The sequence below is a fragment of the Cheilinus undulatus genome, linkage group 15, assembly GCF_018320785.1.
Source record: "Cheilinus undulatus linkage group 15, ASM1832078v1, whole genome shotgun sequence".
Taxonomy (NCBI): domain Eukaryota; kingdom Metazoa; phylum Chordata; class Actinopteri; order Labriformes; family Labridae; genus Cheilinus; species Cheilinus undulatus.
In genome coordinates, this window is record NC_054879.1 from 31,315,586 (window position 1) to 31,445,152 (window position 129,567).

Genomic DNA, 129,567 nt, shown 5'->3' on the forward strand with positions numbered 1-129,567 from the left:
TGTTGTTTATGTCCTATTGTGAATAAAATATCAGTTTATGGGATTTGCAAACACTGCATTCTGATCTTATTTACATTACAGACCTGCCCAATTTTTTGGATTTAGGGTTGTATAAAGACTACTCTGGTTATATGAAAAATTAATTAGGATGTTTCATTTTATCAACCGTTAAAGACTGAAGAAATATAACAGCTCCTGTTGCAAGCAAGTATGATTTCTTGTCAGTTCTTGGTTGTCACGTGTGCAGGAACAAATTACAAGAAGGAAGAGGATAAGAGCAAGCTGTTTCCCAAAAGAGCTCATTTTGTTATCCTTTCAAGGTTGTATGTGCAGGATTTGAATGTGTTGTTTAACAGAAAAAGCTACACTGTTGACCATAAATGAGTCAGGAGTTTGACTCCTTCTGTTGAGGAGGAAAAGGTCAGAGGGTTTAGTTTCTGTAGGTGGTTACATGTTTACCAGCAGCTGTTCCAACTTTATATTCCTCCCTTTGTATTATCATTTTTAGAGTAACTATTTTCCTCTTGATGCATGTAATGGGTCGGCATGATCCCCTGTTGATTTGAGTACAGTGTCCTCTAGTAGAAGAGTTATAAAGTTGTTAAAAAATCTCTGGAGTCATCTGAGAGATGTCCTGAAGAAGTCCTGTTCTAGTTTAAATATAACACAGCTGAAGCATTTTATTTAACTCAGAATTCAAATGTCGCAGCAGGGGGTGACAGAAACAATAGTGAGAGCCACTATCCACAAATGGAGAAAAACTAGAACATTGGTGAACCTTTTCAGAAGTGGCTGGCCTGCCAAAACTACTTAAAGAGACCATTAACAACTCATCCAAGAAGTCACAAAACAACCCAGAACAACATCTAAAGACCTCCAGGCCTCACTTGATTCAGTTAAGGTCAGTGTTCATGACTCAACAATCAGAGAGAGAAACTGGGCTAAACAAAAACGACAACAATGGGAGAGTTCCAAGACCAAAACCACTGCTGACCAAAAAGAACACACAGGCTGGTGTCACATTTGTCAAAAATTGGGAAATATTCTTTGGACTTATGAGACAAAAATCGAATGTTTTGGAAGGTGTCTGTCCTGTTACATCTGGAGTTAAACTGACACAGCATTTCATAAAAAGAACATGCCAATAGTCAAACCTGGTGGTGGTAGTGTGATGATCTGGGGCTGCGTTGCTGCTTCAGGACTTGGATGACTTGCTGTGATTGATGGATGTGATTGTCATGCATGAACCTACTATTAGGCCACCCCTATCCAGTGCTCACAAGCAGAAACGGTTGCAGTGGGCCCAGGAATACATGAAGACTCATTTTCAAACAGTCTTGTTTACTGATGAGTGCTGTGCAACCCTGGATGGTCCAGACGGAGGAGTAGTGGATGGTTGGTGACTGGCCACTATGTCCCAACAAGGCTGGGATATCAGCAAGGAGGTGGCGGAGTCATGTTTTGGACCAGAATCATTAGGAGAGAGCTGGTAGAGTCCCTGAAGGTGTGAAAATGACTTTAGCAAAGTATAAGGTGTTTATGACAGACCACTTTCTTCCTTGGTACAAAAAGAAGAACCGTGCCTTCCATAGCAAAATTATCTTTATGCATGACAATGCACCATCTCATGCTGCAAAGTATACCTCTGTGTCATTGGCTGCTATGGGCAAAAAAGGAGAGAAACTCATGGTGTGACGCCCATCCTCCCCTGACCTCAAGCCTGTTGAGAACCTTTGGAGCATCCTCAAGCTAAAGATCTATGAGGGTGGGAGGCAGTTCACATCGAAACAGCAGCTTTGGGAGGATATTCTGACATCTTACAAAGAAATTCAAGCAGAATCTCTCCAAAAAATAACAAATTCAATGGATGCAAGAATTGTGAAGGTGATATCAAAGAAGCTGTCCTATGTTAACATGTAACTTGGAAATAGCTGCAAATTCAACAAATGACCATTTTCAGTTCTTTGAAACCTATCAAATGTTTTGAAACTCTGTTGTGCATAATTTGGAACAGTGCATTTTGATTTTTTTTTATTTTTGAAAAGAGTTATCATTGGGAGGTTTGTTCAATCAAATTTGAATTATGCTCTAACGATTGATGACTTCAAAATGACACTGACTGTCATTTGCACAGACTATTTAGGAAATTCAGGGATGAATATCTTTTGCACGATAATTTGGAATCCGGTATATTAATTATGGTACTGTACATAAATATAACAATTATCTATGTTTATTTAAATTTTAATTATACGTTTTCTTAAATCTGAGAGTCTTGCTAATGCTAGTTTAAGTATGGAGACATAAAGTTGGATCATGCTCCTAAAGTCTGAAGTCTACACCAATTTAGAGCAGTCCTGAATGACTCTTTATGTTGTGTGACTATCATGAAAGTAAATCTCTGTCTTGAGTCATAAAGACTGTACAAACTGTTCTCTAACGTAAATGCAAATCTGAAATAAACATCAATAAAACAATGAGTTAACCATATGGGAACGACTTCTTCAGGTCCCAGTGGTCTCATTTATTATGCTGCAGTGATATCATATGCTATGAAACTGGATCATCCCCCAAAAGTCACTAGAAAACACATGTAGACAAACCTAAATGCTGTTCAGAGACAGACTAAACATGCACATGAGGAAGTGAGAATGTATGTCAGCAGCAAACCAAGGTCCCTGTAGTCTCCTTTCAAACCATAAATCATGAAAGTGGGACATCCTCCAAAGTCTCTCTGGAAACATGCAGTATACAAATTTGAACACAGTTCTGACAAAGAGCGGTCCATAAGGGAACAATCTTCAAGGGTCCTGATAGTCTTCTTTTTATTTTCTTGTGTGGCAATGTGAAGATAGAAAGTCAAACTAAAATCATACAGGAAATTTCTAGTAGACCTTCCCATGAGTTGAATTATTATTATATATCATAATGTTTGTCCACACCTGTTAATTGTTGAATTCAGGTGTTTCAATCAGACCCGTTGCCACAGAAGTATAAAATCAATCATCTAGTTCTGCAGTCTCTTTTTGCAAACATTTGTGATTCTAAATTGGTTGATCAGCTGTAAGTGATATAATTAGAAAGTGGAAGCATTTAGGAACAACAGAAACTCAGCCATGAAGCAGAAGGCCCACTCAAGTAAATCTTTCATGCTCAATCATGTAAGAATCTAGTTAATCACATGAAGAATTTCTGGAAGATTTGAGATAAAATCAGATTCAAGAATCCTGAAAAGTAAATCATATGTAATTTATTTTTGAGGATTCCAATCAAGTGAATATTGCTGTGATCCCTAAAAATCCAAACAGGCAACTAAGAGCCAACTGAAATAAATGCAGGATCGATTCATGATTCAGCTTTTTTTAATGATAACAAATAAAACATACAGAAATAAAATTATACAGAGTGAAATATTACATGATTCTGGGCTGACAAGTTTAATTTGCATCATCATAAAAAAAAAAACTCTGAATAAATACTGTACATAAAGAAATGTCACTCTTTAACACATCTGAGACTCATTGCTGGGCTGAAATCTTAAAGAAAAATGAACTTTTACAAACTAAACTGTTTCCTGCTTTCCAAGCATGTTGAAAACTTAATCTCTGAAATGTTTGGGATTATTTAACTGAACCAGAACTGAAGATGTTATAACACCAAAGTTTTATACTTTGATATGTTAGTGAAAATCAAATGTTATGAATACATTTCGATGCCACAGCAATAAAAAAAAAACAGTACTGTAGGCACCTAATACAGGGTCATTTCTTGCACACTGTCTAAACTGCACCAAAACATTGCCACTGTTTGGTACTGAAATGTTGCTGATATATCTGTGGAATTTTTGATTGGTTAATTCCTCTCTCATGAGACAGATTACTGTTTTAGAATTTCAGTACTTTTCAACACTACTGATTATTAAAACAACAGATTTCATTGTTTTAATATGTCTGGCACTGAAAAACAAAACACTGAATTTTTTCAAAAACCTTAATCTAAACTAGCCTACCTTTCTGTAGTATGTAAGTGTGATAGGTGGTTTGTTCGTAATGCAATCCTAATTCCAAAAAAGTCAAGACTCTTCTACTGTGAAGCCACGCTGTTGTGATGGATGCAGTACATGGTTTAGCATGAAATAAGGGAGGCCTTCCCTGAAAGAGGTGTTGTCTAGATGGGAGCATATGTTGCTCTAAAACCTTGATATACTTTTCTCTGAAGCAGCATTGATCATATCTTTACAGATTTGTTGGCCCACACCATAGGCATAATTTAACCCCATACCATCAGATATGCAGGGTTTTGAACTGTTAACAATCTGATCTAATTTCAAATATTTTATTCATCTGACTCCAGAGCAGTTTTCCACTTCTCCTCCGTCCATTTTAAATGAGCTTTGGCCCAGAGAAGACAGCTTCCTCTTTGCATGGTACAGCTTTGACTTGTGTTTGTGGATGCCAACTGTGTTGACAATGATTCCCGTAAGTGTTCCTGAGCCATGCAGTGATTTCCAGGACAGAATCATGCCTGTTTTTGGTGCAGTGCAGCCTGAAGATCAACAGCATTCAGTATCGACCTTCAACCTTGTCCCTTGCTCACAAAGATTTCTCCAGATTCTCTGAATCTTTCAATGATATGAAGTACTGTAGATGGTGGGATATTCAAAGTCTTCATAATTTTACATTGAGGAACATTTCTCTGAAATTGTTCAACAGGTTTTAGACAGTTTTGTTGCAGGTTGTTGTATCTCTGCCAGTTTTTACTTAATAGAGACTCTGCTTCTGTCATTTACTAAACTGCTGACAATTAACCGAATTAGCTGCAAAATGCTCCTCCAGATATTTCACATTTGTACCCCTTACTTTTCCAGCCTTTTGTTGCCCTGTCCCTATTTATTTGAGATGTGTTGCTGCCATTATATTCAAAATGAGCTAATATTTTTCATGAAATGGTAAAATGTCTCTGTTTAAACATCTAATATGTAATGTCCTACTGTAAATGAAGATGGCTCTCTGAGATTTGCAAATCATTACATTCTGTTTTTATTTACATTTTATATAGTGCCCCAACTTTTTTGGAATCAAGGTTGTATTACAAATTAAGATTTTTTTTTTTTTGGCATGACAGTGATTAAATTATTATTTTTTATTTGAAAGGAGACCCCAAAGTTCCTCTGAACTGCTCCTTTAATATGTTTAATTACTCACTTCCTGGATGTCCTCAGGGTTGATGGAAAATAATTTTTTATTTCAGGAATCAGGTGTTCTAGGCTCATTCCAAAACAGAGACACACGCACATGCTCACAATCTCAGTTTTTAACAAAAAACATTACAACAGAACAAAAATAATATCATTTAAACAGGAAACAATGCTTCAGTTTAAACATCCATGTGTTTTTCTTCCAGTATTGCGACTCGGCCCCAGTGTCAAGACTTGCATCAAGACTCTCAGGCCTCAGTATTGCTGATAAGGAAGCAGAGTATATAGCAAAGCAGCAGCTGATCAGTACATTATTGCATTAACTTGACATCAATAGACAGACGAGGAAGTTTAGTTAACGGCTCAGAGATTGAAGAAGCTACTCTCAAAGAGCTTCACAAGTCATTAATGTGGATTTGACACTTTGTCTTCTTTTTTTAACAGTTGCATGTTGATGACAACGATAGAGTTACTGCACCGTGAGACCAAATACTGCATAGATAAACACACACATACACAAACAGAATGTCCTTACATGTGTTTGCTCATTATTGGAAGACTGAGGTGCTTCAAGTTATCCAGGAGGAGGCAGGAAGACGGACAAGAGAATACTGACCATTTGAAACCATAGAAATGACCACTGGAGAAACAATCATGTTTATTCAAGGAGGATGGAATCTGTGAAACTTCGCTTTTATGTTCATATTTTAGGTTTTTCAGATGTTTCTGTTACACTGATGTTGCTATAAGATCCATGGATCTACCCAGGTAAAACAGCAAGCATTTTAAAAAAATAAACCAAAATAAAGAGAGAAGGGGTGAGATTTTAAAGGCTTTTTCATTCTTCTCATTCCTCTTTGGACATGTTGAATTTATTTAGTGTTTGACATTTTCAGTGGCATTATTTTTTCACTGTAAATATTCCTTTTTTAGTGAAAATGTACATATAAAAATAAAATACAAAAATGCATTTTTAAATTTAATCAAGACTTGAAAAGTCTGCATGCTGCCAAACTTTTCATGTTTTTCAAGAAAACTGTAATCAGTTTTAAATAATTTATTTTTTATACACATGCAGACTGTTTAACCAATCAGTGCAGTTCTGTGCCAAAAGGAAGTTATTGTTTTCTAAGGAGGATTTTGATTTCTCAATGTTGATGAGATTGGAAAAGTGGGAAGTTTGTCTCAATGAAATTATATATATATAAAAACTTCATGGACATAAGTATTTGGCCACATCAGTTAATTATTGAATTCAGGTGTTTCAATCAGACCTGTTGCCACAGGTGTAGTAAATCAGGCACTAAATCATGCAGTCTCTTTTTGCAAACATTTGTGACACAAAATGGGTCGTTCTAAAGAGCTCAATGACTTCAAGCGTGGTACTGTGATGGATGCCACCTTTGCAATAATAAATTGATGAGCTTTCATCCCTGCTGGAAATTCCACATTTACCTCTATTATAAGTGGAAGCGTTTAGGAACAACGGCAACACAGCCATGAAGCAGAGGACCACGTAAAATAACAGAGCAGGGTCAAACACTGCTAAGATGCACAGTAGTTTTTGGGGTAATGCGTTACAAAGTAATCTGTTAGATTACTTTTTTGTTGTAATGAGGAATGAAACTTGTTAGTTTGAATTTCCTTTATCTTCTGTGGCCACATAAAAAGAGAGAGAGGGAAAAAAGACACTACAGGAAGCATCAGGACTGTCTGTCCTTCTCTTCTGTATGCACGTTGGTCTGTAGCGGCGTGCCAGCAGAAGGTAAACACAGCTGTGTCAGTATGCGTGCATTGCTAGCTTATTGAGCTAGTGAGATGGCAGAGAGGACAGCATTGCACTGTGGGATTATCCTCATTATGCTGGATTTCGAAAGGAAGGGCCGGGAAAAAATCAGGGTGAAACACAAGTTAAGTAAGTGGTTTACATCGCTGACTTCAGTACAGGAGGTAGGGTGTTTGAAACAGAGTCTCATCATAGTCAGTATCCAGTGTAGACTCTTGGGCAAGATCCTTCATGCACTGGACATCAAGGGAACATTTTCACATTTGGCACAGCGCAGTCACTGTGAAGCACAGAGCCCTGCCCTCAACTACATGGAGAAGGGTATATCTGCAGGCTCGCAAGCAGCAGATTCATGACTATAGATCTAGGACCCTGCTTGGACACATGCATGCTGCTAGGCATTCTTTTAAATGGATTGTAAGCTATTGCTACTACTCACGACAGCAATGGAGGACAATCAGGTGTAATACTTAATGAGGAAAGCACTTCTGCTTACGTCCTTTAGAGTGAGGTGTTGCGATAAGATATAGTTAGTATGAAACTTTGTTAAACTAAAACAACTCAAATTAAATAATAAAGGAATTTGAGAGTCTGTACCCAAAAAAATCTTATTCAGCCTGTACTTAGCAAGCAGTCATAATGTTGATGGAAAAAATATGGCTTACACAGCTAAACATGCATAAACAGTTATATAAAAGTAAAGGGAAACACTAATAACATAGATTTCTGCCTATCAAAGTCATGCCAACTCAAGCCAAAAACACAGGTCCAAGACCCACAGTCCTAAATCTATAGTCCATAAATGTAGCGAAAAACACGGGTCCTAGAGCTACAGCCCTGAAACCCCATCGAGCACCTGTGGGATGAGCTGGAACAGAGATTGTGAGCCAGGTCTTCTGGACCAACATGAGTGCCTGACCTCATAAATGCTCTACAAAATGAATGGGCACAAATTCCCACAGAAAAACTCCAAAATCTGTTATATGTGAAAAGAGGGCCAACTCCATGTTAAAGTACATGTATTTGAATATGATGTCATTACAGTGGATGTTGGTGTTATGTTCAGGCTACTGAATACTTTTGTCCATAAAGTGTACCTCTGCATGTAAAGTTTCAGAAAATATTTTTATAAAGGATTTTGGTTTGGGATCTCAATAAACATTTAAAGATAAATTCCAATCACAGGTTACCAGTTTCAATCTACCATATCTGTGGACATCTTACAGCACATTTATGTCGTGCTTTCTGGATTTGGGGGAAGGAATTGTATCTCCCTGTGCCAGTCAAATTCATGAAAGTGAGTAAGAGCAAAACGTCATGTGGACAACTACAAATCAATTTGCACATAAAAAAAAAGAAATAAAGCCCAAAGAAATTAAGGGAGCTCATCCGAAAAGAGCACACTATGTTTTAGTGAAAGAGTTTTGCTTACTCTGCTAATGAGATTCAACACAAATATCTTTATATCATCTAATAAATTACTTAGAGCTGAACAACCATCTAGGAGGAGACTCTATCCATCTATTTTTTTTAAATCATTAAACTCGATGACGGCCATCAGAATCTTTGTGGAAAAGACTTTTAAAATAACACTTTAATGCTAACACTGCATAAGTGTGACAGGTTTTCTATGGTTTCTCCTGGTGTTCCCTTTCACAATAGTCAAACAACCAGCAGATGCAAATATGATCCTGAGGGGGGCACTAGAGGAGAGCTAATCTGAGAGATCCTTTTCTGGACCAAAGCGGCTCATAGATGGTTCAAATGGTTGTCTGAAAGAAGTGAAAAGTCTTCAGGTAAAGATTTACATCCACTATAAAACTAAGAATGAAAGCAGAGACAAAAGCAACCAGACAAAATATATTTTCTTTTGCCTAATGAAGTATTTTTTCAGGAAGACGTTCCTTTGCTTTGCATGTTATGAGGAGTTCCAGTGATGCTCGAAGTCTTCTGACTGTTGTAGTTTAAGATTCTGGTACAGTAAAAGTTTGATCAGATGCTTTCAACTCTGCTCAGATTCAGCAGGAAGGTCGACAGAGACAAAAACAGCAGGCTGATCCACAACGATCAGGACAAAAAGGCTTTTTTCAGCTGTAAAACCAGCAAGTAGCCCGGTCCAGGGTGTGGTTTAGTTCTGTTACACACTGGCAGTGAAGATGGCAACAACAGAGGTGTAGACATCGGATAATAGCAGAAGTTTTTCATGAACAAGCTCAAACTAACTCCAAACATACAGCAAGTTAAGTCTGTAATACGCAAAAAAATACTAACATTAGAAGTTTTACTGTTACTTTCTGTTAGGTTTATTAATTTGGAAGTTTTGTCAGGGTTTTGTATAACTCATCTGTGATATTTTATCTACCATGGCATGACTACAGTAAACAAAGATGTCTCCATTAATAGATTTTGAAGATGAAATGTCAAATGACTCTTGCATGCTATCATCTGTTTTTATTAGAAATTTCATAAGAATACAAATTTTAGAGAACAATTGAAATAATTCATCTTAAGAGAATTATAACTAGATTTACACACATGGTTGACAGTATTTAGAGACAACATGGAGACCATGATAAAGAGGGATAAATATACCCACTGTGAAAGTGGGGCACATCTTTTTTCTAAAGATATTCAAATAGCAGGTCTTAAAGTTGCAGTTGCAGGAATCCTGTCCCTCTTTACTATGACCATGTTATGATATCATTATCATTGAGTTAAAAGCTCAGATATACTGCATAGTGACATTAAGGACAAGACAATTAAGTTGGTTCAAGCCATAGAGCCATCTTAAATTTGTTTTATATCACTAGCTTGGATGATTTTAAAGCCAGTGAAAGGATAATATGACCTGTGTATTCATTTGATACTTCAGGGCCCGACCAATCAGCTGGCCGGTTTAATTGGGCAATTATAGCCAATTAAAAATCACTGTAAATCAGCCAAATTTGGCCAAAAACACTAATGTTAACACTTGCATTTTTACTAATAAGTGCAGGGAATATGACTTACTTAGACATGATGACTGTGTTCTATTATTTATCCAGTAGAGGGCACTCTGACTCCTTTCATGTCACACGCTCCATATCTACCTCCTTACACTACAGCTCATAGCAGCTTGGCTGAGCATCAACTTTGTTGAGAAGAACGGTTTGCCTCAATGGTACTTTGTGTAAAAACAATAACTCCATAAGTTTCCAATTCAGCCCGCCTTCCCATGAGTCATGACTTGCCTCGTTATATCGGCCCACTATCTGTTTGGGTAAGCAAGCTACAATTAGGACAACCTAGCTTAACGTTAGCTAGCTATAAAATTTAGCCAAGTCAGTAACGAAACAATGATGCAATTGTGCAATTTCTTAGTAATATTACGCTCACTCAGGCAGCCAGACGAGTTATGACCAGCAGGTTAGGTGGTGGGTGTTTCTGGTCACAGTCTGATTCATAATGACTTCACGGCTCAGAAAGATAAAGGAGAGAAAATTGCATGTTAAGAGTCACTGGTAAAACAATATTTTTCTAATTGTGTTCTACCAATGACAGATAATCATAAGCTCATCATTTGTAAATTCACTCACCGACCACTTCATTAGACACATCTGTGCAACGTCATGCACACCAATGACATCTCTAGCATGAATTCTACTTCAATAAATGTTTTTCTGTACGGATGTTTGTTTTACTTATTAAATAATCAAAAGAATTTCATGTAAAAATGTATTCCGCCGATGTATTGGCTATCAGGATCTTTTATTCCCAAATATTTGTATCAGCATTGGCACTAAAAACCCATATAGTCAGGCCCTACTATTTTTTAATGGGAATTCTTTCTGGTAAAAATAAATTTATCAATAAAATACAGTAAAACTTAATCACGTTATCAAAAGCTTTCTGTGTTGTCTAACTGTAAATAGTCCCTGACTTGTTAGAATATTTTCCCCATTAAACTATTGTTTGCAAAAACACTACAGTGCTCAAAAAAGCTAATGTTTTATTTGTTGTATATTTTAAAACTTTTTCTAAAGGCAGGGGTGAATGACTTGAGGTCTGGGGGATGTATGCAATCTGATCTATTTTTGTGTTTTTTTTTTTTGTTGTTGATAATATGAAAAAAATATGAACATACAGTACTGTGAGTTGTTTTTAGGCATAAAGGGCGCTAATGATTTACCATGAGGCCTGATGTGTAACAATCCAGGGCTAGAGGGAAGTGGGGGTTGTCAAGCTCGACACATGCTGACACGTGTGTCACTCAGCAGCTGAGGTCAAGCTCGATGGCATCCCTTTTGTCTGGCCCTTTTGCATCTGGTAATATGATTGCAGACAACCTGTAGTTTTTGGGCCCTTGGGACATTCACAGCACAACCAGGGGCTTAACCGTACTACCCACCTGTAGGCCGGGCATGCTTGCCACATTCACTACACTTTGTTATTTTTTCAACAGACTGTTTTCCCATTAATATCCAGAGCACGACCAGGGTTGTGTCAATCCTCCTTCCCCTCTTATGGTGTACTCAGGCAGCTAACGCTGCACATCCCTGCCTTAATTTTGTGCCTTAACATGCCCAAAAGTTCCACACAGTACTGTTTTTAAATGTATTTAAAAACACATTGTTTATGTAAAATGCTGTATGTTTGGAGGGACTTGAACATCGACATCATTTACTGGTCAGTTCTTTCAGCGGGAGGAAGAAGAGCTTCTTGTCTCAAGGGAGACAACAACAACAGAGGATCTGATGATGTTTTTCTGAATCTAGTTGATGCCATTCATCTTTGCATCTGTAGCCTGAAAATCCAAACACAAATGCACGTCTGATGCTGGTGTATTTTTGTCCTGTGACGTTGTGACCATTTACTCCAGGTAAAAGTTCAGGTCTTGCTGAGATTCCATGTTGATTTCAGGTCCATTTGAATACATTGTTTTTCTTGAACATTGTTTTTCGTAGAGATATGCTGCCACAATAATGTATGCTTTGTCCTGTTGGGAAAAAGGGAGAAAATGGAGGTCCAAAAAAAAAAAACTGTAAGTATGTTTTCTTGTATAAGTTTGTTATTTCACCTCTTTTTCTTTGCCAAAGACATTTTGAATGGGCTGAATTTAAAGAATAGAATTCAAAAAATGTAACAAAACACCACACGCTGATTATCTACCACGATCAATTATTGCTTTCGCCAAAATTCAGGTTTTTCCGGGATATCCATGAGAAAAACATCCAGTCTTTCAAGGATATGTAGAAAATCTCATCCTCTACTGTGTTTGGTTTTAAGTCTGTGTCTTTTTAATGATCAAACTATTGTTTTGATAAAATTCATAGAAGTTGCTGTCTGATCAGCTTTGAATTATCAGTCTTGTGACATCTGATCCACACAAGAGGAAAGAAACAAGATCCCCCCTCTTCTGTTCCTATTTATTGCCTCAGTCAGGCCAGACGGTTGAAGGTTTGAATCCCTGCAGCCGTGATGGCAGAGCTCACATCTCTGCCACTCCAGACTGCCAGACTGGGGGGGGGGGGCGGCGTCAAACATCACCAGTTCAGCCTCTCAGTACACAGTCATCAGTACGGTGTGAAGAGGATCGATCCTTGGCTCGCTCTGATTGGTCCAGGAGCCGGACGCAAGAAGGAGGCAGTGAAGAGGGACGACGAGGCCGGTGGGCGAGGATGCAGAGAGATAGCGGGGGTGAGCGGCGAGGAGGTTGGAGTCAGGAGAGAGGAGGAGGAGAGAGACGTAAGGGAGGGAGTAAGGAGGGGAGTAGATGAGAGGGAAGAGGGAGGGAGAGAGATAGTGGAGGTTAGGGAGGACGGAGGAGGAGCAAAGGGAGGGGTGAGGAAGGAGGAGGAGAGGGAGGGCTTCACCAGCTCCTTCTGAGGGGAGGAGAGAAAGAAGGAGAGAAGGAAAGGATCAAGGAGATGAAACGCAGAGGGGAGGAAAGAGGAGACATAAATATGGCATTAGGAGACAAGGTCAAAGTGAGGAAACAAGAAAGTAATAAGAGGGTGGGAAAGGAACATAAGAAGTTAAATAGGAAGAATGCATTATAAAAAATGCAGAAATTGATATATTTATTTAAAAAAACAATGCACTTACAGTGAGTGAGTTGCGCTGCTGTTTGTTGTAGGGGCTGTATTTTGGTTTGCTGGGTTTTCCCGCCACTCTGTCCTTGTGCCTCCTACTGGAGATGTGCTGCAATAACAACAATAAACACTCACTGTCAAAATGAGATGATAAATCTTAGTCTCATTTTATAACATCACAGAAATATGTGATTTTAACCAGGATGTGTAGACTTTTAATAGCTAGTGTAAGCTCAGACAGCCCAATGCCCCACTCTTCACTCTGTGAAGCATGGTGGTGGCAGCATCATGCTGGGGGGATGCTTCTCAGAAATAAGCCCTGGAAGGCTCGTAAAGGTAGAGGGTCAAATAAATGTTTTATTTCCCAGCAAGACAATGACCCGAAGCATACAGTGAAAGCCCTGGAGTGGCTGAGTCAAAGCCAAGACCTACATATTTTTATTTAATTGACATTACTTTGTAGAATTCTGTTTTCATTCACATCAAAGAGTTTTGGTTTACAAAAAAGCCAAATCATATTGACCATAATTGATTTATAAAACCAATGAAAGAGTGAAACATCCGAGGAAATGTTTGCATTGCATCTAATTTACTTCTCTGTTTCCCTTTTTATATTTTGATGCTACTTTGAAGGCATCTCATTGTGTGCAGCAATCGAGTCCCACACAAATTCCCCAGTGAGACTTCAAAGGATTTCATATCTTAAGGTTTGATCACTGCGTTTCTACCTGTTTGAGCTGGATCTCAGAGTTGACATGGACATCACAGATCTGGCAGTGGAAGGTTTTGTTCTGTAAGCCGGATCCCTTCAAAGCTGAGGTGCTGCCATTCTTCAGTTTGGCTCCGGGTCGAGGGTACGCCTTGATAGGACCGGCACCGCTCCGAGCTTCCAACATAGTCTTGTGCTTTGAACCTGCAAACGTAGACACAACAAGACTAACTTCTATGACACGAGAGAGAAAATCTGTCAGAGTGAGTCTTTCAAAGCAATAGGTGCAGCTTCAAAGCCCAATCTTTCATTTCCATCAATACTGGATGGAAAATTGTTATATTTTCCAGTCTCTTGTTATTTTTTCTCTCTTTATCACAGCTCTGCATGTGATCCAGAAGAAAAAATATAAAAATAATAAAATTTAAATTCATACCTCACATGAAACTTAAAATAATGATCCAAATTCGCTTCCATGAGTATTATTTTCTTCCTTACCTGCATTATGAGCCTCCAGCTGTGACAGAGAGTTGACTGCAACTTTACACAGTGAGCAATACAGCAACTTCTTTGCCTTCTCCTCCTCTGACTCTGCAGAGAGAGGAGCATCCTGGGAGGAAGCCTGAGAAGGAGGAGCAGGGTGCGACGAAGAGGTGACAGGAGCTGAGAGATTGGGAGGCGGAGAGGCTTTGGAAGACGAAGAAGATGAGGAGGAGGAGGAGGAGAGGCCGGGGGCAGGTAGAGCAGAGGGAGGACTGGAGGGAGGAGGCTCGCTGCCTGCTCTGCTAGAGGAGGGGGAGGAGGAGGAAAGCGGGGAGGAGGAGAGAAGGGGGAAGGGTTTGAGAGGAGCGGTGGAGTCGGTGAGGCTGGGTAAGTGCTCTGGAGGAAGAGGAGAAGAAGAGGAAGTATGAAAACTAAACTCATCTGTGAATGAATAAGCATTGAGATGAGCGTAATTAGCAGATAAACAAACCTGTGTGCTGATTGGTGCTGCTGTTTGCTGAAACAAGAGGGGCGGGGCAAGCAGGGCTTGTGCTGCTCCCATCGGTCTCTCCAGCAACTGACAGCTTGGCCTTGACTTTATTCTCCTGAGACTTGAGCTTCTTGGCGTGACGACTTCCTCTGTAATGAGCTTCTGCTTGAGACTGAGAAAAACATATACATCCAAATTTTAGTTTCAAAAAGGGCAAAAGACGTTACTTTTATGACATGATCTTCACATTTAAGGTCTATGCAGCCATGCTGTGAAAAGAAAGGCTTTTGAACTGTTTTGAGAGAGGGCATTTGAGGTTTTTTTTCATCTTTTTACAATACTGCTTTTATTTCATTCCAATGTACCTCATCCAGGCTTTGGATGGGCACAAATGTTAATGGCTAATACAGTTTCCCCTTTGAAAATAGTACAGACATTATAATTATGCACCTATAATGGAAGAAGTCTTCTTCTATGCAGATGATACTTGCTTCTTTCTATCATTTCCATCAGATGGCACAACTGCCCCGGCTCAAATCTCATCAAGCCTTGCCGATAATTCTTTTTTTTTCTACAGGTCTTTGGGCGTTTTATGTCTATATTGACAGAGGAGGACAGTAGACAGATTTGGAAACAGGGATAAGAGAGTCAGGGAGAGACATGCTGGAAAGGAGACACATGCCAGACTTGAACCCGGGCCGCCCTTGACCTAACCGCCAGTCCATCCCCTTGCTGATATTTCTAAGTAAATGAAGTTTTTTTTTAAATTGCAGTTGTGATGTCTGCCTGTAATTACATAATTGCAGAAAAGGCTGCAATTATTTTTGAGATAAATAATACAAAGTTTTGCAAAAACACCTGCAGAAGGCCCTTTAAGTTTACATAAGTGCCATATAAAACTCACTCTCTCCACCAAAGAAAACACAAGCAAAGTTCTAATAGTCACTGGATGGCAAAAGAGCAAAATTCACATTCACACATGCTTGGCTAATATAAAGAAGTGCATTTTTCCTGACCAGATCAGCATGCAAAGACAGCATGTGATGGAGGTGAAGTGGCTTCTTCCAGGCTCGTAAAACAGAAAGCGTATGGTCAGGACTAGAGTGAGCCCGAAATTACTGTTATCCAAGCTAGAACCAGCCATCAGCTCAGCCAACCAGCAGAGGAAGGTGCAGAATGCAGACTTGATTAGCAAAGTTGTTGGGTTGCGATGACCGTGTAAAAAGTGGGTCACTAGTAAAAAAGTTTGCTCTGGAGCACCAAGAGGATCAGACCCTACCTGGCACAGCACACAACACAGCTCCTGGTTCAAAAGAGACTCAAAATATTGTGCATAGACTACGACTGCATGCCTCCCTGCATGCACATTTAAACCTCTGCACGTAATCTAGAATGCAACAGCACATTTCCTCTTTAGTGAACCCAAAACAGTAACTAACATGTAACTCTGCTGTTCATCTCCCTCTGCCGGCTTCCAGTTGAAGCTTGCATCACATTCAAAACCCTATTCTTGCTTTCATGGCAACCACAGAAACAGCTCCTGCCTCATCCAGGTCTACAGTCCTTCTTGCTCGTACTCTCTGCCAGTGAAATGAAAGTCTCCCATCATAACAGGGACCTGAGTCGCAAGCTAGACTCTTCTCCTCTGCTGTCCCTCGGTGGTGGAATGAATTATTAAACTCCATTTGATCTGCAGAGTCCTTTCCTACTTTTGAGAAAAAGCTGAAGACCCAGCTCCTCCAGGAACACCTACACAAGCCAGACTCTTCTCCTCTGTAGTCCTCAGAGGTAGAAGGAGTTACCCTTGTATTTATGAGACTTACTAATGCTTTCCTCACCTGTCTAGTTCAATGCTTGTGTTGTTCTTAAACTCAGTTGGACGTCCCTCCTGACAAAAGCACGTACTAAATGAGATTGCAACACTGTAAGAATGTCATAACCAACTGTTATGATTTTAAGACATTTACACTGCCCAGGCTTTTTTAAACTAGGACAGGTGCACTCGCATTTACGTCATGTTTGTCAGCTCAGCAGCAGATGATCCACGAGGGGCAGAGACTGAAGGACAGAGACTCAGCTTTCACCCAGGTAAAGTCAAACAGCTTTTCAAGGTTTTATCACCACTATTCCCTCATCAATCTCATCCACAGTAACCGGCACAGCTTCTGCTGAGAAAGTCACCTCTGATTTTATAACTGGAACGTTTCTTAATGACACTACAAAAACAGACTAAAAAGTAAAGGCCGGGGGTAGTACTAAATTTTCATATCTGATCTCATTGCCCTTAAGATGGCTTAAAAACACGATCAAATTGTTTCTGATGATATACATTGGCTACAAAAAGTCTACAAACCCCTGTTCAAATGCCAATTTATTCTTATTGTAAAATAATGAGGTCTATAACATTTCAGAACTTTTTTCACCTAACGAAGCATGTCAGGTTCAGGATCAGGCTTTGTCAAAGGTATTAGTTGAGGGTTATGCATATTTATGCATGCTTAAGGGCTGTTTTTCCTCAGCTTGAACTAGACTTTTAATCAAGGTGTGGGAAATTATGAACAACCAAAACCAGTCAAACCCCTTCTGGCATCTACAAGCTGAAAATACAGAGACAATTCACCTTGTAGTGTGATAATGACCCAAAGCATACAGCTAAATCTACAAAGGAATGGCTTCACCAAAAGAAGATAGGAGTTTTGGACTGGCCCAGAGGTCAGCTATGAATTCTGCTAAAATTCTGCTGTGCACAAGAAGTGCTCTAGTAATCTGACAGATTTGATTACTTTTGCAAGGAAGAATGTGAAAATTTTGCCAAGTCAAGATGGGCTACAGTGTATGCTTTAATAAAATCAAATGGTGCTTCTATGAATAATAATAAATCTTGTTCTCATTTTTTTAACATCACAAATAAAGAGTTTTAACAGAGATATGTAAACTTTTTATGGCAGCAACTGTAAGCTCAGACATCACAATGCACCAATCTTTTCCTCAAACGCTTCCACTCTTTTTTCTGCCTCCACTATTGATATTATCAAATTCATCTTTATCATCAATAAGAGAGGACTGTCTTACACACAATGCCAATAAAAAGTATTAATTCCTTGGATTGTTTTACCCTTTAAATATGTTTGGAAGGTCCAATTACAGGTTAATCAGTATACATGGCTACCATTACATCATGAAGAGAAAATAACACTTCAAACAAGGCAGAGAAAAGGTTATTGAAAAGAAAAGGCAAGGGACAGATACAAAAAAATCCACTGAACATCCCCCCGAGTTGAGTTAAATTCATCATTAAGGAGTGGAAAGAACATGGCACGTGTGTAAATCTGCCTAGATCAGGCTGTCCTCACAAACTGATTTATGCAGTCACTTATTTTAAATTACATATTTTTATCTAATTGAAATGACTTCTCCAGCAGGTCCTATTTTTTGCATTAATTGGGCAGTAATAGCTGTATGTTTGAATCATATCAAATAATAACACAAGTCTCATGAGTAGTCTGCAGGTCCTGCAGGCTGAATGTTTCAGGGAAACATCTCCAGCATAATAGCCTATAAGAAGGGGAAACAGTTTAAACTTTGGATAATACCAGGCCCAGCCGAAATGACCTCAGCCTGTCCAAAATGTTAATCCAAGCACCGCGCCTGCCCTGAACATCCACTGTTTTGAGTTCACAACGCAGTTTTGGCAATTTGGTTTCCGTAGCGCTAAAGTTACTACACTCTTTCACAAATGCTTTTATTACAAAAAGTTAACTAATTGTTTTGCCTGAAAAAAAAGGTAATTTATCAATATATTTTCAATCTACTAAATACATTTAATTGTGGCACCAAATCTCTGTTGGTTGTAGGTTATTTGTGTAATTGAAAAAAATATATTTTTGAGGAAAAAAATCTGATAAGGATCATACAATTTGACATGGAAGGTTCCTTTTCCTTCTGGAAAAATTGCAGCATGGACTTGTGTTTTTTCTTGAGTTAAACGGACTGTCTCTACACTGTAAACGATTGTTCATGTTAGGTGTCACCACACAGTGTATCAGCCCACAGTGACAGTGTGTAAGTGCACTGTAACAAGGCTCCAGGTCAACACTGTCCTCATGTGACTGTCTGGAAGCTCTGTGACTCAGCTTTTATTCAGTTTATTAGACTATCTTAATGCTTTACTCCTCTCCACTCCTTGTCTCTTCTCCTCAACAGTGATTCCTGTTTTTATGTTCTCTCATGAATAATTTCAAATGCTCATACATTAGTCATGTTTGATTGGCATGCCTCTAACAAGGAACCCTGTTTCCTTTTGGCATTCATTATATGAATGAGCTGAGTTCACGGGACTGAACTATGTCACCTGACTCTTAAAAACACAGTTTGTGGGAAAACCTGACAGAAAAATCAAGTACACAAAAACCAACTTTACTAAGTAATACCAACTCTTCACCATGTTAGGGGGAGGTATTCTGACAGAACCTGTTCTTGTAAGAGGAGCTGTCTTATATTGACTAAAGTTTGTCTCAAACAGCTAAAGAACTCACAGTATTAAAGAAAGCAAGCATGCTAGCATTTTAGCTATCAATTTACTTGAGAAAATACCCAATATTTTGCAAAACATTTCATTCTCTATCTTACTCCAAGTTTTATAAGAACAGGTATGTTTTTAACTGCAGCATATCCAGAGAAAAAGTTGTTCGAAGAATTATGTAGCTTAGCTTTTAGCCCCCGCTATGAGGTAAAATGATCCTATCTCCTTTTTCCTGTCTCTCTGTGCATAATAGCTCCTATGCACTCTTCTCCTCCATCATTAAGAGGAAATATGAAAATGATAATCCACAACTATTATCAGACATGATCTAAAAATGTGAAGTAAAGGTTCCAGTCTTTTTAAACACATAAGAGAGGCCTTGAAAATTATTTATTCATCCTCATATATATATTTTCATGTTATGCAACAATGGCAAGCTCTGTTCTGCTGCAAGGTCACTTTACGCGAAGCATAAAAATTTACATACTACTGTAGGGCCCAAAATAATCAACAAGAATCAATTAACTTCATCTAAATTTCACATAGAAAGTGCAAACATAAGTTTTAAATTTGTTGCTAATGTTGCAGATGTTTCTGCTGCAGCACGCAGTATGCATTGTTATTCATAGTCTAATAATCACTGATCTACACACAGAAAGAAAAACTAACATGTATTCAAACTCACATACGACCAGCAGTTTGACTTTAGAGAAGACCCAGTGCTGTACCCTGCCATGGTGTGTGAGTATTTATACGCCCGTACATAACTGAACATTTACAATATAAAAAGAGGTTGACTGATACCACATTACAGGGACCTGATTAAAGAAGAATTAATACAACATCTTGGGTCTGATTCATAGGACAGTTTGTAGAATCCATTTTTAAGAGTGTATGTACACAACAAACTAAAAACAGCAGGCATCAGAAATTATTTAGATACAAGTCTCCCTAAAAAAAAGCCTACTCACAGTGTTCTCTTTAAAATCATGACACACCTGAAAATGTGGATTTTGACACAATGAAGGGGATTTATCAGTGATGAATTATACAGCCGGCCTAATCTTCATTAAATGTCCAAATCTTTTCATATTGTAAAGTATTAAGGAGGGATGTTTCACTCCAGACATGGCTACAAATGAAACTGCTGATTTGAAAGATTATGTGGATCCTTCTAGAAAGTTTGATTTGACGAAATTAAATGCGCAACTGGCATGAATAATAACTGGCCTCAATTCACCTCCTCACCATCTGTGGCAAACTTCAGCTGCCTCCAAAATGTGAGGACACAGGGGTCAGGATTTTCTCACTGGTGCAAAGGTTTTACAATAAAGTTCTTGTACTTCAAAAACTTGCATACATCCAGTTTTGTGCATACTTAATGTTTTTAAATGAGACCCCAGAAGAGCATGAAGACTCAGACCTACATTTTCAAACTTCACAAACACAGAGAAACAAACATGGCTGCTTACATCAGAGTTGAACCTCAGCTGGCAGACGTTACATGAGATGACCTGCTTCTTCTTAGGTACCAACGTGACACCAAAGGTATGGTTGATGACGGCCTTCTGCACCGGGTCCATCTGCAGGACATATGCACACACGCAGAGGTCAGAGGTCACCAGCCTGCTGAGGACTGACTGAACGGTGATGACAGAGTGATGCTGACGAAGTGACAGGTCTCTTTATCCCAGTCGGTCTGTACGGCCTGCAGCTACAGCATCCTGTCATCCCTCACACTCACACGCACACAATCATACCGTGTTGAAGTTTGGGAAAAGCCCGACTGGCGACGACGTCTCAACAGGAAATGACAGGAACGGTTTCATCATCACCGAGGGACCGGTGGCACCTATAAGCCCTGGCAACGTGCCGCCCACTGCACCACACCCACTTCCTGGAAAGAGAGACAGAGAGAGACTTTAAATGATGCATTTCCAATCTGATGGCATTGTTATTGATTTGAGCACTTTTCAATCTTGGAGGCATCTGTGGAGGAGGTTAGCAGCTGTTCAACATTAAAAAGGCATGTCCTTTCAGCATGGATGAATCAGCATGGATCCCTGGAGGACCAGCCAGGGGGGTCATGGGGGGTTCATTCAACCAGATCAGATCAACCAGAGGAACAACGCTCCTGTTCTAACGGCATGGAAACAAAAAAAGGGGTTCGGTTGGAGGAGAGTGAGTGAGGAAGTCAGATTGCCTGCTAAGTTGTGAAAACTTTAGTTGTCACTTTGTCACAGCAGATACAAAGAGGCAATCCTCTCAGCGTAGTCAAGCTCAGCCATGTTTGTGGACAAATGACTGAAATGCTGGATGTTGGAGAAGGAAGCCCCTCCCCTTTTGTGTCTTGTGGGCACTTGTGTACATGGAAGTTGAGCGAGTTATTCGTGTGAATTTTAAAAAATTACGAGAGTCAAATCCCTCTATTTGCACAGATACACGATTGTCTGGGTTTGGTGTGAACACATTAGAATGACTGAATACTATCTACAAAAAACTAAAAATATTTTCAATCATCTCAGAAAAATTGAGCTGAAAAGCTGTTGTGGATTTTTAAAGGGGACATATTATGCAAAATACATTTTTTCAGGCTTTTCTAACAAAAATATGTGCCCCTGGCCTGTCCACAACCCCTCCCCCCTTTCTACACTTTTCAAAAAATGTGTGCTAAAACAAGCCGTTCTCAGATTTCCCCTCATGACCTCATGTGGGGAGATAGCGGCGCCCCCATGTTTGGCTGGCCCTCCCTGCTTAGAAGAAAGTTCTGCTCTCCTCTCCTGATGCTCCTCTCAGCTGGAGGATTAGGAAGGCCACATCCATTTCCCGAGAGGGGCGGAGTCAGACGGCTCAGTAACATTTAAAGTCACAGACACAGAAACAACTCATTAAAAGGGTAAAATATGTCCCCTTTAAGTTAAGACAACTTATCTCTTTTTATCAAACTTCAGCTGTCTTGCAGTGTGTTTTGAAAATTTCTATGAATAAAGTTGTCATCATTTTTGAATACAGGAAATTATCAAGAGCTAATTATACACAATGCAATGGATACAGAGAGAAGCTGAAGTCAGCATTTGTAACCTCACAACAATAAACGCTGGTAAGAAGTGATCTGAAAGAGAGACTGTGGGCTCCGCCAGTGCAATAAAAACAGCAGCTGTGGACACAGACCCTAACTTATGACAGACTGTAAACATAGCAGGGGCAGCAGGTCATCAGTGTTTAAAACTGTCTGTAGACTGAGAATCACTCAGACATGTTTATCCAGTGACTTGAGCGTTAATAATGAATATCCAACACTGTAATATTGAAAGAATGTCTAATTAGACCCCCCCTTTCATAAAAACAACTTCTGATGTTCTTAATGAGAGCGTAAACATCACCCCTCTTTCAAAGTAGCTTCACATGCTCAATTTTCTTATTTGTGTTTTCATTAGGATGCTGGAGCCTTCAGTTGGTATTAAAAAACACTTTGCTCGGGGGCATAACTTGTGTTTAAATATAACCTTTCCTCAGACTGCAGCACTCTGCTCTCGCCTTACTCCTTATTGGAACACACAGTATCAACACTCAGGCTATGGAGATGTTTCATTCAAAGAAATCATTGGAGCAAAAACCATGGTGTCAGTGTTAGAAGGTCAGGAGAAGTATCTCAGTCTGGCCTGTTGGCATGAATCTCTTTAAGATGTATTACTCAATGACACATTCATTTGGGCCTCTAAGGGAAAAATAGAGGAATTGAATATCTCTCACTCATACTATACAGATTTATTGATGTTATTTTGACCTGAAGACCTGGACAGTTGATCTACTTAACATTAATAACATGAAGAACATATGGTGCTGCAGCTGGAGGACAAAGACTGTAATAATACAGGAAGAAAATAGGTTTAAAAGCGGCTCACACGGCCAGTCCATGTGTCAGCTTGCCAAAGGGCCACTAAGGGCTGTTTTGCATATCTGAACTCTTCTTCACCTCTGTTTAAAGAGGCAAAGATTAGAGCTCATACACCTACAGAGCAACATAATGTGATAAAACAGGATCACTAAGCCATTAAAAACTACAGTAGTATCATAAGGAGCCATAAGGAGCCAAATCAGCATTATTTTTTTGTGTCATCCTTGTGTACCCGGGCCATTTAAGGAAAAGTCGTGATGCCTTGAAAGTCAGAGCCCAAATCTCTCCTTGCAGCTGTGTTTGTTCCCAGTTACGCATGAGAAGGTGTTACATATACATACAGGCTATGAACAAATACAAAGAGTGTGGACCTGCTGGAGAATAAGTGTGATTGTTCTTTCTGTGTACCTTTATAGTCACAGCTTGCAAGGGCCCTGCAGTGAATGCTTTCGTAACAACAGAGTGTGGGTGAAAACACTGAGAGCAACTGAATCAGCTCTGACAGAGGAGGAGGAAGAGGAGGAGAAGGAGAACATTTAGTCTTCTTGGTTGAGTCCATCTGTCCAACTTAATTTAGGTAAACCCATTTCTTTCCATTTTAAATGCTCTATAAACCAGTCTAGCCAAATTAAAATGCTTTATTATTCATTTGGTCCCATTTTGCATGTTTTAAAACCCATTTAAGAAAATCTAAATGGACTGTTAGACTTCTTACCCACTGTAAACACACTGTAAACCACTCTGACGACCCTACAACCCACTTTAACCCACTGGAGAAGCACCATTAACCCTTCTCAATGAATTATGAGACCAAAACAACATTTACTCAGTACAGTTTCAGGATGAGGATGTCTAAGATGATTGAAAATGCTGGTATTAAGCAGATTCATGGTTTTGATGTCATACATGAGCCAGAATAGTCCAGTCTTCTTGCTGACATATAAGGGATAATGAATAGTGAGAGGCCAATCAAAATCAAGTATTTAACATAGCCATGTAATAGTGTGCTATAAACTATTCTAAATCCAATTATACTGGAATCTGACATTTTTTTAGTCATTGTGGGTGCTCTATTGTCCACTGTCATTTGTTCAGCTTTTGCAATTTTCAAGATTCTTTCAACATTTAGTGCTCACTGTAACTGACCCAAAAATATAGCTGAATAAAGCTTTTTTGAGCACCATAACCCAATGCATTCTTCTCTTTATACAATTTAAAGCGTGGTTTATGCTTTTGCCTCAAATTTATACTATAGAGATTTGGGAATGATTATCCAGCTAAATGGCTGATTTCAGATCCATAGGTTGTTTGCAATCACGTGATCCTGAATGTCCATTAGGGGTCAGGAAATGGGGCCATTAGGACGGTCATTAGGAATGAATGGGAACAGATGAAAGTTAGCACTTTATAACTCTACACTGACCTCTGTGCTGCAATTATCATCAGAAAATTGCTGTATTCATTGATTATGATCCATACACTTTACCACAAAAAATGTTTTTACCACAGTTTAGCTGATTTACCTGAGGTTGAGGCGATCAATATCACATATTACTCAGTCCTACAGACCTAGTGCCTGGCGTTATCTTGTCAGATGAGGGAAGTCAAAGTCTTGTGGAGTCTTTAACCGAGCTAAGATGCTACCTGAGCCCCTTTAACATATAAATAATCCTTGTTTTGTCACAAATATACTTTTACTTGAATCAGTGATGTGCTATCGAGTAATGATGAGCCGTTCACAAATGAGCCTGTGCTACGGAACGGCTCTTTTATGTTAGCTGTGGTAGCTCCTTGCTTTTCCTCCATCCTTTGTCATTCTTTAATCCAGATTTAAAAAGCCAAACTGCTACCAAATAAAGAGCTGTTTGGAAGCCAAACAACCAGCTCTGGGCCGAGTGATCTGGCTCTCTAGGAAGAGACAGATTTCCTGTCACAACAGATGAGAGTGGACAGATATCAGCTGAGGAAAACACGGGTAAGATCACAGTCTAATGTGTTAAACTAGTGGTTCCCAACCATTTTTCCTTTATTAAGTACTTTCTCATGATTCTACTTAATATACTTCAGAGCAGACAAAACCTCACACTCCCCCTGAGATCTTTGCCCCCCTTTGGGGGTGCTGGACCCCAGGTTGGGAACCACTGCGTTAAACCATGGCAAAACTGTACTTAATCAAACCGGAGAACTTTGTGGAAATGGACCATACATGGGTGTTGTGTGATACCACGTCTAGGCTTTAGATGGAGGCGAATATTTTTGGTACACAAAAGTAGTTTAGGAATAAAAAATATTCTTGATTTTACACTTTGAACGCGGTAGTCGTTTGTCTATGCAGAAATCCCCTCTTGCCCTCCAAGGGGAGTTCTCTTCTGCTGCATGACGTCATCTGCAAAGAAAGTGTCACCTGCACCAGAATTAAACTATTTAACATTTTTATCAGCTCAGGCCAACAATACAAGCCAAGCACTCTGTTCAAACTGTAACACAGCCATGCTGCACTGGTAGCCACTGTAGTTATTCTGACTGACTCCTGCCTTGCTGTCACAATGCTCTTTAATCTGATATATCAACCGCTACCTGCCAAAGCATCGATGGCATCTCCTAGGAACAGAATGGTTAACTCTATTTTGATCTAGATAACAGGGATTAAGTTCTCCAGAGGCTTTGTCAGTTTATAATTGCATATGACAGAAGCGTTGAAGCATCAGATGGGAATTTATTCACCTAGGAACATTACTATTAGTGATACACACTGTCATGATGAGTACTGCTTTTGTGTTGGTGCGTTCCTCTGCAACTAACCAGTTGCACTAACCAGTTTTAAGTTTAAGAATGTATATCTACCCATTTAGATACTGTGATGTAAATACTGTATCACTATAGCAAGTAACTAGAAATTCATTAAAAGACATCCATCTGTCTATTCATCCATCCCAGATTCCATTCTGATTATGCATGGCAATTATCAAAAGCTCCGACAACAAACGAATAATTAAAACCACATATCCTCTTTAAAACATCTTTGAAGCCATTGTTACTCTTCCTTAATTATTCATTACCCATCTTAACCCTCTCTGCATGCCTTATGACTAATATTTAACACTTCCTTAATGCACTGTAATCCAGTGTAATATGACTAATCCGCTTCTATCCCTTGCAGATGGGGATTTCTCAGAAAGTTTTAGATGTTGATCGGTGTAAACTCAATTGAGCATGCTCATGTGGACCCAGGGCCAGACGAGGCCAAGCCAGGCCAGGAATTCTGAACTATGTGTGCTCTTTCAGGCTGACATTAGGATAGCTTTGCGTTGGCCTTGTGCCATGCTTATTCTCACCGAGTTTATCCTCATATACCAGAGCTGTGAGTCAGTATCTGTATTTATCACTAACAGCATGACACAACACAGTGCTGTAATCAAACACATGTAGACAGACACACAACAGGCCATATCACTGTCTGGATCAGCTGCTATTAGCTAGGAGATTATGTATAATAGTAAATACAGATTAGCATCTATTTTTAAAGACGGTGTAATGTGTCAGACCTGCTGAAAATAAAAGCTTTGGCTTCAATAATTCATCATATCTTCAGAAAAGGGGATGTCATACTAGTAAACCTAATCTGAACTCTTTCACAGTGTCATAATCGACACACACTGTGAAATAAAGGTATTTCCAGTGAGTACTGCCAAGAAAGGTCTGCATTAATAAATAGTGTTTACAGGCAATGGTACCAGCTATGTTTTTCTAAGTAATAGTTTAACATTTCCGAAACTAACTTAGGAGGTATATTGAACAGTCAAGGTTGAATTACGTATGTCCACAAGTGTCGATTTCAACTGTCGGTAAACTAGCCTTCCTTCTGACTCAGGAGTGATGTTGCTTAGGATATAATTAAATGTTTATTTAAGTTACTTATTACCCCATCAGTTGACAGTTTCTGAATTAAGCTTTATCTACATGCATATTGATCATGTTTCGGATGAAGAAACCCCAGAAACTGAAAACTCTGAAAAGAAAACTAAATGTACCTAAAGGATCAATGAAAACAGTGAATCTTGCCGAAGATCAGCTGACAAAACAAGAAACAACTGAACCTCCTAAAGGGCAAATAAACTCATCACAATTATGCCCAACTTATCCAAGAGAACCACTGGAGCTTTATCAAAACACCCTTAAAATTACCCTTTACTTTGGGCTTCCAAGCTCAACAAAGGAAGGATCGAGGGGAAGAAAGTTTCTGACACTATCAGTTAAGCACTCTGCATGAGCCGCCCCAAGACACTGTCAAACTGATAGAAAACCTAAATTTGAAAGACATTTCATTCAGGAAAAGTGTCCAGCATGGCACAGGACGGCAACACCAGCTGGTGACTTCAGCACTGGAGAAGAGGAGCAGTACATTGATGTCACCTCAGATTCAACAATGTGGTTGCAGTTGAAGTCCATGAAATTGTTCATATTTGGATTGGAAAAGCAGTACCCGCTGGGGAGCCCTGGCAACACTCTTCCCTTTTGCATCATCCTACTCATGTCAGATAGGTTTTCCTGCTGTTGCCTCAGTCAAGACAAAACTCAGGTCAAAAATGGACATTGTAAATGAACTGAGAGTGGCAGTCTCAAAACTGCACTCAGACACGAGAAGATCAGTGGCATAAAACAAACTTATAGTAGTCAATAAAAAACACTGAGTTAGAGGGATAATTTGTGAGAAGTTTAAAGAAAATCCCACAAAGCATTGAGAAGCAAGGATGACCATGAGGCCCAATGACTTTGACCTTTGACCTACAGCCTACTAATCAAATCATACTTCAGTCAGAGTGGACATAAGTGCACATTTTGAAGGAAATCCTTTGAAACATCTTCAGATATCACATTCACTGAAACCATTGTATGAGTTTTTTAACTTTTCTATCAGAGATCCAAAAATCAAAACTCACCAACACAGTTCCCTGGACATCTTCTCAAACTGAAACCTTCAAGGAATACTGAATATCAGATTATAGCTGCGTTTTTGTTTGGTCCAGTTTGATCTAGTACAGTTTGGTATGGCAAATCCCAAGTAGTTTGTGTGTCCACAGACACCCTAGACACACTGTCTTGTTCAAGTCCCTCTGCACCTCCTCGTCACTGACAATCACCAGGAAGGTGTGCATCTCCAAGGTTGTCCATGGGGTGGTATTACGCGCTGACATAGTTGATTAAAACTATCATCCTGGTAATATTCTACTTTTAAAATCCATGGGATATTTAAATTGGCGGGTTCCGTGTTTGTGTTTAGTACTGCTATCGTACGGGAAGTGACCAATCTCTCAACCAATCAGTGAACTGCAGTGTGTCTATTGTCTGTCTAGCTCTGCCTCCCCTACCCTCTTGCTAAACCAGGGTCTGCTGAAGTTGGTAATGCTGTTTGGCCATGTGGTAGGGTAGGAAAGAAAGAGAATGTCTCTGTGTTGGCATGGTGGTTGGTAAGAGCGAGCATGTAGGAGGGTGGCTCTGGGACACTGGAGATCACTGTTCAGCCCTCTGGAGGTGTCATGGGACAAATAGGACAAAACACCAACAAAGGGGGGTTCCCAATTGACAACACTGGTGAAGTGTTGGCTTCTTGCTACCAATCAGTCAGCACAGTTGAGGTGTGGAGGCAAATAATGATGATTTAACTGGCTTTGGAACTTCTTTGCTGAGTGCGGGACAGATATGTGAGCTTGGCACCCCAATGAAAGGGTGCCAAAAAAGTGGGATGGTATGAGTTGTTTGTTTAGGACCCTTTCTAACTTTTGATAATGGAAATGCAACCAACACTTACCATGCTGGACTACTCAGTGGAAACAGCCTATGTGAAACAAGTATTAAACTACTCAATGTTGTATTGACTTTTAATACACAAATTTATGTAAAGTCATGCCTTATAGTAGCACTAAAGCCTTCAACTCTTCACAAACAACTGAAACCACCTTCATGACTCTTTCTTAAGAACCCCTTGAACCCTCTTAAGGACTACTGCAAACCACCTCAAAGACCACTATAACATGAACTGGTTAGCTTAAGCACTATGTCAGCCACCTCAAGAAAATGTAGACAATTCTGAAAGACCACTTCAATATTTTGAAACCATTTGTACAGGCAAGTCAAAGGTTTCCTTGTCTCTCGAGTCTCATCACCAGCACCCAACCCCACTGTAAGTATAGATTCGTCTTACAAATTACACTGCAAAGCAATGAACCCTTTATCTATCCTCAAAGACCATTAAAACTAACTTAAGGACCAATTAAAACTTATTAAGGAACCCCTTAATCTGCTCAAGGGTAACTTCATCCCCCGAAAGGATCCCGAACACGTCTTGAAGGAGTGTCGGACTATCTCCAGGATTCCTTTAGAAACTCTATCTCACAACTGTCTGACCTCATTTTCAATGTCAGTGTCTCAGTGTCAACCAACACGACCCTCAAATACCCCGTGGTTTTAACTCTGCAAGCTTCAACGCCTTTCTGTTTTTGATTGAGTTCGTTTTATGGAGTGAATGTGCCGCATATCGAAAACAGAGTTCTACTGAGTCTGTAATTGGACATGGTTTCCTGTATGGTTGGTATGATCGGAGATATCTTTAAGTATGTGTCTGTGTGACGAATAGTGTGGTGACAGGGTCATCTTAATCCTGTCCTTCTGTCCTCTGATATCTGGTTACAACACTCATGCACACGCACACAGTAACCCTTCAGTCTTACAGTTAGTTGCTGTTCTAAGAAGGTGCTATAAATACTGAAGCACATCTGCTACTGCATTCACATGGAAATGGACCGTAAGCCAGAATGAAAACCAGCCAATAACTCAGTAACAAGCCAGACAGTTTTATTTCAGGCTGTTGATGACTGGTCAGAAGATCTGAGAAACCAGGCGCCACCTGTAAACAAACTAACACTCTCTGTTTAACGCTTCTCCATAAGTTTCTTTAACTAACGGTTTTCCATCAGCAGACCACAAATCTTAAGCCTCAAAATTGTTAATAAAAGCAGTGCGCCCTTTTCATGTCCAGCCCCTGAGCTTGTACTATGTCCTTGAGATGGTGCAGCACATCACAGCAGGGCGGAAAATGCAAGCAAGGCAAGGCATACATGGAAGCCATAACCAAGCGGATGGCATAGTAGACAGAAACATCTGCACCAAGTATGGGCGGGAGGTCAAGACGGAAGACACCCCCAAATGTGTTCAAGAGTACTTGAGCTAAGGTTCTGGGTTGTGGCCACTCAGCCGAACATAGTGGTCGTCGATAAACAGCAGAAGAAGGTGGTGGTGATAGATGCAGCAATGCCAAGTCACAGCACCATCAAGAAGAAGGAACACGAGAAGCTTGAGAAATACCAAGAGCTGAAAGGAAAGTTACAGAAGATGTGGGGAATGAAGGCGGCTGTGGTACCGGTGCTGAGAGGAGCTGTAACCCCTAAACTGGGAGTGTGGCTCCAGCAGATTCCAGGAACAACATCTGAGATTCCTGTCCAGAAGAAGAGCACAATCCTAGGAACAGCTAAGATACTGGGAAGAACCCTCAGGCTCCCAGGCCTCTGGTAGACCGAGCTTTCAATTCTCAAACATCCTTCTTATTCAGAGGTGGAAACCAATTGCTAATACTCACGTTACTGTAATTGACTGGATTTTTGTGTACTTGTACTTTTTTGTGTAGATTATTTTAAATCAGTAATTTTACTCTCACTTAAGAATATCTTGGGGGAAGTATTGTACTTCCCATTTTAAAGAAAATAAACAACTGCATTAAAGAATAATATGAAAAGCCAAAATGAGGAAGCCCTAGCTTTCTGTCTTTCAAATAACATCCTAATACAGCTGTTGCATGTCACTTTACTATAAAGACGAGCCTTTAAACCTGGCTGTAGATTTTACATATTTTTTTTATTGCATATTAAAGAAAAAAAATGATCTTACTGGATTAGGAATGCACCAGATTTGTCCAAGCAAAGTACATTTACATTAGGATACTCATCGTTACCAAGTACAAATATGATATAATAAATACCATACATTTTATTTTTAAGTTAATTTTATTTTGTGAATTGTTCTTCACTCCTTCTCTAAACATTTTATCGGTGCATAATTTTCTTTTTCCTCTACTTATGCCATCCTCTTATCAAAATATCACCAAACTGCAGACAAGGCTCCAGCTTTGACTACTACTCACATAATGAGAGGCTTGTTTAAGATTTGAAAATTGTCTAGTGTGAGGCCGGCTTAAGCTGCCTGAGGGCACCATCAGACTGGATGGAGGATTGACACAACCTCAGTTGTGCTCTGGATGTCCTTGCATAATACCAGGGCCATGGGGAAATAACCTGTTGAGAAAATAACAAAGTTCACATCTTCAAGGCGGACTAAGGGGTGGATGTGGCAAGTAAGCAAGGGCTACCATTTGGGCAGGTAAAAGGGTTGCCACGAGCACCTGGTTGTGCTGTGGAAGTCCAAGGGTCCCAGAAACCCCCCACGGTCTCCCTATCACCAAGGGTTAAGAGACCTGGACAAAAGAAATGTTGGGACAGTGTGTAAAATGTCCTTTAATACCCAGTCATGTTACTGACCTGTTGCTTGTTCACCAAAAAACTGCTGTTGGCTCAGTGCTTTGCACTGTTGAATGTGGACTTGGAGATAAGGGGACCAAATCCCAGTCAGAGCATGAGTGTTCAGTGTGGGTCCTTGGGTAAGGTCCAGTCCCAGATGTCAGTCGATTGGTTGCAATAGCAGATAAAAACGTCTGTAAATGACATTATAACATTGTAATAATTTTCAAAATGATCCTCCAGCTATTTTTTTCATACGTACCACTTACTTTTCCAGACTTTTGTTGCTCTATCCCTACTTTTATGAGATATGTCACTGCCATCAAATTGTAAATGAGCTAATATTTTTTGTGAAATGGTCAAATGTCTCAGTTTCAACATCTGATATGTTGTTTATGCTCTATTGTGAATAAAATATGGATTTATTTGATTTGCAGATCATTGCATTCTGTCTTTTTTTACATCTTACACAGCATCCAGACTTTTTGGGATTGAGGTTGTTTTTATTTTTAGACAGAGTTGAAAACTGGGGTGAGAGTGGGTAAAGTATGACACACAGGAAAGCTGATTTAAACCCCTCTGAATACTGGGCGCATGGACGTAACCTTGGCTAATATGCATGGAACATTGTTACATCTATACAATTAAACAATGAAAGAGAGAATAAAGAAAAAATGTCTGAGAGAACCTTATGTTGGCTGAAACCTGTGGCTGCTTTACTATAATGATATAACAGCATTAATTACAGTTGATTGACTAAAAACATAAATGCATCACTTACTTCAACATCCATTCTGCCTCTGTCATTTCTGCTAGAGTGCCATCACTAATAGTGGAGCCTTACAGTATAGACAATACTCCCATGACCTTATGTTACTTCCTGACATCATCATTGTTTTGAATGACAGACCACTGGTGGCATAAATTACATGCTGTGCAGATGAGTCATTATAAAGCTGAACCATTTCACACTTCAATATGATCAAAGTTTCCTGCTGCAGCGTGTGCTGACATCAGCAGCTGCTCAGATTAGACAGTCTATAAACTACCTTTAAAACCTATAACTAACCCCCTGATAATTCTCCGCCTCCAGTTTCCTGCTGGTCAGTTCAGTTTGATCTGAAGCAGTGAGATTTACGATTCTGGACGCAGTCAGGGTTATCTCTGGCATTCACACCTCTCTCGCACACTTTTACACACACACATCAGTTCTACTTGGAAGCTCATATGATAAAGACGTAAGAAGGAAAAAGGGCTGTACCGTCAGCTGCAGACTGAAGCTCCTGTAACTGATCTGGCCTGCAGAGCTCTGTGTCATCTGTTACAAACCACAACTGGCAACTACAGAGCACGGCTTAAATTTAATCACTCACCCGATCTAGCACATAAATCCAAATGGAGCTGATTAATTTGATAGTGGCAGGAGGAAGCAGACAGAACATTTGTGGTGTTTTTAACATGTTAAGGATGGGTTTGAAGTGTTGACAGATGCACCAATAAAGTAGCTCTTCTGCAAAGCTGTAGGTCATTATCTCTGTTGTTTGTGGTTTTCCCATAATCAGATTTCAATTATCATCTAACAACTTAACAAATTTTCCTGCCCCCTTGTTGACAAATCCAAAACAGGCAACACAATTTGGACGAGTCAGTGTGAAGTGTGTGTTCCTGGCCATGAAAGAAAACAATTCAGCCTTGGCCGGTGTCTAAAATCTTAACAGATATTGAAAATGTGAGAGACCTCACACATAAAAACAAGTGAGAATGGCTAAGTCTCATTCTTAAAGTGTCTGGAGAACAACAATATAACCAAATAGCTTATCACAAACTGACAGACTGCATTCACACCAACAAGAGTCCTGACTAAAGACTGGAAATCTCTCAGTAGCTCTTACATTGAAACATGACTTTTGAGTAAAAAATATAGCAGATGGCAAGCAGGAATTGTTTTTTAACAGAATATTAATGAAGACAGAAGAACACTAGAACCATCACCTAAATACATCTTAAATACATCTGCAAGGCACACAAGTGCAAGACAAGGAATGTACTGTAGTGAGAGCGCTATGGCAGTTTCCACTTTGACCTTTTACCTCCAAGTTGGTGCAGTTTATCCGTGGGTCAGAGTCAAGCATTCTTGAACTATTGTAGCATAATCTACAATGATTTGTTCAATTTGTTGAATGTTTTCAAAGTTGCTGATGTGCATGGGCGCCCAGAACGTTCATCATCTTGGGCATCCTCGATCTTTACACCTCAGTAAAAGATTCAGCAGCTGTTTGGTTCAACTTCACCAAAAATTTGTGTTGTACTCAAGGCCACACTATCCGAAACCAAGACTTGCCCGAGACCAGTCTGCAACAAGACCAAGACAACAACAAGACTTTTGGGGGTCAAGGCCGAGACAAGACAGAGAGTGAGACAAGACAAAATCAATTAAGAAAAAAAAAACATTAAAGGTTGAACAGTTAAAGAGCATTCTCTCTTTAATTTTAGTTTTCTTTTTAATAAATTTCACAGATAAAAGCAAGATGTCTGCAATTCTTTCAGAGCACAACGTGCAAAAATCTCAAATCTTAACAAATTTGTTCAACGAACTTCTTGTATGTATTTAAAAGCAACCGACAAATCTGGAATTATTTTAAATATCTGAAAATGAGATGTTTATTTAGATTTGCCAGGTGAATGAGGCCTAGAGTAAGTGTACAGAGGTATTTCTGACTAGAAATAAGATGGACTGATGTCCCAATTTTTGCAGTTGTTTTAGCAAGTGCTTCTCCTTATTATCAGGTTAATGAAGTCAAAGAAAAGCAGATCAGTGCTGATCTCGACCAGTCTTGATGAAAAATCCCGAGTTCGGCCAATCCGAGACCAAGTAAAAATGCTCTTGACTCGAGACAAGACCAAGGCATTCAAAATATGGTGTTGATACCGGTCTCAAGACCATGACCGTTCTTGGGTACTACAACACTGCCAGATATGACAAGTTATTGTGTTACTAAACTTTTAAGATCATCATTTTCCAACACCTCAGCAAAAACATGTGCACTTCAATCCCTAGCTAGCAGTGAACCTGAGACATAACTTATTGGAAACTTACAGCAGCTGTGCGTAAATACCCAGCCTTTAATATATAACACTCTGTGTGACTGTATATCACAGCAGCTTTCTCAGAGCTTCTTTGCCCTTATTCTTTACTGTGAGTTTGATTTGACAACTGGCTCCACTAGCAAACAACAATAACAGCTGCCAGTTAAGCTTCAGTATGTAGTTTATTTCCATGGATGGATTATGCCTGTTACGTTGTGATTCACCTGAATCCACGACTGTCATCGGGCAAATCCATCTTGAAAAGCATCAATCTGCACCAGTCAGAGTTTGACTGGAAGCAGTAAGTATAAATGGTAAATGGACTTGAGCTTGTATAGCGCTCTTCCAGGGGTCCAACAACTCAAAGCACTTTTACACTGCAGGTCACACCTACCCATTCACACCCTTCTCTCTCCATTCACACACTGATGGCAGAATCTGCAATGGAGAGTTGGTCATCAGTATAACCCTCCAATTTATATTCATCCATTTACACGCCACCAATAAAGAGGTAGGAGCAAATTGAGGTTAAGTGGCTTGCCCAAATACACATCAACATGTGACTGCAGGAGCTGGGAATCAAACCCTCAACCTTCTGACTGTGAGACGGAGCCAGAGTCCCCCCAGTGTAGCAGTTAACTCTGATAAAGCTTTAGTTTAGTGGCAGTTTTATCATAATTGTGCAACATTTCTCCATTTAAACAAGAGCAAAGAGCTACACTGAACACTTCTCTCAGTGTAGAAGACATTTTTGCTGTTCTCCTGTCCTGGCTGTTTATATACTACAGCAGCTTTTGTTACTTAGCTGCGCATGTATCCAACCACGTTTCATCTTGTTCTGATTAGCTCATAATGAATGTGACAGACAGCACACTCATCCAATCACCTTCTGAGATTTTTGTTGAAAAAGTCCTACCCTACACAAACATTTTGTATGGGAGCTTTCTCAGATGAACATGAAATCTACCCATGCAATGGATATATGAAACAATCTATCTGGCATGTCAGGCTGTATAATAAACGTGACAGATGGAATAACCCTCTGAGTATTTATTTGAAAGGTTCTACCATTCCCAAACACCATCTGTGGCCTGCTGCCCAGATGGATATGAAACATATATCCTATGCAAGGAATATGTCAAACAGTCTATCTGGCATGCATCGTCTTTGAACCTGCAGCTAGGTGTACTAGAAGCCAGAATGAAATTAATTTGACCACTGATATGTTGGCAGATGTTTGTCACTGTAAACTGACGCATTGGTGCATACCTGTACCGATATAAATGCAAAGTTTTAAGAAAATCTGTCAAAGCGTATGGATGGACATCCAAAAACAAAATACCCCAGCTATGGAAGCGTAACTACAGATGAAGTGGTAAAGAAGGCATGAACTTTATTGTGCATGTTAGAGCATGTGGTAGAGTGGAGTAAAAATAGATTTTTAATTGGCTATCATTTCTTTCACAGGAAAATCCACAGAGTGCGTGCTCAGCTGCCTTCTGGGTTTCCCTAGCACAGCAGGATATCGGTTCATGAAATGGTGCAACCCCAACGCTCCTCAAAGCAGAACGGTTCACTCACTAAAACGCCTTACCCCACAAGGAAACCTGGAAAGAAAATCTTTAAAACCACTGACACCCTGCTGAGTTTTGTTTTAAAGGAGCATCATATCAAAAACAGCCCTATAAGCTTTTAGTGTTAACTCTGCCTCAGCCAAGCCATACCAAAATGCAAAAATAGATGCTGGAAAGGAATAAAGAGTATTCATCCATAGGACCTCACAAATAAATCTGATGAAACACATAAATCATCTGCATAAATTAATAACACAAAAACAGAGCCAGCTACGTGCAATTAAAATAAAACCAGCACATAGCAACCGACCGGCCAGTAACAACTCATGTTTCAGCTGCACTACACTTCTTCAGTGTGAGTATGTGAGTGTGAGGGAGAGGCTCAGTAACACTTTCCATAACACTCTAAATATGTCCAAACATATATCAAAGTGTGTAAGTAATACCCACGTATGTCTGATTGACAGAGGTACACTAACGTCCTGCAGAGTGCATGTAGTCCATCCATCATTACCGCTTCTTTGTTGTTACACAGACATAAATGCTACTACATTTTTTTTTTTGTGCACTGGGATCAACTTTGGTTAACTTTTTTATTAGCAAGCTGTGTTGACAGCTGACCTTTAAAGGAACAACGAGCCGTAAAGACCAAAATAGTGGAAGATATTGTAGCTTATTAGCTCCGTTGAACCATCCAGTTTTATCTAACCCTGTTTGTCAGGGAATTAACTGATGCACAAAAGAGGAGTAGTTCACGAGCTGTTATGTAACGGGAATCCCTGCTACAAAAATGTGTCCTTAACAAACTTTGGGGAATCACTGAATATTTACTAAATACTTATTGATAGTTATCTGAAATCTGCAGATCTGCCAATTTAGTTCTTTAATAAAGGCCTTAAAATGTCACAGGTAAATTATAGCATTCAAATGTATTATATAGCAGAGGAATCAGTGTAGCAAAAATACTCATAAGCACATTTTTAAGCATTAAATCAGCCTTTCTCAACCAGAGTGCCTTCTGGTCCCATCAGGGATTCCTTCAAAATGCTTTAAATTCATTATCAATCCTCAGGAATTTGCAGAAGCAGAAGTGACTTCCGCACAGAGAAACTCCACCAAGAGGTCATGTTTCGAGCATTCAAAGTGTGAAAATATATACATTCCTAATTCTTAAGATACTACTGTGTCCCGAAAGTAGTGAAATATTCAGGCAAAAATGAAAGGAAATGGCAGCTGGCAGGAACTTAAAAACCCTCCCTCTAAAGCTTAAACGGCCTGCTTGTGTATGGTCCATCTTCACAAAACAGCCTGGTTTGGTCCAGAACAGGTTTTTCACGGTTTAGCTCTGATCTGATGGAGGAAAGGAAACTGGCATTCAAACAGGAGCTGGCTACCGCAGCTAACATTAAGACCCATTTAGTAGCACAGGCACACCTTTATTTAGTCGCTCAACTCACAAGGTTTATTCATTTGACAGTACATCCTTGTTTCAATTTAAAGCATGATTGTGAAAAAATGTTTTTTTTTTTTATGTTAAAGGGGCTCAGCTAGCTTCTTAACTCAGTACAAGGCTCTTCAAGACTCTTTTCTGTTTTCATGTGCCTTGAGGACACTGAGAGGTTACAGGACTGAGTAATATGGGATATTCATTGCCACCACGACAGGTAAAATCCCTAAAAATCACTTTTTTGTAAAAGTGTAGGGATCATATTCAATGTACACAGAAATATTCTGCTAACTGCAGTGTACAGGTCCATTTTTGAAGTGCAAACATTTCTCACTTTACATTCATTCCTAATGGTCGTCCCCCACTACCTGACCCCCAATAGACATTCTGGATCACATGATTGCAAACAACCTCTACATTTTGACTGGGCTTACTATCATTATTAAAACATTATGGTATGCTTTTACAAAGTCATATAACATAAATGATGGTTGGCAATGTACTTAGAAAAGTCTTGTGTCATTATCTTTAAATCATTAGGGGCACTTTAAGGAGTTTATCAGGGATTAAACAGCACTAAAATGCTGGATCCTGCAATACTGTACATTTTGAACATATACCTTAGCTAGTTTGACAGATAATGTGCATAAATGTGACCAACCCTTTTAGAGACATCGATTGCTGTGTGGAAAATATGTGTCTACACTGGCTCTTGTTTAAATTTCCCCAGCTTGTGCTGAAACCTTCTCCTCACACTCAGGCTCATTCTTTTCATTTCTGCTTCAGCTTCTTGGTTTTTTTTTTTTTTCTCTCTGTAGTTTTGACACACAAAACAAGGTGAACCATGTGGGTAACCAGTCACCTTATATCTGCTCTGGTTCTCTGCCAGGGCTTTAGCTTTAGTTTGAGAGCATTCCCTCCCAGTGGTTATACTGTATATCATTACTGCTGAAGTACTGCAATGGAGGGGACAAGAACTTGATGTAGAAATATCACAAGAGGATTGTTGTTAAATGTGGAGCAGCAACAGTCATCCACAAGCTCTATGAAATGGACAGAATTTGGATGGAAGAATCGGGTACAGTTTTTTTTTCATAACACCCCACATTAAAAATCAACAGTCTAAAACACATAACCCATGCTGGAGACAGTGTGGCCACATTGACACCAACCATGATCATATCTTATAGTACATGTGCAAAAAAAAATCAGTTATTCTGAGTAAAGACTGGCTCTGCTCAGAAAAAGATTTTAGGTGATGCAATACCAAATGATGTGTTTATTTAAGTGATTTTCTTAACAAAAAAAAAATGTTTTCAAAAAGACTGGTATTTGTGTACAAAACTGCTTGTGGCTTGTAAAAAATCCATTACAAGAGGCTGGTATAGCTCTCAAAGAATGGATGGAAATATTAACTGAAATATACAGAAAGGAAAAGATTACTTTTTCACCAAGACTTAAAGGAAGTGGATTAAATGGGCCCACTTTGCTGCATAGTACAGGAATGTTTGTTTGACTTTGGACATTGATGGATTTGTTAATGACAGTATGATTATTATTTCATACTCATGCAGGCCCCACTGGTTATTCTCTTCATCACTGCTCATTTATGTTATATCCTTGTCTTCACAAATGTCAAAAGTGACCAAAAAAAGGATATTAAAAAAGAAATACTGCAATGTAATAAACATTTCTTACATTCCTACTGCATTAGCATCTCTAATATCACCATTTTAAAGAGTTATTTGGGGGATTAAATGCATTAACTAAGGACAGAGTGGAAAATCAGGGAGAGAAAGGAGCCACAGTCTTAATGCAGACCTGAGTTGTCTGCCCAAAGGATTGCAACATTGGCCTGACCCCATGATAATATTTTCCGGTTTGTAAGTATTTAGATTCACTCCAAAATTTAATGATGTCTTCCTCAGCCCCCCCAAGAACCCTAAAAACTGCTTGCTGATTAATCTTAAAGCAGATTTAAATTTGTCTGTATTTCTGTTATTTATAGGTCAGTCAATACATTCGCTCAAATCTACCTCGCTTTCCTTCAGAACCTGTTGCAAATCCTTTTGACATTTTCTCTCCTGGACAAGTTTAGAGCAGCTTAGGGCCTCTGTCTAATGATCAGTCAGACTCTGCTCTTTTATTCATTCACAAATTCTCAGGCTGTGCAAGAGATAGCCTCCTCCAGTTTATGCTGGCCCATAGGGCCCACTCATCCAAGGTTAAATTAGCTAGAATTTACCTTGATATAACACCTACCTGCAATAAAAGCAAAAAGCGGGGATGCCACTCTCATACAAGTTTACTGGCTTTGCCTAAAAAAACTCTCTTTCTTAAATATTAACAGTCTTGATATAGACTATATTGTTGCCCTGTTCAGCATTGCTGCTAAAGCTAATAAACATCTGAGATTTGTGTTGCGTCCTAGTCAGATTATTGCTGCCCTTCCCATGGTTGGCCAGCAGCTTTGGGATGTGATGTCCTGTCTTAAATTGGAAATTCCTCATCATTAGATCAGTGGTTCAGAGGAAAATTACTTCAATTCCCTGTAAAGTGATATCCAAAATTTGTGTCTAAACATACTAGATATATTGGAATAAGGCTATTGTAAACATGTAAACACTGAGATCTACATGTGACAGAATTTAGGAAGCTTTTCTTTTCTGGCTAGTTTTAAGATGAGCAGGGCAAATATAGAAGCCAGGACATCACCAGCTGCTATGGGAAATTACCCCACCTCCCAAACACTACAATATAAAATCACAGAACAGTTTATCTCAGTACAGCCTGTTAGCTGATGTCACTGCCTTCAGTAAAAATTTACAGCCAGCTAAATGCTTTGTTATTTTCATTGTGAGGTAAATTTGCCATATCTATTAGCCACAGTGGCCTATGGGTCACTAAAAGGATCATAACAGAGAGGTTTGTGATGGGAAACAGACTTCTGTCCGCTCTGGCACAGAGCCAGGCAGCTACACTCTGGCCATAGTTCACCGAAAGGTCAGGGGCCAGGCTAATTGCTGGAGTGCTTATCAATTTTTTTTCTCATTTAAACAAGGAGGAACAAACATCCTACCCACTGAAAGTGTGTTGTAATCCACATTTCACTTGTCTTTCATCCTGGATGATTAAAAGAAGCAGACTGTGGCTTTGTCTCTCTCAAAGCAGCTACAGTTCAATCCCTCCTGTCTGTTAGCTTCATGATAGTAAAGTTCAGTAAAGTATCTGATGATATACCGATCTTTTCATGCCAAGTCTGTCACAATAAAAGTCCCAAATGCTAATCATCCTGAAGACTTTTATTTTGACAAGGAACACCTGAAACTTAACAAAGACACGTAATAAAGGGGAGAGAGCATGACTTCACATAATTAGAAAATGAGATATAAAGAATACCTGAAGTGTTAATACGAGATGAGAAAATGAAACTGAGACTATTAACTGTCTGCCTGCCATGACATAAATATGATTGTTTCTCTGGTGACATAAGAAAAAGGAGTTATAAAATAGCAGCATGGCAGAAAGATTATTCAGGTTGTAGCATGTGTTTTTTATTTGAGAAGACTGTATTTCTCATGAGTGGGCGTGGCTTTCAGCTCATTCAAACCGACACACCCACACCATCCTAGAGCAGATTTTACTGCCTCATTTTTCATTATTTCAAAGCTTAATTCTGTAAACTTAGAGATGTTTTTCATGACTTAAATTTGGCCTGGTGGTACATAACACAGTGGTCTGTCATACAACAAATTTAAAATACACTTTACAAGGACTTTAAGATCTGGAAACCCTTTTTCCTTATTTTTATAACACCCCAACGTCAGCTTGACAGGTGTTTTGATTTGAACTTTGACACGATTACCAGCACCTGGCTCTGTGGAGGTTGTTCGCTGCAGGTTAACTCCTGGTCTTTGTGCCTTGGAAATATTTCAGGACGCAGGGTAGACAGGTTGGGGCGTTGGGGGGGAAGTCTGTTCTACTATATCAGACATCTCTGTCACTGCCATGGGACTCTGTATATCTTTTTTACTTTGCACTTTATTGCACTCTATGGTACTGTGGATTGTGTTTGTCCAATCCAGGTGCCATTTCCTGTTCTTTTTTTCTGTATTTTACCTTTGAAAATAGTCTTTATCAAATATAAAAATTATGATTAAGTGTCCTATAAAAAGGAGCATTTACCAGTTTTTTTCCAGTCGTTTAGAAAGCCTTTCACATTTCATTGTTTCTATTTCATTTTTTCCCCCTTAAGACATTTTGAATGTTAGGTGAGTTTGCTCACTGTCATCTTTATTTCTTACACTCATATTTAGTCATATAGTTTGTACTTTAGGGTCTTTTTTTATCACTATCATATTTTTGGGAGAACATACATTTGAATGTATTTCGATGCCTCATTCTGTTAAATGCAATATCTTTAAATGCTCTGCATGCTTGACCCATATTAAACTGCCATGCACTTGAATTTCTCCATGAATGGTGCTTTATAATTAAACTGGACAAAAATATCATTGCATACAAAAACAATGACTTAATTTCTTAAAAAAACACAAAGGTATGATGAATTGAGAGCATCTTTCTTAATATAAACAGTGTAAACATATCATTATCTAGACTGTTACTATAGCTTCACTGTACAGCAAAGCACAGAGAAACATCTGGTGCTGTTAATCAGACTGTGAAGTGATATGAACGAATGCAGTTAAAGTGAAACTAACAGCAGCCCAGACATTTCTCACACGGCAGGAAGTGATGTAGGACGAGGAAGAGGAGGATGACGATGAAGATAAAGATTCCTACCTGAGTCAGACGTCTTAATTTCTTTATTTGGATCCAGATTTACTTCCTCCTTCCCAACTTTATATCCTGCTTTTATTCTGCTAAACTCTACTGTACTCTGTATGTGTGACTCTGCTTTTACCAACCATAAAGCAAAAGGCAAACACACCCAACACTCACTGTGCCAGCGTGTGCGTGTACATGTAGTGTGTTAGGGAGAGAGAGAGAGAGAGCGTATCAGGTGACTGGAGCAAGAGTGGCATGTGTCATCGGTATCTGAACCCCCAAACCCTGAGCGTCAGGTGTGTGCTTCTGTGTTTGTGTCAGTGTTGGTGTGTATGTGTTACTTCTTAATCCCCTGCTGCCATTTCCTGCAGAGAGAGGAAACCCAATCCCCTGGGACGAGAAAGAGAGAGAGAGAGAGAGAGAGAGAGAGACATACAAGCTGGAAGAGAGAAAGACAACCTCACACACTTACAGATAATATTGGAGGATTAAAGCTTAAATTACGCTGCTGCAGTCACTGCTTTGTGTATGTCAGTGAGTGTTTGTGTGGATCAGATGAGATGGCAGTTGTTGTCGGTTCACACGTCTCCTGTTACACACACAACACAGTCTGTGTGCATGGGAGTGTGGTTTTTGTGCTGCACTCACAACAAACTGGTTCCTTTTCAACATTTCACACAATAAATATACTTTGTTGTTTGTTTCATTGTTTCATTTCATACTGAAGTCTCTGGGAAGAAACTGAAAGTCAAAAATTGACTATCTTACTCTATGTAGGGATTCAACTGATGATTTTTTTTAAATTACTGATTTATCTGTAAGTCTGTGAAAAGGATAAAAGTGAAAAATGACTGAGAACTAGTAGAAACACTCAAATTTCCTGTTTTGTTTTAAAGCTTTGTAATGCATAAAGATTTTAACATTACACTAAACAAAAAAACCATTAACATTAAAGTAGCGACAGAAACAAAACTTCTAATAATATTTGCTTACTTTCTCCAAATGAGTAATCAGGGAATTTAGGATTGTAGTTCTCTTAACTGCAGGTTATTTTCAGGCCTTTTATGTCTGTCTTGTAAAGGACAGTGGATCTAGATGGAAATGGGCTGAAGGAGTGGGAAAGGACATGAGAAAAAACACAGAAGTTCAGGTTCCAACTCAGTCCATCCACATTAAGGACTTTTGTGCAGGCGATGTGTGACGTAATTGCTTGTAATCAACGCTCTGAATACATCAATGTTTTGTTGGCTCCATTTGTTTGCCATGATAAATAAATTATCTAATAATTTAAGTTCTAATAATCGATTTCTCATATTATTTTTTTTAACTTTTTATTAAACAGCTAGATGAATATCTTAATCTCTTTTGTTTGTTTTACTGGTGTTTTTGTTTTTTAGTTGGTTGGTTGGTTGGTTGGTTGGATAATTGGGTTATTGGATGTTAGGTTGGTTGGTTGGCAAGTTCATGGTGCGTAGGTAGGTTTGTTGGCTGGTTTGTTGGTTGGTTGATAGGTTTGTTGGTTGGGTTGGTTGTTTGGTCTGCTGGTAGGTTAGTTGTTTGGTAGGTTGGTTTGCTGGATGAGGGCATAGACTGCACAAAGAACTGGACAAACCCTGTGTGATGTCAGTCATCTGCTTACAACAGGCGGACTCAAACAGCTCTTGAAGCCAATCCATGGAGGCTTCCATATTGAAATTGCAGTCTCAACTGAACTTTGGATCAACCGAACGGCCCGCCCACTAAGCGGGACTTCCTGTCAGCCTGCTAGCTAGCATTCCGGTTGACAGAATTGGAGTCTCTGCCTGCCAAGCTATCTGTCAATAAAATGAGACGCACCAATCGGCTTTCATCCAAAATATAATCCAAACGATCATGGTATAAAAAAAAAATTCACCCCCGTACAGTGGGAGCACAATAAGACACCAGCTAATGAGACACGTTTGGTGTTTTGAACCAGGCTGTAAACCAGTTTATTTCCAATGTCAAAACCGGCTGTTTAACATGTGTCCAGACGGGACTTCCGGTATTCCTGCAGCCAGCCTCAAGTGGACACTCGCGGTATAGAAATGTCTTGCACTTTCACATTGGCTTCATTTTTCAGGACCGGAGGTTGCAGCTTGGATGAGAGGTTGGTTGGTTGGTTGCAGGATCATGGGTAGTTGGGTTGGTTTGTTGATGGGTTGGTTGATAGGTTTGTTGGTTGGGTTGGTTGGTTTTCTTGTTGCTTAATTGGCAGGCTTATGGGTGGGTAGGTAGGTTGCTTGGGTGGATGGCCTGTTGATAGGTCTGCTGGTAGGTTAGTAGGTTGGTAGGTGGGTTGGTTTGGGTTGGTTAGTAGGTTGGGTTGCTGGAAGATAGGATGGCTGATTGGGTGGTTCATGGATAGGTGGGGAGGTTGGTTGGTTGATTGGTCGGATAGAGAAACATGGATAGCTAGGTTGGTTTGTTGATGGGTTGATTTATAGGTTTGTTGGTTGGATTAGGTTTGGTTGGTTGGTTCATGGGTGGGTAGGTTTGTTGATTGGTTTATTAATTGGTTTGTTGATTGGTTTCTTGGTTGGGTTGGTTGCTTTGCTGGTTGCCAGGTTGGCAGGCTCATGGGTGGATAGGTAGATTGGTTTGTTGATAGGTTGGTTGGTTGGGTTGGTTGGTCTGCTGAATGCTTGCCTGGCAGGCTCATTGGCGGGCAGGTTGGTTGGTTGGTTTAAAGGTTTGTTGGTTGGGCTGGGTCGGTTGGTTGGTTTGCTGGTTGGTTGGCAGGTTCATGAGTTGGTAGGTTAGTTGGTTGGTTTGTTAATAGGTTTGTTGGTTTGGTTGGTTGCTTTGCTGGTTGGTTGGTTGGTTTGCGGGCTCATGGGTGGGTAGGTTGATTGGTTTATTGATAGGTTTGTTGGTTGCTGGTTGCTCAGTAGGAATGCTCATGGGTGGGTAGATTGGTTGGAAAGTTTGTTGACAGGTTGGTTGGTTGGTTGGTTGGTTGGTTGGGTAGGTTGGCAGCTTGGGTTGGTGGATAATAGATTGGTTGGTTTTCTTGGTCTGTTGGTAGTTTGGTTGGTAGGCTGGTTGGGTGGTTGGCAGGTTCATTGGTCGGTAGGTTGGTTGGGTGGTTGTATGATGGGTTGATATTGGAAGATGGCTGTTAGGTGGGCTGGTGGTCAGTTGATTGGTTGGGTGGTTGGTAGGTAAGTTGGTGGGTAAGATGAGCTTTGGTGGGTGGTAGGTTGATTGGTAGTTGTTTTGTAGGCTTGTGGTTGGTCAACTTGATGGATGAATGGATGGATGGATAATGTATAAATGGACAGTTTTATGGATGGTGGGAATTAAATGTCCACAATACCACTGGCTGAGAATTTTACATATCATATTACTTTATGAATAAAAACACCGAGTAATGGGGCGCACCGGTGGTTGAGTGGTTAAGGCGCGCACCATGTATGCAGGCAACCTGGGTTCGAGTCCGGCCCGTGGCACTATTTCCTGCATGTCTCTCCCCGCTCTCTTCCCTGTTTCCGACTCTATCCACTGTCTCTCTCTCTAATAAAGGCACGAAAAAGCCCAAAAATAAACCTTTAAAAAAAACTCTGAGTAACAATTACGATAAAGTGATAATCTCCTCGTGTTGCACCAAAGCAATGCAAAAAGTCTCTGTAACAAGGGCTGACATTCCCTAGTAGGCTCATTATTTGAAGCTGGTGTTGTGCAGTATAGACTGTACTTCGATTTTGATGAACCCCCTTTAACTTGTACTAAAATAACCATATAATTAAATCATAAACGAGTACAGATTGTTCAGGTCAATACAGTCCACATAAACAGAGCTTCTGTTCACTCAGGCTTACAGAAAGTCTAACAGCCCTTGTTTTCTTTGACGCTCTACCTCAACCCTCCTAAACTGGTGCACACAACCCTGCATCAGCCATACTTGTCAGTAGTGTTGCCAATCAATGCGTTTGATACTTTTTTATAGCATGACATAACTAATTAACTCTAAAACTCACAGGAAAATAAGTACTTGGCCATAAGATAATCAGATAATAGCCAGCTATCATGACAGGGATTGGATTTCTGGAAAGTTTATTTGAAGTGTTTGTGATTTTAAAAGTTTGCCTAAACTCCCATCTGTTAGCATGGAGAGGTTAAGGGTTAATGATCTGTACTGTAGCCAGACAGCAGGGGGAGATTTGAATATTTTGGCTTCACTCTGAGGGAGCTGTTGAGTCATGCTTCTCTTTATCCGGTCAGTGGGTAAAACTGTTTACAGCATGCAAACAAGCCGGCTTAAAGGTGCTGGTTGGTGTTTTGCATACTGGGGAGGGGGAAAGCTAGCAGCGTTCCTCTGCTTTTTGTATTTATGCTAAGGAGGAACAGCTCCAGACTCTAGCTGAGGTTTTTGATGCCAGGGTTCCTGATATCGATCTTCTCATCTCACTTTCAGAAGACGCGTGTTCCACCGAGTTGCCCCCAGACTTCCTAACTACACAACGACACAATCCTTCACAGACTTCCCTCTGCAGAAAAGGCTGCAGCTGAAATCACTGCGGCTGTAGATGAAGCCTGGAAGAACACAGGATATAAATACACCAGTGATCCTGCTGGGAGGAGGAACCGTCTTACCACCTTCATCTGCATCTTAAACGTTCTTTATCCATAGAGAGGGAGAACCGGAGAGCGACACAAAGTGAATGCGGTTTTGCTGACGGTAGCATTAGACATCACACCGCATTATTATTATGCAGAGGAACACACACATTAGCATAACAAGCCTGCGTGTGTGTGTCTAAGTAGGTCACGTTCAGATCCTTCTTCATCCAAAATAACGCACACGCACTCACACACACACACACACACGAAAACACACATCAGACCAATCAGGAATATGAAAACGGACAGGAGAACTCCAGTCTGAGACTCAGTTAGAAAACAGTGGAAACTAACAGAGAGAAAACTGACTAATGAACAGCAATCATCATTTAATTAGAGCAAAATGATTATAGTGTACAATAGTGTATAACAGCATGACCAAGAAAAAGCATGTAAATTTGACTATTTTAGAGCAAATTTTTTGGTTATAATATGGAAACAGGGGTGTAACAGTACAGAAAAATGTCGGTTCGGTACGTTCCTTGGTTTTGAAGTCATGGTTCAGTACGTTTTCAGTACGGTAATTAAAGTGAATAGATGACAGAATTTATTTATTTCTTTAAATCAAATTGTATTAAAATAAATAGGTTGCATAAATTACACTCAAATTACTAAAAATGCTGCAATCTCCTTCCAAAAGGTCTTCAGTGAATAAAAATATTACTAAATAAATATATTTTTGAATTACTAGGTTACTTTAATTGATATATTGACATATTAATATCTGTTCTTTAAACACAAAGATTTTCAAGCTACCTTGAACGCATCATCTCATTACTGTAAGTTAGCTGAGTTAGTATGCTAATTAGTGTCTATCCTGCCGATTTCAACACGGACTTCAGAACTGTTATCTGGGAATATTCAGGCTGTTGCTGAAAAAACACTCCAGTATTGGATTTTTGCATTTCTAAAACACCCTCTGTTTCAGCCCCGATCAGGACGAGCTGTTGCTGTAAATGTTAATGAGCTGTCTGACTCCGCCCCTCTCAGGAAATGGATGTGGCTCAATGGATGTGGCAGCTCTGAGGAGGATCAGGAGAGGAGTGTGGAACTTTCTTTCAAGTGGGAGGGGCCAACCAAACCTGGGGGTGGTGCTTACTCCCCACATTACATCATGGGGGGAAATTCTGAGAATGACTTGTTTCAGCACACATTTTCTGAAAGGTGGAGGGAGGGGGGGGGGGGTCTGATTCTTGGGGGGTTGTAGATATTTTGTTAGCCTGAAGAAGTTTATTTTTGCATAATATCTGACCTTTAATGTTCTTTCTTTCTTGGAAAATTTGAGACGATTTATAATCCACATCCCCAAGCCATAACTAATTGGTAGCACATTAGAAGTCAAACCAGAGACTGAACAGCACCAAAAATATTCAAAGACTAATATCCATGTTTGAAACAAGTCCATGAGACTACAGTTACCATGCAGAGCAACCAGCTAAACAAACCACAGCTTATGCCCATACAAAAACTTCTCTCATGCTTGGCCAAACATTCAAATGCAACATTTTTACAAAGTATTTTTTTTGCCTTTGAGGAGATTAAAGTCAAATCAGAAGTTGCAACTGAGACAAATTTAAACAAAAGAATACCATATATTTAATTGGCTGTAAAATGATTTTCTGACTTGATTTGTTAGTTGCTAAAAAACATTGAGATTGATGTCTTCAGTCTTTTGATAAGGACAAGTAGTTAGATTTCCTCTCAACCCCTGCACAACAGTGCGAGCAATACTGAAAGACTCCTTGTCTCCTTTGGTAACTGTGTATAAAGTTAGGAAACAGATGCTAGAAATAAATTTCAAAAAAACAGTTATATGTTTTAGAATAATAGTTGATTGTCTTTTTCACCGTCCAAATCTGATGGGAAAAAAAAATAAAACTACTTCCTGTCATCAGATGTTGTTATCAATGGGGACAAGCCAATGAGGATGGAGCAGCTAGAAACAGAAATGTTATGTTTTTTGTTTGTTGTTTTTTTTTAAGAATCCCCAATGGCTTCTTCCCTAATTATTAAGATATACAATGACAGAAAGGGGCAAAAGTGTATTCCTGCCAAACTTTCCTGCGTCAAACTGTGGAATTCCTTACAGAGTGACATGAAGAGTTGTCTGGACATATTCTGGTTTAAGAGAACGTTTAGAGAATTATTAGACTTGATGAAACTGGCAACTAGTGTGATGTTTGTGTCTCATTTTGATTTTTGAGTGTCGGTTAGTCAACGTCTTTCAAACTGCTTCTGTATCTCCTTTGAATGTTACTGTCATATCGGTTTCTCAGTAACTGTTGGCAGACCAGCTGTTGCTCGCTGATGTTTTAAGTAGAGCAAAATTCTTCTTCTTCTTCTTGCTCCTTTCTGGATGTATAATGTATGGGAGTCGTGAATCATTTGTTTGTGGAAAAACTGTGAACTTTACCATGACCAGAGCAAATAAAATGAAATGAAAAAGTGACCTTTTTTCACTGCCTCTACTGTAAAAGGTACTATCACAGGGGAAAAAACATAAATGACAAGGGACAGTACAACTTCAATAAAGTATTTGTCATGAAAAGAATAGTTCTGCAAGAGTCAGGTCAAAAAAAAAAAAAGGTACTAAATACCTATCTTGTAGCCAGTGTTTGGTATAATCACTTCTTAAAGCAATCAATTATGTTACATTGTTGTCAATAAAAGGTAACTTATGTCACTGTGCAGCACAGTGAGAAAAGCAACACGTTTGAGTACTTTTACATAATCAAAACTTAAAACCATTTTGCAGCTGGTATAGTGAATTTTATTTTTTCATAAAACAGCAAATAGACTGTATACATTTGTTTTGTATGTGCTGATTCTACAGCCATTGCACAGCCGTGTGTTTCTGCTGTCATCTTCTGTAATTCTGCAGCTAAATAACAGGAATACCAGATGTCATACAGGTCCCTCGTATGCTTATAATATGACAATGGCATGAGTAGAGACTCACAGAACAATATACCTCTGCAACAATGAAAACAACACAACATGGGCTCTTGAACTTGTCTCATCATGATGCTCTCAACTCTAATGAAAAAATTCAACATAATGAGGCTATTTTCACAAAACAGGCACACTAACACAACTGGATGTGTAACTTGTATAGGTATGCAGCTGTCTACCCAGAAGTTGGAGAGAAACAGAAACAGTGCACAAGCGTCATGGATTTCCTTTTTTGCAAAAGCAATAAAGAAATGTTTTTTTTTTTTTTCAGAAAAGGATTGCTTTGACTAGAATGTAGACATAAAATGGCTTACTTTAACTGCAAAAATAATGCAATATATCACAATTAGTGCTGTCAAGATTAATCACTATTAATTAAGGCCCATAATTAGTGCATACATGTTTTTGTAATTGCAACTAATCACATGCTTTGTTGTCTATTTCATCATACTTTGGTGAACTTTGGTAAGTCACATCAGCGCCTCCCTGCTGCCACAGTGATGCTTTCACAATATTTGATTTTTACAGATCCAATATCCTGATACTTGCAAATTTATTTTAGCTGATACCAGTACAGAATTTATTTCAGACCTGAGACTTCAGTCCTTAAAACACAAAATTTTAAGTCAGAGGAAGCAAACAAATAAACAAATTTTAGTCCTTAAAGCACATTTTAAATTGTAAGCAATAATGATGAATGGAGAAAAAGACTCCAGCTGATGTCTGTTAGTTTAGCCTAATTATCCACCAACCTATTATACAGTAAATAAATACATCTATTTTCTTTTTTAGGTTTTCTTTATGACAAAAAGTGTATTTCAGTATTTCTCTCAAGATGTCTACTTATTCACCCCATTTTCTTTGGATATGAAAACTGGTTTTCCAAAGACAAGAGAATGTTCCTCATTAAATTACCAGATTTCAACTAAATGTGTAGGGAAATGGAGTAAAATAAGCTGTTTGCAGGCATGTCTTTCTGTAATGGTGTGTTTTTATTGTTTCATCTTTCCTCTTTTTGGGTCATGATTATTCTTAGAAGGAGGCAGTGAGTCCTGATGTCTGACCAGTCGAGAACATTTGAAACACACACTTGAGAACACACAGGCAGATTCTTACAGCCAAAATATCAGCAGAATTTTTTATGTATGCTGATACTAATAACTCACTTTTTAAGCTAATATCTGCCAATACCGATAATATCGTGCATCCTTATACACCAGTGCTCCTTAATGTCTCACTGACAGCTCAGTGGACAATAAAAAAGCCATCTACATGTATTATCCAACATTTACCTTTTCGCTGTTGCCTTAGTTCCTTTTCAATCCATGACAAGTTCCTTTTTCCGTGGTTAGGTTCATGTTATAACCTTTAATCAACCTAAAAGCAGGCCTGCGTTCAAACAGGAAAACTACAAATTTCTAAGATTCATTGCAAATAAAATTTGTAATCTTACAATACATAAAAAAGTAATCTAAGCACTCCAGCATATAACTTTGACTTTGGAGATCTGAAACAGTCCACTATGGGGCTTTAAACTTATCAGACTTTTTTTGTGACATCTGCGAAACTGTCAGAACTCGAGCTTAAAAGTTTGACGTCTAGTGTGAAATCCCTGATGCAGTTTGGGATTACTTTTAGGTTTAATCTGCAGAATGTAAACCAGAAAAACTCTGTACAAGGGAAACCACTGTGTGTGTGCACGCGAACGAGGCATAAACACACACGCATGCACGCACGCACACACTCAGGGCTGTGATGATGAGCAGCAGTGTGTGGGTAATCACAGCAGTCACGCTATCTATAATCAGAGGAATGTCAGACACAGTCATTCAGACGGACAACAAGACGTCACTAATACACCGCACCGACTGCAGCTTCTTATTTCTAATCAGCTCATGCGTTTTACATAGAAAACACTAAGGAGCTCCATGTTAAAGAATCCACAATGTTCGTTTATCTAATGAGATTCCTGGAAAACATCTTCCCCCTCTGTGTGAACAGGAACAGTCAGATTTCCATACCAAGCGCACATAAGAAGATCATCACATTAAAGCGAGGGAGAGGCTGCACAGTGTGTTGCTCTGTTTGGAGCGGAGATCTGAAGTGAGCAAAAATTATCACCATCTGCAGGAGGAACATTTCCAGTTTCTGCCTGTTAATGCGCATTTGCACATTAAAAACATAAGTGGATATGCCAGAAATTGTTGTTAGAGTGTAAACTCACACAGGCGCAAGTAGGGCTGCAGACTTAGTCTTAGCCTGACGCTGCAGTTATATCAAATTTATATCATATACTGCTGTCTAACAATACAAAGTGTTTGCAAAGAGCATGCTTTTTGAGCAAATCTGGATGGTTTTCACTGGTTTTGATCACATTTTATCCATATCTGATAGGTGGATGGTGCTAAATTGTTGCATTTAAAAGACTAAATTGCTTGTAAGAAGCTTTTATCCATATAGTAAGGACATAAATTATACATTTCTCTAAAACTACATGTATCCCTAAATGTTTGGCTGTATTACATATTTCCATGCTTCATAAAATCAGCTTTTACTGGCATTTATATCTAACAGCAAAACTTTATATTCTCATGCAAAAGAAAAACAAAGGATTTTAGAGATCTGCTAGCTGTAAATACACAAAGAACACTATAAATACGCAGAATAATTGACTTACTGTACTAGCTGTGATGCTGACTTCAAGTACAGTTAAGGAAAAGCTCCAAAATCACGACATTTTATAGTTTTATTGAAATAACCCTCACTGGGGTGAACAGCTGATTCTGTCTCCAGGGAAATCACCGTCTCCACAGACCATTTTTAGAGTGTAAACAGTGCGAGGGCAGAAGGACCACAACCTCAGGTCAAGGTTCGAGTCCAGGTCAAGACTTTCGTGCTATTCAATAGCTCAGAAAACAACATAGAGACACATAGCACACGAACACATTCCTGCTGGCACAGAGGGTATAAATACATACAATTAGGCACAGAGAAACTAGAAAATCGTCACACTAAATCAGCCGAATGTGACCAAAATAAGAGGATTTCCTACCTCGACTGAGGAAACTACTCCACATCATCGACAGGGAAACAGCTGCCTCCTCCTCCCTCTCCTCTCTGTCATCTGCTCCCCCGATAACCAAAACCAACGAGGAGAAAACCCAAAACAAACAACAGAGAATTGCCACCTGACTGTCTGTGTGTGTGAGCACAGAGGGACACGTGTGTGTGATTGTGTGTGGATAGAGGAGGGCGACTGACAGAGAGAGAGAGAGGGGGAGAGAGAGAAAGAGGGAGAGGGAGAGCGTACAGTGCATTTGAATCACTGAGGTGATGATATTCAGGGTGAGCGGTGATGACAGCCACTCCGTCTCAATGGAAATCCCTCTTTCACTGTGTCTCTATCTCCGTGTTGCTCACTCGCTCTCAGCCAGTTCACGGCATCGCGGTTCATGGAGGAGAGAGGCGGGGGGAGGAGAGGAGACTAGAGGATGGAAATGAGGAGGAGAGGAAGATACAAGTGTCTAATTGCTCCATTCTTGAGGACTACATGTATAATGAATATGGCCAAAAATCAAAGAAAAAAGCTGTTTAGAAGCCAACAAATAATTTAGCAACAGAACATTTTGGGGTAAAAAGAAAGCATGAAGGATTGAAAAAGAAGAGCAAAACTGGCATAACAAGAAAGTAATTAAAAAAAATGTTACTGAGAAAAGAGATAACCATAACTTTAAAACAACAAGATAATAGGACTCACCAGGACTAATCCTAGTTCTGGTCCTATATCAGCCCTCTCCTAAGTCCCACCAGTTGTCTCCCTAACATTGACCTGTCCTCCATCCCAATATTAAAGCTAGTTCTCAATTAGTTAAACATAATCATGTACAGTACCAATAAAAAGTCTTTACCTCCTTGGATGTTTTACCCTTTCATTGATTTTTTTTTTAAGATTTATTTTTGAGCATTTTTTAGCCTTTATTAGGTAGAGGAGGATGGACAGTGGATAGAGTTGGAAACAGGGTCAAGAGTGGGGAAGGGACATGCGGTAAAGGGCCTCAGGCCAGATTCGAATCTGTGTGGATAGGCCTCAATCAGGCGTCCACATCTGGACTCTGCAAATGTGCTCAGTTCTTCTTTGCAAAACTCCTCAAGCTCCGTCAGGTTGCACAGAGATCAGGCATGAACAGCCATTTTCAAGCCCCACCACAAATTCTCTCCTCGAATTAGGTCTGGGCTTTGACTCAGCCACTCCAGAACATTCACCTTGTTGAGAAGCATCCCCACGGCATGATGCTGCCATCACCATGCTTCACAGTGGGGATGGTGTGTTTGTGGGGATGTGCAGTGTCTTGTCTGATGGCCAAAAAGCACCATTTCAGTCTCATCAGGCCAAAGAACTTTCTTTAACTTGACCACTGAGTCTCCCCCACGCCTTTTGGTGAACTCTTGTCCAGATTTAGTCTGACTTTTCTTCAAGCGTGGCTTTCTCTTTGCCACTCTCCCATAAAGCTTAGAGTGGTAAAGAACAAAGGCGACAGTTGTTGTATGCAGAGTCTCTCCCATCTCAGCTGCTGAAGCTTGTAACTCCTCCAGAGTAGTCATAGTTGTCTTGATGGCCTCTCTCAGTTGTCTCCTTCTCAGACGGTCACTAAGTTAGTGAGGATGGTCTGATCTAGGCAGATTTACACATGTGCCATATTTCTTCAATTTCTTGATGATGGATTTAAATTAACTCAACAGAAGACTTTGACTAAACTTTGCAGCCTCTTCAGACGGTTTGCAACCCATTTATCCCCCTTACCAATCCCTCATAAAGTTAGACAAGTATAACACACTTCCATCCAACTATTTTCTAGTCCTTGCAGTTGCAGTCATGTTTAACTTGTTCTGCAGATTTTCTGGTATTTCTGCTATTGTGATCAGTTTTCTACTTTCAGCTTCCTTCTAGTAGCAATCAACCAGTTCTGCTAGTTCAGCCATTTCTTTTTTTCTTTCCTGTGGGTTTAACATGAGATGCTGATTAGTCCATCCAGTATTATACCATTTTTGTTAGTCATATCATCCATTTGCTACCTCCCTCCACTCTGCCCTTTACCAGTCTTTTCATTAATTTCCTGATAAAAATCCCTTAAATTCAACTGATATGGCCCACTCTCTATTCTGGTCCTGTACTTTTACAACACTTCTTCCTGTCCTTCAGCTTTTGATGCTGGACCAAGTGGTCCTACAAATCTTGAACCAGTTCTGTTAGTTTATCTTTGAGTTTTCCTTTAACCTTATTTACCTTTCATTCATAAATAAATTGTGAAAATCTGGGTTAGGTTCATCAACTATTACCCACCTCTATCCATATGTTTACAAGTCCTCCCAGTGGCTTTAAGACACTATAACTTGCTCATTCAGTTGGTGACTATTCGAGGCCCTTGTAATCAGTGTGATGTTAAAGTATAATCCTAAATCAAGCATGATTGTATCTTTTTTGTCTCAATCATGAAGTCCTTAAACTAAGTAAATAACTCTGAAAATAAGCTACATTAGGCCTCTCACCCACAGTCTCATCAAAATAGATCTTGTTTCAAGATTCAATAACAAACTCAAGTTGCTTAAATTTAGGTCTATTTTTACTTTACAGAGGCTGGAATTTCAAAAGATACTTTTATTGAAAAATGTTGATGTAGAACTGAGATGGTTTAGGGATAACAGAGCATTATTTTAATTTTTATTCTTCCATTTTTCTTCTGGATTGTCTTGTTTTCCTTTGGCATTAGGAACCTTTTTTGTATGATGATTGCCATTTGCTCTGCAGTGCTAAAATATGTTAAAATGTCTTTGTTTGAGCCATAAAAAGGTCTTGAATTTTGTCAGACTAATTTTGAAAATGTTGTGCAGCAAACCTGACTCACTGTTGATTATGCTGACAGTTTGATAAATGGTGAGAGTTATCATAATTGCCATTCTAGTTGTGATTTCAGTAGAAACATTAAGATGTATGGTCTAAAAATATGGACTGGTTTTAAGTTTTATGGTTTATTTATTTATTTTTTTAAAGATTTATTTTTGGGCCTTTTTCATGCCTCCATTAGACAGAGAAAGGACAGTGGATAGACTGGGAAACAGGGAAGAGAGTGGGGAGAGACTTGCAGTAAAGGGCCACAGGCCGGATTCAAACCCAGGCCACCTCCATACATGGGAAGCGCCTTAAACCACTTGACAATCACACGCCCTGTGATTTGGTTTTAACATGGATTTAGGCGAGTGGTGGTGCAGGGGTTAGTTGCCTCACAGCAAGAAGGTCCCTGGTTTGCTTCCTGGTCAAGGCCTTTCAGTGTTCTCTCCAAGTTCCCCCCAACACCAAAAATATGCTTGTTAGGTTGAAATATTAGAAATATATTTGCTTTTATTAAGTATATTTCACTCATTTTTAGGCTGTAGGAAGTAATGTTTATAGCAATCTCAGCTTAAAAGCAGCATTTCTGCTTATTTTAAGCCTTTTGAAGGGTTCTGCCAACTTACTTATTTCTAGATTTAACAATCTTATTTCAAGATATCAAGTCAAATTAGCTTGCTGCATGGACAGATAATTTCACAAGTTTTGAGTACCTTTCTTCTCAGATTTAGTGTTTTATCTCATATCAAGGCACCCATTTTTTGCAGTGTAGTCCTACTTGTACTGTGCAGTTTTTTCTTTAAGTTTAGCACTCAACCTTGCCTTGACCTCCCAACCCCACTAGTCCCTTAAGTAATACCTTCTTTTGCTAAACTCTCTCTTTGCTAAAATCTAGTCCTGTTAGTACACTTACAACACTCTCACTTGGCATACCACTTGTCTCCTCTTTCTGCTGGTGCTTGATCTTATGTAGTATTCCTATTCTTTATACTTTGACCAGTTTCTTAACTTTTTTACTGGTTGAACACACTATGAAAAAGACATTGCATTCTTTGAATGTCTTCTAGTCCAAGTAGTCGACTGTTACCATTTCAACAAGTTTTAAACTACACCTTGGCAGGTCCTTCATGTCTTATAAAAATTCCATTAGTTCTGCCAATTGTTTTTTCTACTGAACTTTTCTACTACCAATCTAGTAAGACTTCTCCGTCAATCCAACCCATGTTTTTTTCTTTCCCAGAAGACCTCTAACATCCCTGACAAGTCTTTCAGTCTTTCTTCTACTAGTACAAGTAAGCCAAACCTTCTCCCTAAGGCCAGCAACACACCAGACCAGGGCTAATCAGAAAGTATGGAATGGGGGCCAGTTACCAGAAAAGCAATCATATGAAGGGCCTGAGCGGTATTTTATGACATACAGTATGTGTAATAATTTTTACAGCTTCAATCAATCTATCAAACTGTTTTGGATTTTTCTCATTCATAACAGCCTCCTCAACTAGTTCAAGCATACAGGCCTTGATGGTCTTTGCAGTTGTAAATGCCATTTTATTTTTCTTTAAAATGCGGTGCATGCCACTAATACTGATTTAGCTCTATCTTGTTCTGTACAAGCCCGAAAAAAGGGTGACATGTCTTTGCTCTCAACATGAGGTCAGCCCCAAAGTCTTCGAGGCAAAACTCAGAGATAAGAGGTGTCAAAGTTAGCATGAGTGAGCACCCAGGCCTCACACAAACAGATAAAAACACACACTTCTCTGTCCATTCACTGTTAAAGTTTGTGTTCCCTCTTATCTTCTATATGTTTTTTTTAAGTAGAAGAGACAATCTGTCTGGGCTAACAAGAAAACATCCGCAAGTGCTGAAATTTGACGCTGAAATAGCAAAAGGAGAGCAGCACATGTGTCAGGCAGGAATGGGTTAATATAGGCTTATATTTACACCCAATATAGGCCAACACAAGGAACCAGTATTGGCCGATATTTAAAACCAATAAAGGCCAATATTTAAAACACGGTTAGAATTTGAAATATGTAACATGTTCGATATTTACGATACAAGATCGAGGACACTCTGATGTGCAATGATATTTTGTACTGGCACCCCACACTTAGAGATTATGTTGCTAAGTAGTCTTGATTAAGGGTTGTTGGAGGGAGCTCCTGGCCTAAAGTCAGGCTTAAAATTAACTTGACTATTTCTACCAGTCGTTTAATAGTTCAACCAGTTTTAACCAGACATTGACTCATTGTTCCAGGGTTCTTTCAAATCATCAGTCCAACCAGATATCTTGGTTTGATACCTTTCAAAGTTTTGCATTAGAATTTTGCTTACAATGTGATACGATACAATACGCTTTATTGTCCCATTGGGGAATGTTGTCTTGGACTCCACTCTAAGTGCTGCACACTCAGCTGACATCACAATAATCATAATGATTAATTATTTAATGATTAACTACTTGTCCTATATGTCCTCAGATTTCTTAGACTAGTCTCCCTAGTGTACAACCTTAACATGTCTTCTGTTGACCAGACTTGAACTGGGCATTCAAGCCCTTAGCTACTCCCATCAGTTCTATCATCATATACACTGCTTTACCAGTCCAACCAGCATTCTAATATCCTAACAGGACTGTACTGGTTCTGCTTATTTAGATGACTTTACACAAGTTCTCCAAGTCCTGTGCCAGAGCTCCTCAGGTGGTATCAGTCCTCTATCAGGTTAACAGGGACTGATGTCTTGTACTTGTCCTTCAGTTGTTCGCATTGTTCTTGTGCCGCCCTCACCCTATCTGGTTTCTAGTCGTCCATTATTTAACTTATCCTTACAGGTCTTCCCGTGTGATGCCCAGTCTTGTGTGTGTCAAACCAGCATGAAACACACACAGCTATTAGGTTAAGCCCCCATCCTTCCTGGCTACTTCCAGGACTCTAGAGAGTTTCCACTTGTATGACATGACTGTAGACAGGTATTCAGCAATGTGGGTCATTTATATGCAGCCTCACAGGTTCAAATCTGGTCATATGCCCTGTCCCCATGACCCTTTCTGAGCCTATTGTCACCACTGTACAGCACTTGAAGTGTGTGAATCTGTCAGCGGGGTCTATTCATAAACTGCGGAATACATCAATGCAAGACCACACATCAACACCTGCTCCATCTCCCCATCTCACACTGCTGCAATATGTATCTATTAATATCTGTCTATTTCTCAGCTCATTATGTATGGGGTATCAGCAGGACAACATGCTGACCTTTATTAGCCCAGGAGAGCTAATTAGAGCTAGCTCCAATCTCACAGACTTTACAAGAAGGGAAGAAAAGGAAAGGTGTGCTGATTTTGACATTTCTACTGCTCAGAAGAAACTTCAAATTGGGAAACCCAAAGTCCCATTAGAGGAGAAACTTTCAATTCTACCCTAGAGAGCTACCTGAAATACTTCACAGCTTTATTCTTCATTATAATGTTGGCACAGTACATTGTGGTAGACTCTTAAACACTATCTTTGCTGTCTTTGCAGTGGGAAGAATCAGCTCTGCCCACGCAGAGAATTACAAGAGCAGAAGAGCTTTAATATTGTAAATGTTATTAGACTCATGTGAGTTAATCTCTTAATTTGCACTGAGCATGTGAATCATGGGAATTCACTTCTTTCATTAGTGATTGAGACAGGGAGAAAGAGAGCGGATGTGTGTATGAGCGACAGAGAGAGTGGGTGGTGTGTGTGAGTGTGTATGCTGCCTCCTAGTGGTCACTAACAGCCACTGAGAAGAAATCCAACTGCTGCTGTGTTAAATAAGAGTTACAATTAGGAAGAGCATAAAAATTGCGCTTTCAGCTTTTGGTTTTGAGAGATCTGTATGTGTGGTTATGTAATTGTTATATAATCCTTCTTTAACTCTCTGTGTGAAAGCAACTTTAATTTTATATTCCTTTTTTCATTCTTTGATGTATTTAGTTTTAAATTTGACTCACCACTGTTTGACATTATGTACATCTGGAATATAACTTAAGGTGTGTTCATAGCAAATTCACTTAAAAAAAACAGTAAGGTAAAATAAGTGACTGCATACATATTCTCCCCCTTCACATCAGCATTTAGTCGATAAACCTTTGGCTGCATCACAGCACTGAGTCCGTGTGGTTAGGTCTCAATCAGGTTTACACATGAGGACACTGCAAACTTACTCGGTTCTTTGCAAAACTGCTCAAGCTCTGTCAGGTTCCCCCGGGACTGGGCATAAACAGCACTGGAATGAGGTCTAAGCTTTGACTTGGGGACTTCAGAGCATACATCTTGCTATTTTTATAACATTTCTGTGCAGCATTTGCTGTATGCTGTGGATCTTGTGTTGCTAGAAAAAATCAGTCTACTCCCAAGCTATACTGACTATACAGACTGCAAGATTTTCCTATATTTGCTGCTTACATTTTACCTTCTTCCTTTCCAAGCCTTCCAGGGCTACCTGCTGAGAAGCATCCCCACAGCATGATGCTGCCACCACCACGCTTCACAGTGGCGATGGTGTGTTTGTAATGATGTGCAGTGTTTAGTGTCTGCAAAGCATCTGGCCAGTGTCCATTCCTTGATGATGGATTTATCCGAACTCTGGGAGATGTTCAGTGCCTTGGATTTTTTTTTCTATCCATCCCCTGACTTAAACTTTTCAATAGCATTTTCTCTGAGTTGCTTAGCGTGTTCTTTTGTCTTCATGGTGTAATGGTAGCCAGGAAGACTGATTAACCAATGACTGGACCTTCCAGACACAAGTTTCTTTATACTACAATCACTTGAGGCACATTCACTGCACTCAGGTGATCTCCATTTCACTAATTGTGAGAGTACTAGCACCAACTGACTGGACCTCTGTTAAATTAGGTCAGTCACTTTAAGGGGATGGATATTCACGCAGTTGCTCTTTTTACATTACATATTTTTTAACTGACATTACTTTGTCAAAATCTGTTTATACTTGTACATTAAATCTTTTTTATAGTTTTCTTTTTGTCAAAATGACAAATTATATTGACTATTATTGATTTAAAAATATCAATTAAAGGGTAAAACAGCCAAGGGGGTGACCGTAACAAGCTGATTTGTGTCCACAGCCAGCACTTTTATTGGCATTTATTGTTGCCGGGTTATGAAATTTGACTTCTGCTTTCCTAATATGTCCTAACACTTCCAAACATGTAATATGTTCATTATTTTCAAGGAAACATTACAACAATGTAAAGGCATCAGCAGCAGCTGTAGACCTGGAAGCTCTACTCTTTTAAAGACGAGTCAGATCTTTTTCTTCTTCTCTTGTTGACAATGCTGGTTTATTAAGTCCCACCCCTTCTTAATTTTGATTGGTCACTGACAGATTTAAGCGCAAGTTAAGGACTGTTCCAAAAGTTGAACTTTTTTCAACTTTAAAAAAAAACAGTTTGACAAAAACAGCTAAGATGACGGCATTTATAACACTTAGGGTGTTGAACTCTGAAAACACTGGACTATGTGTATTGAATACAATAAAATTACTTCAGAGCAGATAATCCATAGTAGCCTGAATCTGAATCTGATATGAGTCTGCAACATACTTTACGCCATAAAGGAGGACGCTGAGGTGGAGGAGGTGAATCTTAGCTAGCAGCAGCAGTAGCAGCGTGGAGTTGTACGGGTATTTATGCAAGCAGGGATTAGTGAAAGAGTACATCATATTTAAATTGACCATTGTATTGACAGAAAGAGCTGGGATTGGCTGTAGGATGTGGGAGGTGATAATTGGGATCAGCTGGACTTCCGTGTCCGGCGTGAACTAGCACTAAGCCTCATTTATTAAATCTTTTTTTTTTTTTTGTCTTTTTAAGTCACTTAATGCAAACCAAGCCAGCATTTTTACTTACTAAAATTAGCAAAAATACTCCTGGTAGCCTTTGTACTGGGCTTACCTCAATGGGGTTTTTGCAGTGTAAATCCACTCATGGACTTTATGCCTTTATGTTTTTTATAGAGGAAGACAGTGGATAGAGTCAGAAACAGGGACAAGAGAGTGGGGAGGGATATTGGAAAGGAGCCAGGGGCCAGACATTAATGCTGACCACCTGCGTACCTGGGGCTTGCCCTAACTGCTAGACCATCTGCACCCTCTATTTGCATGTCCAAGGATGATCTACACTATTACCTCCCTATAGAGATTAAATGTTGATCTTTAGCTTGTGATGACTTCTACATGATGAGGGGTATAATAAAACTATTTTTCCAGTAAACTCACTATGTAGTCATGTGATCCCATTTGTCATGTAACTGCAGCAATGACTAGTTGGCCTATACTGTTTTCACTGTTTCACAAGTATCTAAATGCCTCTCCTGGTCTACATTTTTCTGAGCTGTGTTTAGCTTGCTGAATACTGTAGCTGTGCACCTACACACAGTGTGGGCTTGAAGAAGTCCTCTACATTTCAGAGGGAAATATACTATACTCTACTACACTTCACTAAGAGCTGTGGTGTTTCTAGACAGATTGATAATAATATGGTGCAGGCAGGTGAGTAGAGCATCAAAATGATGCTGAGAAATGCAGTGATAATGTGCTAAATCTTTAAGCCTGTCATCAAATGAACCATCCCTTAAAGATAAACAAATACATACACAAAAGAAGAGATTCTTGTGTTAATAACTTTGATTAAAGAGCTCAAAGATCATAATGACCGTCCCCTGCAGCACTGCTGTTTACATTGCCTGTGATGTCATCTGACCTGACTGCTGATAGGCTGCTCAGACAGCCAGGTCACTGTCACACACTCACACATACACGGACACACACACTCAGCCTGGCCTAGAGGAGCTGAGTTCAGGCCAAAGAGCTTTTCATGGTCGAGCGAGCATCACGTAATGGACAGACAGAGAGAGAGCGAGAGAGAGAGAGAGAGAGAGAGAGCATGACCATTGAGGATGAGTGGTGTGAGTCTTGTGTGTGTGCATGTCAAGGAAAGAGAGGGATTTAATCTTTAATCGGTGTTATTCTATCCCCTTCACTGATATGGATGCACAGTATGTAATTACAGATGCTCTAAGCACATATACACCTGAGTCTGTCAGGTTGAATTGTCTTTGTTTTCTTCTCCACCTTAAAGGAATACGACACTAATAATAAGCTACATTTGTAAATTTGCAATCTAGCATTACTTTATCCCCATCTTTCCTCTCATATGTGGTTAATTTCTGAACTTTATTCCTCTATATGATTGAAGAATTTACAGGCGATTGTGTCGTTTTCTAGTTCACCATCAAACAGGACAAAAACAACAGAAATGCAATGATAATTTTGCATCATATAATTAAATATGCTAAATGTGGAATTTTATTATAAGATCATTTTACAAGATATCATCAGGAAAGACAAAGAGGAATTGGCGATGATAAAAATCAAATTCAAACCAAATATCTGTGAAAGATGTCAGACTGGTTGGAGAGGTGCCATGTCCCAGTTTAATGACCTGCTGCTGTCTGCTCCATTTTCTCTCCTTTACATCTTACAGCTCTTTTCCTCACACTGTTGACCAGCAGCTTGACTTTAAAAACTAGGTCTGAATCACTGAAAGTGATCTAAAATGGTCCAAGTCAAAGAGAGTCAAGCATTGTGAAAGGATTGAATTATCACTGCACCAGAGGGGGGCGCTGTGAGTAGAGAAAAGGCCTGCTAAAACTGTAAATCCATAATTAAGGCCAGTTTAATTAAAGAGACATCTGCACCACTAATAAACTGTTATGGCTGATAAAAAAGACAAAGTATGGAACTTAAATATTACACAGTCACAGTTTTACCATCATGGATTCTGCATGTAACCTGACACCAGATAGACCGTTTCATATATTAGTTGCATGGATATATTTCACATTCATCTGGTAAACCTCCCATAGGGAGCGTTTGGGAAGGGCGGGACTTTTCATGAATTTCTAGGTAGGTGATTGGATGAACCTTCTGTCTGACACATTCATTATGGGCCAATGAGAACAACAAGACAAAGTGAGGTTGTATGCATGCGCAGCTCCAGTACAAACCCTGCCATAGTATATCAACAGAGGAACAGGATGTGGATAAAACATACAACGAGACCAGCTTTTTACAACTGCTCCTGAAACTCAGTAAAAAAAAATTATATTTTTGATTAATAATAATAATGGCAAATAAGTAAAAAAAATAATCAATCTATCTCTTGTTTCAAATTTTAAACATTGATGATCATTTCATACCATCACAACATGGACAACAGACTGCCAGTATTTTATCACAGTTTCATACCCGATGTTTTGAAACAAAATAACTGATTTTTTAAATGGTAAGTAGTAATGAAAGTGCAGATGCTTCAAAACACAAGGAGGGACTACCAAAGTTTTTGCATATAAACCTGACAACAGCATGAACGTCTGATCCACTTTTACCAGCAATCCATCCAATAGCTGTGATTAATTTTCTTTATCAACAAACATCCTGTCATGGTGGTACTAGAGAAGTCTCCTGACAATCAAAGTCAGCGGTATTCATGAAATTTCAGCTCATCAGCGTGGTGAACAGGTGTTTGGGTGGAGCTAACTATACCTATAAAGAGGCTGAATTTGTCTCTCCATTAAGAATAAAGCTGCAGTGATGATCTTACTTAATGCAGGGTCAAATTATCCTTTTTAGAGGTCAATCTCACATACACATGCACCCACACAAAATAACTCTGACCTCTCCCAGAGGGCAGCAGCTGTTGATGATGGAGGAGTCAAACTCATTCTCACGCAGTCTGTCAGGCTTTACAAATTGATGTTTGGCTCCTAACATCCATCTGCTAACTTTGAGAACATGTATACTTTTTTAAGATACTGTTGGGTTCAGAGCACTGACTGCTCACTTGTTATTTCCTCTTATGAAGGTCCAGAATGTGAACATCATCTGAATCGTTGTGGCATGTTAAAGTGTGATGTTTAACAGAAAAGGAAACACAGCCCAGTTGAGTAGAAATAGTCAAATCTGCACTTCTCCTACCTGTAGTTGTGCTGGTGGATACGCTGAGGCCTGGACTGGGGCCTGGAGTTGGAGTTAGTCCTGCAGGCTGGGAGCTGAGCCCTGTGGTCTGGGGAAGAGACCTCGACTGAGTCCCTGCTGGAAACAAAGAAAGCAAAACACATTTGAACAGAGGAGATGGAACCTGTGAACTACTGCATATTACATATGCTTTGTCTCAGTCCTGGACTGTGTTGGTTGATTTGTCTAAATGGTGAAACATAATTATTTTAGCTTATATGTAGACGTGCAGACTCAGTACTGCAAAAACAGATGGTACTAAAAGAGCCACAAAGCTGAGTGGAAACTGCACTTGTGGCTGCACTTGAAGGAGGGTTTAACTTTTTTCCCCTTTAGAAGTTTTCAGAAACACACTTTGGCCTGGGTGACTTATATACCAGATTTTATGCTTCTATCAAAGTTGGAATAAAATCTAACAACACATTCTTATGGTACTGTGTTCACACGACTGGCCTGGACAGACACGTATGGAATAAAAACCCAAAAACATAATGCCCCAGAGCCCTTACTCATCATTAAAGCTTATTTCTTCTCAGGGACTTTGAGGCTCTTTTGGCATTTAACTAAAATAATGTTTAATACTCCCTCATGAGCTCCAGGAAACTACTTATACAGATTAAAGCGCTTTAACAATTACATGAAATTAGCAGCTGTAATGTACCTGATGCTTGTCCTGTCTCTCCAGCCTGGAGCTGCCTCACCCTCCGGAGGTGAGACCTTCCATTGTAGTGCAGCTGGGCCTGAGCTGCAGAGGTCAGCTGCAGGTTACACACCTCACATAAGGAGTAAGTGCTGCTCTGACCTGGAAGAAAAGAACAGGGATGAGTCAGACTGTAGGTTAAATAACAAAGATGAGTCATAGAACAGGCAAAAACTACCGTGATGAATCAGTATGAAGGAACCTAAACAAGACTGAGTCAAAAAGTTGGAGAAAACGATGATGATGGACGATATTATTGGAGAAACTACAGCGATGCATCAGCCTGTAGGGGAACTACAAGGATGCATCAGACTGTAGGGGAACTACAATAGCTGCGTTTACATGGACACTTCTAATCAGGTGAAACCCTCAACCTGATTAGAAATGTTGCATGTAAACACCTAAATCAACCTGATCAAGCCCCATCCGATCAAAAATCTAATCGGTTGCAGAGGGGTGGTCTACACCTTTTCATGACCCAATCAGAGGGAAAATTTTTCCATGTAAACACCTTCACCCAATTGATGTGACACGTTCTTTCTGCGCATGCTTTTCATCTTGACGTAACTGCGTGGTGACATATTGTCAGGAGCCATTCTCGCCAGCAGAAATGGGTCACTAGACTCAAACGCCGGTAGTGGAGAAGCCAAGACTCAGGGGATGTCGGCCTCAATGGGGGACGGAGAAATAACAGAGCAGTGAGACTATATACCACTGGAAATCACCAGCAACCATAAGTCATGTGACACACAGGTCACATGATTTATGGTTACTAGTGGTGACCGTTGATGCAGTGGCCGCTATTCCAATTAAAAACAGGCACATATAATCACCCGATCGGATAGATCACACACAATGTAAACTCTTGACCCAAAACATTTAATCAGATTGATTTCAATCAGATTGGAATAAAAGCGTCCATGTAAATGTGACTAATGATGCATCAGACTGTAAGGGAACTACAAGGATGCATCAGCCTGTAGGGAAACTACAAGGATGCATCAGACTGTAGGGAAACTACAAGGATGCATCAGACTGTAGGGAAACTACAAGGATGCATTAGCCTGTAGGGGAACTACAAGGATGCATCAGCCTGTAGGGAAACTACAAGGATGCATCGGACTGTAGGGGAACTACAAGGATGCATCGGACTGTAGGGGAACTACAAGGATGCATCGGACTGTAGGGAAACTACAAGGATGCATCGGACTGTAGGGGAACTACAAGGATGCATCGGACTGTAGGGGAACTACAAGGATGCATCAGACTGTAGTGGAACTACAAGGATGCATCAGCCTGTAGGGAAACTACAAGGATGCATCGGACTGTAGGGGAACTACAAGGATGCATCAGACTGTAGTGGAACTACAAGGATGCATCAGATTACAGGGGAACTACAAGGATGCATCAGCTTGTAGGGAACTACAAGGATGCATCAGCCTGTAGGGGAACTACAAGGATGCATCAGCCTGTAGGGGAACTACAAGGATGCATCAGACTGTAGGGGAACTACAAGGATGCATCAGATTAAAATAGAAACTGGTACACTGACTTTTGGAGAAAACTATAAGGATGTAAATAACTGTTAGACTAAAAATAAGGATGCATGCAACTGTTGGAGAAAATGAAGAAGAGGAAGAACCGTATGTCTCCTGGTTTCTAGAACATTGTTTTATGCCCGATGCAGACTGACTGTTAAAGCACCTTGGTTAACTAACCAACTGGACATTATGTAATGTTTTGTTGAACTGTGATTGTCAAAAAAAAGTTTTATTGATGATCAAAATTTGAACCCAGGTATGGGAGCCAGTTCAGCACTTGGCTGCATCAACCTTGGTCTTATACTGCTCTGGCCTCCTGATGGCCATCCTTGAGGCCTGTTTCAAGCCCACGCACCATCTCTACAGTTATTTTCCTAGCTGCCCCTTTGCGTACATGCAGTGTCTGGACCAGCCCACCAAGTCTTGGGTACCCACCCAGTATGGGGTGAGCTGGATCAGGCATGAGAAAGTGTGCCAGGTGCCTGTAAAAAGCGCAGCGGCCATTCCTGTATCAGGCTGCTGACCCTTTCAATCCCTGCCCTCCTTAGCACGTCAGCATTAGATGCATGGGCTTGCCAATGATACCCAAAGACACATAGAAGAGAAGTCATCACAAAGGACACCAGACGACTTCTAGCCGTCAATGTCCAGGCCACACAAGAGTACAGTAAGACCAGAAGAACCAAAGACTCAAAGACTCCACTGACTTTTTGTCCACATACTCAGATACCAGTATACTGATTGTGGGGAAATTTCACTGTGTTCATAATTTTTAATAGTAATGTTTCATTCCTACAGACTCCTTTGGGGAAAACAAACATAAGTAGTCAAAGAGTGGTAGGAAGACTGGATGTATTGCATGAGGGAACTACGAGACACTGTCAAGGTGTAGGAAAATTTAACGTTTAGGGGAAATCAAGAAAGGATAGATGGCTTTAAGGGACAATAAGAACTACAGATTTAAAGATAAGTCAGGGTTTCTAAAAAAAACAACATTTAGAATGTAGGAGAAAATGGTCAGACTATTGGAGAAAACTACAAGAAAGAGTGAAACCATTGTAGGAAACTATAACAACAATGGGTTTTACAACAGGGAAAACAGAAAGCAGTAAGATAATAGTGGAAAAGTGCCAGTGTATGAATTGGAAAGACTGTTGAATTAAACCCAGGGTTAGACTGTAGGAGAAAGACTACATGTGTGGGCTACACTTTCCAGAGTAATCTAAAGACATGATTTAGGCTTTGAAAGATATTAAAGACAACTTGGATTGACAGAAAGGGGGATGTAAAGCATTTGTACTGAAGTAGATCAACCACCTGAGGATGGAGTTTGCTGAACATTGAGACTCATGGATGTAGGAATGGGGGAGTCCATCAGCTCCTGACAAATCCCTCCAAAAGCAAAGATCTGCCCGTTGTCCAGGAGCTGCGAGGGACTGAGAGGGGTCTTCATCCCTAAGACAATAAAAGAAGAAGAGAAAGGTACATTAATGACCATTAATTATGGGTTTCTTCAGTAGTGACAAAAGAAAAAACAAAACTAAAATTAAGAGACAGTAAGGAACTTAGTCCCACTAAACAGATTTAATAAGCTCAAGACAAAATGTAGGCTGTAGAACACATTCATATGAAACTAAAGAGACATTAGGGGAAGGATGGGTAGATGTATGGATTGATAGAGCATATTTTATATTATTGCAACAGCAGTTTACTCTAAGACTTTAACAAGGCCAAAATGCTAAATTAAATTCCCATTTCCAACATTTCCTTCTTCATTTCTTTCTTCTTTCATATACTTGATATTTCTACTGATATTTGTTCATCTAACATTTTGATACAGTTATTTATAGATCAAGCTGATCTTTAGAGCGGTCCTTTAAATTTTTAATGCCATACTCATACCACATACCAGGCCTCTGGCACCATTACAGCCGAGGTCAGACTGCACATTTTCAGCACAATTATTACCCAGCCAAACAAGCGTAGGGAATCAGCGTAAAAAATCTGTTGTTTCATCTTGCTAGGTGAGTCATAGTGGACAACAATCAAGAAAATATCAGAAACACCTCTCAATCTCCTGAGATAAAGTCCAGCATGTTTGATTTATTTAAATCAAGGTTGAAGACACACCTGTTCACTACTGCCTTTGACTAAAAACTTTATCACTTTTCAAATGATCTATTTTCGCTCAAACTCTGCACTGTAACTTTTACTTTAATATGTGGGTTTTTATCTTTTTGGGGTTTTATGTGCTGTTTTTATCACCTTTTACATTCTTCTTTTAAATTGTTTTAAGTTAAGAGCTTGGAGATCAGATAAGGATCTGGTATTGGCCAGAAACGTGAAACTGTTTGGGACAGAATTCAGTCTCCGGACCAAGGTTGAGAGGAACCCAGGTTTTTATCTTTTGTGGATCTTATTTGCTGTTTTTAATCACCTTTTACATGTGTCGTTTAAAATTTTTCCATTGTGTTTCTTTTTTTCCTTTGTCAATGTATTTTAATGTCCTGTGTGAAGCACTTTGAATTGCCTTGTTGCTGAAATGTGCTATACAACTAAACTTGCCTTGCCTTGCCTATGTCATTTTCTCTTTGATTTGTGGTGTAATCACTGTGACATTTACCTGTAAGAGCACAGAGCACTCTTCACATGCAGCAGTCGCAAAAGTACACAAACCAAACAGCCAAGCAAAAAGGAGATCCTACAATAAGACAGAGGAAAAGCGTGTTAAGTTCTAGCAACAACATCCTTGCCTGTTATGATGTGTCATAGAGGGAATATCACAGCAAAAAATAGACACATCTCCGCAACCCAGTGAGTAACTGCTGTTAGCATTAGCATTATAATCTTTCAAAGCCAATGGATTGAACAGATTTCGAGTCCATCATTAGGCAGATGCATTTTGCAAAGTTTGAATTTAAAATATTTGCGCCAGGTCTGAAAAATTAACAGACCAATCAGCACTGTTTGAGGAGATTGAGGGGTAGCTATGGGTCGTTTTTAGCTGTAAGGCAAAGCAAGTAAACAACGCAGGTAGCTCGGATGAAACTCTTGCACCAATTTTGCCAGAACTGGACCGTGTGTCTTTTTTGAAGAAGTGCAAAGAATTACACTGAAGGCCTTCTTGGCTGGAAAGAATATTGTGCTCCTCTCCTGACCGGCTTGGGTATGTGTTTGCAGTAAATAAGGGTATGGTTTAGTTGTTCTGCAAGCCAGTAAAGTGATTAGCCCAGTTGTAGCTATAGTGGCAAGTTTGATCAGAACTGGACAGCATTTCTTCATTATAGAAGGTGCAAAGAAACATACTGAAGAATTTTCCTAGCCTAAAAGATGTTTTGTTCCTCTCCGGCTAGTTTTGGTTTGAGTTTTATTCACCAACTGGCTCCACTGTAAATTATAGCAACTGTCTGTAAAGCTAACTTTACATAGTTAACTTACCAGAGCTGTGCAGGGTTCTCTGTGTAATTTTGTCTCGACACTTTGATTGATCCATAATGAATGTGAAAGACTGAAAGGTTCTGCCCTTCACAAACACACACCATAGGTAGTTGCCCAGATGGATGTGAAATATATCTCACGAAAAGTACATATGAAACAGGCTATCTGGTATGTCAGGTTATCAAGTTACACATCAACCTAGCAGGTCATTCATCATCATTAGTAGCAATGATTGATTGCATACTTCTGTGTAGTCTGGCATCTGTTGGTTAAGTAACGGCACAAATTCACAGCTCTGTGACACAGTGACCTAACCTGACATGCCAGGAAAAACTCCCACAGAGTGTTTTTTCCCAAAAAATTCTGAAGGTAACTGGACAAATGTTCTGTCTGTAACATTCAGTGCAGGCTGAAGAGAGTGAAAAGCGGTAGGAGTAATGTGAGCTTTACAGGCAAGCTGTCATAATTTACAAACACTGGAGCTTGCTGGTGGATAAAACTCATAACGAGGCAAGTCAGGAGAAGTGCGCAAACATCGTCCATGCCAAGAGAGGCTTTCAGTGTTGCTCTTTGCTCCCATTTTAAATAAAAAATGCCATCTGATCTGATCAATCTGTCGCTGTAGCTACATCCATGCTAATCGCTCCACCAGCAGCCATAGTATACCGGCCTTGGTACAACTAAATCCTGCCAGTTCTGTAAACCTACCCCTATAATGTAGCTCAATCCGAGTAAACACTACACTAGCGGTAGCCATTGGTACTACATTCCAGTACAACTAAACCCTATCCGTAGTTAGCTCATTCTCCTCAAACGAAGCTGATTGGTCAGGTCCTGACATAATCACTTCAGATCGGACGTCTGCAGGATCGATCTGCCAGATGACAGACATGGAATCTGGCCAATCCATCAGCTACGCAAGGTTAATAGTGAGCATCAGAGCACACAAAAATCATGAAGTCTGACCCCAGCTTGAGGCTCAGCGGCTTGATAATTACTTTTGTCAGTTTTGGCTTTGAATTGCAAACATGAGAGGCTAAATCTTGAAACACCACAAATGTAGGGACTGATTTCTACTTTTCAGAAGAAATAGATAAATACTGATCCACGCTACAATAAAGCAAATCATGCTGATCCAACAGAACTACAGTGCATACAGTGCTGATGTAAAGGTGACACTGTCCAGGTAATGACGGACGGGGGAACAGACAGACAGACAGACAGACAGCAGGGGGACGGACAGATGGACAGGAGTGAGGCCTGAGTGACACCGGATGCAGAGTGTGAAACATCAAACACTCACAGGGAGAGTGATGAAGTAATGAGTAAGAGGAAGGATGACATACGTGTGTGTTAGTGTGTGTCCAGTGTTCAGTGTGTGTTTGGAAGTGTGTAGGTCAGTCCATGACTGTGTCCATCTGTTTTCCTGTCAGCTCTGCCAAGTCACATGACCGCTGACAGGACACACAAAGACAAGTTCTTTTTTTTCCATTTTCAGTTAGCTTTATAGCTATGACCTACATACATTACTTCTCCATACAGGCTGTTTAAATTCACTTTAGGGAAAAGGATCAGATTTAGAGTAACTCATTAAGGCTGGAATGGCCCACTGCTGGATAATTGCACAGAAGAAATAGTTACCTTATGATAATTTGTACTTTAACAGAACAGTATATAAAAGCTGCTGGTGCCAATAAAGCCTGCACTGGGGATGAAAGCATGGCCTCGACTGCTAGCACCAACATCAACACACCAGCTGGACCAGCCATGCGGATTGGCTACGTCCAAGCCCTCCAAGGCAAATTTGTGATTTTGAGCTATATAAATAAAACTGACTTGAACTGACTTGACATTTAGCCAAATAGGAGGCCACTATTGTTATTCCACAGCCATGGGTCAGCCTGTGGGACCTACTGAGACACGTGGAGTCACTATGGTGCCTTGCTTCGCTTCTTATTGTTGTGACAAAGTGTTCTGAATATGCCAGAGAGCCACAGTAGGAGTCATTTTGAAGACACTGCTTCTTTGTACCCCTGGTTGGCCCCATAGAAAATTTTAGTACCCCCAAATATGGAGTACTTCTTTGATTGGCAAGAAAATCTTCTGAATCATCAGTTTGTAAAAATAGCAGCTGCTTCACATAAAGATTAAAAAACACAGATTTAAACAACTACTAAGAGAAATATGTCAACAGCTACAGTGCCTATAGAAATTATTCACCCCCTTGGATGTTTCACCCTTTTACTGATTTTGAAAATCAATCATGTATATATAATTTGGCTTGTAGTCTAAAGACACCTGTGTCTAGAAGGTCCAGTCACTGGTTAATCAGTATTCATGGCTACATTACACCATGGAGACAAAAGAACACTCCAAGCAACTCAGAGAAAAGGTTAGTGAAAGTATAAGTCAGGGGATGGACACAAAAAGTGTCCAAGGCACTAAACATCCCCCAGAGTTCAGTTAAATCTATCACCAAGAAATTGAAGGAATATGGTACATGTGTAAATCTGCCTAGATCAGGACGTCCTCACAAACTGAGTGACCGTGCAAGGAGACTAGTAGGAGAGGCCACTAAGACACCTATGACTACTCTGAGGGAGATTCAGCCGCTGAGATGGGAGAGACTCTGCATATGACAACTAATGCCCTCGTTCTTCACCAATCAAAGCTTAATGGGAGGGTGGCAGAGAGAAAGCCACTGTTGAAGAAAACTCATTAAATCTCCCCTAGAGTTCACAAAAAGGTATGTGAAGACTCCATTGTCAGGTGGAAAAGAATTCTTTGGTCTGATGAGACCAAATGATGCCTTTTTGCTATCGGACAAGACGCTCTGGCGTATAATCCGGGGAGTAATTTTTCCAGAGTAACAAATATTTTACTGAAAATTAATAAACTGACTCTTTTTTTTAGTGTATTTAATACCAGCCACTGTGAGTGCTGGAGTAAAAACACAGATGAAATTCTGCTGGAGTAAAACTTTAACCACACCCACTTAAGATTTAATTCAGTCTCCATCACTCATGGACAGTCACAGCTGCAGCTTGTTAGGTGTCCCAGCTGCATCTAATCCTCAGAAATCAAGATCTCTTCACCTGGTGCTGTACTTTCAGACATTCTTGTACTACAGCTTCTAGTCAGGTAACCTGGCTCCTCTTCAACCTTGGAATCTAGTGATCCTTCAGTGAGGTTCTTTTTTTTTTTTTCTTTTTTTTTTGCCTTGTCTTACTCCATTCGATCCTTTTTTTTTTGCAGTGCCTCCATCTCTCTGCCAGTGATTCTGCCAACCACCAACCAGCACACTCACCATCATTTGCACCGTTATTGTTGTCAGATAAACTCATTCACCCTTACTATCTTGTCTCGTGCTCTGCTCCTGGGTCCTTGTCATATGTTGATCAAAACTGTTTTGTTTATATTAGAACATCAATACCTATATACTCAGGCAAAACATCTTTGGCAGCAGGATTATTGATTTAGAGTCAAATGTAGCTCTATATGAAGAAGAACATCATATTTAGAATAAGATACAGCTCTAAAGTGTTACCCATTTCTATGAAGAGAGGAAACATTTTTATAAGGAATGAAAAACAGCTCTATAAGGTGTGGAAAACAGCTCTGAAAGGATCAAGTAAAACAGCTCTGAAAGGATCAAGTAAACTATGTTCTGTTACACTCTGTATTGAGTACACTTGCTGTGGAGTTGTTTTCATTTTGCTCATCGTAGAGTACATAATCATTTAGAGTTAAATAAAACACTTTTTAGGGTGAAACAACTCTGCAAACATGACTCTGCAAGCAGAGTAGATTTTACTCCAAATAGACTGGAACCAAATGTTCAATTTTTCAGTGTCAAATTCTAGTCAATTTGAGTAAAATTTACTCAGGTAAATTAACTTTGTTTGGCAGACACCAAATACAGCATATCACCGCAAACACACCATCTCCACTGTGAAGCACAGCGGAGGCAGCATCATGCTGTGGGGATTCCCCTCGGCAGCTGGTCCTGGAAGGCTCATAAAGGTAGAGGGTAAAATGAAGCAACAAAACACAGGAAAATCCTAGAAGACAATCTAATTCAGTCTGCAGCAGAATTTTGGCTGAACTTGAAAAGGGATGTTCATTCCTGATCCCTGTGCTATCTGACAGCTTTGTTAAAAAAAACGCAGTGAAATTGCAGTTGTGCAAGACTGATTGACACATATAGACACAAACTCAGTGCTGTGATTGCAGCCAAAGGTGAATCCACTAAACACTAACTTGAAGGGACTGAATACTCATGCAATCACTTATTTTGCCTTACATATTTTTATTGAATTTAAAATACTGTGTAGAATTCAATTCTTAATTTACACAAAATCAGCCCTGCAATGTGGACTCCTCATTATCCACAGCTTTCTGATCTTTACCTTAACCTTTCTTTACCATCGACAGCACAAGTTAATTTAGTCAAGGTGACTCAGTATGGAGGGAATAAGATCTGGTGTTAAATGAGATACCTTTTAATTGGTGAAGCAGAACTTGCAGGGTTTGTTTTCAGTTTCCCTAATGGACACTGAGGACTCAAACACCACAGTGAAGGAGAAATGTGTTTTATTTGGTAGGATGGTGACTCTTATTCTGTCTCTCCTCTCTTTCTTTCTCCAGCTGGTTGTTGGAAGCCAACTTTATGTTCTGCAGACAGCTGGTTAATCTGCCATAGTGATGAATTAGCTACAAAATGCGCACACGCACACACATGCATGGAGCCAGCTGATGCTGACATCAGCTTTAGCGAAGGAAGGATTAAATATATCTGCTCTATTGAGCTGGGAATTACACTTTACACACTCACACACAGGTAAATACACACTTACACTCACAAATATTAAACCCATGCAGTGAGAACGAGAAACAGCGAGTCAGTGAACTGAGCATTAAAGTCAAATGAAAACGTGTCTTTACCTTTTCTGTTGTAATGTGAGGATAAATATAAATTATATGGGTGGTGGTTGTGGTGGTGGTGGTGGTGGGGGGGTCTAATCCAGGCTGACCGGGCAGTCAGTAATCAGAGAGGCCAGCTGTGGGTTATAATCCTGATACACACAAAAAGCCACACAGCAGTCGAGCAACAATGTGATTCCTGATTGAAGAGGAAAAGCGGAAATATTTCCTTCAGACTGCAAAAAAGCAGGTCAGTGCTTCACAACAACCTGAGGAAGAAAGTGCTTTCACCTTTCACGACTTCAAAGAGTCTCACAACAGTGTCAGATAAACCGTATAATGAGTCTCACTGATACTGACAGGACTAAGATGTCAACAATCAAACTTTACTTATGCTGAGGTCAGACAATAGCTCGAACCAGCAGTCACAGGGTTTTGGGACTGATCAGCCCTGAGAATCTTTTCTTTCTGACGCGACTGTGGCTTAGTAGGTACAGACGTCATCTCTATACTGGAAGGTGGAGGACCCCACTCCAGCTTCTGCAGTCACATGTCTATGTTTCCTTGTGCAAGACACTTAACCCCAACTTACCACTGCTCAGCAGTTGTGTGAGAATATGTATGGATGCATATGAATGAGATGATTCATACTGATGGCAACTCTGCATAGCAGCCTTCATTATTAGTTTGTGAATGTGGAGTGAATGGGCCAGCGTACTTCATTGCAAAGAGTCCTTTGAGTAATATGATGACTAGAAAAGCAATATAGAAGCTCAAGTCTATTTACCATTTGCCTGGATGTCCTCTTACCTCCTGACATTAAGTCTTACATAATTTTTTGCTTTCTGCAATTCGTTCCGTCACGCTGGCAAAGTCAGCCAATGAGCAGGAGCTGTATTAATTTTGTCAATTAAAACTGTAACTAAAATTGTTTGCCTGCGACCTTTTATTCCATTAGAGAGACTAGACTAAGGTCAGGTCTGGTGTGGGAGCATATTCCAGTTCGGCATATCGGAAATGGACGCAGTTTGGCAGGGCCGGCACTGTAAATAGACCTGCAGCGTATCTCGAATGAAGTGGAGCAGAGTGGCACAGCAGGGACACGCCGCTGCTGGACTGGAGCGCGGGCAGTGGAACTGCTCTGATAGACTAGAGAGGGAGGGGCTTGCTGATTAAACTCAGCGAGCTGGGTTTGGATATTTTTCCTCAGGACTAGTTAAATGTGGATTTGTCTGGAAAAAACAAAGACGATATGGCCTGATGTCTCAGAATAACCTCTTTCTAAATAAACAAATGAGGCACCACAAGGTTCTAGACTGGTGCCTTTACTATTCATCATTTACATAAATAGAGATAGAGATTACTACTGTACAAGCACAGAGATACTGGGTTTACAGTATGACTTTCCTGTTTTTTTAAATAAAATGTATTTTTTTAATGGACAAATAAGACTGAAGTTAATACGAAGACAAGTATGATAAGATAAACATAGAAAATAAAAAAATACCCCTTTTCCTTTATTTATGATTTATAGAATTCAACAAATTTTAATTTTGAGATTGTATTGCAGCTAGTAAGATCAAATAAGGGAACCCAAAAACATGTAACACCTTTTGATGGTAATTATTTTGGTTTTCCATGTATTCCCAGGTATCATTACATCCCATTAATAAACAAGAAGCATTATCTGTCTCTACGCCGATGACACTGTCTTTTATGCACAAGGCCCCTTTTTAACTTGGGTTTTATAAAAATGTCAGTCTGCCTTTAACATTGCTCAGACATCCCTGCTCTGAAGCTTGTACTGAGCACTGGCAAAACAGCAAGTGAAACTGATATCTCCCAAACACCCACACACTTACTGGTGCTGAAATGGAAACGGTCCAATATTATTAATACCTAGAAATTTGACTTGTCAGCAGTCTCACATTGTTGGGAGGAACTGGCACAGAGACAAAAGATAGAAGTTTGTGTCTTTATCAGAACAAAGCTTGTTTCTGTCTTGAGTACAGGAAAACTATGGTCAGGACTACCATCCTTCTGTGACTGAGATCTTTCCTCACTTTCTTTCTTTTCCATACAAAAAAAACCTGATGTAGATCACCAACGTGTGTTTACGGTGTACTTGAGGGGTAAAGGAGAACAGTGTTCACTAAGAAAAAGCAAGAGAACAATGCACCATTTCTACCTATGTCTCTTGCAAAAGCCTCCTCAGTATATCATATCACTCCTCACAAAAAAAAGCAACTCCTTGAAACCTCAGATGCAATCTGAGGTTTCAAGGTTAACAATTTCAAGCATGAAAGTGTAGGTCCTGTCATAGACTTCCTTTATCTCTCATTTCAACAATGCATCAAAGGTTTGACAGCAAAAGAAGGAGGTTGACTGGCTGCTCAGTATGATTGAGGCGCTTCAATGATGAACCAAAATTGGGTGCTCTTGGAAACCAGGGGGAAAAAAACCTGTCCAAAAAGGAGGAGAAAACCAGGCACTCCAAACAAAAAAATGTGTGCAAATGAGGAAGGAAATACTAAAAAGCCTTTATTATAATGGCCAAATCATTAAAAAGCCAACATGTTTCAACCAAACCGGTCTTCTTCAGGGCTAACAAACATTTGTGGTGTGGTCAAAACTCTATGTGGACTACAGCCAAAGAAGGCAGTCACAGAGAAAATTCTGTTAAAAAATACTCTGAGTCTGTGGTTGCCTCTAATTGATCATCACTGTGATTGGGAGATGCCAATGCCTGATCAGTGAGTCCTGTGTGAAGACTCTCACCTGATTTCTCTTCTCCCTGATTCATGTGACTGCCTTCTTTGGCTGTAGTCCACATAGAGTTGTGACCACACCACAAATGTTTGTTAGCCCTGAAGAAGACCGGTTTGGTCGAAACATGTTGGCTTTTTAATGATTTGGCCATTATAATAAAGGCTTTTTAGTATTCCCTTCCTCATTTGCACACATTTTTTTGTTTGGAGTGCCTGGTTTTCTCTTCCTTTTTGAATGCATCAAAGGTCATGAGAAATATCTTTGTGTTTTGCAAAAACAAAACATAAATAAAACACAAAATCATTGTTTTTACTGACATTTGAATGTTTGCATAATGTGCATAAAATCTCTGCTGCCACAAAAAAATGAATGTATTAAACTGCATTTTTCTGTCTTGTTTGAGTCCACTCAAAAGCACAGAGATTGTCCTTTGAACTTTAAACTTTGTCCAAAGCCGTGCTTTTATGAAAATCAAGATTGCAATCCATCAAAAATAAATTAATCACTTAATTTATATTTACTGTATCGTGATGAAACAGGAGATTTACACTCCTACTTTTATGTACATCCAGTTTTAGATCTTTTGGATACATACAAGACGATCTGCAGGACAAAGATAAATATGTCCACCAATATTTTTCACTTTTTCCTCTGCTAGAATCAGTCTCATAAGAGCATATCTTCTTCAGGGTAATCAGAGGAAGTAGACCTTCACCAGGGCACTGTTTGTGAGTTTTTAGGGTCTGGATCTGGTTCTAAGATTAATGGGATTTTTATTGGCATATGCTAAATGTTTCCATGAAGTTTCACTGGGCCAGCTTTTTTTTTTTCCTCTTATAACTTGCTGACAAACTAACAAAATTACCAAAATCTCACTGCCTTGGAGGAGGTAAAGATTTAAAATCCATGGCAGCCATGATGGACTTCCATTAAGACTGTTGTCTGGTGAAAACCTTTTATAGCCAAAATGTGTGTCAGCTTTATGGGACGTAGCCGGCAAATGCAACGTGTCTTATTGTTCAGTGAGCTATGAAAGCTTTTATGAGCCGTTGTTCAGGTCTGAGGAATGTTTTTAACCCTACAACAGACAACAGGAAAAACACCGTAGATAGCAGGTTTACTTCTTTATAAATCTAATGTTATCTCTTCTTCCTCACACACTGCTTTTATTAAAGAAAGCCAACAAACAAAAGGCTATCTGAAAGGTTGAGAGTAACGATTTCTGCTGGTGGAGAAGATAAAGATGAAGAAATACTAAAGAGGGGCACTAATATATGTCCCTGTTCCCTCAGAGAAACTATACAGCACACGCACATGCACACAAACACACACAGACACAAAAACAGTAACCTGAGGGAACAACAGGACAAAGAAACTAATGGAGATGTGAAAAGACAGAGAGGGAGGTCTTAGAGTGGCTGTCTCTCACCCTGAGGCCACTAAGCTGGTAATGACAGTGGTCAAAGACACACACACAACTCACACACACACAGAGTAAACAGCACAGTGGCCGGCAGCAGTAGAGATCCTGAAACGAACTACTAGATCCAGTTTGATGTTTGTGTGTTTGTCCCTGCAGGAATCTAAGGTTGCACAATCAGGGGAAACTGGTGAAATCTCAAACCCTGGCCTTACGAACACCTCTGCACCACACATATTTTAAAATACTCAAACTAATCATCTACATTTTTATAACAATCAAAGAAGTCAAGGTCAGATAAAATCAATCCACTCTGGCAGATTTTTCCTCCCAGGCCGTCCTCGACCTCCAACGTGCTCCACAAGTTCATATCTCAGCAAACCGTTTCATTTCCTAACCTCACAAACCTAAAGTGGAGCAGCTCTGACCTGAAAGCACAAACTTTACGCCAGATTTGTGGAGCTCGTTGGAAGGAAGAACTAGCTGACAGGCTGGATTCAGGGCAAAAACTTTTTTACATAAGTTTAATTTTCCTGGCTCACTCCTCACTTTCTACTTACAAGACAAAACCGCTCTAAGGTTGTTAAAAGATGACTCTAACCTAAATTTAAAGTAAGCACATCTCAAAAAATGCTGAAGCAGAGAAATACATGGAGCCCTAAGTTGTGGGACTGTGTTGATGTTAAAATTTATAATACCAAGTTATCTGATACTTAAGACATTTATGTCAGAGATACTACACAGGAGGAACTTGTACAATGTTTTTTACTAATTTGTTAATTTTGCAGATGCATTTTCAGGCGTCTGATGGGGGCTGAAATGATTCTAAGATGACAAAAAAATTCCAAGTAGGGATGCACATGATAAATGGCTGAATCCCTCGACCGTCAGCACCAGAATCACAAGTTAATTAAACTAATTCTTCACAATTTTCCATCAGTTGATCACGCTTAAACACTCCATCTAAACTGTAGAAGCTGAAGCTGACTACTGCCATGCTGCTGCTGTGCTCCATAAGCATGTAAACAACAATAACTTACAGCATGGATAGCACTGGTAGCTGTTCTTGTAGGAACAGCATGGTTTGGGGATAAAATTGTTCAGAGGCTGTGCCTGGTTATACTCAGATACAACCAAAGCCTTGATTGATGACATTTGGCATATGAAAGTGGACATCAACCTGCAAAGAGGATTGAAGGTGCTTGCACTGCAAATGTTAGAATGTTTGAAAAACAACTTTGCACCATTACAGGGTGGGGTTGCTTTACACAGTGTGTTTACTTGACTATACACTAGCCTGCTAAATAAAATTCTTATTGCAATTCTAAGTTCACAACAATTTTACACATTGTCATCGAAAGCAGAAACGCCTGTAAAACATTTTAAGCACTTCCCCAGAAAAACATGGTGTCCAGTCATTTTTGTTTTAAGATGCATGATAAGCCAGGTTTTCCAATATTAGTAACTTTAACTTGACTAGGGGTGCCTTGATCATGTTTAGTTTTGCTGCAGACAACAATATTGATAATCTAGTGTGATACCAATTTGATTGTATTTTGTGGCTGATTTTGCAGTTGGACAGTCTATTTAGCTTTGTAGTGTACTGAGACCTCCTGCAGGTGGCATCATCACCTCATAAAAGGACACAATAATCATCCTGAAGGCTCCTTAATGCCGGCCTTAAACCAGAGGACTTTGCTAAAACTCTTAAAAGCCTCTAAAAAGCCTGGCATCTGAGACCCTCTCACATCTAAAGACAATTTGTCGGCAAGCTGCTGAGTTATTAGTCTCAGACCAAGTTTTTGCAAAGGCTGTCGGTCACTGACTGCAAGACTAGAATAAAATTCCTTTTGAGATTTTTCCCCATCATGCATCTGGTGGAAATTCAAAACAACACTTTTTGAGCAGAGAACAAGATGAAGAAAGAGACGGAAATCGCAGTTGAGTTAATATTTCTGATATCCGATGTTTTAAAATCATTTACATTGAGTAGAGACAAAAGGAAAGTTAAACACTGAAGCAACATTGTGTGTTACTGCAACAACTGAGGAACTATCCCAGAAACACTTCAGAATACAAGTACTGTGTAAAACGTGAGTCATCTGACCACGGCAACAAACTGACCGAGCTTTTACTTTGAAAATCCTGGTTGGGGTTTACCATACCTGTCATGTCAGCCTGGAATGAACTGACAGGAAAGGCACACAAACACACAGGTGCAGAGAAGTTTTTCGATCTCCTGAGTTCTAAGCAGACATTCAACGGCTCTAGACTGAGCTACACTCAGGGTCATATTTTGAAGATGAAGTGAATTAATGTGCTTACGCACAATACTGGCTCCCATTGGTCGTTGACGACGGTCATGTCACTGAGAAACACAATTTGCATACAACAAGACTTAAGACTTACAATAATAGTAACGCCAAGACTGAAGAAATCAGCTAAAATCAAGTCTTATAATCACCTTACACCTAACAACTGAGACAACAGGAGCGAGCTGCAACTTCAGCAAGACTCCCATGATTTTACTCGGACTTTGGAGTTATGTCTGTGACTTTAAAATCGGAGGAAAAGTAGTTAGGTGTAAGGCAACCTTAATGCACTAGGTATGAAACATACGGATACTGACAGAGCCTTCTGTCCATGCTCTGCTTCAGTTTTGTCTGTTTTTCTGCACAATCTCATGAAGCTTACAGAAACTGATCAAACACTGCAAATTCACTGGTAACCGTGGGAGCAGTGTTGAGCAGTGAGGCCAACACTTACTGCCAGAGCAGAACAATACAATAAAGAAGAAAAGACTGAAAAGTTGCTGAACTTTACTTTCTGATGAAATGTTGCCAAATATTGTGTAAGATTTAAGAAACTACAAACACGTATGATTTTAGCTCACATGGGCACAGACAATTACAACAGAACAGATGGATGGAGGACGGACAGAGCCGCAACAAAAGGGATAAATTATGGTGCATTAACAGATATCAGTTATCAAGGTTTATTTGTTGTGTCAGTCAATTTAATACAGACATGTGGCATATCTAGCTGCTGAATTAAATCCAAGATTTTTTTTCCAGGAGAAAAAAAGTGACGAGTTAGACAAACTTTAAACTGATTTCATGGTCAAATTTGAGAGAAAAAGTTGGTACATGAGTGGAGTTATACTAGAAGAAGTATTCAAAAATAGCGGTATTGGCATCAATATCGGACAAATTGTTATTTTAAACATTGGTAATAGAATCGGCCCTAATCCTATACTATAATTGGCAGCATGCCTGTCTGTATGTCTGTCTCAATTTGCACCCCACACAGCTGCTCCAGTTGTCCTTCATACTTTTCAGAAGAGTTCTTTGGTGTACTGGTTAAAAAATGGTACCATCAAGAAAAAATCATAAATATGTACAGATTTGAATTAAAATCCTAAAATGTTTCGCCGAGTCATCATTCAGGGACTTCCCCTGTGTGACACATTCATTCAGGCTGACGTACGAAGAGCGTATTGCATTGCTTCCTGTTTGTACAGCGTCAATCAAGCCAAAGTAAATTTGTTCTCTCTGTTCTACTTCTTATCACTGCTGTTTTACAGCTGTTGTGCATTTAGATGTTTAACAGCTTTTCTGTTACCCCCCTTTCCTCTTTGATTGAAACCGAGCCTAGCCTAGTTTTCACTATCAGTGCATCTCTAGACTATATCATGGCAGCTGCTGCTCTGCATCTTCATGGCCTTCTGACCTTGCCAGACATTTTTTCACCCTGACTAGCAATCTTGTGACGTTTTAATCTCATGAGATCTTGCAGCACGAGATTTTGTCACCCCTGGTAAATTAACATAATAGACTGAAAATATTAGGCCTAATCAGTAGGTTAAACAGTGAAAATGTTCAAGTAAAAAACAATATTTTTAACTGACAGGACACGCAACAAAGTTTGGAGGTTTTTATCCTCGCTGCTTGAAGTGGATTATCAGGACGACTGACCCACTGCAGCAGCAGACAATGGCGCTGTTATCACTTAGACAAAGTTTCTGTATGTCAGTTTAATTTGATTCAAATTGATGATGTGCTTATAATTATTGAGTGGTAATTCAATTAACCTATCTAATTGTACTACTCTGCACACACAGTGCTTCTTTCACCAGAGTATTAACCTCAGGTCAGTGGATCAGGGAATACAAGCATTACTTCCAATTTACCAATTTTTAATGAAAATAAGCCGATTATGTTTGACTTTATCAATCAGTGCATTTATAGACTAAGCCTTGGGTGTGCTCACTTATCTGGCTGTTTTTCTGTGAATTATTTTGGTGTCTATTTTTGCCATGAATCCAGACAGCCCTTCTGTATTAAACCACTCTTATCATAAAGCCGGTAATTGTTTCTCAGTTAAACAGGGCCAGACTGAGGACAAGAGGCTTTACATCGACACCAATAAAGACTGACGAGCTCCCATTCCTTCAGACTGAAGTAAACCTGAAGACTTACAGGAGGTGGTAACCTGAAGCGACTTTCAGGACACTTAAGGTGATATCCATTCAGGTAACTGTGCTTCCTCCTTCTTTAGGAGACTGACCCAGAAACCTATACAGGTCCTGAAACCTCAAACATGTCCCAGATAAGGTGAAGAAGATTTAATGTATTTGCTTTGACTGGACAGCAGCATTACTCTTAAACTGTGGGTAACTGACTTCCTGTCTGGCTACAGATCTGCTTACAAGGAAACTCTAGTAGAAAAAAAATTCTGGCATGAACTCATCCACTAGGAAAGGAAATAATACCTACAATAGTGTTAGAGTGTGGCATGACATACAGTAGCTAAATATCTTGGAATTAAAAACATGAAATCCCCGCTTTCACCTATAGTCCAAAATCCAGACTTCCCTGCGGGTATCAGCTCATCTCTGTTCTCTTCATGGCGTGACAAAGGGGTCCACGTACTGGGAGACTTACTCAAAGATAGTGTTTTACTATCCTTCCAGCAGTAACAGGAGATATTTGATATTCTTAATCAACAATTTTTTGGTTACCTGCAAATTAGACATTTTGTATCGTACCGAGTCATTTCCCTTTCCCTTAATGTACCTCGTAATGGGAGCGTCAAAACGAGAAACATTTTATATCATCATTTTATTCTCTTCTTGGTGCCTCCAACATATACGAATTGCCAAATATTTCTTATAAATGAGAAAGAGACTTGGACACTGCATATGTTGAAGATGATTGGCAGACAGCCATCAATCTGGTTAGATCAACATTCACATGTAACAGACTGCAGGAGACTCAGTACAAGATTTAGCATAGGTTGCATATTACTCCTGTCATATTGCACAAAATAAATCCTCTATCTCCCCTCTGTGCATTAAATGCTTTTCTGAAAGAGGGACGTATGTTCACTGTTTCTGGGGGTGCAAAGTAATCTCAAAATTTTGGACACTCATTTCCAAAGAAATAAGTGGGATATTCAAAATTAAACCTTAAAAAAAGATCCTGGTGTCTTCCTTCTAGGACTTCCCTCTAGAGAACTGCACCTCCCTACATCATACTGTAAACTTCTTGAAAAGCTGATTTTGATTGCTCGGAAGTGCATCTTGCACAATTGGATCAAGGATGTCCCACCCAGTGTTACGCTTTGGTACAGAGAGATTTTAAACAACCTTCCCCACGAACGACTACAGGCTGTATTAAAAGGAACAGATGAGCTGTTGGTTAAATTTTATTACCTTTTCTAAATTATTTACCCACAGAACTAAAAACGCAGCTCTTAATTGGTAAGCAGTTTGGTGAAAAAGGCCATTCTTTAAACTTCTAATGCGGGACAAACAACATGAAGGACTGCTGATGACTGGTTACCCTCGGTTTTTTCTACACATGGTGGGCTGGAAGCTAGTTTATGATTTTGCTAAATGCACGAAGTGAAAACATGATGCTTGCTTTATTTTATTTTTATTATTATTATTATTAATATTATTATTATTATTATCATTATTATTATTATGTGTGTAAATGGGTATGCATGTATATGTATATACAGTATATATATATATATATATATATATGAATGTATGTGTATGTATGTATGTGTATATATATGTCTTATTATTATTATTTTTCATTATTATTATTATTATTAATTTATTTAGAAAATTCTATTCTAATTTTATTTTAGCTATTTATTTGTCATTATTGTTATTGTTGTTACTATTACTATTATTATTTTGTTTAATTATCATTATTATTATTTTTATCATTCATTTTATTTGTATATATTAGTGTGCATTGTTATGAGGTCACAGATATGCATGCTATGTTTCTGTGTCTTGCTATACTGTCTGGTCACTGGGATGTGGTGTGCAAAACTTCAAAATTCAATAAAATTTGTTGTTAAAAAAAGAAAAGGAAATAAGAGAACAGTAAAAATGTAAAAGTTTGATAACACAACGTTCAGATGACTTGAATTGTCCACTGAGCAGTCTCAGTTTCACAGCTAAAAATTAAGGTTTAATTTTTCCTTAATATATGCACGGTGGGGTTTATCAGTCTGATATCTGAGTCTGAATCACCTCACCAACATTGCTCTTAAGAAAACAATATAGTATGTATAATTTATTTTGAGTATTTTAATTCTTTAATACGCTGTCCACTCTAATTCAAGTATGAACTGTAGGGCTGCAACAGCTAATTGATAAAATGGATAAAAATAGATAAAAATGGATAATTAAAAGTGTTGGCAACTTAAGTGATGGGGTTGGGTTGATGTTTCACAAGCTTTTTAAGACAAAAAGTCCAGGTGAGACAAAATTGTTAAAAAAGCTAAGGGCTCAGACAATTCAGAACTGCACAATTGACCTATGGCTAAGCCACGCTCCCTCCAAACAATGAACATTCACTGACAGACGCTATTGCAGGTGTCACAGTAGGAGACATTTCACTGGAGGCCATTGATGATTTTTGGAGACAGAAAGATCACATATAATCTAGAAGTCACCAAAAGGGTCTAGACTACGCATTGGAGGGATATATAAATCATTTTATTGTTGAGAAGGTCGATAAAAAGCTTCAGTTACAAGCCCAAATTCACAGGTCCCAGCGCAAACGTGATAAACCGCATCTCGTTGCCATCACAATCTCAGACCACAAGATAGAGGATCAGCATCGAAGTGCCACTGAAGTTAAGGTTTTTGGCTCATAATATGAAAAAAATAGAACGGCCTTTTTACCATCTTTACCAACAGTGTCTCTCCAGTAGTTTGGTGCTACAGTATTTACACTGAATCATTCAGCATAACGTTTACCAACCTTTGTTATCTCTGCTATTACAGATAAGTTAATGAAGCTAAGCTCCAGAAGTTAACCTTAGTTTAACTAGAGCGCTTTGGACAACAGCTAACAATGATGTACGATCACCAAAGAATAAAAACTAGAACAAAAAATGCCAACGAACTCCCAACAAACAAGGTGACACAACGAACAACGCAGATAGGAGCTAACGTTACGCTAATTTTAGCTAACGTTAGAGATGTTAAAGATAACTTTATATTTCTTTCCAGCAAAGTCACAATATGTTGCCTCAAATACGTGTTGGCTACCTTAGAACAGATGTTGTTAATTTTATCCATGTTGAGTTGATGTTGTGGTCTACTGCACAATTTTTATCCAAAGAAGACATTTTTCTCGGTTTAGATGTGGCTTAGGATAGGGTAAAAAAATACACTCTGTCGCCCAGCCTCTCAGGATACCTTGTATTGGAGTCGCATGTACCCCATGAACACTGTTTGACCATTTTTATACTTAAATCTCAAAAAAAACCTCATAAAACCGGACGAAAACCGACTTTCTCCCATTCATTTCTACGGACATCCAGGCAGTCGATGTCCAAGTATATTGGAGTGGTATATGCACTGTGATTGGCTCATCGCGTTTGACGGTAGGACTTAGCCATAGGTCAATTGTCTACTCTGACTGAAGAATGAACATCATCAGTTTTTGAGTTTTTGGTTCAAAGGTCATGGTCATTGGGTCTTGCTTCTGAATGCATTATTTCAAGAACACTACGATTTCCAAAAAACTTTGCAGATATGTCCACTCTGACTCAATTAATTAATTAATTACATTTTAGCTGTCTGAGGTCAGAGGTCATGGTCATTAGGCCTCATGTCCATCGATTGTTTGTGCACCCAACATCTCATGAACACTTTGAGGCATTTTCCTCACAAACATTGAACAAATGTCCACTCTGACTAAAAGGATGCACATTAGAGGTCTTAGGTCAAAGGTCAAAGTCACTAGGCTTCGTGTTAATCCTTTAATTGTGAATACAGCATCTTCATAATACTGTGAAAGATTTCCTGCAAATTGTATGCAAATATCCGCTCCAATTTAAGGATGCACTGACTAGATTGTGGAGATTGTTGGCTAGTATTCAATGTCATTGGTCCTCATGTCTATTTCTTGCTTATGAATGCGATGGGATTTCTCCAGACTTTCCACAAATGTCCACTCTACCTCAAGAGGAACTGAATATGATTTGAAGGCACAGGGTCAAGGTGAAAAACCATCCTAGGTCACCATTGTACTCCTACTGTCCGACAATTATATTTTTAAGGTATATAACCACCAGGCATGAGTTTTAGTTAAAGAAACAAAAGCATTTGAATAGACAGTTGGAGTCTACCATATTTCAAGACACTGAAACACTACAGCACTTCTTAAAGAAGTATTAGAGAAACTATGCTTAGGTATAAAAGATGGTCCTATAAACTCATACTGACCCATTCAAAAACTACATCCCCTGCATCCTTGCATTCCTATTTTGCATCCCTGTTAAAAAGCCAAGGAAAGGAACTCAAGCAGCAACATTAGCGGAGTGGAAAGCCTCGAGTCAGACAGGTGGAAAAACAGGTTTGCAGACAGTCCAGCTTTCTGTCTGTCTGTTTTCTGGTTGCCATGGAAGCGCTGTGTAGTAACACCACAAATGTTGATGTCACTGTGGTCAAGTCCACGGGGAAACTATGACACACACAAACACACACAGTTGGCTGAAAGGTGACCTGTAGTCTCATGCTGGTCCTCCTGCTGTCAAGTTAAAAGATATCCCTCAAGATTTTCACAACATTAAACCTTCTTTTGATCCTAAAATAGGCGTTTTTATACAGCATTTAATTTACATTCAGCTGGTCTGTGGCTGTGTCTTTATCTGTCTGCCAATCCAGTCCCTCACAAGGGTTTCAGGGGAGGTTTTGCAGTGAGCAATCCATCTATGACATAACTACATTTTTAAGAGCAATCTTCATACTTGCAAGTTAACACATTAGGACAGTGTTATCAAACATCTGAATCATTGCTTTGAGCACACTGACCCAATAAGCAGTCTCCAAAAGAAAACTTTCAGTACAGTCTTTGAATGTTTGATGCATCCTCAATTGGCTGATTTTCTTATGAAATTCATCATTTTCTTTATGCATCAAAACTTTAAACATAATTGGCCATGTGCAGAGCCAGAGGTTCATATTCCAATAAAAACAACTGTTACCAATCCTACAGATACACAAGAGAAAAAGCTTGATGCTGGTTAATTACATCCGACTCTTATTCCCTTTAAAAGAAAATCATTATTGTTATCCTTTTTGTTAAATTCACAAACAACATTTCATTATACTCAGAGAGTGTTTTACATCAGGGTAAGGCCTAGGACTAGAAGAAATAACCAAAGTGATGTTGAAGACTAGAGCCCTGCGTGGGACTCTTTTCTTAATCCTGCTCCCCCTGGATTTCTGGCCAATACCGCCTGATCCTGCAGCGCATGCCATCCACTCCCGCCAGCACCCACAACAGGTGTGTCAATCCTGCACAGATTCTGTTTCACAAAAGGCAATACTGATGTAGTCAACTAAGCACCACCCTGATTAAGTTTCCTTTCTGAATGAAGGAAACTACTGGAAAATAACCACATCATCGTCATGCATAAAGGTGCTAACCTAACATGCCAGATGGATTTGTTTCACACATCCACCTGGAAAACCTTCAATACTCAGCGTTTGGGAAAGGGCAGAGGATTTAAAAAAAAGTGTGATTGGATGAATGTACTGTCTGTCACATCTTTACGGGCCAATCAGAGCATCAAAACACGTGACGTAGCTGTGACCAAGGTGCGCGTATGCAACTACTGAGGAATAACGCGAAACATGGCGGCCATAGACATGTCAGTACACGACTTTTGTCATTTGTGAAAAGAAAATAACTCACTGCTGTTCTTTGTTCTTCTTTTAACAAAGAAATTGTCAAACAGTTCAGACGGGAGCTATGCAAGATGGATTTGCTAGTGAGAAACAAGGAAGCGGACGTATCCATCTGCTTTGCAAGGTTATAAAGGTGCCACACATGGATAAAAAAGCAGCTAGGATTTGTAAACTGATTTAACTCCTCATTATGAGTTAGTATTAGCATTGACAAAGTTTTTACCGACCTTATTTACACATGATTTATTTTAAAATCATCTCACTGACTCCAACTTGTGTTCATCTGTTAGGTGAGTCACAACAGATCATATATTGACTGGATTCTGATGATTACCTTTTGTTGAGGAAAAATGTGAACAAACTGCGGTGCTGTTGAAAGAAGTTTGGTTTTTACGCTGACGATGTAAAGCTGATATAATGCTCTGTCCCATATCTGGGCGCGGTTGCATTCACATCTTATCCGAACCGTGCCAGAGTCCATTTGAATCACTCCCGAGACCACCTCCCCAATTAGGCCCAGGTGTGGTTCGTTTGCATTCACACTAACCATAACGATTGGAGTTCGGGTTCAAGTGCACTCAGATCCAGGACCGGGCCCCTAGTGTGAAAGCCACCTAAATTGAGTATGAGCTCAACTACTTGTTTTTCTCTACATGTCATTTCTGTGACTGACTGGCAACCAGTCCAGGCTGCACCCCGCATCTCACCAGATGACAGCTGGGATCAGCTCCAGCCACATCTCAGCATGGGATAGGGGGTATGGATAATGGTGCTGTCTTTATCAGCTGCAGACACTTTTAAGTTAAACCAGCAATGATCCATGAAAAATGCTTTTAAAATTAAGAAAACAGTCATGTCTGCAGGATTCCATTTGGAGGTTGTTAATATTGCAGAGATAATATAACATGCAATCCTCTATGAAAGAGCTTAGATCACATTAGATGGTGGTTGCACTGATGACCTCAGTAAATGTGACCAAATGTTTTGAATGATAAGTGATGACTTGTTCCAGTCTGCTGCTCTCAGCAGCAACTATTTGACAGAATCAGGGGTTTAATTTGTATCACTCTCAGAAAGTGATGCTGAGTGTATTTGTGTGACTCTAATCCTCTCATGTATATGGCTGACATCATGTTGTTTGGTTTACATACTGCAGCAGGGATTAAACACGCACGCACGGTCACACACAGCTACACAAACGCACATGTGCACACACACATACAACAGGAGGTTGCTCTCTCAGTCTAACCTTCAATCCAGGACACTGTGACTTCTGTTCTGTCTTTAAATAGCTGCTCCATCAGGACCTGACACTCACTATTCAAGGTGAAAGTCGGCTTTAACACTAAAATCCAGGTCTGAACTGGTGCTGCTAAAAATTTGCAAACACAGAGGTCAAAGCTGCACCTACAGCTACACAAAGCTCACTGACAACTTTTTCCAAAAAGGGGTTTCTAAACAGGTTGACTCAACAAAACACATTGATAAGAATAAACCCCAAAAAATGCTGATAAATCCTCTGTAAAATTCTTGATACTTTGCCATTAAAAGACCTTGTGGGGAACTTTCGTGTTGTGTTGATTTTGCTGACCTCTGTGGACAAAAAAGATGATTTATCTCTTACTGAACTTGATCTACATATCTGTAAGTGATGCCTAATTCTAATTTTTATCTCTCTTTACTTTAAATTTGTAGTATGCACTACCAAACAGCTTGCTATTTCTGGATGTTGTACAATGATAGTGAATTTTAATGATACTAGCATAAAAAAAGGCTTCCACAGCTCTAGCTTAGATTTGATTCCTATGAAACGTCATCCATTTTCATATCAATCTGTTTCTGACCTTACTTCACATATTTCATACTCTGCAATTTGAGAACTGCTGCTCCTGTTAAGAATCAGATGAAAAGATTAGGCAATTTCAAAAGTTAGTGGAAATTCAAAAATGAAATTCAGGTTACTGGAACCTCCTCTTCATATGAAATTAACATGGAACATGGATGCTTAGGTCATTACAGGCATTACAGGGCACTGTGCGCCAAAGCAGCCTAACACAAAAGCAGTTCCTCCCCCCACACTGTCACTCTGATGAATACTTAACAGTCACAGCGTGTCAGAGAATAGAACTGTCATTTCAAGCACCTTAGCCTTACCTAATGTAAAAATATACTGCACTGTCTCTTCCACTTAACTGTTGCTCAGATGTTGTTAGAAAGCTCAAGACGGTATAATACCTCGCCTCATGTAGGCATTTGCACTTATCAGTCTATTTACCGTACACTGAATACTGTAAGACAGCTCACTGTGGTAAAATGCCTAACCTCATTGCACATTTGCACTTATCACTCTACTGTACATGAATATTGTAGGACAGCTCACTGTGGTAAAATGCCTCACCTCATATGCACAGTTGCACTGATTACTCTATGTACTGTAGCTTAAATAATGAAAGAGAACTCACTGTGGTAAAATACCTCACCTCATATGCACAGTGGCACTGATTATGTACTGTAGCTTAAATAATGGAAGAGAACTCACCATGGTAAAATGCCTCACCTCATATGCACAGTTGCACTGATTACTGTATGTACTATAGCTTAAATAATAAAAGAGAACTCACTGTGGTAAAATGCCTCACCTCATATGCACAGTTGCACTGATTACTCTATGTACTGTAGCTTAAATAATGAAAGAGAACTCACTGTGGTAAAATGCCTCACCTCATATGCACAGTGGCACTGATTATGTACTGTAGCTTAAATAATGAAAGAGAACTCACCGTGGTAAAATGCCTCACCTCATATGCACAGTTGCACTGATTATTGTATGTAATGTAGCTTAAATAATGAAAGAGAACTCACTGTGGTAAAATGCCTCGCTGCATATGCACATTTGCACTAATTACTCTATTTAACTGTAACTTAAGTAATGTAAGAGAACTCACTGTGGTAGAATTCCTCACCCCCATGAGTTTCAGCTATTGTTATGCAGTAGTTCCAAAGTAGAACCGAGTGCTGGTAAAAACAAAGAAAAGAAATAGTTTTGATGAAATAAAACCTTCATAAAATATTCAAATTTTTATAGAATTCTAACTATTTGAACATCTGAAAATCATGTCTTTACTCTAGTATATATCAGTATATTTGGTATATATATAAAAAATACAGCCAAAAGACAGTTAAAAGAAGAATAAATAATATAGAACATTTAGCTCCAGCTAGTTAAATGGGCACAAAAAGGCAAAAAGAAAAAGGAACATAAACCTGGAAAAAAAAAAAAAAAAAAAAAACTGTTCTGCTTTTTTTAGCACAGACTATGATGGTATTGGTTTGTGGACTAAGAATGAATCCAGGCTCTCTCATTATTAATATATAAATCCTTTTGGTATTATGGATAAAGAAAGCTAAAAATACAATTTAAAGAGAGTTTGTGTCCAGGGCTATTTTCTATCAACGTTGGCAGGTTTCCCCAACAAACACTCCAGGAAGTCACCGTGCCAGGCCAAGAAATAATTCCTCTTTAGAGGTGATGGCCGGTGAGCATTGTTATGTTTGGACAAGCCAAGGTTCACTGTGTCATCCTATTTACGGTTCACGAGTAGTATCTTGATAGGGCAACAAACAGGCCTGCAACTGAAATAAAGGTCTATTTATTATCAGAATGACTCATTTTAATGTACAAAAACTACTGGATATATTTTCAAGGAAAAGTCAGCATAGTCAGTGACAGATTAGCATGAAACTATCCAAACAGACAACCCTGAAGAAGTCATAAACAAGTAAAAGTTCTGTTAAGGACATGCAGAGATTAGTGTTTTTCTTAAGTTGTAAAATCATGAGGAGTTTAAGTCAACACGTGTAAACGATTCTGTTTCCTGCAGGAAGCTTTAAAATCACAGAGATAAACCAGATGTTCCTCTATTACAGACTGTCGGGGATTAACACACACATATACACACCAGTGCATGTAGGTTACCAGGCAGGCTGTGCAGGATTTGGCGGGAAATGATTGGTTGAGCCAGAAGGGGATTGCGGGATTGGGATTATAATCCACAGATAAGTGTGTGTTTGTCTGTGTGTCAGCGTGTGTGCTTGTGTTATGTGTGTCTGTTGTAGCTCAGTTAGTATAATCTGTGGTCTAATAATAGAGATTACGACTTGCACTCTTCTGAACATCTACTGACAGTCGTCTGACTTCACCCCTGCCCCGCTGAGAGGGGTGAACTGCTGTGACGTCCTCATCTGTGTGAGTGTTACTGTGTTTGAAACTGTGCAGGTGACACAAACTTTTTCAGAGAGGAAGTTTCGTCTTTGACTTCATCTTCATATTCAGTAAACTGACTCATAACATTACCAGAGTTACACACCTAAAGGTGATTTATGGAGGTGCAATGTCAGGACAGCAAGTAACTCCTCAAAATACCATGAGTATCAGAGGTATAGGTGCTTATTTCCTATCTAATATACCCCCAGGGGAAACATAAATAAATCTCTTACACTAAAAATGTCTCCTTTAGTTGATCTAGACTCCATTATTGCTATTCAGAAGACAAGGGCTTTAATTTCTATATAGTGGCATGTTTCTGCAGTGGGTTAACATCCAACAATTTTAATGCACATTTTTAATCTTTGAAAAGAAAAAAAATGGGCCAGATTCCATATCCATCATTATAATAAAAAATAAACTAAACTAACAAACCAGCAGTAAAAAATAATTAAAACTAAAGTGAAATGGATCGCAGGAAGTGAAAACGAAATAAAAATAAAAAACTAATATAAAATCCAAAACTATTATAACCTTTTTTATGGTGGGATTAAATGTCCATCACTTTGCACTAAATTGATCTATCTCAATAACCATTTAGGTGAGCTGCATGCAATGAGATCTGCCCCATTACACAGATTCCCAATAATCTCATAATTCATAAAGCTGTTGTTTACTATCTGAAAAGCAAAATAAGAAGGGACAACATTTACGAGCATTCATTTAATTTAACCAAAGTGTAGATATCTTCAAAATAATGGTCTGATTGCTGCAGATGGGTTTGGAAAAACATTACAGTAAATTTCTTATAGACACATTTTTCTCTTCACAGGACTTTATTCTTGAGCACAACTGCCACCCAATGAAACACTGGTGGACTGCACTATGTGTGATACAAACATGTGGTCTCACACGAAGCTTCTGAACTTTTATGCAGAATCTGTAAACAGAGATTAGACTCCAGATAACAAAGATTCAGGTAGATGCTCTGTAAGAACTGGGAGCCAAATTCAGAGAGAAAGAGAGCTTTTTTTCCTCTCTTGACTCCAGCACAGGCACACATGACTTCAGCCACTAAGGACACCGTTTTGGGGAAGAGACTATCACAAATTGGCCATGGTTGACTTGGCAATGCTTTCAGACAGGACTAAAGCACCAAGGCTCTGTGCAACTATCCAATTTAATGACTGAGGTGGAAATCATGGCTCAAGAGCAGACAAACCTGGACTAAAAAACCTTAACAGTCCAACTGTTTTTAATGAGTCAGAAACACCTAAGTACAGTCTAACAGTTGAATGTCTTCCAATACAGATATGAATTTCTGGGCCTTTGGGGCCTATCTAAACAATACCCTCTGATCCATGCTTTCAAATACTTCAGAATTTTTTGATATGTTTTAAAAACATTATTTTGAGAAAAAAAACATGGCTTATTTCTGATCTCAGGGGAAAGAACTAATCTATCTATTGGTCAGAGCAATATTGTGGCAAGTATGCTCCAGAAACAAAATATGTGCAACCTGCAGGATATACATTCAGCTGCTAGTGTTAAACTTAGTCCTGGAAAGAGTATAGGTGGTAACTGTTGAGCTCTGTGGCTACAAAAGCTGGCCCCATATACACTTTAATATGGAGTTGGCCCCTCTTTTGCACCTATAACAGCCTCCACTCTTCTTGGAAGGCTTTCTTCAAGATTTCGGAGTGTTTCTGTGGGAATTTGTGCTCATTCATTCTGTAGAGCATTTATGAGGGGAGGTACCGATTTTGGTAGCTCCATACGGTTCATCCCAAAGGTGCTCGATGGGGTTGAGGTTGAGGCTCTGTGTGAGTCAGTCAAGTTCTTCCACACCAAACTCATCAAACCATGTCTTTACAGTCCTGGTTTTGTGCACTGGAGCACAGTCATATTGGACTAGAAAAGCGCCTTCCCCAAACTGTTGCCACACAGTTGGAAGCACAGCATTGTCCAAAATGTTTTGGTATTGGCGTTAACTGGAGACTAGGGGCAAAGCCCAAACCCTGAAAAACAGCCCTATACCATTAACTCTCCTCCACCAAATTTCAAAGTTGGCACCATGTAGTCAGGCAGGGAACGGCAAACCCAGTCTCACCCAACAGTAGAGTGCTGGCGATTTTTACACGCCATGATCCTTAGGAAGTGTTGACTCTGCTCTGTGATTTTACATGGTCTTGCATTTCGTGCCTGAGAGGCCGTTGTTCCTTAATGCGTCGACTTTCTAATAATATCACTTATAGCTGTGGAATATCCAGGAGGGATAATACAGTCATGGACGAAAGTATTGGCACCCCTGGAATTTTTCCAGAAAATACACCATTTCTCCCAGAAACTGTTGCAATTACAAATGTTTTTGGTATGCACAAGTTTATTTCATTTATGTGCATTGGAGCAACACAAAAAATCCAAAGAAAAAAGACAATGTTGATATAATTTTACACAAAACTCAAAAGATGGGCCAGACAAAATTGTTGGCACCCTCAACTTCATATTTGGTGTCACACCCTTGGGAAAAAATAATTGAAACCAATCTCTTCCTACAACCATCAACAAGCTTCTTACACCTCTCAATTGGAATTTTGGACCACTCTTCTTTCACAAACTGCTCCAGGTCTCTCAGATTTGAAGGGTGCTTTTTGCAACAGCAGTTTTGAGATCTCTTCATAGATGTTCAATGGGATTTAGATCCGGACTCATTGCTGGCCACTTCAGAACTCTCCAGCGCTTTGTCTCCAACCATTTCTTGGTGCTTTTTGAGGCATGTTTGGGGTCATTGTCCTGCTGGAACACCCATGACCTCTGATGAAGACCCAGCTTTCTGACACTAGGCCCTACATTGTGGCCCAAAATCTTTTGATAGTCTCCAGATTTCATGATTCCTTGCACACAGTCAAGGCACCCAGTGCCAGAGGCAGCAAAATAACCCCAAAACATCCTTGAACCTTCACCATGTTTGACTGTAGGTACTGTGTTCTTTTCTTTGTAGGCCTCATTCCGTTTTCTGTAAACAGTAGAATGACTTCCTTTTCCAAAAAGCTCTACCTCAGTCTCATCTGTCCACAAAATGTTCTCCCAGAAGGATTGAGGCTTACTCAGGTACATTTTTGCAAACTCCAGTCTGGCTTTTTTATGTCTCTTTGTCAGCAGTGGGGTTCTCCTCGGTCTCCTGCCATAGCGCTTCATCTCATTCAGACGAAGACGTATGATCTGAGCTGACACTTTTGCACCCTGAGTCTGCAGGACAGCCTGAATTTGTGTGGAAGTTCACTGAGGATGTTTATCCACCATTCAAACTATCCTGCATTGCATTCTTTTGTCCATTTTTCTCTTCCGTCCACGTCCAGGGAGATTAGCCACAGTGCCATGGGTTATAAACTTCTTGATTATATTACACACAGTGGACAAAGGGATTTCAAGATCTCTGGAGATGGTCTTGTAACATTGAGATTTTTCATATTTTTCCACAATTTTGCTTCTTAAGTCCTCAGATAATTCTGGGCTCTTCTTCCTCTCCTCCATGCTTGGTGTGACACACACAGGCACACAACACAAAGGTTCAGTCAACTGTTAGACATTCTAACTGGCTTCAGGTGGGATTTCTATATTGCCAGCACCTGTTACTGCCACAGGTGAGTTTAAATGAGCATCACATGCTTGAAAAAAAATGATTTACCCACAGTTTTAAAAGGGTGCCAACAATTTTGTCTGGCCCATTTTTTGAGTTTTGTGTAAAATTATGTCAATTTTGTCCTTTTTCTTCAGATTTTTTTGTGTTGCTCCAATGCACATAAAGGAAATAAACATGTGTAAACCAAAAACATTTGTAATTGCAACAATTTCTGGGAGAAATGGTGTATTTTCTGGAAAAATTCCAGGGGTGCCAATACTTTTGTCCATGACTGTATATCATTAACCATCTTACTGAAGTTATTGCACTCTTCAGAGCAACCTCTTTTGTATCACAAATATTTGAGACTGCATGACTAGGTGCTTCAGATTATACACCTATGGTAATAGGTCTGATTGAAATGCCTGAATCCAATAACTAACAGGTGTAGCCAAATACTTTTGTCCATACAGTGTATAATATAGGGTTCCTTGGACTCCTGTTTTTCTTGGTTATTGATTTTGCTGAAATTTTTCAAAGAAAATGCATAAAAGTTTAAAAATGTAGTCAGACTGTCACCCTGAGTATCAGCAGTATTCACCGCTGAAGACTTAAAGCTTCTGCCTGCAAACTTTAACCAGGCAAGAAAGACGATAACAAGGTTATGACATCACTTCCTCCTTAACATGCTGACTCATCAAACATTCAACAGTTTCTCCACTCAACTAATGGAAGAAGAAACATGAGACAAACAGTCAGAAACAAACACCTTGGTGAGGAGGTGGATTAAAGTAAGGACACACTGATTAATTTCAAGGCTTTCTAGACGACAAACCGGAGTTAAAAGCTGAACGAATGAGATCACAGATGAGAAAAGAGGAGAAAGGAGGATGTGGAGCATAAAGTTTTGTCTCATTTTCTATATAGAGACCGACCATCACCTTCACATAAAGGACGCTGTGACTTTGTTTGTTTGGAAGGATAAACTTCCCTGTATTTTTCCTGCTGACACAGAAGCTGTTTGAGAGTAATGTCTACACTCAGCTAAGCCGGATGATTCTCTGTATCTCCTACTTTCAACAAGCTCTATTGTAGAGCCAGACTGATGCACTGGGTGACATTTTCCCTCATTACCATAAACACACACTGAGGTTTATTTTGACTCAATCCCTGCTGCCATAAATACTCTCTAGAGTACCACCGTGTATGTATCCACAGCTAGAAATAGTCCCAGATACATACACAATTTGCTCCAGTTTGAAAGAAGTTTGGAAAAACTACTATGACAAGCTGTTATAAGAAAATATACTGCCAAGTTAAAATATAAACCCATGTATTTATGAGCAGTAATTCAAGATTTATCAACGACCTTACATTATGTGTCAGATAGCTGATCACATTTTATATGCTGTTAAATTTCATTGAAGTGTATGAAAATGACAGCAGGAGTTCCTGTTCATTCATTAAATAGCCTTAGAAGGAAAAAAGTAGAACTGCTGAGGTGTTAGAAAGCACAGTCTGTTAATTCCACCTTCAAAATGCTCTCAATCAAAACAATAACAAAAGATGAGGAGCATCTACCTCTTTTCTACCTGCCCACCTTAAAGGTGCAGTGTAAAGGTGTAAAAGGTGTAGGTTCCTTCAATGTTACCATGGAAACATGCAAAATGTAAAAATCCAAGATGGTGCCGTCCGTGGAGGGGACCCTACCAATACATAAACAGAAAACTTATTCTGAGTTTGAAACTATTACATTTTTTGTATTTAAGCGTAAACCACTAATTTAGATTGACCTACTTTTAAATATTATGTTTAATTTTTACCAGGTTTGTTCTGCTAAATGCTACATGGCTAAGTATTACACACTGCACCTTTAACTGTTTACTTCTTATTTCAATCTCAGGGTTGTTCAAAAAAGCCTGCACTTGGTTTCACTGATGAATTTCACATAATGAGAGAGAAAAGCTGTATCAAAGTGTTCTTTCTGTAGGCTGCAAGTTTCTCACAGCCTAAAGACTTGCAGCACAAACCAAGAGGGCCACTTTTAACCGCTTTTCTTCTGCATTATGAGAAATTCATCCATGAAACCACCACATCGGTTCATGGTTTAGTAAAAAGTAAATGCACCTTATGGGGGACAGTCTTTATTTAACAGTTCTCAACTCAAAACAAGAATTAAACAACAGAGGTTGACGTGCTTAGCAGCAGGCCTGATGTGTGCTCCACCTAATAATGCCTGGTGGACCTGCAACAATGAGGGGGAGTCTGCATTAAACTATAACAGAAAAGAATCGCGGTCCATTACAGGCAAGCTGCAAAACCATCAGTGAGACAGAGTGACTGAAAGGTCGCAACTAGTAGCAGTTTCCAAAGCATTATATAGCAGTATTGGCAAGGACTCTTGCCCAAAAGAGGTTTTTATATCTCAGTGGAGTACTCCTGGTTAAAAAAGGATTAAACAAAATGTATATATATATATATATATATATATATATATATATATATATATATATATATATATATATATTTCATGTAGCGTCCACCATTTCCATTGCAACAATAAACAAGTCATGTTTATCTACTGTAGGTGGCTCTGTTATGACAGTCACTATAACAAGACAAGTCCAGCTATAAATATTTAAATTTACTGTGGTTTGAAAACTATTTGAAATTTCTGAGCTACTGTAATAACTCAGCTGAAAAATGTATGACATAAGAGTAGTCAAACTCTAATTCATATATTCATTTCAGCCCAAAAAATCTCTATATCCTTATCCTCAAATGCCTGAGTCACATTTTAAGGTTTTAAGAAAAAACGCACAGGATTTTTTTCTTTATACTGTAACAGTAGGTTCTACCAGATGTGTGAACAAGTTTCTTTAAAAATAAAAGTGATAGGGCATATAGTGATTATGGACTGTAACAAGCACTCTGATTGGCTGAGGAGATAGGCGACAAGGCACAATGAATCAGCAGCGTTAGGTATAGATCACCATTTGGCAAACAAGAAGTCATTGTTCAGTAAATAATCAGTCAAGTAGTCTGTTTTGCTTTGCAATGTCAAGTAAATAGACCATATCATAAACTAAAATGACCAGAGCTGAAACACTATGTCTGTTATCCCATCTATTCATTCAATTGTTATCTACACTCTGTACTACATCAGCCCATTTCTCCTCCTTCTGCACTGCATCACTGTTATAATTGTTTTGTGCTTTTTAAGGCTGATGAAAGTTTATTTACATGTGAGGCATCCCTAGTTTAAAGCTATATCCACAGACTGTTAGTTTAAGCATGAAGACAAGACAAGGAATAAGGGAAAGCAGATATTCTAGATACTATATACGAGCCATGAACTCAGTTAGTACGCCATGCTTTCATACATGAATGATAGATCTAAGCATATTGTTCAGTTTGTGTATTAGTCCAATAGGCCAATTGTGTCTGAGATTTTGCTATTTTTCTCCGTGTTTCAGAGTGAACTTCTTCTGAATTGCACAAAAACGACCTGAAAGCATCCAGCTGTACTCCTGCAGAGTCTGCCTGACTGTCTGTCCATCTGAAAGGTTAAAATGACAAACATCCTGCAGCCTCCCAGCTGATGGCAGAGTGTATATGCGTGTATATGTGTGTATATGTGTGTATATGTGCATCTGTGCGACCTTCACAGCCACAGTGTGTATGTGTTTGAGTTGCAATACCTCAGAGACACAAGTGGCGAGGAAACACTTCATCACTGCCGTCCTATTTACACACACTCACTTTCTCTTTCACACATACTAACTCAACTTTTCCCTTTACACTCTGCACACTCCTAACCTCTCTGAGACCGAGCTCTAATTGGGTTTTGATAATAATCGCCCAATCACATTTCATTATGGTCATCACTTTCTCTTTGTCACACGGCACCAACTTAATTAGAAAGTCTTGAGACAACAAGGGGAGCAGGTGCACTCCGACTCTCTCTCTCCTGCACACCAACACAGGTAGCTTCATAAATCACGGCCGACAGAATGAGAGTAATGACGTAGCTAACTGTTAGCACCTAGCTAGCTAAGCACCGCTACACACAAAGTAGTCGACAAACTGTATGACCCTAAGTATTACAGCGACAGTGATAAAAGTACATCCTTGGGGAGAAAGAAAGATGTTACACAACAACAAAACTGCTGAGCAAGCACCAAACGTAGTTGAGTTGTTAAAAGACTGAGCCAATATTTTACCTGAACAACAACTCATAAAATCAGAAAAAGTTAACTTGGTTTTGACTTTTCTAAATGTTAAGTTTTATGGATTTATAATTTGAAGCCAACTGATAGCTTAGCATCACAGATAACGCAGACAAATCGAGCATGTACTGTAGGTTCAGGCAGGCCATGGAGACAAGCACTGCCGTACAACAAAGATCAGCTGATCTCACGCAAGCCCTATTTAGCTGACAACCAGCTGATTTGCCTCTAAGCACGTTATTGGCTAATCGCACTCAGGCTGCCTCACTGTTCTAGCCTGCCTACTCTTTGCTGCTCCCTCTGTAAACCACTTCTTGCAACACTCCCCCAACCCAGCTCCTCCTTTATTCTGCTTCTGACTTAATCACTGTCAGTCTGTTGTAACTGATGCCTGTTCTGCTCTGGGTTTTTGCTGCTTCTCTCCCTGCCTCAGGCTTTTTTGTCGGCAAAAGAAGAGCCGGAACATAAGCTGTTCATGCTTGATGATTTAACTAGCAAAAGGAGCAATTAACTCCAGTGCGCTTTCCATTAGGATCACCATGCAAATAGAGTATGTGGAATTTAAGGGTAACTGGTTGTATGTCGAATGGTGAAAACATGGATAAATTTACAACTCTATAAATGTTGCATGCACTCTAAGCTCTACTTTTGAAATGCACCCTATACCTATAGCTTATGGTGATAACATAGGGTGGATAACAACGTGACTTCAGCTATTTATGCTTTTCTAATTCTGAGTCAAAGTGTTGGGCATGCACGGAATATCTGTACACATGTAAAAGTGTAAAAAATTAATCTCATGCTAGATTATCTAGATGTGTTAGTCCAACCTTGAGAGATATGATTTAGTGCAATTTCAGACTGGCAGGCAAGTAAATATGAAAGTAGGGAGATAGGATATGAGAGATGTGAAAAATTCAACTGATATTTACAGTCGTTATAATTTCTGCATAAATTGGTTCCATAAAATAGATCAGAGAGCAGGAAAATAAAAGTTTGGTCTTTACATTTTCTGAGAGAAGACCTCCAGGCTTCCTTACCCGGTGGTGCCAATGATGAGAAAGCAAATTTAAAATATTTCATGCATTGGCCAACAGGCTGTTGCAGAAGAAAAAGAAACAAAACTTGACTTGTAATCACAGTTTCTCTGCCTTTAAAAATGATATGGGGAAAAGGTTGTTTTTTCTAGTCATTTACTTACAAATTTGTCTTAAAAACTGACATTCAAGGGGGCCCACTGTGGGCCCTGAACTTTTAGAATGAAGCCCCAACTACCAGCTCTGCTTGACTCAGCCTCTCTTTGCACTAGAGATCTTTTATTTTCAACAGAAAAATCAGAGTGTATGTATCAGTTTTAGCTCAAATGAGTTTGGAAATATCAGCCCATGGGATATCTGCAAATTCTGATATCGTGCATCCCTGAAAGCTCAGCTGAGTCAGACAATGCAATTACGCAACTTTTCTTCCTGCAGGTAAACTTGCTGCGCTTCCATGGCCCACCTGTGGCTGACTTTAAAAAAAGCTGGAGCTGTTGTTTTCTCATTCAGACAGTATAACATATTTCCTGTCAGCCATGCTATGAATAGAAAAACAAACACAAATAGTGTGGTTGGGGGGGTTGGGAGATTGAGATGTGACAGAGAGGGGCGCAGGTGGCCCAGGCAGAGGAGTCCCAGAGGCAGTCTGAACCCTCTTTTAAATAATATGAGTGGGCGCCGGTGTTCAGTGGGTAAAGCAGGCATCCATGGGCAGAGGCTATAGTCCTCAACCCACTGGTTGAAGGACTGAGTACCATCTCAGCGCTGTTTGGTGCATGTCTTCCCCCATTCTTTCACCCCACGTTTTCTGTCTCTCTTCAGCTGTCCTATCAATAAAAGGCAAAATGCCCCCCAAAAAATTATGATTTGCTGCTGGCCCCCACAGAGGTGGGACTCCTTCCACCACAGCATAGAAAGTGTACATAATTGAAATTAAATTGGTCTATTTGCACACAAATGATGCTGAACTTAAAGTTCAAAATCTTACTGGTTAAAATAAAAATAAACTTAGCCTGTGCAATCAACAATTTTTTTGTGAGTTGATGCAGAAACTTTTCCTCCTCCAAGGGGGCATGACAGAAAACATTTAAGTAACAAGGAATAAAACCATTAAAATCTAATTAAGCTCTTAATTAAAGTAACATTTATGTCTTCGGTCTTTTAACAGAGCAGCAATTAAGCTGTGGGGATGAGCTGGTTATACCTGCTGTCAGTTCACACACACTCGTGCCCACATGATGCACGACGAGCTCGATTTAGTACAGAAACAACAGTTTGGGCTTCATCCATGCTTGTCCGAGTGTTCTCTCTGCAGGTCTCCAAACTAATCTGTCCTGACGTAACGACATGCTGCTCCTCAATCTGCCCACTGCTGGAGTCTTGGCACACACACACTTCCAAACATAAACACACACTCAGTGTCCAGTAATGTTGTCATCTCTATAAATAGGTAGAATTGATTTATGTGGAGGAGAACAAGAGAGAGTATTACATTTGAACAAATCCATCCTTACTGTACAACCGTTTCATAAAAATGTACAGTTTCTTGGCGTGGACTCAAAGCTGCACACACCTGGGGCCACGCATTTTAACAACTCTTTAACCGATCCACTGGCATATCAGCAAAGTCTAACAGCCAGCTTGTTTGGCTAACAAGTAGTGAGAATAATCGATCAGCGGGTAAGGATGGTGGTGAGGTAGCTTAAATGGGCTAACAGCAGATTAGAGTAACAGCATTAATGACCATCAAAGAACAGGTTTAATCAGGCTGTAAGATGTGGTGGTGTTCAAGGGCCAAGTAAACAGTCTCAGCAAGTTACAATAGTTTAACAACTAGCTAGGACAGAAAAACAGATTACAAATGCATATGAACAACTCTAAGTATTTTCTTTGGAGGTGGATGGTTTAACCACCTGTCTTTGGTTTCAGAAAAAGTACAGTCCACTCTACAAGGAAACAAGCCCAGCATCAGCTGTGTAAGCAGTCTTACAACGAGCAACTTGTGACTTTGTAGTAGGTCAGTATGGCCTGAAATTCCATCAAGGCAGTTGAACAGCTGCTTACAGTGTAGAAACTAGTGATTTCAGTCTACCATTGTTGTAACTGGTCCAAATGGCGTAAGACACGGTTAAGACAGTCCAACTGATTAAGATAGTCTAACAACTACTTAGTATGGTCAACTAAGTTCAAGTATGACAAAAACTATAGTAAAGCAGCATTAAAACAACTACAAACTGTTATGCTGAGCAGGGATGCATGTCAGCATAACAGTATGTATAATTTCTATATCACCAAAATTTCTCTGTCTGCCTTAAATATGATCAAAATGTACAGATGTATCAGGAAAAGGTTGCTACCTACAGCACATATCCGAGAATGGATGAGAGATGGAATGCAGGCAAAGTAAGTCAACCCAGCGATGTGCCCATGCGCTCCCAAGCTAGATGGGATATATAGTCCCTCCAGCAAGTTCTGGGTCTGCTCTGGAGTCTCCCTTCAGTTGGACATGCCTGGAAGACCCCCACAGGGATCCATCCTGATCAGATGCCCGAACCACCTCACCTGGCTCCTTTCGATGTGAAGGAGCAGCGGTTCTACTTTGAGCTCCCTCTGGATGTCTGAACTCCTCTCTTTATCTCTAAAGCTGAGCCCAGACACCCTCCTAAGGTATCCCCTTTCAAAAGCTTGAATCTGCGATCTCATTCTTTTGTCCATTACCCAAAGCCCATAGGTGAGGGTTGGAATGAAGATCAACTGGTAAATTGAAAGCTTTGGCTACTGGCTTAACACCCGCTTCACCACAATGGTACGGTACAGCGCCTGCAAAACTGCTGATGCTGCACCAATGCACTTTTTTTAATCTCACCATCACTCTACCCTCACTCGTAAACAAGACCTGAAATACTTGAAATCCGTCACTTGGTGCAAAGACTCATCCTGCGTCCCATTTACCTTGGAAGTCAGAACTGGGAATGACGTCCCACCTGAGTTGAATGTGTTTGCTACGAGCTTGTAACTGGGGTAATAGACGCTGCTCTGACTTATGAGTCACAATTACGAGTTCAGGGATGATTTTTGATGCCATCATATTAAAGCATGCTACACTTCCTTGGTCCTTGCCCTGATTTAATAGGTTAACTTGTCTATGGTGGTTTGCACACCCCAAATTTATTAAGCAGAGGAAAACTGCTGATCTTAAAACAACTCTAAAAGCTATTCAATAACAATGATAGGAGTAAATGTAATTCATTTAATTGGATCCCATGCGAACAGCTGTACAGATTTTTCCCATAGGCTGGCATCACTGAGGACTTACAGTCAGTTTATATGTTTTAAAAACGAGTTGCTTGGTTAGTTGTTTCTTCCCTCCAATGGCCATTAAGCTGTCTTCTTCCTAAGACAGTTAGCTCTCTCCTCTGTCTTTAACAGAAGATTTTTGCTCTGATTAAGTGGATTAGAAGTAATCAGACTCACAGAGGCTAAGACACACAGACTTTAAATCCCAGCAGCCAAACATGGAGCTCCATGAAGCACATCAACAGGAAGAAACACAAACAGAAGGAAGAAGAGAAGGAAGCAAGGAGAGACAGAAAGGACTGAAGCATTTTCTCTTATTTCATGAGCTGCAGGAGAGATGAGAGCAGGGAAATCAGTTCCCAGGTCACAAAGGAAAACTGAAGGCAGGGAGGAGAAAGGGTGGGTTTAGGGTAGGACATAAGGAGATAGGAAATACAAGAAAGGAAGGACAGGACAGAATGAAAGAAAAAGGAGGAAAAATGGGACCAAGCTGCAGGGGGCACCACAGGCCAGCTGTTTAGGGGTCAATATCCTGCCTGAATAACACACACGCAGAAACACACACAAAGTCAGTGATACTGTCACCTATGTGAAAATTAACAACATCTCAGTGACAGAAAGAGACTCAGTGGACAACTCTGGGTATTTCAGTGGGTGTGTTTGTGTGCTAGAGTGTATGAGAGCGTGCATGAGAGCTTTGTAAGGGATTATCTGACAATAATGAAGCATGTTCACTACATACGCGAGATTATACTGCCTGTCCCATCCTCTAAAAATCTGCTGAAGCTTTTATGTTTAATTTTAATAACATTATATATTTAATATTTGATGTGGAAGAATGTACTGGAACTGAGTCAAATATATTCCTACCATTATTTTTGTTGTGGATCAGAGTTTAATTGTTCGGTTCTGTAAACAATAGAAGGGAAAATGTCAGCTCACCAGTCTTAAACCTCAAATATACTAAAAACACACTGGTAAGACAAGAAAAAGCAGCAAAAACTCTTGTTAGACTACCTAATGCCACCTTATGTGTGGGATTTTAGCTTTAAAAAATCACTATTAAAGGAATAACAAAAATATCCAGATTACCATAAAGCTTAAATTAAAAGCCATTCCTAATTTAAAACAGTCTTTAACCTTGTGTTGCCACACATTTTGACAAACAAAGGCAGGGCAAGGCTCCAGAACATTTAGTGCTGAAATAGCCTGCACAATAAAGAAATAGCAAGACACAAAACATGAACTTCAACATCCATCTGAAAAGGATAGAATTATAAAGACATTATGAGTTGAAAATGGAGATCACTTTCTCTTCCTTTATGGCACAGCATGTGCTCCTCCTCTCCAACCAGAACAGCTCTCACTTTCAATTAAGTGAGGAGCAAAGGGGACACAGCACATACTCTGATTAGTTCAACAAGCCAGAGGTAAATGGCAAAAAGGCAGACGTTGGTTAACAAAGAGCGAAAAAAAAACTTGCATTGCAACGGCCTCAGTTTTACAGAACAACCTTGCTATAGTGGAGTCAGACCTGGACCAATGTAATGTTAATGTGGCTGCTCCTAAAAGCAACACAACATGGACTTAATAATTTGATATTCACAAAAAAGTGGTACATTACCTATAAAAAGTGTTCACCCCTTGAATGTTTAACCCTTTTAGTGATTTAATATATCAATCATGGTCAATATAACTTGGCTTTTTTGACCAAAAAAATACAAAAAATTGGCAAATTTACTCCATTCTTCATTGCAAAACTGCTCAAGCTCTGTCAGGTTGCACTGGGGTCAGACATGAACGGTCCTTTTCAAGTCAAGCTACAAATTCTCTATTGGATTGAGGTCTGGGCTTCGACTTTGCCACTCCACATTCACCTTGTTGTCTTTAAACCATTTCTGTGTAGCTCTAGCTGTATGTTTCAGGTCATTGTCTTCCTGGTAAATATTTTTCTCCCAAACCGTAGTTCTCTTGCGACCTCAATAAGATTGCCCTTCAGGATTTTCCTATAGTTTGCCGCATTCATTTTACCCTCTACCTTTACAAGCCTTCCAGGACCAGCTGCCAAAAAAGCATCCCCACAGCATGATGCTGCCACCACTGTGATTCACACTGGGGCTGGTGTGTTTGTGGTAATGAGTTGTCTTCAACAGTGGCTTTATCTTTGCCACTCTCCCATAAAGCTTTGACGGGTGAATAACCAAGGCAACAGTTGCTGCAATGTATCTCCCATCTCAGCTGCTGAAGCTGGTAACTCCTCCAGAGTAGTCATAGGTATCCTGGCGGCCTCTCTCACTGGTCTCTTCTTGCACGGCCACTCAGGACATCCTGATAGGCAGATTCACACATGTGCCATATTCCTCCCATTTCTTGATGATGGATTTAACTGAACTCCAGGTTTTCAGTGCCTCCTCCATTCGCTGATTTAAACTTTTCAATAATCACCTCTCTGAGTTGCTTGGAGAGTGTTCTTTTGTCTTCATGGTGGAATGGCAGCCAGGAATACTGATTAACCAGTGACTAGACCTTCTAGACACAGATGTCTGTATACAACAATCACTTCAGCAGTGTTAATTTTAGCAGCTATTTTGAACTTTAGTCTCAGTTTTCATCTTTAAATGAAATGCATTTTAGTTTGTCACATTTTAGTCATTTCTGTCCTTTTTAGTTTGAGTCTAGTTTTAGTCCATACAAAGTCCTCACGTTTAAGTCTTTACTTTTAGTCCAAACACTTATTTTCTTGCCTAAATCTGGTACCAAATCATGGTACTGTGTTCTACACACGTTGCCAAACCTGGCGTCACTGCTCTCTACAGCTTAGAGGCAGAATAGATACAGCTACATTTTGTTGACAGATTTACCCACAGTGGTGAAATATCACAGACTCTGAATGTCAAACTTAAACTACATTACATTTTAGTCTAGTTCTAGTCATCTTGACAAAACAAAACTTAGTTTTGTCAATTTTAGTCATCACAGATCTATTTTTGTTAGTCTTAGTCTAGTTTTTGTCACGGAAAAAAAGGCTGTCGACGAATATTCTTTGTCATAGTTTTGGTCGACGAAATTAACACAACATTTCAGACACATTCACTGCGCTCAGGTGATCCCAGTTTCACTAATTGTGAGAATACTAGCACCAATTGGCTGGACCTCTATTGAATTAGGCCAGTCACTTTGAAGGAGGTGAATATTCATGCAATCACTTGTTTTACATTCCTTTTTTGCTTAATTGGCATTACTTTGTAGAAATCTGTTTCCTCTTTGATATTCAAGAGGTTTTAGGGGTACTTTTTTAAATTACACTGACAATAACTGATTTATAAAATCAATACAAGGGTGAAACAGCCAAGGGGTTGAACACTTTCTATCAGCACTTTATATTAGATCTCAGTATCTTTCTTCTTCATCTTCCACAAACACATCAGTGACAGATAGCTGTTCAACTTGTCTTTTCTGCCTCTTAAAGACAGTTTTCCTTGTCACTGTAACTTTGATAGATGCTGCCAAGTTCTGTGCTCATGGATGATTAATGATTGGTCCTTTAATACAAGCTATAGATTGATTGACTCTTTAAGTGGTTGGAATTTAAGGTTAAATTGACTGTTTAAATTCCGTAATATAGTTTTTCTTTTCCATATCTAAGGAGGATTTTCTGTTCGTTTTACTCTCCAGCCTGTTCGCTGGAGTTTTGACCAGGTAGATCTGAAACAGACAGGTAAAACACGGTGAGCGTTGGTGTTAAAGACTGGTCACAGTAGAACTACATTTCAGAAGAAACGGTTGTGGGCAAAAATCAGCAAGTGTCCCAAAGTATAGATAAAGAGGCAGTCTGCTATTAAAAGTCAAATAAAAACGAGGGATGCTTATCCAGTAAGGCGGTCAGAGTTGATCTTTTAGCGGACGCTAAACGGACGGACGTTGCGCCTCCTTTGGGTTAAAGCTCCTTCCTTTTGGTTCGTTTTTAAACCTTCAGCTAACAAAAATAATAAATAAAAGAAAAGAAGATAAAGAAGAGGAGTTGGAGGAGGAGTAAAAGGTGGGAAATGTCAAGGTGATAAGGAGAAAAAAAGAAGAGGAGGAAGGTGACTTACCGGAGGAGGAGGTGATGGATGGATGAAGAGAAAAGTAGAGTCCAGGAGGTTCAAAGCGCTGAACTCCGCTCACACACTCTAACACCAGCAGCCAATCATTGATCGATAATCGATACTGAGAGGGATTCCGTGTCTCGAGGCGGGAAGTCCACGCGCGGTCTTTATTTGGTCAGTAAGCAGTCACCACATCCATCAGGTATCCTGACACTGATCAACTCTGTGGGAGAAGCGGAGAACCGCGCCGCACCGAGCAGAGCGATGGATCTGCGCATGCGCCACACACAACGAGAGAGAGAGAGAAAGAGAGCGAGAGAGAGATGGGATTAAATCGCTTCCAATAAAAATAAAACATTGGATTGATTCATATTCATACCAGCTTGTTACCTGTGCGTGTTTTTGTGCATATTGTATTCGTGCTTGTGTGGCAGCAGGTTTGAGCTCACAGTTTTCCAGGTTCTGTTGTTGGCATAAAAGGATAAAATCTGTTTAAAACTGTAAATACTGGCAGCATAACACACGCCCATTGTTCTCAGCAGGGTTCTGTTTCCTACCTCTCTCTGTGTTTACTGTCAACTCACCTGTTCAGGAGGTGTCAGGTTAAAGGATTATTTCACAGTTTCCTTTAGCCAAGCATAAAAATAAATCTACTGGAAAGCGGTTTAGAGTAGTATTTACCCACAACATCAAACGTCTATGACTAAAAATATATTTTTAACCTAAAAAAACCCAACAAAGTTATATTCTGGTCCTCAGCAGGGGTCATGCAATGACTGAAAAAGTAAAGCACAACAGCTGCAGGCTGCAAAGCGCCAGCATATTGACATTATGATACATTCATGGCTATTGAGGATCACTCCTGGTTATGATTAAAGGTACAGTGTAAAACTGTGAATATTAGTAACATCTAACAATCACATTCTAGATTTTGATTCTCACTTTTGGTGGTAACTGTGGCAATCAGTGGAATAAAAAATAGGCATTTGCTATCTGCACCCTTCTGTACAACTATAGAAACACACAAGATGCAAAATTCAAGATGGCAGAGACCCTGTAGAGCAGGGGTTCTGAAACTTTTCAGCCCATGACCCCCAAAATAAAGATGCCAGAGATCTGGGACCCCCACTGTACCAGAGGGTGGTTGAAGCATAGTTGAATACAGCCATGTGCGTTCAAGAACAGTAGTGTGTAGACTTGCATCTTAAGGATTTTTTACTTGAATTTCAGCATAAAATCTCACCAAATGATCATACATTTAAACACTTTACTGCAAATTGGATATGCAGTTGGCCAAGAAGGCTCTGCTCAAGAAATACTCCCTGGGTTGATCAAGCAGAATGATTTGAAGTACATGGCTAAAAACCCCCATATGGATAGGTACATTTATGACAATGCATGCTGAATACAGTAAAATTAATTAAAAAGCAATTAATTCATAGTAGCATGAATCTGAATATGAGGGTGCAACAAGCTTTATGCTATAAAGGAGGAGGCTGGGATGGAGGAGGTTAAGCTTTAGCAGCAGCAGCAGCGTGGTGCATCAGCATTAATGCAAGCAGGTATAAGTGAGAATTATGTCATATCTAAATACACCCCCGTGTTGAGAAAAAGAGCTGTGATTGGCTGTGAGAGCTGGGAGGCAATAATTAGGATAAGCTGGCAGATCACAACTAGGCGTATGACTACCATGTCCTGCATGAATCAACACTAGAGAAGCTCTAAGGGGCGAGGCTTTCTTTGCTCTGAGGTTGTTAAAATTAGATTGGCATATAATAACTAAAAAATGGCAAAATGTTAGTTATGTAACTACTTAAATAGTTTAACATAGTCATGTGTTATTTTCTTTGGGTTTTGTCAACGAAACGATTACAATTAATGTTGATTTTTGACAGCAATCTTTGTAACATAATACCCCAACACTGCTGAGGAGTAGGGAATAGTTCACTTAAAATGCATTACAGAGTTGTCGGTGGGTCAGTGGTGATGTAAAATCTGCTCCTCTTTCACTGTTAATTTCATAACGATCCTTACTGCCTGAAGCAGCTGTAGTATGGTGGCATTATTTGATACTAAAGGCCTTTCATTAGGTGAACTTGATATGAAAGATATTCATGACACAGGGCAGTTGCTGGATAGGCTGCTTTTAAAATGTATTAATTAATATACTCTACCTATTTCTACAGGCACCGTTACACCACTGAATATGATATAGCATAAATGAGGCAGGTTTATATTACACTTATAATAATTGCATATAGGAGCTCATAAAAAGGTATCACAACAAGCAGAAACCAAACAACATAAACAGTACATTAACTTACATATAACAGTGCAGAATCTGGCTGTGTGATTTTGAGCGTATGTGTATTCAGCTACAAATTAAAGTAACAATATGTAACATTTGGTTTGGTGTGCTTTGCACTGACGAAAAGTCTCTTGTTGCATTTGAATAGTCATAAAAAACACAACCTCTTGTTGGACCTCTACTAACAGAGGGTGGTGAAGGTGACAGCGGCAAAAGACGTTATGAGAAACCAAAGAAGTGTGTCGACTGACGAGGTAGGTCTTACTACTACAACTGGCAGCATGTCTGTCTCGATTTGCAAGCCACACTGCTGCTCCAATTGCCCTTGGTACTTCTTAGCAGACTTCTTGGGTGTACTGGTTTGAAACTGGGGTCAGAAAAAAATCATAACTATATACATAATTTCAATAAAATCCAAAATTGTTGCACCCTGTCCCTGTCCCCTATTGAGTGCCCTGATGCCTTGCACCATCATCCGTCACAAAGAGGAGACGGCCTTCGCTCTCAAACACAAGCTAACAGACAGAAACTGCAACAAACTCATAAGTCTTAATACAACCAGGTTGTATGCAAATATGACTCTTCTAGCATCTAAAGCCCATTGCTTGCAAAACTGTTTAAAGTATGTAAAAGTGTAATCAACAGTTGTGACGTCTATAGTCTCATAGATGACTATATTGGAGAAGGTAGTTTATTGCATGCTGGTTGAGAAAGGTTTGCAAGGTTCCTAACTGAAAAAGCTAACATGAAGACAACTTTTTGACACAAGGGGACATTTTTTAAATTATTTGTATGCAAAATTGTGTTACAATTCTGGCAAACTTCAAAGCAGCAAAAAAATCCATCAACGATGAGACTAACTATGCAATCTAACGTCACAATCTGTGATTATTAACATCTTGCCAGCCTATTTCCTTACTTCATCTTATCACTGTCTTCTTCTGTTGCTTGACCATTGTATCAGATATAATCTGTACAGGTTAACACACTTCTTTTTAGCTGATGTCTGGTGTATGAGCTTGAAAAGAGGTGACTTGGAAGCTCTGTGGAAATGCATGAATGATATTCTCTGTGCTGAAAGTCGTGGTCCAATCAGATTGACTTTGAAACTGGTTTTAAGGTGTAAAAGTTGCATATTGTTACCTAATTATAAACTGGATGCTAAGAGGGTAATTTCAGACCTTTCAAAGTGTGTTTTGACACTCATGCTTTTTATGTACCTCATTTTAGAATCAATCAATGTCTCTTAGAACGTTAATTACAGAGCCAAAGGCTAATCAATAAAGCAACCAGGAGAAGCACATCAACATTTCATTAAGTCTACAGCTTACTTTCTTTAGATTTTGGCAGCTGCACTTTGCATTTTCTTCTGGTGAGACAGATTAAAGTGACTCAATCAAACAAACTTAAAATTTGAGCCTGAAAATAATAGATCCCTGACCTCAGATAACCCACCGACCCTTCAAGACCCGAGTTCATGCCACAGACAGGTAACATGATGTCAAAGAGCTGTGACATTTCACAGCTGAGCTCTGAGAGAGACACTTCAGCTCCACTCCAGAGGCTCATCTAACTCTGTCCACAGTTTCTCTTTTAAAGACAATCCTGAGGGGAATACATTTTTTTCTTACCATCCACATATCCCACAAAAAGCCAAAATCAAAAATGAATTATTAAATTATCTACCCACAGTGTTATTTTTGTAGCTAAACCCTGATGAGCCTAAAAACTGGAACCACATTGCTGCATGGGTCGAAGGAAATTCTTGCCAGAAAAACTAATGAGATAAATACTGGCAATATCCTGCTACTGAAAAATTCACTCCACATGTGCTATTTCCTGTGGTTTAAGTAAAAGTTGCTAAATCTTACCTTGCATGGCTTTTTCTGAAAATAGTTGAACACTCGTGGTTTTTTTTTATCTATGCAGCTATGTCCAGTACTTCCACAAGCCCTTTTCACACATGCAACCCTGAAGATTTTAACCTACCCAGAAGATTTCCTGACTTGTTTGATCAAACTTGTCCCTCACAGGTGGAAGCTTTCCTGCAGTCTGTCTGTCAATGGAGGGGTAAGTAGGGAAATACCAGGGGGGCAAGTGGGAAAATTTCAGTGTGTGAAAACCTCTGCTGTTTGCATTCACACATGCAGCTCACCCAGATAAATTCTGGAGATTTTTGTTACTTTTGGACCAGTGTGAATATGGCTACAGTTTATGAAAGCTTAAGTTTGCATACCATTAAGGGAAATTTTTATAAAGAAGAAAGAGAGGGAAACTATGTGCATTTACAGGCTTGTGTCTGGTTCATGCTACATCTACAAGGGGAATCAGAGCAACCATACAGGCCTGCATAACTTCCAACTGGACTCTCAGACTCGAATAAGATCATTTCAAAAGGTTGGCAGGGCACAAGAGAGGGAATTTAAATCCAAATACAACTGGAATGATTGGCAAATAATATATCTTTGTTATGGTAACACTTAAAAATTTAAAGAGTCACACAGAAAACCGCCTTAAAAACATAATCAGACACTAAGCTGCAGCCATGTTGGGTTACCAGCCCACCAACCATTATCATTATGTCTGATGGGAATGGCCGTTCTATCTATGGTGGATATGCACATGAGGTCACAGTCAGTGCAAGTCCTTGCAATTCCAGCCACTGAGTGGAAGAGAGCTCATAGTGATGACAGAAATTAGTATGGAGCAAAAAGAAAATGTCGTCAATTCATTTGAAAAGAGCTGTATTTCTAATAAACAGGCCTGCACACAGAAACGGCCAGATGCCTGAGAAACCCAGAGAATGGCCCTTCCCCCATTGTGATTTCATACTGATATTAACACATTTTTTCCACATTTTGCCACACTTGTACTTTTTACCCGCTTTTCCTTATCCAGCCATTTTTGCAACATGTTTGCCACTCTAAACCTATTTTGACACTGTTCACACTTTTTCAGAGCTTCATCTGGCCCTCTTTGGCAATGTTTTAGACATTTCTAACCCATTTTGCACCTTTTGGCATCTTTCAACCCATTCACTTTTCACCACTTTTCCAGACAATTTTTGCCCTGTTTGTCCCCTTAAACCAATTTCTAAAAACTCTATGCTTCTAGCTCAATCATCCTTCTCTTTAACCCTTTTCACCATTTATCCCACCATTTCTGCAACATTTCTGCAGTCTTTATTCTGTTTGATTTTTTGATTGATTGATTGATTTTTTTGCCCTTTTAAGCCCATTCTTGCTAACCTTGCAAAGCAGATGGATACGCCCGCTTCCTTGTTTTTCACTGGCAAATCAATCTTGCAAAGCTCCCATCTGAACTGTTTAGGACCAGTTAGAAAGTGACAGGACCAATCAGCAACGAGGGGCAGTACTTTCAGGCGCAGCAGAGTCATGACATAAACAATCAACAGCAAGAGCTGAAACAGTTATGGAGGAAGAGATTAGCTTAGATGCTGCTAAAGCGCCAGTTTTATCAGAACTTGACAATATTTCTTCGTTAAAAGGAAAACAAAGAACAGCAGTGAGTTGTTTTCTTTTCAAAAACGACAAAAGTCGAGTACTGACATGTCTATGGTCGCCATGTTTCGTGTTATTCCTCTGTAGCTGCGCACACGCAGCTTGATAGCTGCTATGTCATGTGTTTTGTTGCTCTGATTGGCCCGTAGGGATGTGATAGACAGAACGTTCACCCAATCATACTCCAAGTTATTTTCAAAGCTTCTGCCTTTTCTCAAACATTTCCTATAGAAGCTGTATAGCAGATGTGTGAAACACATCCATCTGGCATGTCAGGTTACATTCTTGCCACTTTTTACCACTTTAACCTCATTTCACAACTTTACCCAGCATCTTTGCAACATTTTTGCCATTTTAACCCATTTTTGATAATTTTTGCCCTATTACACCACTCTCAACTCATTTTTGTGCCTTCATCTGGCATTTTTGCATAATTTTTGTGTATTTTTAACCCATTTTAATATGTTTTTGTCCCCTTTTGCCTCTCAATGAATGAATCAATGAATGCATGCATGCATGTATGAATCCTCTATTGCCCCTAAGGACATATGTCTTGCACTCTCAACCTATTTTTGTCACTTTTTAACACCTTAGCGCAACTTTTACTCACGTTTGCCCCTTTTTGTCCTTTTTAACCAATTTTGACAGATCTCGTCAAATTTTGCCACTCTTCAACCCTTTTTTTTTTTTACCACTTTCTCTTGCCATTTTTGCAATATTTCTACCAGTCTTTACGAATTATTAGGTCAGTCACTTTAAAGGGGGTGAATATTTATGCAGTCACTTATTTTACATTATATTTTTTTTACCTTACTTTGTAGAAATCTGTTTTCACTTAGACATTAGAATGTTTTTTTTTTTAAATCATTCCTTTGCGTAAAAAAAGCTTAAGTATATTGATCAAGGTAGATTTACAAAATCAATATAAGGGTAAAACATCCAAGGGGGTGAATACTAATTATAAGCACTTTATATGTCTCTTATGGCCTCATATCAATGTCATTGGTCCACTTTGTCTTTAGTTAAAAGTATGGATCTCTTCTGAGTCCAAATACCCCAATTTTGGCACATATTTCTTCACCTTTTTTTCTTCCTTCACCATAAAGCAGACAGTCATGTTTCATAATATTTTGTCTGATCAGGTATGTCATGCTGTAAGTTACTCTATCACAGTTCAGTAGAGAATCCCACAGTTGGAATTACAATCACCAAATTTTGCCATCATGTAAAAATTATTTGTATATATTATGTTCTTCTCTTTAGCAACCACATCTCATATTTGAAGCTGTTTTTATGCACTTGAATGAAGCTGATCCTAATTTGACAGAGTAGAAACCCAGAGCAGCTGTCAGACTTTGCATTATTATAGTAATAGCATGAAAAACCTGCCATTGAAATGAACGCTTATTTACATAAACACATAGCTGATATACATGCAAATAAAAAATGTGTACACCAGCAGCATATTTTGAATCTTCTTTGGGACAACAAGACTAGTCTCAGGCCCTGGTTGGTCATGAGCCAGAGGACAGCTGATTAATTGTTTACTGCCATTAGCACAAAAGATAAGTGTCAGAGAAAACCGTACACACATCATTTCCTCACGCCACCCCTGCATAACTCATGCACCATCTGCAATACTCTTTTTAGTTTCATCTCCATTAGGTTTGTGTTTACTTTAAATTGTACATTACTGGGCATATGCAATAACAGCTATACAGATTTCTGCTCGTCTTATTTCCATGTTCTATCTAAAGGAGGTTTCTTGTAGTGATAAAATCAAAGTTTTATGAGCAGACTCTCCAGTTCCCCTCTGTTAAATTTACATTTTCAGTGTCTTTCAGCATACTTTTAAAGCCTACATGTTTGAGTTATTCTTAGAGCCTCTTTCTTTCAGTAAAATGCCATAAACTGTACCTGTACTACCTTTACAGCACCACTTAGCATTAGATTAGCTGGTAATCATGACTGAACAAAATATAGCAGATACATAGAAAGTATCTGCAGCCATAAAAGTAGTCCAAAAATGAGGTAAAGCACATTTAAAACATTTGTTGTGTTTTATGAAAATCCAACACTCTAAATAGTTGACATCTTGTATCACTTTATTATTCCCTATAAACTTTGCCCCATACCATAGACATGAAACTTTGAGGTCTATTCAAGACTTTAAAGGTAAAGAAAAAAGAGTGAATTTGTCCTCCACTCCTCACCTCCATCCCCCTCTCCCCCTCTTGCTCTCCGCATAGGGCCTTGCTGCGGTTACCCAGAGTTCCTTGCAGCTCCCAGGTCCCAGTGGATCTGTTCCTCCGTTTGCTGCTACAGCAAACCAATCTGGTTCCTCTGCTCCTCAGGACATCCAGCCAATCGCGAGCCAGCACTGCAACGACCCACTTAGACACACATATACACAACGCGCACACACCCACAGGCATCTCCCCCTCTCACCTTGAACATCACATCAAGGTTGTGCAAGGATACAGCTGAGTGTGTTAGAGAGAGAGAGAGAGGGAGGGAGAGAGAAAGAGAGAGATGGGGGCTGGAAGACACACCAGTAAATCCAGTAAAAACCAGTAAAAAGCACACTTAGTGGACACACAATCAGATTAAATCCACTTTCAATCAATGAGATGTCAGTCAGAGAAGCCTCTTTTTCATGGAAATACTTTAAATATATATTTTTACTCTTGCTTTGCTGCTTACTTTAAAGATATGATCAATATTACTGTGATTTTTGTTTATTTAAAACAATGCTACAGTCAGTAAATAATTACTTTATCTTTACTTGGCACGAAGAATGAAGTCAAGTGGAAAACAGCTACCCTGGGTCTTTCCAACTACAAATAAATTACTACCTTTGATTCATATAAACTTAGAACAAAAAGTAAGGAAATTTGTGTTTGGTAGATAACTTCTTTGTTGTAACAATGCTTCTTGGAAATAAATCTTATACTGTTAGAAAGCCTGTTTATTACCCTTTAAATGGTGTTACATTTGTGAGGAACATGCATTTGTGGGATGAGCAACAGAGCTGAGTATGTGGGTTGCGCCCATGAAAAATTTGCCAAATCTACTCTTGTTTGAGATCGGTATGGCTGCAGTCTAACCTTGCAAAGCAGATGGATACGCCAATTTCCTTGTTTCTCACTGGCAAATCCATCTTGCAAAGCTCCAGTCTGAACTGTTTAGGCCTAGAAAGTGGCAGGTATGGAAAGCGGGTTTAACATAAGATATCTACAACGTCATTTTGACTAGGCGAAATGATGTCACTTTTGCCATTCATGTGAATGGGGTTCGTCATTTCAGATATCCAAAATGTGAATTACGGATATCTGCAAATGAATTGTAGATATCTGTAATTCTAATTCAAGCTATTTCTAATTACATTTTGACTAGGCAGAATTAGAATTACAGATGTCTTGAATTGTATAGAATTGATGCCAATCAAAGATATCTGTAATTCTAATTCTGCCTAGTCAAAATGTAATTAGAGATATCGTGAATTAGAATTACAGATATCTACAATTCATTTGCAGATATCCGTAATTCACATTTTGGATATCCGAAATGACGAACCCCATTCACATGAATGGCAAAAGTGACGTCATTTCGCCTAGTCAAAATGACGTTGTAGATATCTTAAATGACAATTTTGGATAGGCAGAATGTATTTTCGGATATCCGAAATGTTCTTTTTGACCAGGCGAAATTGAATTACAGATATCTACAATTTGAATTCCGGATAGTCAAACTTGATTTTTAAATGTTTATACCGCTTGCCATAGGCTGGACCAATCAGCGACGAGGGGCAGTACTTTCAGGCACGACAGAGTCATGATGTAAGCAAGCTGCAACAAGAGCCCTGGTACAGATATGGTGGAAGACATTAGCATGGATGCAGCTAAAGCGCTGGTTTTATCAGAATTTGATGATATTTCTTCGTTAAATGAAGAACAAAGAACAACATTGAGTTGTTTTCTTTTTAAAAATGACAAAAGTTGTGTACTGACATGTCTATAGTTTGCGTTATGCAGTTCTCTATGGATTTACTACTCGGTAGCGGCTACGTCACGTGTTTTGTTGCTCTGATTAGCCTGTAAAGATGTGTTTTTTTACAAAGCCTCTGCTCTTTCCCAAACGCTGTGTATGAAAGGTTTTCCAAATGGATGCGTGAAACAAATCCATCTGGCGTGTCAGGTTAGCTGCAGTCTGGCGAACTCCTGGATATAGACCTCACCCATCCAGACCTCTTGCCTCTGAATGATTTGCATCATGCCATCTCAGCGCAACAGCAAGTGTGCTGGGTCAGAAGTGATCTGGGATGGGGTTTTTTTTGTGAATAAATGGGTTGTTTTTAACTCAAAAAAGTGTTTTTGTTCAGGTCTGTCAGGTCTCCAAACACAATCAACAGGACAGGACAAAATATGATAAAGTGATCTAGTGTTTAAAGCTAAATGGGGAAACCATAAATAAAAGACAAAACTTGTGATCTATAAAATAAAAGTAAGAATTTGACTTGGATCAGTGAAAATTTGGTATGTAAATGCAAAAGCAGGATAAAATAACAATACTGTCAATAGCTAAAACATGGTAGGTAAATCAAGATGGAAATGTTCTGTTCTTATATTGCTTGTTTTTTTTTTTACAGGCTACTACTTTATACCTATGTCCAGAAGGGAGAGGCTTGTCAGAGATAGGCTGCAAAGTGGGTGTCCAAAGAAGACGACACCCCAAGAAGACCGTTTCCTCACCCTGTCAGCACTTTGGTACCATTGGCTTTCTTCTACAGATTTGCAGTCAAGGTTTGCAGGATGATATGGTCGACGGCTCTCTGCCCAGACAATCTGGAACAGACTGCACGCAGCCAATCTCCTGTCTCATAGGGCTGCCAGGAGGCCTGCTATGACTGCCGTCACCATCAGGCCCGCTTGAGCTGGTGTCGGCAAAATGTGCACTGGAACCTGAACATGTGGAGGAACGTTATGTTCAGTGATGAGTCCAGAATCTGCCTACAGCAGTTGGCTCGTGTGGTCAAAGTGTAGAGAAGATGTGGAGAATGCAATGCTGATTGCTGCACCGATAAAATAACATCTTTTGGTGGAGGCAGTGTGATGGTGTGGGGTGGCATCTCCCTCAGTGGAAAAACGAGGCTTGTCATCATTTGAGGCAGTCTCAATACAGAGAGATATCAAGATGAGATTCTACAACCAGTGGCAATCCCATATCTCCAAAGTCCGGGACCAAACACTATCCTCCAAGATGACAACGCTCGCCCGGAGCAGGGTTTATCAGAGACTATACCTCCAGAATTTGGGAGTGGAGAGGATGGAATGGCCTGTCACGTGGGAAATTGCCCTGCCCCCTAATGCTACAAAAAACATCGTTCAGTTCATCTCAGTACATTCTGTTGTTAGCTGATGTCTTCATTTAAAGGGGACATATTTTACCCCCTTAGATAATATATAGCTGATTGTAGATGACTTTTTCTATGATTTTATTAATAAAAGGAAGGTTGGAGATGGGCGGGTTATTGTAATAAGAGGGCAGAGCTGCACCAAAAACTGTTCTTGGTGGAAAAGGTGTTTTTTCTGATTATGAACAAATGGAGCTCAGCGAAGGTTCTTCTGCTCTTCCTGCTCTGGTGATGAGCTGATTATGAGCAGTCACTCTCTTAAGTATAATATAAGATTCTGCCACAACCTTGTTTGACCAATCATCATGCACCAATTATATTTAAAAACTATCGTCCACTCTTCCACAGTCAGCCTGTTCTTTCAGTGTGGATGCTGCAACCATCCTCCACCCCAGCCATCTCCATTCAGTTAATCGGAATCTAGTCTAGACACTCACAGTTCTTCTGCTCATCTCATCCTGCATACCTCAGTCTCCTCCTAGAAGTCCAGCTTCTCAGAAGTCCACTCCTCATCTGATCCCTCATCAACACCACCACCAATGTCTAGATTCCATAGGGGGCACTCCTAGTCCTGCTGTTTGCTGCTCTACCCCTTCAAGTACATGAAGTCATCACACTGTAGTCTAATCACCAAAGACTTTTCACAGTCCTCTTTCATTAAATTTGCAAAATATTATTGTTGACCTTGTATTAACTCTCTCCTGATTGAACTATATTGGCTGCTGGTTGATTTCATGTTATGTAGTTTTCTAGCCTGGGTGGCGAACGCCTACAACATCATGTTTTGTTGCTCTGATAGGTCCATAATGAATGAATGAATTGTTTTTTAAGGCTCCACCCATCCTAAACACCATGTTTGGGCTGTTGCCTAGATGGATGTAAAATAGGTCCAATGCAGACGAGTGAAACAGTCTATCTGGTTGCAGGTTATTTAGACTATTAAACACCAACATCTGACTTGAGTGAAGACTGACAAATGCACACACCTTTGGACATAATGTATGCCTAATCATATTATCTATCCCAGATCATTTTTTTCTCTGTGCAAAAGACTAAAGGGATTTGAGGGCTGTTTTCTGTTGGTTAAATCTACCACCAAAAAGGGCCCTGATATAGCCCAGCTTTCCGGAGGTCTTCTGATCCAAAATAACTAAATCAGTGTTAACAGTAATGTCACTTTGACTCTGCAGCAGCATCTTTCACCTCTGAGGCAAATCCTACCATCTGTAAATGTTTTCATGTGGGTTTTTTTAGGAGGTGGATGTCTCTTAATCTGGACCGAGGCAGCCCTGAGGAGGATGGTTCTTAATCAAACAGAAAGGCTCAGTAGCTCAGTGGCAGGTAATTATGGGGGAGCTTAATTAGTAATAGTGGGAGCTAAAAATGCCAGCAGGACTGTAAGAAAAAGCCAACACTGACAACAGACCAATGGTGCATTTAGTAACACTGTTAAGACCACATGAGTTTTTTTTTTCAGCCAAAAGTTACACAAAATATCATCTGAATAAGATGTTCGAATAAGATCATAGTAAAACACTGACATCTTGTTTTCTATCTTAAAGAAATCATATTATATTAAGATATTCTGATCTTATTGGATCAATATTGATATATTGTGTGTTACACAGTGAGACACATTTTTTTACATTAAAAACTGAAACAATAGAGTCCCATGCAGACTGTAACTGTTGTGTAATACACCCATGGCAGTGATGTCAAACGGCAGCATTATTCTCAAAATCTTTTTGATTGTATTCACCTCTTTTTAACATGACAGCAACTTCTTCCACATCATTCTCTTCACTAACAGAATGTTTGCAATAATATTAGAGAAAAAAGAGGGAAGGACGCAGGAAGAGGTGCGACCACTTGATATTGTTATCCACTGTGTTAAAAAAAAGTAAATTTATTCTTAATTTTCTCAAATATTCAATTTTCTCAAAATGTGGAACCCTGGTGTGCCTCTCTGTAATATAACTGATCTCTCTGGGTGTAAATAAACATATTAACCTGAAACCTTCTTTATAAATGGAACTAATTTGTCTTTATCTTACGGTTCTGTCTCAGTCTTTTATAGGGGGAATAAGCCTGTAGAGTTCACAGGGCAGTTCATAATGTTTTAAGAAGTTACGGCTTGCTAAAGACTAAAATATTGATTTCTGAACTCTTCCTAAGTTAAATCACTAGTATTGTGTTGTTCATAAATGAACAGGAACTTTTTTTTCTCTGAATTGGTTAAAGGTCTGAAAACACTGCATCTTTTTTGTTATTTTGACCAATTTTTATTTTCTGCAAATAAATGCTCCAAGTGACAATATTTTCATGTGGATATTGGGAGAAATGTTGTCAGCAGTTGATAGAATAAAATGAAACAATTCATTTTACTGAAAAACCTAGTAAAATCACCAAAACTGGTCATTTTTCAGTCATCTCTTAATTTTTCCATTTATATATTTACCTCCGCCAAGGAGGTTATGTGATCCGGTGGGTTCATTTGTTAGTTAGTTTGGTAGTTTGTTAGCAACATAACTCAAAAAGTTGTGGACGGATTTTGATGAAATTTTCAGGAAATGTCAGAAATGGCATAAGGAAGAACTGATTAGATTTTGGGAGTGATACGGATCACCGTCTGGATCCAGGAATTTTTTAAAGGATTCTGTACTATTGGGAGATAGGGCTAATAGCGGAGGTCTGTGCTCTCTGAGTGCTTTTCTAGTTGTGTAGCCTTTATAATTTGTGTATAACTGATTTATCTCTATAAAGTAAATATGCTTCCAAAAATTAACATTTGCTGAGTATGGTGGCCCTATGATGCATCTTTACCTCAGCATCTTTACCTCTTCAAACTGTTTGTGCATGTCCATACTAAGCGAGGTGCTCTCCACAGCCTCACAGGCCTTTTCTTCATTGCTGGAGATTTAGATGGCGTTACCGGCAGTGGTGGGAATTCCTCCTCGAAAGTCATGCCCCGCAGCCTCGAGTGCTCGTGCATAGCTCATATTCCAGGAGGCAATGTCTCTTTTTTCCCCTACACAGGCGGCAAAGCTCGCTCTATGAGCACGCCGGGTCATGGTCGTCATTATATTGAACAAATAGGCCAAAGAAATTCCTTTTGAAGCAACTGGATAAAGTTTGGTGCAGAGCGTCCTTGTGCATGGTTGCTCAAGCCACCATCTTGGCCGACCTCGTTTTATGAGGCAAATTCTCGTAAACTAATTTTTCACGGCAAATAACCTGAATCCACTGTCTTCTCTCAGCCAAATCACTGGGGGAGCCGTGAAAACTTAAATAATGCTGGTGCTGTTTGTTAGATGTGCAGAAAGGCACCCTGCAGTGACACTTTGACTTAACTTGAACCATTGTTCGTTCATTAGCTCGCTAGGCAGAAGTTGTCCAACACAACATGGACCACTTCCGGGTCACCAAACCCGTCTATGCTCTCAATGGAGACAGCAACACTGCTGCCCAGTGGCACTGTACCACACCTGTGAATATCTATACTCCACTTGTGTGTGTGAATCTCTTCAAAACTGCGTGATGTTTGTCTCAAAAATAAATGCGCGTGCCGGTTGATCCACAAACGCACTTTCGACAATTCACAAGCAGAATTGAAGATTTGCAAATGATAAATGCACACACAAAGTTAAAAAACACATGTGTAAATCATGGATATATTTGTGGATCTGAAAAACATGTGTAAATCGTGGATATATATTTGTGGATCTGGAAAACACATTTGTGAATTGTGAATATATTTGTGGATCTGAAAAACACATTTGTAAATTGTGAATATATTTGTGGATCTGAAAAACGTGTAAATCATGGATATATATTTGTGCATACTTTTGAGACAAGTCTCTCCCCACAGTAGTATGGCGCCCTCGTGATGCATCTGAGAATATCATCTACTGTGTTGATAGCCACCATCATGGACATTATATGTAGCTTATACTAGTATGTCTATGGCCACCATGGTCCGCTGCTACGTTTTGCGCATGCGTGACGCCAGCGGCCCTGGCTCAGCTGTGATCTGACATCACACATCAAAGCCATAGATCAAAACCAGGTTAGTTTGAAAACGTCTCGCTTCAGTCTGTTAGTTTTAAAAAGTACGATCAGCTCCCACCTTCAGTGCAGCAAACATGCCTTTTTTCTCAACGTGTCAAGCAGCTGTTTGCAGCATTGCCAGATCTGTTCTGGACTTTATTAGACCAGGTCCAGCTGAACCAAAACCAGCAAGGACTGTTCATGATGATGAACAACAAATAACTACGTGGACAGATAATAACAGCTCGGACACACCACAGCCTAATGGAACAATATGCAGAAAAATTGCAAACGTTTTTTTGAAAGCCTGGGCCAAAATCACAGCTCTCACGGCAGGAACCATCAACAGCCTCAGAGAGTTTCTGATCCAAGCAAAAGAAAGAGCGAGAGACTTTTGCTCCAAGATCAGGGCTAAGATCACATTTCTCAGAGAGTTTTTAGCCAGCGACACATGGATAAGAATTTTAGCATTAGTAATAGTTTTGATAGCTGAGGCCATATGGCATTTTGTAGGACTCCTGATGTTATTAAAACTTGCTTACAAAAGTCTTGTAGAAATTGTCGTTGCGTTCAGCTCATTAAGAGTAGGTGCCTGGCTTGGTAGGAACATATGGAGAGCTGTTAGGCTCTTAGCATGTCTTGCTGACTTGGCCAGAATTGCAATCAGTGCAATTTATCCCAGGTTCATCCCAGACTTTGAGGTGAAATTTAACTTCAGGGGCAATATTTTGGACAGAAAAGGACACAGCACAGCTGGGCTACATATAGGCTTTTCCATCTATAGAGAAAATGATTTACTCTGTGGAGGTGGGTCATTTGATTGGGATTACATCTCAGAGCCATGGGTTGGATGTTTACTCCAAAATGAGATTGTAGCTACATGTCAGTGTGCTATTGGTGTGACATATGCTCAGAAGAGCTTTTCCACAGTTGTGACCATTGGCGGCGACAGGGCAAGAGATTTATACTGTTGGAAAAGTGTCCAAACTTTAACTACAGAATGTTTTCAAATGTCACCACCCTGTCCAGTAATTAAATATGTCGGCAGCAATTACAAGAGGACCCTGAGGACACTGAATCAAGATGAGGCCCTTCATGACTTTAGAGCTTCCTATGAGGTCGATACATGTGGACCTGGTTAATATTTGAAAAGTATCCCCAGGCGCAAAGACATAGCTGTTAGCTTCAGGCAGAGGGCCCCAGCGTGAGTGCCAGCAGCTGGTATCAATCCAGACTCCAGAGAAGAAGAGTACAGGTACATCTCAAAAAATTAGATTATCATGAAAGAGTTCAATATTTTTTGTCACTCATTTCAGAAAGTGAAACCCATCTATTATGTAGACTTATTACACATAGAGTGAAATATTTCAAGCCTTTATTTCTTGAAATCTTGATGATGATGGCTTACAGATAATGAAACCCAAAATTCAGTGTCTCAGAAAAAAAAAAAAAAACCAGAAATGTCAGGCTGAAGAGTATACATTTATTTCTATGCACTCAATACTTCACTGGCACTGCTCAGGTGTAATGGAAGCCCAGGTTGCTTTGATAGCGGCCAGGCATTGTTGGGTCTGGTGCATAGACTAGGAAGAATTGGACAAACCCTGTGTGATGTCAGTCGTCTGCTTACAATAGGCGGACTCAAACGGCTCTTGAAGCCAATCTGTTGAGGCTTCCATATTGAAATCGCGGTCTCAACCAAACTTTGGATCAACCTAACAGCCCACCCACTAAGCGCGACTTCCTGTCAGCCTGCTAGCTAGTGTTCTGGTTGACAGAAACGGAGCCTCTGCCTGTCGAGCTGTCTGTCAATCAGATGAGACACGCCAATCAACTTTCATCCTAAATATAATCCAAACGATCATGGTACAAAGAAATTCACCCCCCGTACAGTGGGAGCACAATAAGACACTAGCTAATGAGACACATTTGTTGTGTTGAACCAGGCTGTAAACCAGTTTATTTCCCTTGTCAAAACCGGCTGTTTAACATGTGTCCAGACGGGACTTCTGGTGTTCCTGCAGCCAGCCTCAAGTGGACACTTGTGGTATGGCAATTTTTTGCACTTCTGCATTGGCTTCATTTTTCAGGACGGAGGTTGCCGCTTGGTCTGCACTGTAAAAAATGTCCGTAGAAAATACGGCAAAAGACTGTCAAATAGCAACAGTAAAAGACCCTAAAACAAATAAACATATATTACTGTATAAAATACACAGAATTGCTGTAAATCAAGCAACGGTATGAAACCTAAATTTTTACAATTAAAGTACGTAATAATTACAAAATTGTACCGTTTAAATGAAAGAAGATTGTGAAAATAAAGGAAAAATACTGTAATCTTCAAGACGGGCAATTACTCTAAAAATTACAGTAGTATTTTGTTAAAATTACAGACTTTTCTCTCATGTACATTTAAATTCACAGTAAAAATCTGTGAAAAAATTTGCAATCACATACCGTAATTTTAGCAGGGACAAGAGGTTATAAATACTGCATGATCAGGAAAGTTCTGTAGAAAATACAGCAAAAACCTGTCAACCTGCAAAACCTGTGAACAAGCACCAATTTGTTGTTATGTTCACATTTGTTTCTCAGTGCCACACCACATGATGCTGCCTTGTGAAATAAACGGACAGTTACAGTTAATATGAAAACCTTATTGAAACAAGAATGGTACCAAAAATCATTTTGTTTGTTCTTAATTTGATGGATGAAAGTGGTCAATTATTTTAGTTTAACTGATTTATTGGAAAAGAATGATGTTAATTGCTCTCACAAAGAATGCCATTGCATTTGTAAAGCCATTCCACTTCCTTTAATGCATCTAACACAAAATACATTGATGTACTTTAATGTTTCAGTCAATCTTCAGAACTGAAATTGGATGACATATATTACTGATAGGAAATATAACAAGGTAATTGGAAAGAACTATTTTATATATACATAAAGAGAGAGAGAGAGAGAGAGAGAGAGACATACTGTATATATAATATGTATATAATACAGTTGAATATATAGTATATACATTATATAAATACAATAGTTATTTTTACTGGTTAAATAACTTAAACATGAATGCAAATGGAATGACAAGAAACCCTCCATAATCAGTTTTAGAAATGAATGGGAACTGTACATATAGTCTATCAAATTGATTTCTAAGGGAAAAAAAATTCTTTTAAAAAAACAATATGAAACCATGGTTTAGTTTCTGAAATTTTAATTTACTTCTCATACCTTATGTAATTTAATCTAAACTTCTCTTTACCTGTATGTGGGGTTATTTATGTCTAGTAAATACGTTTTGTTTCATGTGCCAACGCTGTATTAACTATTGGAATCTGTTCAATAAAGTTGTATCAATATAAAAAATAAATATATAAAAATAATTTTGAAAAACTGTTTCCCGTCGCCATTCAACCCTGTCTACACAGGAACGTTTTCTATTCTGTCTGTACTAGAACAGCGATTTGGGTGTTTAAAATGGAACAATTTGGAAACGAGCTACAGAGTGAACAGTTTTCAGTCACCTCTTTCCATGTACACAAACATTGCTG

The 129,567-nt window shown here is 39.5% G+C and overlaps 1 protein-coding gene across 1 annotated transcript; it reads right to left on the reverse strand.

Moving 5' to 3' along the window:
- Positions 1–12,535: 12,535 nt before the first annotated feature.
- znf385b (zinc finger protein 385B) lies at positions 12,536–68,856 on the reverse strand. Its single transcript, XM_041807668.1, has 10 exons — positions 68,721–68,856; positions 65,824–65,964; positions 65,124–65,240; positions 21,019–21,155; positions 20,731–20,841; positions 14,737–14,908; positions 14,262–14,642; positions 13,783–13,967; positions 13,068–13,163; positions 12,536–12,844 (listed from the first exon to the last, which is right to left on the reverse strand). Exons 1-10 carry the CDS (start codon positions 68,854–68,856, stop codon positions 12,536–12,538), a joined length of 1,785 nt encoding a protein of 594 aa, XP_041663602.1.
- Positions 68,857–129,567: the final 60,711 nt, after the last annotated feature.

What these genes read in the sequence shown, in the direction of transcription:
- znf385b (XM_041807668.1), bottom strand. Translation starts at nt 68,856, where the DNA reads ATGAAGACCCCTCTCAGTCCCTCGCAGCTCCTGGACAACGGGCAGATC. An exon ending in CTGAGATCCAGCTCAAACAG is followed by an intron (nt 13,164 to 13,782) that starts GTAGAAACGCAG and finishes TTGTTATTGCAG; the next exon opens with CACATCTCCAGTAGGAGGCA. An exon ending in AGCAGCGCAACTCACTCACT is followed by an intron (nt 12,845 to 13,067) that starts GTAAGTGCATTG and finishes TCCTCCCCTCAG; the next exon opens with AAGGAGCTGGTGAAGCCCTC.